Raw genomic sequence first — 143,002 nt, 5'->3', positions numbered from 1 at the left:
TCTCTCAGAGGTTTGTTCATACCCACGGGCACTCAAACAAGGCACGTGATTGGTTCCTGGCATGAGATCTGAGCTGATTGGCTGCGCATCATCGCATCCTCTCCCAGCTTCTTCCCTTGTCGTATCTCACCACTCTCGTTCACGCGGTCAACTGTGTCTCGCGTATTGTGTTCGAAATTAACTTTTTGTAAAGCTCTTAAGATGCCTCCTAAGCACCGTGCCCCTGCGATAGATTCCTCTAGTGAGCCCAAGAGGAAGAGGAAGATGATGACCATCAGTGAAAAGGTCAAACTTGGGGCCGATCCTAGTTCGCAGATTTTCACCTATCGCGAGGGGTTCCGGTCCCCATTAACCGCGATAAACGAGGGATCACCGTATTTCAAGGAACCATTACAATTAAAAGCATTTACAATCAGTTTTCAAATAGGTTAACAGAGATGTTCTAAAGGAGCCTAAAGTAGTATTAGATCTCACAGATGGAGGCAGATTATTCCAGTCTGAAGGAGCATTAAAACAGAAGGACCTCCGAGCGACTACTTTGCACATAACAGGGACAATAAAAGTCAGATATCGAGAGTGTCGAAGAAAATAAGTTGGAGTATTTTGTACAAAAAAAATATTTTCAAATATGGTGTCAAGTTCAAATAGATGTAATCAATGTGTGGTTTGAAATTTAATTCTGGATCAAGCCAAACTCCCAGATATTTAACAGGAGGTCTCTTGTCACTGGAGTACCGTTATCAAAAAAACAGGTTAAGTTCAGCAGATTTAATAGATTTAAAATCTGTCTGTAATTTGTTGTAATTTGACATCTGTTATGGAGATGAGCACTGAACCATAAGAGAGCATTTCTATTAAAAACTATGGAATTAAGCTTGTCCAAGAGCAAGTAGTGATCTACAAAGTCAAAAGCCTTGGAGAGGTCAAGAAATATAGCACCAGTGCATTGATGATTATCACAGGAGGAGATCGTTATGCATCGTTAGTGAATTTACTGTAAAGCAGTTGTAGTGATCGATAAGGAGATATGTTTAATTGATTGAGATATTTATATAATTATTGATAAATAATCTTTTCAAATATTTCGGTAACTGTACAAATAATAGCGATTGGATGATAATTACTTAAATCTGTATTGTCACCTCCCTTAAATATTAGAGTTACTCTTGCTGTTTTCCAAACAATTGGAATGGAACTCGTACCTAGAGACATATTGTACAAATCAGAAAGTGGATGTATTAATATACTGGATCCAAGTTTAAGAAATTTGGCTTCCAACCCGTCGGGTCCAACACTACCATTTTTTAATTCAGAAATGGCTTGAGGTACTTCAGATGGCTGAATTCTAGAAAATGAAAAGGATCCATCAGTTTGATTTGATGAATTAGAAGAAACTAAATAATCAGTAGTAGTATAGTGAACTACTAATTTGAGAAAAGTGTGCATGGAATGCCTGAGCGATCATAAGAGGATCAGAAATAACAAGATCATTAACAATAACGCTATTAATAGAGTCATTGTTTGATTTATTAAGGAGGTGATCTAGATGTTTCCAGGACTGTTTAGGATTCCGATTTTGACTAAAGGATTCCCTTATAGTAGTTACAGTAGATCTTGCATTCAGAGTTTGTGCTTTGCGGTGGTTCCTAACTTGTTGATAAGGTCTTTAGACTGTTTACTTTTTTCCCCCCACACATGATCACGTTTTTTGAAAAGGTTTATTAAATCAGGACTAATCTGTAGGAGATGTCGACCTTTCACACGAATCGTTTTAACTGGAGCATGCGGATTAATTATTTTTGACTTCAGAACAGAAGAAATCCCATGCATTCTAATCAGAAGGAATTAAATAAAATCTAGTCCAATTAATATTAGCCAGGTCATTTAGAAATTGTTCAGTATTTATATTTTTGCATTGTCTGACTTTAATATTTTTAGGTGGTAGTTTGGGTATTTTCATTTTCCACACACAGAAAACTGAGTGGTCACTAAAGCCCACAAATTAGCAACAATGAGCACAAAACAGATGTCGTTAGAAAGTTAGAAACTCAGGACGGCAACCGATACAAAACAACGGGGTAAACTGGACATAAGCAACACACTTCGGGTGTCATCGTCTCCTATTACCCCAGATGGAACTGTCTCATTGCAAAGAAACAAGCTCAGGGTTCTCATTGATTTAGCGTTGTAGTGAGTTAAAAAGGGATGTTTAAATTATTAATTTTAATTTAATTGTACAGCTGCCACACCCCACCCCCAGCGGGCCGCGGTAAAATGATCAAACATTGACCGGTCCACAGCAAAAAAAAAAAAGGTTGGGGACCACTGTATTAAATCACCGGAGAAAATAAAAATAAATAGCAAAATAGCAAGCACATAAGAATCACAATTTGCCCACTAGGTATTTCAGTGAATTCCACTCACTGAGGTCTTACGAAATTGGAATAGTAATGTGCAACAGAACGCCAAACATAATACGGCAAACGTAGAACCTGCAATCAAAAAAAAAAGGGGTCTGAAAGGTCAAGAAGTTATTTATTTATTCATTCATTCATTCTTCATATTTCATAACAAATGCTCTACTGTACATAATTCACCCTTTCACTCTGAACACATTCTTAACCACAGTATGACAGTGTGGTTGTCATGGACCGCTGAACAGTTCCCTGTATGAACACCAGAGGGCGGTCAGGCAGAGCTTTGTTTATTGTCTGTGTTCCTATGTGCATCTCTAAGTTTTGTGTTTGCACATGGGTAGTTGACGTGACATGGCTAGTTGACATGACATGGCTTTTTCACTGTCACAGAAGATAAAACAATTTATTTCACATTTTCATAATTTAGAATACTGTAAATGGTTAAACATTTTCTTGTTTTATATGACTTTGTTGTTTTAATACCCAAGTTATTGTTAGTTTTTTTTAGAACTTTGAGCCAAATCTCAAAATTGTCCTATGGTGTGAAGGTAGACAACATTATTTCATAAATATTACATTTTATAAATAAAGAAAATAATGTTTCAAAATCTTAATGAACACTCCTGGCATAATTGTGCAAGTGTCTATTTCACTAAGTGGCCATCACTTTTCATAAACATACATTTCTAAAAGTGTAGGAATTTCATAAAGTTTGCCACAGAAAAAAAATGTCCTTTGGTGTTATGCAAAAACCTAATTTTAATTTGGGCAATATCATGGACAACTACATTTAATTGAAAGACTCCACTCAAGGTCATGTGACTGAAGACCCCTATGAAGGCCATGAGAAGTGCACATGGTAAGTATTTCTCTCAGAATTATTTAAATATTTAACTATGTTTTAAGACCACTGAAGTTAAGTTTTTTTGTCCTTTGGTGTGACACCATTCAGCTATTCATGGTGAAAATGATTCTAATTAGTACTTTCATGTAAAATAAATATCACTTTAAGAAAATAATGTTTTAATAATGTGAACTCTGTCTCAAGTATTTATTTTATGTTATTTAATATAATTTCTTAGTACTTTTTAAATGTCACACCATAGGACACATTTACAGTATTGTTGAGTGAAAAAGTGAAAAAAATATGTGAAGTCATTGACAAAATGAGTGACCAGTACTATTTTCTGAAACTGCGGTTTTCATACTCCACAAATATATGTGACTTACAAATATATATAACATATGTATCTTAAAAAGTTATGCTTTCCAAAAAAAGTACTTTTTCTTGGTCATTTGTCAACTACCCACATGTCAAACGGCTTTCAGAGTCTCAGGTGTGGCTTCTGCTTGTTTGTAATGAAAACCTGCACTAACACCTGCCCTAATCAGATAAGATTCTACGTCCTGGTCTGGATTGCTTTTATCTGTATTTTATTGCACTTTTCTTCCCACAGTACAAAACTTACAAAATCACTGACAAAAATTCCGTCACCTTACCGTTTGTCCTCAATGATGTTATGGGTCTGGAAGATCACGAGGAAGAGGGAATTCAGCCTGATGATATCATTAATGTGCTGCATGGCCGTGTCAAAGAAGACTATACAGTAAGAAAGACAATGAAAATGTCTTAATTCAAGATCACCTGTTTTTTTTTACTAAACTCAATCATTTTCTAATGTTTATCTGAACTACCTCGGGTCACGGGGAGCCTGTGCCTCTCTCGGGTGTCATCGGGCATCGAGGCAGGATACACACTCTCATTCACACACACACACACTACGGACAATTTTCCAGAGATGCCAATCAACCTACCATGCATGTCTTTGGACTGGGGGTGGAAACCGGAGTACCCGGAGGAAACCCCCGAATCACAGGGTGAACATGCAAACTCTGCACCCACAAGACGGAGGCGAGAATCGAACCTCCAACCCTGGAGGTGTGAGGCAAACGTGCTAACCACTAAGCGTGCCCCCTTTTACTCATAACATATTTAGTAAATGATCTACATCAATTAACTACAGATGCCACATGATCAGATGATGCAGTAATTTAAAGTACTTTATATCCTTTTACTGTTCTTTTCTTTGTCCTCAGTTTAATCCTGTTTCTCCACTGACTGATTATGATCCAGACTACATACATGAACCCAGTCTGAATGACAAAGTTCACTGTTTGGTGAGCGTAGTGATCTATTTTATTAAAACTTACGCATGTTGTATTTCCTTGTGAAATTTGGAACTGGACATGGAACATGGACATATCAGCAGATCATGCTCTATGAAAGTGCAAAGAAATATGTCACTATCAATGCACACAAAGGACTGTACACTTACTGTAGGCTACCGTTCGGAGTAGAGTCAAGCCCAGCCATCTTCCGACGCACCATGGAAGGAATATTGCAAAACATGCCACACGTCACACACAAAACATTTTAGTCACAGGGACTAGTGAGCAGGTACATCTAAGAAACCTGGACAAGGTATTGTCTCAGCTAAAAAGAAGTGGGTTGAGGCTGAAAAGGAGTAAGTGTGAGTTCCTGGGAGAGGAGGTGATATTTATAGGCCACAAAATCAGTGCCGCAGGTGTGCAACCAGTTGCAGAAAAAGCCAAAGCGATCCAGGAAGCACCCACACCACAATCAGTGAGTGAACTGAAGGCTTATTTAGGCCTGTTGAACTATTATCATAAGTTCCTGCCTTGTCTATCCAACTTGTTAGCACAACATTACATGCACTGTTGAGGAAGGAGACAAAATGGACATGGGGCGCTGAACAAGAGAAGTCAAAGAATCTTCTGCAGAAATTCTACACATACTTGTATGGAAGAAAGTTCACCATTGTAACAGATCACAAACCGTTGATTTCATTATTTAATGAACTGAGAGAAGTGCCACAAATGGCATCGCCACGTATACAGAGATGGGCGGTGACATTGCAAGGAACATCTGGCAAGGAACATCAAAATGCTGATGGACTAAGAAGACTACCCTTAACTGAGAAAGGAGTGGAGACGCAAGCAGAGGAAGAAAGAGTACTCCTACTTGACAATGATGTGCCCCTGGTCAAAGCAGAACAGGTGAGAAAATGGACAGATAAAGATGCAGTTTTAACTCGAGTGCGAGAGTATGTGCTCAGAGGATGGCCAATGAGAGTGGACGAATCCCTTTTTGGGGCTTACACTAAAAAGCGAGAGGAACTCAGTGTACAGGGTGGCTGTGTTCTTTGGGGGGCACGTGTAGGCATTCCCCCGCCGGGCCGGGCAGCTCTACTGAAACCATTAGGGTGCTTTCACACCTATAGTTCGGTTCATTTGGTCCGGACCAAAAGCAAAAAATGACCCATTGTAGCTTTTTATCAGTTTTGGTTCCTTTTCACACCACACTGATCGTTCTGTTCTGCACCAGTTGAAACAAACCAAAATGCAGTCATGTGATAACATCCACATCACTCATTGGCCAAATGTCTTTGAGTGTATTTCCTAAACTGCTTGGTCAAAATAAACGTGCGGGAAATTTCAACAAAACTCCGGAAGTAAACAAAAAGAGGAAAATACAGCATACAGTACACCATGGAGAGACGACTGCGCGCTGCAATTATGTTTCGTGTTTGCTGTATACAAGCAATGTAGTAGATTACACTCTATGCAAAATCTTAATATTCAAAATGAAGCGTGGATGCAGCTTGAAAATATCATTTTAATGCACTGCAAACGGTGAAGACGCATCGCAAGACACTTCAGGAGGCGGCGAGCATTACTTTTGTGAAACTGTGACATGCTCGTCTTCCGAAAATATTGCCAACGACCCCTACGGCAGCTGGGTTAGTCCAAAATGCGCAATACTTTTTGCAGTTAGGTCTATTCGATCTCGCACCACATATGAACCGCACCAGAGTTTGTTTGAAAGCGTACAGACCACCTCTTCAAGGAGGTCTCTGTACGCTTGTTTGGTCCGCTTTTGGTGTGCACCAGAGTTCGATTGCTGCATTCTCACCTGCCCAAACGAACCGCACCAAAAGAACAATCGAACTCTGGTACGATTTAACCGAACTAAACAAGGCAGGTGTGAAAGCACCCTTACACATCAATCACCCGGGCATAACCCGAATGAAAGGTTTGGCAAGAAGTTATATGTGGTGGCCACAGATGGATGCGAAATTAGAGGGCATGGTAAAAACTTGTGCCACATGCCAAGAGAATAGAAATCCCACCCCTTGTGCACCTTTACACCCGTGGGAGGTGCCAAATCTGCCATGGAGAAGAATCCACATTGATTATGCTGGTTCGTGGTTAGGGAGAATGTTCTTAATCTTGGTGGATGCCTACTCTAAATGGCTAGACGTGTATCCATTAAATAAGTCTACCTCTACTGTAACCGTTCAATGCCTGAGACAAAGTTTTAGCCAATATGGAATACCAGAAATTGTAGTATTGAACAATGGCACTAGTTACAAAGTGCAGAGTTCCAAGAGTTCACATCACCGCATCATGCAGCTTCTAATGGACTGGCTGAACGGGCAGTGCAAACGTTTAAAAGCCTCTTGAAGAAGAGCACAGGAGATTCTATTGAGAAAAGACTGGCTAGAGCATTGTTCAGTTACAGGATCACACCGCAGTCGACTACTGGGAAATCTCCTGCAGAGCTGTTGTGTGGAAGAAAACCACGGCCTACCTTGGATCTCATCCATCCTGATTTTAACATTCAAATACAGGAAAAACAGATGAGACTAAAGTTTGATCATGATCGACATGCTAAAAAGAGACAGGTGACTGAGGGTGACCCAGTGAACACTAAAAACTTTGGTTCGGAGCCTATCTGGATTCCTGGGACAGTGCAGAAACAGACGGGACCGGTGTCTTGTACTGTGGAACTTGGAAATGGTCAAATTGTGCGCCGGCACACAGATCAAGTGAGGAACAGGCATGTGGGGTTTTCAGAGGAAACTCTGGAGTTGGAGAAAACATCCAGGAAAGAGGGAGACGAGGTAACATCAATTGTGGGTGTCACAGTCTCTAGAGACTCTAATATGGAGCAGACAGAGGAAGCGACCAAAGGTGTGTTACGGTCAGAAATAAAGGTTCATGTTAATTCATCTCCCTGTGTCTATGTCTACATATATCTGCACCAAAGGATATTACATACACAAATCGATGCAAGCAGAGTTGCACAGTAGCTCACAGCACAACACACACTTGTTAACCCACTTCTGTTCCATGTTTTCATGTTTCATTCTCTGAACATTACATGCTACATTTTTATAAACTTCTATTTAAATTTTCATGAATTGAACACGTTTTTTTTTTTAATCTATGTCTTGTCTCCGCCCACGTCCAGCCACTCATCACTCATAACTTATCTGTGAACCCCAGGCATCCCACATGTGGTTCTGATGACAAAAATCGATACTGATGTCTGCCCACTGGTTACAAAGGATCTAGCTGAGGTTTACAAAAGCAGGAAAATCAAAGAAAAGGTTTTTTCTTCTTACACATATTATCCTACTTGTGTTTAATTTTTCTTGTAATCGATACAAATTTGATCCTGTTTGTATTTTCTATGTGTCTAGATGCAGGAATGCAGCCACACAATTGGTCCACCACTGAAATGCATCTTCTCAGTGAGCAACTATTATAAGGAGACTGAAATAGATGACAAAAAAGAAGATGTGCTTATTCTGTCGGCATTAAAGGCAATTGCAGGATTTGTTAAGGATTATTTTGAAGATTTAAACATCTGAGTATCTGCTAAAAAGTCCATTTGGAAAACAGAATTGGGATGTAGGTCTTTATCATCATCAAATGGAGCTCATATATTAATCTTGATTAACTACTTCAACTAGAACTACAAACACAAAGTCATAAGATTGTAATTTGTGCCTGTAGCTGCACTGGTTCAATAAAATAATGCCCACCCATCGTACTGATGTCGTTTGAATTTTACACACACTCTCTCACTCGCTCTCTCTTCAGACACCGTGAAATCTATAAAAAATATAAACACGTAACATTCAAATACACATCTCACAATCATAAAAATCCACAAACTACAATTCATTCATAATTAGTCTCAATAATGACATTACAATGCACAATACAGGGTTTCCCGCAGCGCTTTTCAGGTAAGGCGGCCCGCCTAAGCTCGGAAGCCCTACCGCCTTAACTAGGTTGTCCAAAAACAAAACAAAAAAAAATATTCCGCTGCACAAAAGGCCGTCAAGTGCATATGCTGCGAATGTTTTGTACTTTCTACTTTTATGTTATTTAAATTTTATATTTAGTGTTAAATAAATAATTGTTAAATGTAGTACAGAGTCTCTGGTCTATCTTACAAAGAAGCCCCGCCCAGCCACTAGCCCCGCCCACAAGCCGAACCCTAACGCCTTAACTAACAAATTTTCTGCGGGAAACCCTGCAATACAACTTCTATATGTATATATGCCCTCTACCATTAAACTTTAATTGGATGGAGGACCAGGTTCTTACTTTGTCTCTCGATGGGATATCACTTTCCTTCCTCTTGTACTTTTGTCTACTTCTAAGCTTAATTAGACGTGTACAGTAACTGCAGTAAGTTATCACAAAGCTTCAATCAACTCACAAGATAAATAAACTCACGTTTATTTATGTACAAGTTGAAATATTAAATAATTGTTTTAAGTATATGTAACAAACAAACAGAATAAACAAAGACAAATTTAAAGTAAACGCCAAGTAAACAATGTGCAGAGATCCAGTGTTGCATATACTTCAGATCAATTTCAGGAGCATAAACAAAAGCATCAATAACCCAAAACTCCGGGAAAATAGAACACACAATTAGGGTTGCAAAATTCCAGGAATTTTCAAGGCGGGAATATATGGGAATTAATTGGGAATTTAAAAAAATGCAGGGTTGTCTATAACAAGGAACTTAAATGTAGTTAAAAAAAAATATCTTGCAGCATAATTTTGTTTAAAACAAGATTTAATGCAATTTAAGTTGAATTTGTACCCTGCGTTCCTCGGTCACTTGCACACAGCACACTGCTTACTGGAAGGCCATTGAGGCCAAAACCCCTGCAGGTACTTACATTCTTCCACAACAGTTGATATTAGCATGAATATTAATAGGATATTGTATATTATTATATTATTATTATTATACATTCTTAATTGTACCCAATACTTGAACTTAATAACTACCTTACTAACTCGTAATAAGCAGTAAATTAGGAGTGTTATGACCAAACAAAATGTTTATTTATATGATATAGTTTATATAAATTTCCCTATATTTCCAAATAATTCCAATAAATTCCAGTAAAGTTTCCAATTTGGAATATTCCCAAAATTTACAGGAAACTTTCCGCTCCGTTGCAATCCTACACACAATATAATAATTCTCAGACAAACACATGCGTGGGCCCACACACACACACACACACACACACACACACACACACACACACACACACACACACACACGCTAACCTGTTGTAGGCCTGTAACGTTGCTGGGGAGCGTGTTGGCCTTTAAAACAACAAATGGCCTGTTCAATCTTCCGAGCTGAAAGAACACAACAAACAGATCACCTGAATGCCTTCCAAGGTGGTTTACTTCTCTCACATGAAGCGGTAGATATCCCTGTAGTCTCACGGCCTCCTCTCTCGACCAGCACCGCGATACTGTATCACCATGGCAACGAGACTCCAAACCGTCACAACTGCTCCATGATTTTCTCTCCGTCACGAAAACTAAATAAACTAAACGCACTGCTGGAAACCCGTCAGATAGAATTCTCTTTTTTAGCTTAGTCCTGTTAGTTAACGTAGCGACAAACTGCGCTGTACAGCAGACTCACAAGAACAAACCGTAAACGTTTGCTATCGTACAGAGTATAAACACCAATCCACTAAATAAAAGTATTAAAGTATTAATAACACTTCTTCCGCCAAATACAGACAGTTTAACACTTTGCCAGTTTGTGTTTTATATAGCCGACTTAAACTCGATGGAGCAAAAAAAAAAAACAAATCTCTCCCTTTGTCCAATCAGAATTCACCATCTACCCGCTGAGGCGGGAATAAGTAGAAAATGGCCAATCACAAATAACCGAACTAGCGTGCTAGGCAAAGACACGTTTTGAGCCAGTGCATTACTAACAAACCTTGTACATGCGTTACCTCTTAAAGGGGAAGTACACAATTATTTCAGCCGTACACACAGACACAGTTACGATATTGTTTGATCCACAAACAATCCTAAACGACCAATTACACTAAAAAAACAGAAAATATACTTAATATAACCCTAGCTGGGCTACACACATATGTGTGTATATATGTGTGTGTATATATGTGTATATATACATATATACGTATATATATACATATACATATACATATATATATATATATATATATATATATATATATATATATATATATATAAAATACATAACACATCCTACATAACAGCACATGAACAACATTATAATATTTGACACACTATTAACAGTTACCGTGTGCGCCTTTTGAACCACATGCAGATAAATGGTAGTTATTTGTGGAAGCCGTTCACATCAGCATGTTAACGTGTCCATGTCGTTAAATAACAAAAAACAGTTTAACTGTGGTTAGCACGTTCGCCTCACACCTCCTGGTTGGGGGTTCGATTCCCACCTCCACCTCGTGTGTGTGGAGTTTGCATGTTCTCCCCGTGCCTCGGGGGTTTCCTCCGGGTACTCCGGTTTCCTCCCCCGGTCCAAAGACATGCATGGTAGGTTGATTGGCATCTCTAGAAAATTGTCCGTAGTGTGTGTGTGTGTGAGTGAATGAAAGTGTGTGTGTGTGCCCTGTGATGGGTTGGCACTCCGTCCAGGGTGTATCCTGCCTCAATGCCCGATGACGCCTGAGATAGGCACAGGCTCCCCGTGACACGAGAAGTTCGGATAAGCGGTAGAAAAAGAGTGAGTGAGTTAAAACCTCTTATGGACCTCCGCCTATATGCATTGCCCAACAAAAAGTGGTACAGCTCCCACATACTTTGACACACAGGGGTGAGTTTGATGGTCTCATTTGAAAGAAGAGATTCTCTAGTTTCAGAAACTAGTTTCAGATTGATTCTAGGCCTTACTGGCACAAAGTTACAGGGGTTTGAATGCAGATTTTCCTGTCCGCCTAGGTTGTTTTTCTGATAAACTGATTAATCTTATTTTTCTGGAACATGTTAGGGACAAAATAACAACTGAGCGTCATAGCCACATGTCTTGGCTTTCACCAAAAATGGATTTTATATGAATATTTTTCTACGGCCCTGGTCGTCTGGTGCAGCGTTTTTGTGTACTTGTTTACTATATAACTTTGAAATAAAAGGCTGCAGGCTCAATCTGACAAGCCATAAATAAGCCTAGACTCTCTCTCTTTCACTCTGGTGTGAAAACAGGCCTGTAACTTGACACCCTGAGCTGTGAGAGGGACAAAAGGTCAGGGATTACGCAAGAATTCTTCTGCGCATCCAGTTCACGCAGACACAGTCAAAGAACATACGGCATGCCGCATACCGTTGGAATCGTCTGCTTATTGGCTAAACAGCTGTATAGGTCCCGGCCCATTTCATTGCTATTGGAAGGAGTAATTGTCAGTCAAAGGCGGGTTCCCAAAAATGAGGTCATGCCACCATTGGCTTCCCAGCCGTCTATCTCTGCCATACAAGCACTGATTGGCTCAAATGAGGGCTTATTTGATTCGTTAGGACCTGATTAGATTTGATTCGTTTTTGAATATCCCAATTAGGAGTTAGAGCGGCAAAACGAGATTTCACTTCCTTGGACCTGTGTGGATTTTTGTGGATTATTTGTGTTGGAATATAGAATTGGTTGAAGAGTTGATAGATTTGAATATGAGTGTTTAGAAGAAGACACAGAGGGATCAGACGCTGTACCTAGACAGCTGGAAGAAGATTCCAAAAGAAAAGAAGATTATAATGCATTATGTGTTGTTTTATTTGACACATGTTGATGAGGTGTGCCCAATAGGATTTAAGAACTATCTACAAAAGCAGACGTGTTAAGGAAAAGGTAAGTCAAAAAACAGGTTAAGTTGATAAAAAGAAAAAAATAAATTTACTAAAAAACACAAACATTTTCAATAACTAAACTGTATTTACTTTGTTATTATGCTGAAACTTTCAAAGCTCTCAGCTATAACTGCTGTTGTGTTGGTGTGCAGTGTTTAAATTTATTGTGGCAGCATGAAATGATGGTTTCCATCTGAACTAGTTTACCCTCTGGACTCTGGATCAGTGAGGTTCCATTTACGGTTAATAATAAATCTGTGTTTATTATCTCTAACAATATCTCTGTTGATGATTCACAGTGTTTTCCTACTCAAAATCAAGTCAAGTCAAGAAGGTTTTATTGTCATTTCAACCATATATAGCTGTTACAGTACACAGTGAAATGAGACAACGTTTCTCCAGGATCAGGGTGCTACATAAAACAAAGACAGGGCTAAGGACAAGTAGTCTTAGCCACATAAAGTGCAACTGTGCAACCTGGTGCAAACAGTGCAGGACAAGACAAACAAGACAGTGCAGGACAAAAGACAGTGCAGGACAAAAAACAGTGCAGACATTAAGTTACAAGACAATACAAAAAGTACAAAAGATGCAATACACAAAAGACAATAAACAGTAACAGAAACAGCGCCGACCGACCGGTGTAAATACTGAATGTTCAAACAATATTTCGTGCTTAAAAGAATGAACAGCAGCAGGTTCTTAGCAGCAGGTCCTTTGGATTATATATAGAGTTGTGCAAAAAACAGCAGATGACTGAAATATTGTATAGTATGTGCGAAATGGCTGAGATATTGTACAATATGTGCAAAAACAGCTGAAATGTTGAACAGTATGTGCAGCAGAAAAGTGTGCAAAACAGTGTGTGTGTTTTGTGAGGGTCTGTGCAGTCCATGCTGATGATTACGATAATGTCTTTAGACAATAAATGTGGATAAAGTCCATGTATTGTATATGTAACTGATGTCTGTCTTTGTAAGAGGAACATAAACATTTATAATACTGAATCAGAGTTTATTGGCCCTGTGCATAATATCAGATTAAGTAGCTTATTAGAATTTGACTGAATCCTGTGTGACATACAATACCAATATTCTGTAATGATATCATGTTTTCTGTAGCTCCAGAATCCTGGAGGAACGTCGTTTCATTTCACTACTGCGTCAGTGATGTGTGGCTAAAATAACAATAAAATCTCCTTGACATGAATTTTGTGTGTGTGCGTGCGTGTGTGCGTGCGTGTGTGCGTGCGTGTGTGCATGCGTGTGTGCGTGCGTGTGTGCGTGCGTGTGTGCGTGCGTGTGTGCGTGCGTGTGTGCGTGCGTGTGTGCGTGTGTGTGTGAGATAGAGAGATAGGAGGAGGTGGGAAAAGTGAAAGCAATAGCACAGAATCCTGCTGAGCTCACACTTGGTATGTGCCGTTTTCTTTCCGCTCTATAAAGGAGAAAAATAACTATACATCATACATTCATGGAATCTGATACATGAAATACTTTTGAACACGTTTTTATTTCCATTTAAGAAAAAGACATATTTTAGGTTTTTGGAAGAAGATCAGCTTCAAAGGAGGAAGAAATGGGTTGGGGACAATCAAAACAATCAAAACCAGATCCTCCGAAAGGTTAGAACACTTTGTTGGAAAAAATCAACTGAGATATAAATAATTAAATAGAAGAAACAAATTAATTTTAAAGAAAAAATTGTCTGTTTTTTCTCTCAGTTCTGTATTATTAAAAGTGTCCTTATTTTGTGTACAGTCTTCGAGCAACCTTGGAGAAACCCAGACTGGAAGTGAGTAATCAACTTAGGAATGTTTTGTTTGATTGAAAGACCACAATTTAAAGGGTTTGATTATATACATCATGCTTGTTGTTGTGAAACTACATTAGTTTGGTCAGAACTAATTATTCCAGTAGCGGTGATCTGTGTGTAATTTAAATATCAAATGAGAATGATAAACTCTTAATGTGTTTATCCCAAACAGCACGAGCAATCTGAAATCTGAGTTAAGTGAACTTCTTACATTTATGGAAAACCACCAAGACATCAAGCAGTTCAGAATACTGCTTCATGGACCAGTTGGAGCTGGGAAGTCCTGCTTTGTGAACTCGGTGATGAGCGTATTCAAGGGAAGAATTGTAGTCAGGGCAGCTGAGGAGACGTGTGCTGGAAAAAGCTGCACAAAAACAGTAAGAGTTGTTTTTTATTCTCATTACATTCATGGAACAATGAACAGAATAAGAAAATTAATCAGTCGTTCAAATCTTAAATACTGGAGTCATGTTTTAAATATTATAGCTCTAAGTGCATTGTAAAGGGGGTCTGAAAGGTCAAGAAGTTTTTTATTTATTTATTATATTTATTTATTCAATATTTATATTTCATAACAAATGCTACCGTACATAATTCACACTTTCACTCTGATCACATCCACACTGTCATGCTGTGGGTGTCATGGACCTCTGAACAGTTCCCTGTATGAACACCAGAGGGCGTTCGGGCAGGGCTTTGTTTATTGTCTGTGTTCCTATGTGCTTCTCTTTAAGATTGGTGTCTCCACATGTATGTGTCTCACCCTGTTCCATCTGATTAATCCCATGATCTTGGCTTTCAGGTGTGGCTTCTGCTTGTTTGGAATGAAAACCTGCCCTAACACTGGCTCTAATCAGATAAGATTCTACGTCCTGGTCTGGATTGCTTTTGTCAGTATTTTATTGAACTTTTCTTTTCTTTTCTTCCCACAGTACAAAACTTACAAAATCACTGACACCGATTCCGTCACCTTGCCGTTTGTCCTCAGTGATGTTATGGGTCTGGAGGATACTAAGGAAGATGGAATTCATCCTGATGATGTCATTAATGTGCTGCATGGCCGTGTCAAAGAAGGTTATAAAGTAAGAAAGACAATGAACATGTCTTAATTCAAGATCATCTGTTTTTTACTCATAACTCATTCAGTAAATTATCTACATCTACAGATGCCACATGATCAGATGATGCAGTAATTTAAAGTACTTTACATCCTTTTATTGATCTTTTTTTGTCCTCAGTTTAATCCTGTTTCTCCACTGACTGATGATGATCCAAACTACATACATGAACCCAGTCTGAATGACAAAGTTCACTGTTTGGTTAGCGTAGTGTCTGCAATGACCATCTCCTTAATGACGAATGAGATGATTCAGAAGATGAAAGCTGTCAGACAATCTGCTCTCGGATTGGGTGAGTTACTAAATGTTGTGTTATATGTAATAATCTTACATACATTACATTATTATATTCCTTGTTTTTATGGATTGATTTGTTTTTAATAGTTAGTGGGGTTTTTTTTGTAGATGAGCATTTGTTTGTTTATTCATTCTGCAGTTTTTTTACTTTTCAGAAAACTAGGGGCCAACCGAAAAAAGAACATTTTTAAAATCTCCATAAATGCTTTCATAAATGTGTGTTAATAAATGAGGTGACTTATTAAGAATATATTTAATTTCCCACTCAGTATTACTGTCCTGCTGTCTTTTGATCCCGCCACCTTTATGAGGTATTTTGGGATTTTAGCTAATTTGACTGTCTGAAGGTTTCTGGCATGAATGTGTTGTTGAATGTTAGCGCTTTTCACACATTTAAATAAAAATAAAACATTGCTTAGGTGAGCAGCACACATCATTACTCAGCCGAGCTGAGAAGCACACATCATTACGTCGCTGGATTCCGCTTCGGTTCCATATTTTTATTGCTTTTTCATGTTAACAAATTGTGTTTTGGTTCATATTTTTTCTCCGCTAACATTTTTCTTATCACTGATCATCATGGTTCAGGATTAATTTCACCTGTTTCTAGATTAGTTCCTGATTTATTTTATTAAAACTCACATATGATGTATTTCCTTGTGAAATGTATACTTTAGCGCCCCCCGCCCTGTTCCAGGCCAAGGCTAAACCCTGTATGAGATGTGTTCAGTGAAGACATTTTTTCCACAAACTTTTCCTTTACACAAAGCGATGCAAGCCGAGTTGCACAGCAGCCCACAGCACAACACACACGTGTTAACATGTTCCTGTTCCATGTTTTTATGTATCTACACATGTTTTGTTTTGATTTATGTCTTGTCTTTGCCCTCATCCTGCCACTCATCTCTGATCTCCCTTATGTGTCAGGATTTAATCTAACCTCTTTTCCGAATATTTCAGGGGTGGCCAACCAGTCAGAGACCAAGAGCCATATTTTTTACTGTGTTACTGCAAAGACCGGCATTATACACATGGGCACATATGAACATCACCTTTTTTTTTGTCATTTTGAGAGTGAACTTGACACAAATTGTTTACTCAAATGATTTTGCTCCTACTGAGAAACTTGTTTGACGAAAATACCATAATGAACTCAAGCGAAGCGAACACGCATATTAAAAAGACACAAATGCAAACTTCGATATGACCGTAGGAGCCGCATGAAACCGGGCAAAGAGCTGCATGCAGCTCGGGAGCCTCGCGTTGGCCACCCCTGTACTAGTGTCTCTGTATCCTCTGAGCACCCTGACAGCTTTCTTTAACTTATCTGTGAACCCCAGGCATCCCTCATGTGGTTCTGATGACAAAAATCGATGCTGATGTCTGCCCACTGGTTACAAAGGATCTAGCTGAGGTTTACAAAAGCAGGAAAATCAAAGAAAAGGTTTTTTCTTCTTAAACATATTATCCTACTTGTGTTTAATTTTTCTTGTAATCAATACAAATTTGATCCTGTTTGTATTTTCTATGTGTCTAGATGCAGGAATGCAGCAACCGAATTGGTCCACCACTGAAATGCATCTTCCCAGTGAGCAACTATTGTGAGGAGACTGAAATGGATGACAAAAAAGATGTGCTTATTCTGTCTGCATTAAAGGGAATTGCAGGAGTTGTTAAGGATTACTTTGAAGGCATAAACATCTGAGTATCTGCTAAAAAGTTCATTTGGAAAACAGAATTGGGATGTAGGTCTTTATCATCATCAAATCTTTATGGAGCTCATATATTAATCTTGATTAACTACTTCAACTATAACTACAAACACAAAGTCATAAAGTTGTAATTTGTGCCTGTGATTACTGGTGTAGTCTAATTCAGAGCATATTTAATTGGCTATTATTAAATTTAAGCCTCACATCTGCTTATGCTACAGCTCACTGTTATTTTTAATGTTATTCATACGTTCAATGTTTGAGAAATTATATCCTCTATTACATCCTGCTTGATAACCACTTTTTGTGCATATTTAAAAAACAGCAATAATAATGACTTTATCGGTTGTTGTGAGACAATGGCATGTACAGGATGGAGTTACAGGAATCTTCCTACGCCCTGATACTGGTTCCCTTAATACTGGTTCTCAGCAAATAAATAATAATAACTATAAAGTTACACCACAACCAATTATTAACTTATCCATCAGTAGACAGACACATAGATAATACAAAGAGAAGGAAAAATAGGGAAAGAAAAGAGAAACGTAAGGTGAATAAAGAAAGAAAGATTGATGTAAAAATACAAAAGGTATAAGAATTGGTTGAAAGATTTGAATATGAGTGTTTAGAAGAAGACAACGAGGGATCAGACACTGTACCTAGACAGCTGGAAGAAGATTCCAAAAGAAAAGAAGATTATAATGCATTGTGTGTTATTATGTTTTATTTTCAGACGCTCAAGAAAATTCTGAAATGCTTTTCTTCTATTTACAATCATGTATTCTCCTGTAACCATGTATTCCCACAATCCACACACCAGGACTAATTACTCCACCAGCTGTTTCCTATTTCTGACACTATGTTCTAGGTTCGGTTTTGATCTTGTTTTCAGTATTATGGTTTCTGATTGTTTGCTGCCTGCCCTGACCTGTTTGCCTGTCATTTCCTGTCTGATTTTTGCCTGCCCTACGACATTGTGTTTCCTGTTGCCGACCCTGCTTGTCTGTTACGAGTTTCCAATAAATACGCTGCAAATGGATCATCAGCCTCATGACTGCTCATTACAGTAATAGAATTGATTAGATTGATATTGCTTATTTTTTCTGTAAACTTAGATGAAAACCTGTTTCTTGTAGTGAAAGCTTATGAAGGTTACTGTGTATTCCTGGGAGTAATCTGCATGCAAGTGTTTCAAGGCCTGCTGTTGAAGTGAAGCCTTCTGTGTTTTATAGCTTGCTGTTGAATTCCATGGTGAGAGAAAGCTTCAGTCATATATAATCACAGCCTGACCAGTTGCAGGAAGTTAACTGCAACCATATAACCATATATAGAAGTGTTAACCTTGAGAATAGAGAAAAAAAAAGACATTAGTAACACACAGAGTTGCCGACGAGATATGTTTGGGAAAACGAGAAACGGTTATGAGACAAGATGGTGTCTGTCGAGAAGGCACAAAGCCGACCAAACCCAGCAGCCAAATCCAACTGGTAACAGTAATGCTACGGAATGTATAAAAGCCCACCTTGAATGTATAAAAGCCCACGGTGGCTTAGTGGTTAGCACGTTCGCCTCACACCTCCAGGGTTGGGGGTTCGATTCCCGCCTCCGCCTTGTGTGTGTGGAGTTTGCATGTTCTCCCCGTGCCTCGGGGGTTTCCTCCGGGTACTCCGGTTTCCTCCCCCGGTCCAAAGACATGCATGGTAGGTTGATTGGCATCTCTGGAAAAAATGTCCATAGTGTGTGAGTGAATGAGTGTGTGTGTGTGCCCTGTGATGGGTTGGCACTCCGTCCAGGGTGTATCCTGCCTCGATGCCCCATGACGCCTGAGATAGGCACAGGCTCCCCGTGACCCGAGAAGTTCGGATAAGCGGTAGAAAGTGAGTGAGTGATATATTACACACATCTATCTGTATTACACTACTTTTAATAAAAACAAGGCCTCCCATTGTGAGGATCCTGAAAAGACAAAAAGGTCTAAGTCTGCCTCCTTCATTCAAAGATTCAAACAATAGATTAAGTAGAAGAACTTAAAGAGGATCCTTAGAAGACCTAGGGGACTTCGAAGGACACCTGCGTTCAAGGTAAGACCAACTTTGATAATTGATCTTGTGTTTTCAACACTAACCCGTGCTAGGACACATCCTTTAGTGGGAGAGCGGAAGGGTTTCCTATGCAATCCTAAGTACGTCAGTATAATTACATCACAGTGATGTCATATTTTACTTTGATTAAATTTTTTTATTGTATTTGCAATTTTTTTATCTACTTATTTTCACTATAATATTTTGTTAATTTTTCTGAGAACTATAATTATTGCATGTATAAACTTTTTTGTAATGGTGTTTAAATCTGTTCATTATTATAGCATCCCCAAAATATAAACAATTGTGCCATAAATGTGCCATTAGTGTAAACAAACAAAATAGTAGAAATGTTATAAATAATAATTACAGTGAAGACCTGCCAACTCCTGTTTGGTACCTGAGAATCGCTGAGACCTCCGGCGTCGAGGTGGATGGCCTCTACTTCGGGGCGCGGCCTTTTTGGGCTGGGCAGTGTGGAAGTCACAGAGGAGTTTGGGATCAAGGATGTCATCTTTGGGGACCCACAAATGTTCCTCCACCGAATCCCTCCGTCGACAAGATATTCTAACCGACAACCCTGGCGCCTGGAGTCCAGGAGCTGCCGGACGCTGTACACTAATCCTCTTCGGGGGTGGGGTGGGGTGGGGGGTGTCCCCAAACTTGATGATGGGTGTTGGGGCACGAGGAACATCCGTCTGCTGTTTCTGGCACCTGACAGCCCCCTGCAGGTGATGGTGAACTGAATCCCATACCCTCTCACTCTCTTGGAACCAGTGCTGAACTGAAGGGAATTCTGATGGCTCTTCCGTCCAGGGGAACATTGGAGGTTGGTAGCTGAGCACGGACTGGAAAGGTGTTAAGTCGGTCGCTTGCTGGCGTAGCAAATTCTGTGCGTACTCAGCCCACGAGAGGAACTGGCTCCAAGAGTTCTGGTGGTTATGGGATAAGGTTTGGAGGAAATGGCTTCTTGGATCTTGTGTTCGGTTTGACCATTGGACTGCATGTTGTATCCAGAGGAGATACATCTAGGAGTTTAAAAAATGATTTCCATACCTGGAAATGAACTGAGGACCTTTGTCAGACACAATATCTTATGGTATGCCGAAATATTGAAACACATGCTGAAATAACAGTTCTGCACTTTCCATGGCCATGGGCAAAGCCTTAAGGGGTATGAGCATTTTGGAAAAGCAGTCTACTACCACAAAAATGCATGTGTTACCTTGTGAGGCTGGGAGTTCCGTAGCGGGATGAGGGATAGGTAGAGGAAGAAGTTTTACATGCACCCACTCCTGAACCTTATGACGTCCTGAGCCATGTGGGGCCACCAGAAGTGATGTTTAAGCAGCGAGAGGGTTGACTTAATGCCGGGGTGACCAGTGCCTGGAGAGGTTTGTGCCTTAGTAATCAAGGTGTTTCAGGGAACGTGTCCTCCTCACTCCATTCGATGGGAAAGACGTGGCCATCCGCAGGAGAAAACATTCTAGAGAGAGCATCAGCTTTGCAATCCTTACTTCCCAGGTGATAAGAGATGATGAAATTGAAACGGGTAAAGAATAGAGCCCATTTGGCTTGTCTGGTGTTTATCCGTTTTGCTTCACAGAGGTACTGGAGATTTTTATGATCCGTCAGCATGGTGAAGGTATGCTCGAGCCAATTTCTACACTCTTCCAAAGCCAACACTGGCAAGGAGTTCACAGTTATGGGTGTCGTAGTTCTTTTCCACAAGGTTAAACTTAGTTTACACTCCTCCACGTGCACTCAGAGCTTCATTTTCAAATTCTCTTGTGGTACCTCGGATTCAACTCACTACTATGGGTGCCAGATCTTTTAGTTATGCTGCCCCCCACCTATGGAATTCTCTTCCACTCCATGTTCGCAATAGCGAGAGCTTGTTGACTTTTAAAACGCGTCTTAAGACTTATCTTTTTAAACAGGCTTTCTTATAACATGTTTTATTAAGACTTAAATGCACTTTATATGTATATGCTGTTTGTCTATGTGTTTTGTTTTATGCAGTATTGCTTGTAAGGTGACCTTGGGTGTTCTGAAAGGCGCCATGAAATAAAATGCATTATTATTATTATTATTATTATTATTATTATTATTATGATTATTATTATTATTACTTGTAAAAGAAGTAGGCACATGGATGAAGACTGGGGGTTTCTCCTGCTGCTGTAAATGTGCTTTTCGGGATGAACCGTACTCACCAAAGCTCTTGGAGGACGGATGAGGCATTCTCCAATTGCATGCCCATTTCTAGCACAGTACAAACACAGACCCTGGGTTAGCCGCCGATGATGCTCTGACAGTGGGATCCTGGTTGAATCGAGCTGCATGGGTTCTGGTCCTGGAGAGTGTAGTTCTGGTGGGCGAAAGAGTGTGGAAGTATTTGAAGTACAAGGCAACATACGATTTTCCGTTCAATCAGATCGCTGAATGAAATTCTCCAACCCCATGGTATAGTTGGACGCTGATAACTACTGTATAGACAAAGTTCAGGTTTAAATATGTTGTCATAAGTGCTTGTTCATCCCAACTGCTAGCGGCCGCTAGTGTACAATATGTTGTTATAAGTGCTCGTTCATCCCAACTGCTAGCGCCGCTAATGTATGGAACCGCAGTGAGTAGTCACCCGCCGAAGATTTCCCCTGCTTAATATTCATTCATTCATTTATTCGAACTACTTGGGTCACGGGCAGAGGTGGGAAGTAACGGAGTAAAAATACTTCGTTACTGTACTTAAGTACATTTTTCAAGTATCAGTACTTTACTCCACTATTTATTTTTCGGACAACTTTTTACTTTTACTCATTACATTTTTACACAAATATCTGTACTTTTTACTTCTTACATTTTCAAAACGGACTCATTACTTTTAGTATTATTTCTTCTCATTGAGCACGGTTTCCAGCCTATCATCCTATCGTTGTGCGGCTTTTTCCCCATGTGACTGGTGTACTGTATTATTTACTGGCTATCAGACATAGACTAAGGATAGCGTAGCTAACAATGAGCAGCACGCCTACAAAAGGAATGGCTAATGTTCATTCAGAGGGAGTCACCGATGTTAAAATAACTAACAACGAGGACATTCCTGAACACACATGGCCATATATGAGGGAGATGTTTGAAATAATCGGCGTCAAAAAGGATTCCTGGCGAATGCGTTGCGAATTTTGTCAATCAGGGGCGGTTCTAGACCTTTTTAGGGTGGCTTCAGCCCCCTGTCTGTAATCTCAGCCACCCTGAAACTATAAGGATCATTTTTACTTTCATAAATAAACAATAAAAATGACATTAAACTGCAGGACATTTATCAGTTTGATCCAAGAGCGTTTTTTTTAAAGAGCGTTGTTGTAGTCTTTCAAAAGTGCGTCTTCAGCTGTCTGCTTTATTTGAACGGAGAAGCTCAGGTACGCGCAGCGTGCACGAGCAGTCAGAGCTGGAGGCGTTTATCTATAATGTTAATCGGCGGAAAGACGCAAAGACGGCAACCAAAAGCAGTGAAATGTCACTATTCTTATTACCAGTGTTGTCATATAATATATAATATAAAACTCTTCATGTTTTAAATTCTCACTGAGGGCTAAACCCCCTAAAGATGAAATCCTAGAACCACCCTGGTGTCAACACAAAAAACACAAAGTGCTTAATTTAATCAGCATTAATTTTGTCATTTGTAAAACATCACAATAATTGTTGTTTTCAAGGACAGAGCTGGAATCTCCCTACAGTTTGGGATATGGCCTTGGTGATACACTTGGTATACATTATATTTCCAAAAGTATTGGGTCACCTAACCTTCCCTGCTATATGTGGTTGTTTTCTGATCTCATCCCTACTGAACACCTTTGGGATGAATGTGAACACTGACTCCACCCTACCTCACCTACATCAGTGCCTGCCTTTCCTAACACTCTTGTGGCTGATGAACACAAATATCCATCAGCACACTCCAAAATTATATATTCATATACATATACAGTACATACAGACACACACACACACACACACACACACACACACAGACACACACACATATATATATAAAAAAAAAACATGACATCAAGTTACCAGCATGACACTAAACGTAGTAGTAACGCCGACTTTTTACTTAAGTACATGTCAGAGCCCATACTTCTTTACTTTAACTTGAGTAAAACAGTGTAGTCACTACTTCTACTTACTGAAGTCTTTTAAAAAATGGGTATCTGTACTTCTACTTGAGTAAAGGATGTGTGTACTTTTGCCACCTCTGGTCACAGGGAGCCTGTGCCTATCTCAGGTGTCAACGGGCATCGAGGCAGGATACACCCTGGACGGAGTGCCAACCCATCACAGGGCACACACACACTCTCATTCACACACACACACTCACACACTACGGACAATTTTCCAGAGATGCCAATCAACCTACCATGCATGTCTTTGGACCGGGGGAGGAAACCGGAGTACCCGGAGGAAACACCCGAGGCACGGGGAGAACATGCAAACTCCACACACACAAGGCGGAGATGGGAATCGAACCTCCAACCCTGGAGGTGTGAGGCAAACGTGCAAACCACTAAGCCACCGAGCCCCCCACCCCTGCTTAATATGATACAGTTTATCACATACAGATGTATCTCCAGTGGGAATACCAAGTACCTCTTGGAAATAGACGATGAATTCCTTAATGGAGTACAAGAAGGATCCGTCTTGATGCCAGATCGATTCGGCCCAACAGAGCGCCTTTCAGGTGAGTGGTGATATCATGTCAGGGACAGAAGATGACGGAGGCAGATGTGATGTAAAGTAACAGAGTTTATTTTCTGAGCTTCTCAAAGAGAACTAAAGGTATATATAATATACTTGAGGAAGTTAAAGTAATTGTATGACAGGTATAAACTAGATGTGTTTAAATCAATCATGATTTGGTGTGTTGTTATATTAAAAAAATCCACAGCAGGGTGTTTTTTTTTTAATGGTCTATTGAGAAACAGAGGGTTTGGTCTCGTTCATACCTGACATTTCATGCATGTACAACATTTTTGTCTACCTATCTTATGTGCACTAAAGGTGACATTAACTAGACATATCAATCATAACATCTTTGTTATTCAGGGTTCACAGAAACTTGCACACATTATGGAAAACTTTTATCCAAAACAATTTGTACACTCTGTCTTTGTGGCTTCATCAAAGACAACAGTTGCAGTGGTTTAGTGTTTAGTTTGCCATCTTTTGTTTTCTAGAAATTCTTGATAAACACCTGAGCATGTTACCAGCCAGTTCTTGTAACAGTTCTAAAAGTTCCTGGATCACACAAAGAAATCTGTCTAAAGGTCTAGACACCTTCTCAGTGATTCTGGACCACTGAGTAAGTGTTAAAAACTCATTAGCAGGTGCCCACTAGCTTGGTGGAGAGCCGCCAGTGATGTCAAAAGTATTCACATTCATTACTCAGGTAGAAGTATCGATACTAGGGTTTTAAAATACTTCTGCAGAAGTTGAAGCATCAACTCAACTAAAAGTGTAAAAGTACTGGATTCAAAACTACTTTAAAAGTATAAAAGTAAAAGTAATTCAAGGAAAGAATGCCATTGAGGACAAAAGCTTAGGCTGTGCCACAGGGGCCTATTGTGCACTACCCCACCTTAACATATTTCTAAAGGTCATAATGACTATAATGTTATATTAATATGATAAGTTTGAAAAATTTGGGATGCACTAGGCTACCTGTTTCAGCCACACACTGTATATGCCCAATGAAAAAGAACACATTTTAGTACAATGCAAATACATTAAAGAACCATATATGTGTATGACTGAGCTGTGTTTCATGCAGCAGAAGATATGACTAGTTGGCTATAAGTATTGTAATGGTGCAAAAAGTCAGACTTCAGAGGCATGCCATCAATAACTTTTCTTGAAACAAACACATTGGACTTAAACAACAACAGGGTAATCAACATCAGTTAAGCACAGAACATGCGACAAAGAGTTACAAATAGGCTTTGTTCATCCATAAAAGCAGCTGCTTCTCAAAGTTCTTTGAGCCAATGCATCTTCTTGGAGCCGTATTAAGCTTAAGTGATAGCTGGCACACGGCTGGGAAGGACTTCAGTACCTCGACTGTGTCTCCTGGGCACCTCAGGTACGCAGCCAACTGCTGGGTCATTTCAAGAGGGCTGGTATTCTTCAAGGAGGAAAAGAAGTTCATCAGAATAAATAAATTCATACAGATTTAAAAAAACATGAGGATGAGAACAGAATTGTTGAACAGAAATGATGACAGAATTTTTTTTTTGGGTGAACTACAGTATATCCTTTAAAGCTGTTTTAGGACCACACGCAGCTGCTGGCATGACTGAAAATTAGCAGAAAAAACATTTTAAAGAGCATTTGGCTAATAGTTGGGCCTATTACAGTACCTCTTTACAAGGACCCATAGGGCCCCATACAGGCGTGTGCACTCTCATACACAGACAGGGTCATGACTATCCTTAGCACATACCTTATCAACCAGCTGTAGATTATAGCTTTGCACAATTAACTTACAAATATTGCATATAGTAACAATATACGCTCAGATAACATTTGGTAAAAAAAAGATTTTAAATCACACACCGAGCCACCAAACTTGTTTGCAATGTTGAATCATAGCCTGCTGGTAGCAAGCAAACCATTGGCATGTACCTGAAGTTTGCCACAGCAAACATTACAAATTTATCATTATTAGTACGTTACTAGGTCACTACAATATTGTCAATAATCGACTGATAATAACAAAACCTATAGCTTTGCACAATTAACTTACAAATCTAGCAATAATTTAAGCTTAGATAAAATTTGTCTAAAGTCAAATTTGTTAATAATTGACTGATAATAACAAAATTTCAGCTCACCGCAATATGCTTTTAAAATTAGGCAATATTTTGAAAGCCATTAGCCTGTGGTATTTGGGTGCGCATAGCTTACAGCGCATGCACAATGACTTATTTTTCCATCCAAACATTTAAAACAATTCTTCCAGGTATGGCCGGGGATGTATAAGGGTTGGGGTTGGTTGGTTTTCCTGGCTACCAAATTCCTCGGTGGTGCTGGTGCTTGGTTGTTGAGACATTGAGTTTTGAGCCTCTGCCACGGACACTTTCGTACTTGGCTCCGTCTGTTATGTCCAGCATTGGGGTAACTGTGTCATGTGCAGGTGCGATGGGTCGCAGACAAACCAATAGGGTGTCGGAATGGTATATGTTTATACTTCTCCTCAAACCACAATAAAATTCACTCTATCCAGATGGCACGATTTATCTTGATAGGTAATGAGTAATGAGGCTATTTTTAAAATGTAAGGAGTAGAAAGTACAGATAATTGCGTGAAAATCTAAGGAGTAGAAGAAAAAAGTCTGGTAAAAAATAATTATTCTATTAAAGTATAGATACTCAAAATTTCTACTTACAGTAGCTGCTTCTCTACATTACTACGATAGAAAAGAGGTGTTATTTGTGTAGTAACAGCGTTTAGCTCAGGAGTTATTGACTCGGGAAACTCCAACCTGTGAATATGTGGCCAACTTCCTGCTCCTTCAGTTCTCTCCAGCGCTGGAAAGCTGATCCTATATTAACACGTCCTACTTCTTGTCCTTATCGTAAGTCTTTCTTCTCTTTCTTTCTTTGTTTTTATCTTCCATGTCGATGTTAAAACCGCTTTCTGCTAATGTCACACATGCACACTGAACACTCTCTCCGCCCATATTGACAAGACACGCCCCTTTCTGCTCATTGGCTACACGTTTGTTTTGATTTTTGTTTATTAGTCGGCCCGACTCGGTTTTCTAAAGCATTTCTCAAAAATCGGAGACCTCACCTTTAAGTAGCTTAGTAGAATTTGACTAAATCCTGTGTGACATACAATACCAATATTCTGTAATGATATCATGTTTTCTGTAGCTCCAGAATCCTGGAGGAACGTCGTTTCATTTCTCTACTGCGTCAGTGATGTGTGGCTAAAATACTGTAACAATAAAATCTTCTTGACTTGACTTGTGTGTGTGTGTGTGGGGGGGGGGTGTTTAGAGAGAGATAAGGGAGAAGGGAGGAGGTGGGAAAAGTGAAAGCAAAAGCACAGAATCCTGCTGAGCTGACACTTGGTAAGTGCTGTTTTCTTTCTGCTACGGTGGCCGAGAAGTGCAAAACACATTAACAAATCCGAATACACAACGACAATTCTTAACTTGAAACTTACCGATATACAGGTATGGAATCTTATGTGTAATGTGTAAAGTTCTCCGTTTAAATATAAGAAAATAACAAAATTAATCCACAGTAATCCATTCCATCCATCTAATCCAACTTTTCTGTTGGAACTTCATGTATACCTTGAGTGACAGGTGTCTTGTCCAATGATCGCTAAGTGTTCCAATCACAAACTATACCAACCTCTTCCGGGTTGTCTGAATTGTCGTTAGTGTATAGATATCTATGGTGTTTCCGCGGCAAGCACTACATTTCCAGGGGTTTCGTTCCATAGATATATGTCGCGTTGTATGGGGCAAGTACATTGGAACGAATGCGTCAATTGAGCCGCCATCTTGGTACAGGGGACCCCCTCCTCTTAATGCATTAGCGTCAATGTAGGCAAAGAAATAAAATCACCATAAATCGTCATGAATGCGATTTTCTAGTCTTTTTTGGTTCGTTCCAAAGGCCAGACATGTATTTATCATTAAGTCCAGAGAAAATTTAAGGTTTGATATGAAGATAATCTACTTTTTCACAATATAATGCATAGTGCTAGTAGGTGTAAGTTTATTACTTACATTCTTCCACTTGAGTAAACTTCATATGAACAATCACTACTTACCTTATAGTCTACTGCATGTAACACTGCTACAATGGTGTGACTATACATGTTCATTTAAACATTTAAATCGTATTGGTTTATTAAATATGATTCACATAATCATAATGTGAAAGGAACATAAGGAACATAATGTGAAAGTTAGATAGTCGAGGTGCCATAGACTGTTTAATCTTATATTTATTAATTTCCTGCAATACCTTTGCCAGATTAAATAAGTATATAATAATAATAATAAAAAAAAGTTTGACTTTGAGGCTGAACTTGTGTGTGACACTGCCAACCTAACTGGTGATATCCTTCCAGGACAGTCAGCTGAATGTCCCTGCAACTTGTCCATGACTGACGTCTCTGTTTATCACTTGGGAATCTACAAACAGATTCAGATTCTGATTATTTTATTTAATACCATGTCAGCAATCAAAAGCTATTTTTCATGGCAAAATTCAATTACAAAAATACAAATATCATATGAATGCAATAAAACAAAACAAATATAAATATAACAAATTATAAATTATATTTTATAAATATAATAAATATTACAAATATAAACAGCAAGTTATATTATACAATTTTTTATTTTAATTAACAAAACAAAAACAAAAAATCCAAACCTTTTTCAGGCATAATGTCATTAAATATGTCCTTAAGTGAAGTAACTTGATAAAAGAGCATTCTGCTTGTGTTAAGTCCAGGACAATCTAATAAAATATGTTAGACAGATGAGGGAATCTTACAGAACATACATAAAGTTGGGTCTTTTCACCTGTAAGCAAAAAAGCATGGGTCAATTTTTAATGTCCTTATTAAGAGCTTCAGGATCTACAAACATTGTCTGTTTCCCTAACTGTTACAAACTAATGGGTAACTAGCAGGGATTAGCTGTGGTCATTAACCAAGGACTAAATCAAACCAACAGAACAAGAAATATAATTTCCTAATATTCATTTCAGGTAAAGGAGCACCGTACAAAGATGGCGGCGGTTTTGACGCAGTTTTAGGACCCCAAGGCGACATCTAGTGTGTAGATATCTATGTTGGACAACGCCCTCTTTCAAAAAAAAAAGAAAGGTCACCGCTCATGCGCAGAACGCTGTTTCATTTGCGCGGGCATTTCCAATCCCAGGATCATCTCAGGTGAATAATGAAGGAGAAATAAAAACAAAGCTACGATGGATAATGAAGGACAAAACAGTCCTACAGGTAGATTTTATATTTTATATCTATTATGCTTCATTATCTTACAGTTAAGCTATTTTCGAAAGTAAATAAACAACCAAAAACGTTGTTGTATAACCCGTGTATCTCTCCACAGTTAAGTTTTATACTGAATGGATATAAATAAAAAGATCATGGAGACAAAAGTAATAAACCTCTTTATACTTTAATACTTTATTAATATACTTTGTTTCTATCAGACTGGATCCCAACAAATGTAAAAATATGTATCTTATGTGTTTTATGTCAAATTACATTAACAGTTATAACTTCAGTTACCTGTCCTGATCTCAGGTGTTTCATGTCATTATTACATTAACAGTTATATTCCATATATCTAAAGAAATATTACAAATCTGCGTAGTTTGCAAGAATATAGACCAAAATTTAAAGAGTTTGATTAAATACATCATCCTTGTTGTTGTGAAACTACATTAGTTTGGTCAGAACTAATTAGTTCAGTATCAGTGATCTGTGTGTAATTTAAATGTCAAATGAGAATTATAAACTCTCAATGTGTTTATCCCAAACAGGCCGAGCAATCTGAAATCTGAGTTAAGTGAACTTCTTACATTTATGGAAAACCACCAAGACATCAAGCAGTTCAGAATACTGCTTCATGGACCAGTTGGAGCTGGGAAGTCCTGCAAATTGTAGTCGGGGCAGCTGAGGAGACGTCTGCTGGAAAGAGCTGCACAAAAACAGTAAGAGTTGTTTTTTATTCTCATTACATTCATGGATCAATGAACAAAGAAAATTAATCAGCCGTTCAAATTTTAAATACTGAAGTCATGTTTTAAATATTATAGCTCTAAGCGCATTGTAAAGGGGGTCTGAAAGGTCAAGAAGTTTTTATTTATTCATTCTTTCATTCATTTATCCATTAATTATATTAAATAAATGCTCTACTGTATACAATTCACCCTTTCACTCTGATCACATCTTTAACTATACTGTCATGCTGTGGTTGTCATGGACCACTGAACAGTTCCCAGTCACAACACCAGAGGGCGTTCGGGCAGGGCTTTGTTTATTGTCTGTGTTCCTATGTGCTTCTTTTTTAAGATTGGTGTCTGCACATGTATGTGTCTCACCCTGTCCTTCCTGTTTAATGATCTTTGCTTTCTTTGCTTTCAGGTGTGGCTTCTGCTTGTTTGTAATGAAACCCCAGGCATCCCTCATGTGGTTCTGATGACAAAAATCGATGCTGATGTCTGCCCACTGGTTACAAAGGATCTAGCTGAGGTTTACAAAAGCAGGAAAATCAAAGAAAAGGTTTTTTCTTCTTACACATATTATCCTACTTGTGTTTAATTTTTCTTGTAATCGATACAAATTTGATCCTGTTCGTATTTTCTATGTGTCTAGATGCAGGAATGCAGCCACACAATTGGTCCACCACTGAAATGCATCTTCCCAGTGAGCAACTATTATAAGGAGACTGAAATAGATGACAAAAAAGATGTGCTTATTCTGTCGGCATTAAAGGGAATTGCAGGATTTGTTAACGATTACATCGAAGACATAAATATCTGAATATTTGCTAAAAAGTCCATTTGGAAAACAGAATTGGGATGTAGGTCTTTATTATCATCAAATCTTTATGGAGCTCATATATTAATCTTGATTAACTACTTCAACTATAACTACAAACACAAAGTCATAAAATTGTAATTTGTCCCTGTGATTACTGGTGTAGACTAATTAAGAGCATATTTAATTGGCTATTATTAAATTTAAGCCTCACATCTGCTTATGCTACAGCTCACTGTTATTTTTAATGTTATTCATACTTTCAGTGTTTGAGAAAAATTATATCCTCTATTACATCCCGCTTGATAACCACTTTTTGTGGAAATTTAAAAATCCAATAATAATGACTTTATAGTGACAGGAATCTTCCTACGCCCTAATACTGGTTCCCTTAATACAAGAAAAGAGAAACGTAAGGTGAATAAACAAAGGGAAATCAATGTTAAAAATACAAAAGGTAGAAGAATTAATGTTTAATGAAGTTAAAGGTGAACATAAGAAAGTTAAACCTTATATCCTGTATAAAAAAAAAAGTCTAAGTACTATTCAAGTTTTGTGTACATGCTCAACTGGTTAATGTGTTTGACCCTCTGGAGAAATGATCCTTGGAGACCTCTTCCATGTAAAGCATATTGAGAGTATGTGGAAGTATGATTAATAAACTTTATGAATTATGAACATCTGCTCTTTTATTTTATCTGCTCGCAATCCTGCACACAACTCACTCATAGCTAGTGGCAATTTAGAGAAGCCAGTTGAGCTGCTGAGAGCAAACTAGAAAACATGCTGAAAACAAAAACAGACTTTTTACACTTGATCAGATGGAAACTGTTTCTACTACATGATTACATTTCAAGACTAAATCAAAATTAGATTTGCTGTTCTTGTTACATAATCAAAATATTCTACAAGTAGCTGCAACTGTACTTGGGCACAGTTTAAAAGTCAAAGTGACCACTAGGGGATGACCCAGAAACAAGCTTCATTTCATCTTTAAAGCATCAAATCCTCTAAAAACACGAAAAAACCTATTTACCTAGTAAAGTTTATACTCTCAATATTTTTTAAGCCCACACACAAAGCACAATATGATTCACAGCCTTCATACTATTAGAATTTTTTTTTGGAGAAAACTGACCTAGGTGGCGCTAGACCGGTTTTTCCCTTACATTTAGACGCTTCCCTTTCTTCACTGGGGTAATATATTCCAAAACAAATATTCCACAAAAATCCACACAGGTCCAAGGAACTGGAATCTGTAAGCCTTTTAGTCCAAAATGTTTTGGTCGCGCCGCAAATATTCCGTTTGTGTTCCGAAAACTGGAAACAGAAGTGCGCCATCATCTTGTTTTGCCGCTCTAACTTCTCATTGGGGTATTCAAAAATTAAAAATTTACGTGATGTATATAGCCCAGGACCTAACGAATCAAACAAGCCCTCACTTGAGCCAATCGGTGCTTGTATTGCAGAGATAGACAGCTGAGACGCCAATGATGTCATGACATTATTTTTGGGAACCCGACTTTGACTGACAATTACTCCTTCCAATAGCAATGAAATGGGCTGGGACCTCTACAGCTCTTTAGCCAATAAGCAGACGATTCCAACGATATGCAACATGCCGCATCTCCTCTGCCAGGATCTGCGTGAAAAAGCTGCGCAGAAGAATTCTTGCGTAATCCTTAACCTTTTGTCCCTCTCACAGCTCAGTTTGTCAAGTTACAGGCCTGTTTTCACACCAGAGTAGTAGTCAGAGAGTCTCTGCTTGTTTTAGGCCTTTTAAACTGAGCATGCAGCCTTTTAATTCAAAGTTATACAGTAAACAACTACACAAAAACGCTGGACCAGACGACCATGTCCGTAGAAAAATATTTTTATTGAAGCCATTTTTGGGTCTTTTGACTTGAATTTTTTTTTTGTGAAAGCCAAGACATGTAGCTATGACCCTCAGTTGTTATTTGGTCCATAAGGCCTAGAATCAATCTGAAACTAGAGAATCTCTTCTTTCCAATGAGACCAGGCTCACCCCTGTGTGTCAAAGTATGTGGGAGCTGTACCACTTTTTGTTGAGTAGGTCATGTAGGCGAAAAACCTGCAAAAGGGGGCCGAGGCATAAAGGGGTTAAGACACTTTCAGATCAGCAATCCAGAGATCAGTCATCTAAGAGTCTTGGTACATGGACACATTTGAGGTGAAGCTTCAAGTTTTGTAAATTCAGTAGATAGTGCTTCAAACACTGAATTTCAAGGAGAGCACCAGAAACACCAAAAAAAATGGCGATTTGCACAAAAATGGTAAATTTACAATTTGATTCTTTTTATCAGACACTCACATCGTTTTGAAGAAATTCAGACCCAACCCTTTTACAATATTGCTTCAGTTTAATGATGTTTGAAGATTTTATGCTCTGCTCTGCTCTGATACTACCACAGCATCTCAATGGGGTTGAGGTTTCCAAGGTGGTGGAATGAACTTCCCCTAGCAGTTCGGATGGCTGAGTCACTGGCTATTTTCAAGCGGCGATTGAAGACCTACTTATTGAGGAAACACTTCAACTAGCACTTCTTTCCTTATCTTTTGCATAAAAAAAAAAAAAAAAAAAAAACCTTTGACACTTTTTCATTGTAACTTTGAAAAAATGTTTTAAACTCATGGTATCTTAAGTATGTAACCTAGTGAACCAGCATTAATGTATTCAATGTTAGAGATTTAAGCACTTATGTACATCGCTCTGGATAAGGGCATCTGTCACATGCTGTAAATGTAAATGTAAATGTTTGGACTTATTTCTTCTTTAGACGTTCAGATGTTGTTTTGTGGTGTGTTTCGGATCATTGTTCTGTTGCATGATATAATTTTAACCCAGTCTGATTGTGCTGTCATGAACATGAACATGAACGAGAAGCAACACCAAATGTTTAAATAAAATGTAGAAAACAAAGTGTTTCATTTTGTGAATGTTATTAGAAAACACAGTTAATATGTGGATTTTAGTTTTATTAGCATTTCTATTTCGTCTGTCTACAGATGCAGTGTTGCAGTCACATACTAGGCATCATGAATCAGATCTTTCCCTCGAAGCACTACTACGAAGAGCTGGATGCGAAGGACGTGGACATCCTTATTGTTCATGCAGTGAAACATAGCATTAACAGAGCTGATGATTACGATAATGTCTTTAGACAATAAATGTGGATAAAGTCCATGTATTGTATATGTAGCTGACGTCTGTCTTTGTAGGAGTGGGGAAACAAACATTTATAATACTGAATCAGAGTTTATTGGCCCTGTGCATAATATCAGATTAAGTGGATTATTAGAATTTGACTAAATCCTGTGTGACATACAATACCAATATTCTGTAATGATATCATGTTTTCTGTAGTTCCAAAGTCCGGGGGGGGAACGTGTTCCATTTCACTACTGCATCAGTGATATGTGGCTAAAATAACAATAAAAACTAGAATGTACATTTCCTGAAGAAAATGTGAATGGTGCTTGCACGTGGCAAATGTCCATGTTGTGCTAATTTTTGATTTTCACGTGACATAACATGACGTTACCAGAATACCCACGGGCAATTCCCCTCATTGTGCTGAGTGTTTTGATATGTCACATGTCCATGTTGTGCTCATTTTTTATTTTCACGTGACGTCACGTGACTTGACCAGAATACACGTGAGGCAGTTCATGTCCATACTGCAGTCATTCTACTTATTATTATACTGCAAAGAACAGTACATGCAATTCTTAATGTTGAATGAATGATAGATAGATAGATAGATAGATAGATAGATAGATAGATAGATAGATAGATAGATAGATAGATAGATAGATAGATAGATAGATAGATAGATAGATAGATCTGCATGTGTGAGTGATTAAATGAATTTTAGGAATTTCCCATTCAAGTCTATGGGATTTTTTTTGGCCGCATTTTTGTCTGCAGTGTGAACATCATTGGTTGGATCGCTAATAAAAGTCATAGCCTCTCCTCAACAAGCCAGTCAATTTGACACCTCATTCATGGGTCTAGGACAAAAGCTGCGGGACAAGTTACACACCAAATTTTTGTCCGGAAGAATAATAAAAAGTATGCAAGATAACAAGAATGTTGCTCTGCAAGCACCATTAATAACAATAAATTCTTCTTGACTTGACTTGTGTATGTGTGTGTTTGCATTTACTTGGGTGTAGGGGAAATGAATGCATATTTGTGTGTGTGTGTGTGGGGGGGGGGGTAGAGAGAAAGAGAAAGGAGAAGGGAGGAGGTGGGAAAAGTGAAAGCAATAGCACAGAATTCTGCTGAGCTCACACTTGGTAAGTGCCGTTTTCTTTCCGCTCTATAAAGGAGAAAAATAACTACACATCATAAATTCATGGAATCTGATACATTAAATACTTTTGAACATGTTTTTATTTCAATTTAAGTAAAAGACATATTTTATGTTTGTGGAAGAAGATCAGCTTCAAAGGAGGAAGAAATGGTTTGGGGACAATCAAAACCAGATCCTCCGAAAGGTTAGAACACTTTGTTGGAAAAAATCAACTGAGATATAAATAAATAAATAAATAAACAGAAGAAACAAATTAATTTTAAAGAAAAAATTGTCTGTTTTTTTCTCTCAGTTCTGTATTATTAAAAGTGTCCTTATTTTGTGTACAGACTTCGAGCAACCTTGGAGAAACCCAGACTGGAAGTGAGTAATCAACTTAGGAATGTTTTTTTGATTGAAATCAGGCTTGATATTCCATATATCTAAAGAAATATTATAAATCTGCATAGTTTGCAATAATAAAGACCAAAACTTAAATAAAGGGTTTGATTATATACATCATCCTTCTAGTTGTAAAACTACATCAGTTTGGTCAGAAGTCACGTCATTATTTCAGTAGCGGTGATCTGTGTGTAATTTAAATGTCAAAGGTGAATGATAAACTCTTAATGTGTTTATCCCAAACAGCCCGAGCAATCTGAAATCTGAGTTAAGTGAACTTCTTACATTTATGGAAAACCACCAAGACATCAGGCAGTTCAGAATACTGCTTCATGGACCAGTTGGAGCTGGGAAGTCCTGCTTTATAAACTCAGTGAAGAGCGTATACAAGGAAAGAATTGTAGTCAGGGCAGCTGAGGAGACGTCTGCTGGAAAGAGCTACACAAGAACAGTAAGAATTGTTTTTTATTCTCATTACATTCTTGGAACAATGAACAGAATAAGAACATCAATCAGTCGTTCAAATCTTAAATACTGAAGTCATGTTTTAAATATTATAGCTCTAAGTGCATTGTAAAGGGAGTCTGAAAGGTCAAGTTATTTATTTGTTTATTTGTTTATTTATTTATTTATTTATTATATTTCATAACAACTGCTCTACTGTACATAATTCACACTTTCACTCTGATCACATTCTTAACCACACTGGCATGCTGTGGGTGTCATGGACCGCTGAACAGTTCCCTGTATGAACACCAGAGGGCGGTCAGCCAGGGCTTTGTCTATTGTCTGTGTTCCTATGTGCTTCTCTTTAAGATTGGTGTCTCCACATGTATGTGTCTCACCCTGTCCCATCTGATTAATCCCATGATCTTGGCTTTCAGAGTCTCAGGTGTGGCTTCTGCTTGTTTGTAATGAAAACCTGCCCTAACACTGGCTCTAATCAGATAAGATTCTACGTCCTGGTTTGGATTGCTTTTATCTGTATTTTATTGCACTTTTGTTTTCTTTTCTTTTCTTCCCACAGTACAAAACTTACAAAATCACTGACAAAGATTCCGTCACCTTGCCGTTTGTCTTCAGTGATGTTATGGGTCTGGAAGATCATGAGGAAGATGGAATTCATCCTGATGATATCATTAATGTGCTGCATGGCCGTGTCAAAGAAGACTATACAGTAAGAAAGACAATGAACATGTCTTAATTCAAGATCATCTGTTTTTTTACTCATAACTCATTCAGTAAATTATCTACAACTACAGATGCCACATGATCAGATGATGCAGTATTTTAAAGTCATTTATACCCTTTTATTGTTCTTTTCTTTGTCTTCAGTTTAATCCTGTTACTCCACTGACTGATACTGATCCAGACTACATACATGAACCCAGTCTGAATGACAAAGTTCACTGTTTGGTGAGTGTAGTGCCTGCAAACAGCATCTCCTCGATGAAGACGGAGATGATTCAGAAGATGCAAACAGTCAGAAAATCTGCCCTCAGTTTGGGTGAGTTATTAAATGATGTGTTATAATATATGTAAGAACCTTACATTTGTTATATTATTATATTTCTTGTTTTTTATGGATTGATTTGTATTTAATAGTTAGTGTGTATTTTTTGTGGAAGAGTATTTGTTTGTTTGTGTATTCATTTATTTCTTTTTTCATAAAATGTAAAAGATTTACGGTTTATATAAAATGGACTCTTTTTTCAGTTGGCCTACAGTCCTTTTTATATAAACTTTAAAGCTTTTACATTTTATGAAAAAAGAAATAAATTAATACCTTTATGAGGTATTTTGGGATTTCAGCTAATTTGTCTGTCTGAATTTTCCTGGCATGAATGTGTTGTTGAATGTTAGCACTTTTCACACATTTAAATAAATAAATAAAAAATAAAGTGCTGGGAGCCGAGCTGAGCAGCACACATCATTACGATCGATTCCGCTTCTGTTACATATTTTTATTGTTATTTTTACATTAACACGTTGGGTTTTGTTTAATTTTTTTTCTCCGCTCACTTTTTTATCATCACTGATCATCATGGTTCAGGATTAATTTCACCTCTTTCCAGTTTAGTTCCTGATTTACTTTATTAAACCTCACATATGTTGTATTTCCTTGTGAAATTTACACTTTAGCGCCCCCTGCCGATGCTAAACCCTGTATTAGATGTGTTCAGTGAAGATATTTTTTTCCATGTACCTTTCCTTTACACAAAGCGATGCAAGCCGACTTGCACAGCAGCCAACAGCACAACACACACTTGGTAACCCAATTGTGTTCCATGCTTTCATGTTTCTACATGTGTTTTTTTTTATTTATGTCTTGTCTCCGCCCACGTCCTGCCACTCATCACTGAAATCTGTGAACCCCAGGCATCCCTCATGTGGTTCTGATGACAAAAATTGATGATGGTGTCTGCCCACTGGTTACAAAGGATCTAGCTGAGGTTTACAAAAGCAGGAAAATCGAAGAAAAGGTTTTTTCTTCTTACACATATTATCCTACTTGTGTTTAAAATTTCTTGTAATCAATCCAAATTTGATCCTGTTTTCTGCTGTTTTTGTGCAAATAGAAGTTTTTGTTAGCATTTTTCTGACTGTTTGTATTTTCTATGTCTAGATGCAGGAATGCAGCCACACAATTGGTCCACCACTGAAATGCATCTTCCCAGTGAGCAACTATCATGAGGAGACTGAAATAGATGACAAAAAAGATGTGCTTATTCTGTCGGCATTAAAGGCAATTGCAGAATTTGTAGGACCGCTGTGCCGCGCACGGCACGGAAGACAAAGTGACCACTAGGGGATGAGCCAGAAACAGGCTTCATTGCAGCTTTAAAGCATTAAATCCTCTAAAAACACGAAAAAATCTATTTACCCAGTAAAGTTTATACTAGAATATTTTCTTAAGCCCACACACAAAGCATAATATGATTCATAGCCGTCATACTATTTGAAAAAAAAATTGGAGAAAACTGACCTAGGTGGCGCTATACCAGTTTTTCCCTTACCTTTAGACGCTTCCCTTTCTTCACTGGGATAATATATTCCAAAACAAATATTCCACAAAAATCCCCACAGGTCCAAGGAACTGGAATCTGTAAGCCTTAAAATATTCAGTTTGTGTTCCGAAAACTGGAAACAGTAGTGCGCCACCATCTTGTTTTTCGGCTCTAACTTTTCATTGGGGGTTTCAAAAATTCTAAATTTACGAAATAGCCCAGGGCCTAACGAATCAAACAAGCCCTCACTTGAGCCAATCGGTGCTTGTTTTGCAGAGATAGACGGCTGCGAAGCCAATGATGTCATGACATCATTTTTGGGAACCCGCCTTTGACTGACAATTACTCCTTCCAATAGCAATGAAATGGGCACCTGTTTGGTATAATTGGTTGATCATACACCTGACTATAATCCTACAAAATCAGAATCAGAATCAGCTTTATTGCCAGGAATGTTTTCACATGCGAGGAATTTGTTTTAGTGACAAAAGCTCCACAGTGTAACAGAATGACATATACAGTATAGGCGAAATTGTATGTACACATGTGCAATTGTGAAATGTGCAATTGAGGAATACATAGTACAAATGTGCAAGTATGAAATGTGCAATTAGGTGTTGTGTGTTCCATGGTGTTAATTGTTCATCAGATGGATTGCTTGAGGGAAGAAACTGTTCCTATGTCTGATCGTTCTGGTGCTCAGGGCTCTGTAGTGTCGACCAGATGGAAACAGTTCAAAGAGGGAGTGTGCTGGATGTGAGGGGTCCAGAGTGATTGTCCTTGCCCTTTTGCTCACTCTGGAGAAGTACAGGTCTTGGAGAGTGGGGAGAGTTGTGCCACTGATTCGCTCAGCAGTCCGGACTAACCTCTGTAGTCTTCTGAGGTCATTTTTGGTGGCTGAGCTGAACCAAACAGTTACTGAGGTGCAGAGGATGGACTCAATGATTGCAGTTTAGAACTGTTTCAGCAGATCCTGTGGCAGGTTGAACGTCTTCAGCTGACTAAGGAAGTACAACCTCTGCTGGGCCTTTTTCACAATGGAGTCTATGTGAATATTCCACTTCAGGTCCTGGGAGATTGTGGTTCCCAGGAATCTGAATGACACCACTGCTGTGACAATCCTGTCCATGATGGTAAGTGGGGGGTAGAGCAGGGGGGTTTCTCCTGAAGTCCACTATCATCTCCACTGTCTTGAGCGTGTTCAGCTCCAGGTTGTTAAGGCTGCACCAGACAGCCAGCCATTCAACCTCCAGTCTGTAAGCAGACTCGTCACCGTCCTGGATGAGGTTGATCAGTGTGGTGTCTGTTTTCCCAGTCCCACTAGCTGCTGCCTGTCTGTCAGAAAGCTGGTGATCCACTGGCAGACAGAGGAGGGCACGGAGAGCTGGGTTAATTTGGGCTGAAGGAGTGATGGGATGATGGTGTTAAAGGCAGAGCTGAAGTCCACAAACAGGATTCTCACATAAGTCCTTGGTCTGCCCAGATGCTGCAGAGCATAATGCAGTCCCATATTGACTGCATCATTCACAGACCTGTTTGCTCTGTAGGCAAACTGCAGAGGGGCCAGTAAGGGTCCAGTAATGTCCTTCAGATAAGCCAGAACCAGTCTTTCAAATGATTTCATGACCACAGATGTTAGAGCCACAGGTCTGTAGTCCTTAAGAATGGTAATTTTGGGACGAATGGGTAATTTTTCTTTGAGACGGGATGATGGTGGAGCTTTTGAAGCATGAGGGTACTTCACACAGATCTAGCTTTTTCAAACCTACAGTAGAACAGGTCATCTGCCAGTTGTTGATTCACCACAGTGCTGGGGGATGGTGTCATGTAGTTGGTGATGGCTTTCAGACCTTTCCAAACTGAAGCGGAGTCATTTGAGGAAAACTGAATCCGTAATTTTTCGGGAATAATTCCTTTTTGCCACTCTGATCTCCTTTTCCAGTGTGTATTTGGCCTGTTTGTACAAGACTCTATCCCCATTTCTGTGAGCATCCTCTTTGGCCTGACTGAGCTGGCTGAGTTTCGCAGTGAACCATGGCTTCTCATTGTTGTAGGTTAAGTGAGTCCTGGCAGGAATGCACAAATCCTCACAAAAATTGATGTATGATGTTACAGTCTCTGTGAGCTCGTCCAGGTCGGAGGCAGCAGCTTCAAAAACAGTCCAATCCGTGAGAGTGAAACAGGCTTGTAGATCCTGCTCTGCTTCCTTAGTCCATCTTTTTACAGTCCTTAATACAGGTTTAGCTGTTTTTAGTTTCTGCCTGTAGGTCGGTATCAGATGTCCTAGAGCTGCCCGTGGGACAGAGTGAAATGCATCCTTTATTACAGTGTAACAGTGATCCAGTGTGTTACTGTCTCTGGTGGGACATGTAACATGCTGTCTGTATTTAGGCAATTCACGAGAGAGTATCGCTTTATTAAAAAGTCCCCAAGAATTATTACTACAGAGTCCGGGTGTTGTTGCTCACTCTCTGTGATCAGATCAGCGAGTGTCTGTAGGGCCGAGCTCACGTGTGCTTGCGGTGGAATGTAAACACTCACCAGAATGAACGAACAAAACTCTTGTGGCGAATAGAATGGTTTGCAGTTAATGAAGAGTGTTTCAAGATCTGGACAGTACATCATCATTAACACAGTTACATCAGAACACCACCTTTCAATGATGTAAAAACACGTCCCGCCGCCGCGCAATTTCCCCATTGATTCCGCGTCGCGTTCCGCTCTAAAGACCTGAAAGCCCGGCAGACTTAATGCGATGTCCAGAACGGAGTCGTTCAGCCAGGTTTCCGTGAAACAGAGAGCAGCCGAGTTCGGAAAATCCTTATTAGTCTGGGTGAGCAGAAGAAGCTAGTCCGTTTTGTTGGATAGAGAGAAGAGATTTGCCAGATGAATGCTAAGCAGCGGTGTTCTCACTGTCTGAGTTTCACTAGCGCGCCGGTGCGTTTTCCCTGTTTGCACGTCCTGAAGCACTTAAACAGCGCAGCCGCTCCGCCAACTACGATATTCAGCAAAACGTCAGAATACTCAAAAACCGGAAAAAAGATCTTGTGGTGTGTGCTGCCGAATGTTCAGCAGTTCATCTCTGGTAAAACTGATGGGGTTTTCTTGACAAAGAACAGGAAAGAATAACAAAAACAGAACAAACACTGCAGAGCTAAGCACTGAGGCTGATTTAGATTTTTCTTTTGTTTGCTCACTTTGCATTTTGTAAATTGACAAATAGCTGAGCGACATCGATCACCAAGCTGAAGGGCCGAGCAACGTCCACAGCCGAGCTAATGTGCCGAGCAGCGTCCCCGTATGCACCGCGGCCAAACCCTTGCATCGACAAACTGAGGAAAAGGGAGGGAGGGTGGGAAATATCTTCCGTCACGGGCCTGCAACACCCCCCACAAATGAAGTGAGCCGACATTCTCGGCGAAACCGTAAATGGAGCAGCGTCCCTCACCGGAGTAAAGTGCGGGGCGATGCCGCAGGGCACCGAAAAAAAAAAGGTCCAAGAAGACTGACGGAACAGTCCGGTGGAGACGATGATTAAAATAGATCCAGGAAGGATTAAAATGGATCTTGATAGACTGACGGAACAGTCCGGGAAAATATGACAATTTGAATGGGGGGATAATGACAAAAAAAAGGCCGGTCCGAGCTATCTTGCTGGGTCCAAGTTGTCAGCGGAATCATTCTGTCACAACCAGTGAAGGAAGGAGACGGACCCATACACTGGATAGCTTCAAAGGAATTGGGTTTAATAAACAATAGACAAAGACAGTAAATGACTAGAACTAAAGCAATACAGATGACGACACTTGACTAAGGTAACAATGACTAGGGTAACCAAACGTAACTAATGATTCCGCACTCATTTATATTATTCCGGCTCACATTTATACAAAGGACAATGATGACACAATTAGGGTCAGGTGTGGAGACAGGGAGGAGCAGACGAAGGCGGGGCAGACACGTGGCAACAACAATAACACATGGCCAGAAGTCCGGGCTGATCCCTGACATCATATATATATATATATATATATATACATACATATATATATATATATATATATATATATATATATATATATATATATATATATGCAGAAGTTAGAGTAATTGTAATTGTATATTGTAATTGAGTAATAAATCAATCATGATAAGGTGTGTTGTTATATTAAAAAGATCCACAGCAGGGTGGTTTTGTATGGTCTAGTGACAAAAAGAGGGTTTGGTCTCTATTCTGCTTTTACTAGTGTGTGTGAACTAGCTTTACAGATAGCTATCAGTCTCAGATAAAGAACTAGGAAGCGGCTTGCATTTTTAGTGTGTTTTACTGGAAAGACTGTAAAACTGTAACATACAGAAAAAAAATGTAGCTTAGAAATAACTAAAACCCTCAAAAAACGGTCTCATTAGCGAGCGAATAGCAATATGCTAATATACATGGGAAAATGCCATAAGGAAGCTAACAGTAATAGCGCCACATATTTTCTTATAAATTACAAATAGAAAACATGCTAAAATAACTAAATTTGGTATCTAATGGAAGCTAAGAACACTATCAAACAAATACTTACAGACAGATATGTTTAGGGGCCAAAATATTAGTTTACAGACTTTAACACTCTGGAGTATGACTTGCCGTAGGAATGTTAAGAGAATTCCTGAACTACGGTAGCTCTGCGTGGACAAAACACAAGAAACTCAAAACACAAATAACTCTTCCCACAAGGGGCCAGTACACTCTCGTTCATACCTGACATTGCATGCATGTACAAAATTGTGGTTTACATTTTTGTCTTCCTACCTTATGCTCACTAAAGGTGACATTAACTAGACATATTGAACATAACATCTTTGTGAGTCGGGGTTTACAGGAACTTTATCCAATTGAGGCAAAATGAGTTTATATGAGTTTATAGTCATCCCGGACGAGCCCCCACATTTGTCACAACCAGCTCAAGTCATGACAAATAAGGAGGACGCAGTGAAAACCAAAATACCATTTAGCCTTTTATTTAAAATGTGAATAATTAGTCTGAACTTTGATAAAGTTTTTAGCAGTTTAAACCTGACAATGTATTTGAGAACACAAATGAAAAACAATACTTAGAAAATAAGGAAGAAACAAAACAGAAAACAACCCCAAACGGAAAAAATCCCCCAAACACAATCAACACCAAACTTAAATAAGGAGAGATAACAAGTAACAGGTGCACACGAGGTACAGCTCCACCCACTGGCCGGCTGTAGCGGGGAAGAAGGAGACCCGTCTGTAATGACGAGTCGCAAGACTGAGGATCCATTTGCAGCTTTATTTGACAATCTCGTGAACAACAGGCAGGGTTCAATACCAGCAAACACAACAGAGTAGGTAAGGCAAAGACGTGGTCACACCAAAGATGCTATAGTAACTTATAAGACTGGCCTCTACATGTGTGCCAAATTACATAACTTTCCTACGTACGGTTCTATGGGCTGCCATTGACTTCAATGGCAGAAGAGGAATAATAATAAATATAGCTGCAAGCAGCGATTCAGGGGTCAAGCCGATCAGATGCGCTCAGAATATGCCGCTAATGAACCATACCAAGTTTCGTGGTGATATGGCATTGCATTCGTAAAATACTGGAATTAATGCGAAAATCTCGTGGCCACTGGGTGGCGCTGTCTTTTCTTGACACGTTGGTGAGGTGTTCCCATTAGTTAACAAGGATTTAAGAACCATCTATAAATCAGAAATCTATAAAAGCAGAAATATTAAGGAAAAGGTAAGTACAAAACAAATTGATAAAATGAAAAAAATATTTAAATAAATTTACTAATAAAACAAACATTTGCAATAACTGACCTGTATTTACTTTGTTATTATGCTGAAACAAAGCTTTGTTTATTTTCTGGACTCTGGATCAGTGAGGTTCTTTTTAAGGTTAATAATAAATCTGCGTTTATTCTCTCTGTTGATAAATCACAGTGTTTTCCTGCTCAAAATAAGAGCAGAAGTCTTTTATTCCAGTGTTCGCACATCTTTAGTGCTTGTTGAAGTCATTCTGTGCTGTATGCTCTGGCTAGCATCTGTTAACCCAGTAAAACCCAAATATTCAAAAAAAAAAAAAAAGCAAAAAAATTTAGCTGTAGATATAGAAATGAAAGATTTTTCAATTTTTTTACATTTTAGTACGTTCTTTGTCCATTGCACCTGCATCTTCATTCACTGAGTCGCTTTCATCAGTGTCATCTGAGTCCATTTCAACATCGTTAATAAGAAATAATAACATCCTGAATGCTCTTTTTGTCTGTATGTGTTTACAACACTGAGAATTATAAAGCAACACCAAATGTTTAAGTAAAATGTATTTTGTGACTGTTATTAGAAAACACAGTTAATGTGTAGCGTTTAGTTTTATTAACATTTCACTTATCAGGCACTTCATAATCTCTCACCACGATACCTTACTCGACTTCTCCAGGTTTACACTCCTTCACGTGCACTCAGATCTTCATCTTCAATTTCTCTCGTGGTACCTCGGATTCGACTTACTACTGTGGGTTTAATTATGTTAACCCCCCCCCCCTTATGCAATTCTCTTCCCCTCCATGTTCGCAATAGCGAGTGCTTGTTGACTTTTAAAACGCGTCTTAAGACATATCTTTTTATACAGGCTTTAGCTGACATCTGTCTTTGTAAGTGGGGAAACAAACATTTATAATACTGAATCAGAGTTTATTGGCCCTGTGCATAATATCAGATTAAGTGGCTTATTAGAATTTGACTAAATCCTGTGTGACATACAATACCAATATTCTGTAATGATATGTTTTCTGTAGCTCCAGAATCCTGGAGGAACGTCGTTTCATTTCACTAGTGCGACAGTGATGTGTAGCTAAAATAACAATACAATCTCTTTGACATGACGTGTGTGTGTGTGAGATAGAGAGAGATAGGAGAAGGGGGGAGGTGGGAAAAGTGAAAGCAACAGCACAGAATCCTGCTGAGCTCACACTTGGTAAGTGCCGTTTTCTTTCTGCTCTATAAAGGAGAAAAATAACTACACATCATACATTCATGGAATCTGATACATGAAATACTTTTGAACAAGTTTTTATTTTAAATTTAAGAAAATTACATATTTTAGGTTTTTGGAAGATCATCAGCTTCAATGGAGGAAAAAATGGATTGGGGACAATCAAAACAATCAAAAGCAGATCCTCCAAAAGGTTACAACACTTTGTCGAAACAAATCAAGTGAGAGATTAATTAATTAATTAATTTTCCGTTTATTCTCTCAGTTCTGTATTATCAAAAGTGTCATTTTGTGTACAGACTTCGAGCAATCTTGGAGAAACCCAGACTGGAAGTGAGTAATCAACTTAGGAATGTTTTGTTTGATTGAAATCAGGCTTGATATTCCATATATCTAAAGAAATAGTACAAATCTGCATAGTTTGCAAGAATATAGACCAAAACTTCAATAAAGGGTTTGATTACATACATTATCCTTGTTGTTGTAAAACTTAATCAGTTTGGTCAGAAGTCACGTCATTATTTCCGTAGCAGTGATAATAATAACCTCTCAGTGTGTTTATCCCAAACAGCAAACGGAAGCTGAAATCTGAGTTAGAATTAAAATGTATTCATGGAAAGCCTTTTCAAGGGGGACCAAAGACATACAACAGATACAGTGCATTCAGTACAATACAAAACAAACAAAACATTACTAGACAATTCCGCTCACAGATCCCCGTCCCCTCCAAGGTATACAAATGTTTAGAAAGACATTTGTTTCAGGAACCATAGCAATTACAAAAACCGACAATCAGTTTTCAAGCACAAGATACAGTAATCCCTCGGCACTTCGCGGTTCAAGTTAAGCGGCCTCAATGCATCACTGATTTTTCAAAAATATTAATCGAAAAATAAAAACGGTTTCCCAGGATGTCAGACAAAAGAGAGAAACTCTCTCAGAGGTTTGTTCATACCCACGGCCACTCAGACAAGGCACGTGATTGGTTCCCGGCGTGTGATCTGAGCTGATTGGCTGCGCATCATCGCATCCTCTCCCAGCTTCTTCCCTTGTCGTATCTCGCCACTCTCGTTCATGCTGTCAACTGTGTCTCGCGTATTGTGTTCGAAATTAACTTTTTGTAAAGCCCTTAAGATGCCTCCTAAGCGCCGTGCCCCTGCGATAGATTCCTCGAGTGAGCCCAAGAGGAAGAGGAAGATGATGACCATCAGTGAAAAGGTCAAACTTGGGGCCAATCCTAGTTCGCGGATTTTCACCTATCGCGAGGGGTTCCGGTCCCCATTAACCGCGATAAACGAGGGATCACTGTATTTCAAGGAACCATTACAATTAAAAGCATTTACAATCAGTTTTCAAATAGGTTAACAGAGATGTTCTAAAGGAGCCTAAAGTAGTATTAGATCTCACAGATGGAGGCAGATTATTCCAGTCTGAAGGAGCATTAAAACAGAAGGACCTCTGACCGACTACTTTGCACATAACAGGGACAATAAATGTCAGACATTGAGAGTGTCGAAGAAAATAAGTTGGAGTATTTTGCACAAAAAAAAATCTTTTCAAATATGGTGGCAAGTTCAAATAGATGTAATCAATGTGTGGTTTGAAATTTAATTCTGGATCAAGCCAAACTCCCAGATATTTAACAGGAGGTCTCTCTTGTCACTGGAGTACCGTTATCAAAAAAACAGGTTAAGTTCAGCAGATTTAATAGATTTAAAATCTGTCTGTAATTTGTTCTGAAGAAAAAATAGACAACAGTATCATCTAGATATATAGATGTACTTGACAATTATTACACACTTGCGGGAGATCATTAACAAAAACAGAAAAAAGAAGGGGGCCGAGGATAGAACCCTGTGGCACACCTTTTCCCATAATAAATTCATCAGACTGGGCATCTTTGAATTGAACAAACTGACATCTGTTATGGAGATGAGCACTGAACCATAAGAGAGCATTTCTATTAAAAACTATGGATTTAAGCTTGTCCAAGAGCAAGTAGTGATCTACAAAGTCAAAAGCCTTGGAGAGGTCAAGAAATATAGCACCAGTGCATTGATGATTATCACAGGAGATCGTTATGCATCGTTAGTGAATTTACTGTAAAGCAGTTGTAGTGGTCGATAAGGAGATATGTTTAATTGATTGAGATATTTATATAATTGTTGATAAATAATCTTTTCAAATATTTCGGTAACTGTACAAATAATAGCGATTGGACGATAATCACTTAAATCTGTATTGTCACCTCCCTTAAATATTGGATTTACTCTTGCTGTTTTCCAAACAATTGGAATGGAACTCGTACCTAGAGACATATTGTACAAATCAGAAAGTGGATGTATTAATATACTGGATCCAAGTTTAAGAAATTTGGCTTCCAACCCGTCGGGTCCAACACTACCATTTTTTAATTCAGAAATGGCCTGAGATACTTCAGATGGCTGAATTCTAGAAAATGAAAAGGATCCATCAGTTTGATTTGATGAATTAGAAGAAACTAAATAATCAGTAGTAGTATAGTGAACTATTAATTTGAGAAAAGTGTGCATGGAATGCCTGAGCGATCATAAGAGGATCAGAAATAACATGATCATTAACAATAACGCTATTAATAGAGTCATTATTTGATTTATTAAGGAGGTGATCTAGATGTTTCCAGGACTGTTTAGGATTATTCTGATTTTGACTAAAGGCTTCCCTTATAGTAGTTACAGTAGATCTTGCATTCGGGGTTTGTGCTTTGCGGTGGTTCCTAACTTGTTGATATAAGGTCTTTAGACTGTTTACTTTTTCCCCCCACACATGATCACGTTTTTTGAAAAGGTTTATTAAATCAGGACTTATCTGTGGGAGATATCGACCTTTCACACGAATCGTTTTAACTGGAGCATGCGGATTAATTATTTTTTACTTCAGAACAGAAGAAATCCCATGCATTCTAATCAGAAGGAATTAAATAAAATCTAGTCCAATTAATATTAGCCAGGTCATTTAGAAATTGTTCAGTATTTATATGTTTGCATTGTCTGACTTTAATATATTTAGGTGGTAGTTTGGGTATTTTCATTTTCCACACACAGAAAACTGAGTGGTCACTAAAGCCCACAAATTAGCAACAATGAGCACAAAACAGACGTCGTAAGAAAGTTAGAAACTCTGCCGGTGTTCTGGATTAAAGTCATGGCGGAATACCCTGAGATTGTCAACACAGCACTTACATCCCTATTGCCATTTCCGACATGCTATCTGTGTGAAGCGGGGATTTCTGCAGTGACGGCAACCGAAACAAAACAATGGTGTAAACTGGACATAAGCAACACACTTCGGGTGTCATCATCTCCTATTACCCCAGATGGAACCGTCTCGTTGCAAAGAAACAAGGTCAGGGATCTCATTGATTTAGCATTGTAGTGAGGTAAAAAGGGATGTTTAAATTATTAATTTTAATTTAATTGTACAGCTGCCACACCCCACCCCCAGCGGGCCGCGGTAAAATGATCAAACATTGACCGGTCCACAGCAAAAAAAAAAAAAAAGGTTGGGGACCACTGTATTAAATCACCGGAGAAAATAAACTCAAAATAGCAAGCACATAAGAATCACAATTTGCCCACTAGGTATTTCAGTGAATTCCACTCACTGAGGTCTTACGACATTGGAATAGTAATGTGCAACAGAACGCCAAACATAATACGGCAAACGTAGAACATGCAGTCAAAAATAAAAATTTGCAGTGACATGACCAGGCATGTGAAGAGTTATGTGAACTTCTTAAATTTATGGAAAACCGCCAAGACATCAAGCAGTTCAGAATTCTGCTTCATGGACCAGTTGGAGCTGAGAAGTCCTGCTTCATAAACTCAGTGAAGAGCGTATACAAGGAAAGAATTGTAGTCAGGGCAGCTGAGGAGAAGTCTGCTGGAAAGAGCTGCATAAAAACAGTAAGAGTTGTTTTTTATTCTCATTACATTCATGGAACAATGAACAGAATAAGAAAATTAATCAGTCGTTCAAATCTTAAATACTGAAGTCATGTTTTAAATTCGAATGAGAGTGTGTGTGCCCTGTGATGGGCTGGCACTCCGTCCAGGGTGTATCCTGCCTCGATGCCCGATGACGCCTGAGATAGGCACAGGCTCCCCGTGACCTGAGAAGTTCGGATAAGCGGTAGAAAAAGAGTGAGTGAGTTAAACTATCTTGCAGACATTTACAGTGCCTGTGATTACTGGTACAGACTAATTAAGAGCATATTTAATTGGCTATTATTAAATATAAGCTTCTCATCTGCTTATGATACAGCTCACTGTTATTTTTAATGTTATTCATACGTTCAGTGTTTGAGAAAAATGATATCCTCTATTACATCCTGCTTGATAACCACTTTTTGTGGACATTTAAAACCAACAATAATAATCACGACTTTATCGGTTGTTGTGAGACAATGGCATGTACAGGATGGAGTTACAGGAATCTTCCTACGCCCTGATACTGGTTCTCTTAATACTGGTTCTCAGCAAATAAATAATAATAACTATAAAGTTACACCACAACCAATTATTAACTTATCCGACAGACACATAGATAATACAAAGAGAAGGAAAAATAGGGAAAGAAAAGAGGAACGTAAGGTGAATAAAGAAAGAAAGATTGATGTAAAAATACAAAAGGTATAAGAATTGGTTGACAACGAGGGATCAGACGCTGTACCTGCTCTGGCTAGCATCTGTTAAAAGTAATACTCACTCTCTCACTCATTTTCTACTGCTTTATCCGAACTTCTCAGGTCACGGGGAGCCTGTGCCTATCTCAGGCGTCATCGGGCATCGAGGCAGGATACACCCTGGACGGAGTGCCAACCCATCGCAGGGCACACACACACTCTCATTCACTCACACACTACGGACAATTTTCCCGAGATGCCAATCAACCTACCATGCATGTCTTTGGACTGGGGGAGGAAACCGGAGTACCCGGAGGAAACCCCCGAGGCACGGGGAGAACATGCAAACTCTGCACACACAAGGTGGAGGCGGGAATCGAACCCCGACCCTGGAGGTGTGAGGTGAACGTGCTAACCACTAATCCACCATGCCCCCCTGTTAAAAGTAATAAAAAAATTAAAAACATTCTGCATGCTCTCTTTGTCTGTATGTGTTTACGCCACTGAGAATTATAAAGCAGCACCAAATGTTTAAGTAAAATGTAGAAAACAAAGTGTTTCATTTTGTGAACGTTATTATAAAACACAGTTCATGTGTAGAGTTTAGTTTTATTAGCATTTCTATGTCTTCCGTCTGCAGATGCAGTGTTGCAGTCACATACTAGGCATCCCTCTTAATCAGATCTTTCCCTTGAAGCACTACTATGAAGAGCTGGATGCCAACGACGACGTGGACGTCCTTATTGTTCATGCAGTGAAACACAGCATTAACAGAGCTGATGACTTTTACATTTATAATACTGAATCAGAGTTTATTGGCCCTGTGCATAATATCAGACTAAGTAGCTTATTATAATTTGACTAAATCCTGTGTGACATACAATACCAATATTCTGTAATGATATCATGTTTTCTGTAGCTCCAGAATCCTGGAGGAACATCGTTTCATTTCTCTACTGTGTCAGTGATGTGTGGCTAAAATAACAATAAAATCCTCTTGACTTGACTTGTGTGTGTGTCTCTCTGTGTGTGTGTGTGTGTGTGTGTGTGTGTGTGTGTGTGTGTGTGTGTGTGTGTGTGTGTGTGTGTGTGTGTGTGTGAGATAGAGAGAGATAGGAGAAGGGAGGAGGTGGGAAAAGTGAAAGCAAAAGCACAGAATCCTGCTGAGCTCACACTTGGTAAGTCCCGTTTTCTTTCCGCTCTATAAAGGAGAAAAATAACTACACATCATACATTCATGGAATCTGATACATGAAATACTTTTGAACACGTTTTTATTTCCATTTAAGAAAAGGACATATTTTAGGTTTTTGGAAGAAGATCAGCTTCAAAGGAGGAAGAAATGGGTTGGGGCCAATCAAAACAATCAAAACCAGATCCTCCGAAAGGTTAGAACACTTTGTTGGAAAAAATCAACTGAGATATAAATAAATAAACAGAAGAAACAAGTCAATTTTAAAGAAAAAAATGTCTGTTTTTTCTCTCAGTTCTGTATTATTAAAAGTGTCCTTATTTTGTGTACAGTCTTCGAGCAACCTTGGAGAAACCCAGACTGGAAGTGAGTAATCAACTTAGGAATGTTTTTTTTGATTGAAAGACCACAATTTAAAGGGTTTGATTATATACATCATGCTTGTTGTTGTGAAACTACATTAGTTTGGTCAGAACTAATTATTTCAGTAGCGGTGATCTGTGTGTAATTTAAATATCAAATGAGAATGATAAACTCTTAATGCTTTTATCCCAAACAGCAGGAGCAATCTGAAATCTGAGTTAAGTGAACTTCTTACATTTATGGAAAACCACCAAGACATCAGGCAGTTCAGAATACTGCTTCATGGACCAGTTGGAGCTGGGAAGTCCTGCTTTGTGAACTCGGTGATGAGCGTATACAAGGGAAGAATTGTAGTCAGGGCAGCTGAGGAGACGTGTGCTGGAAAAAGCTGCACAAAAACAGTAAGAGTTGTTTTTTATTCTCATTACATTCATGGAACAATGAACAGAATAAGAAAATTAATCAGTCGTTCAAATCTTAAATACTGGAGTCATGTTTTAAATATTATAGCTCTAAGTGCATTGTAAAGGGGGTCTGAAAGGTCAAGAAGTTATTTATTTATTTATTATATTTATTTATTCAATATTTATATTTCATAACAAATGCTACCGTACATAATTCACACTTTCACTCTGATCACATCCACACTGTCATGCTGTGGGTGTCATGGACCTCTGAACAGTTCCCTGTATGAACACCAGAGGGCGTTCGGGCAGGGCTTTGTTTATTGTCTGTGTTCCTATGTGCTTCTCTTTAAGATTGGTGTCTCCACATGTATGTGTCTCACCCTGTTCCATCTGATTAATCCCATGATCTTGGCTTTCAGAGTCTCAGGTGTGGCTTCTGCTTGTTTGGAATGAAAACCTGCCCTAACACTGGCTCTAATCAGATAAGATTCTACGTCCTGGTCTGGATTGCTTTTGTCAGTATTTTATTGAACTTTTCTTTTCTTTTCTTCCCACAGTACAAAACTTACAAAATCACTGACACCGATTCCGTCACCTTGCCGTTTGTCCTCAGTGATGTTATGGGTCTGGAGGATACTAAGGAAGATGGAATTCATCCTGATGATATCATTAATGTGCTGCATGGCCGTGTCAAAGAAGACTATACAGTAAGAAAGACAATGAACATGTCTTAATTCAAGATCATCTGTTTTTTACTCATAACTCATTCAGTAAATTATCTACATCTACAGATGCCACATGATCAGATGATGCAGTAATTTAAAGTACTTTACATCCTTTTATTGATCTTTTTTTGTCCTCAGTTTAATCCTGTTTCTCCACTGACTGATGATGATCCAAACTACATACATGAACCCAGTCTGAATGACAAAGTTCACTGTTTGGTTAGCGTAGTGTCTGCAATGACCATCTCCTTAATGACGAATGAGATGATTCAGAAGATGAAAGCTGTCAGACAATCTGCTCTCGGATTGGGTGAGTTACTAAATGTTGTGTTATATGTAATAATCTTACATACATTACATTATTATATTCCTTGTTTTTATGGATTGATTTGTTTTTAATAGTTAGTGGGGGTTTTTTTGTAGATGAGCATTTGTTTGTTTATTCATTCTGCAGTTTTTTTACTTTTCAGAAAACTAGGGGCCAACCGAAAAAAGAACATTTTTAAAATCTCCATAAATGCTTTCATAAATGTGTGTTAATAAATGAGGTGACTTATTAAGAATATATTTAATTTCCCACTCAGTATTACTGTCCTGCTGTCTTTTGATCCCGCCACCTTTATGAGGTATTTTGGGATTTTAGCTAATTTGACTGTCTGAAGGTTTCTGGCATGAATGTGTTGTTGAATGTTAGCGCTTTTCACACATTTAAATAAAAATAAAACATTGCTTAGGTGAGCAGCACACATCATTACTCAGCCGAGCTGAGAAGCACACATCATTACGTCGCTCGATTCCGCATCGGTTCCATATTTTTATTGCTTTTTCATGTTAACAAATTGTGTTTTGGTTCATATTTTTTCTCCGCTAACATTTTTCTTATCACTGATCATCATGGTTCAGGATTAATTTCACCTGTTTCTAGATTAGTTCCTGATTTATTTTATTAAAACTCACATATGATGTATTTCCTTGTGAAATGTATACTTTAGCGCCCCCTGCCCTGTTCCAGGCCGAGGCTAAACCCTGTATGAGATGTGTTCAGTGAAGACATTTTTTCCACAAACTTTTCCTTTACACAAAGCGATGCAAGCCGAGTTGCACAGCAGCCCACAGCACAACACACACGTGTTAACATGTTCCTGTTCCATGTTTTTATGTATCTACACATGTTTTGTTTTGATTTATGTCTTGTCTTTGCCCTCATCCTGCCACTCATCTCTGATCTCCCTTATGTGTCAGGATTTAATCTAACCTCTTTTCCGAATATTTCAGGGGTGGCCAACCAGTCAGAGACCAAGAGCCATATTTTTTACTGTGTTACTGCAAAGACCGGCATTATACACATGGGCACATATGAACATCACCTTTTTTTTTGTCATTTTGAGAGTGAACTTGACACAAATTGTTTACTCAAATGATTTTGCTCCTACTGAGAAACTTGTTTGACGAAAATACCATAATGAACTCAAGCGAAGCGAACACGCATATTAAAAAGACACAAATGCAAACTTCGATATGACCGTAGGAGCCGCATGAAACCGGGCAAAGAGCTGCATGCAGCTCGGGAGCCTCACGTTGGCCACCCCTGTACTAGTGTCTCTGTATCCTCTGTGCACCCTGACAGCTTTCTTTAACTTATCTGTGAACCCCAGGCATCCCTCATGTGGTTCTGATGACAAAAATCGATGCTGATGTCTGCCCACTGGTTACAAAGGATCTAGCTGAGGTTTACAAAAGCAGGAAAATCAAAGAAAAGGTTTTTTCTTCTTAAACATATTATCCTACTTGTGTTTAATTTTTCTTGTAATCAATACAAATTTGATCCTGTTTGTATTATCTATGTGTCTAGATGCAGGAATGCAGCAACCGAATTGGTCCACCACTGAAATGCATCTTCCCAGTGAGCAACTATTGTGAGGAGACTGAAATGGATGACAAAAAAGATGTGCTTATTCTGTCTGCATTAAAGGGAATTGCAGGAGTTGTTAAGGATTACTTTGAAGGCATAAACATCTGAGTATCTGCTAAAAAGTTCATTTGGAAAACAGAATTGGGATGTAGGTCTTTATCATCATCAAATCTTTATGTAGCTCATATATTAATCTTGATTAACTACTTCAACTATAACTACAAACACAAAGTCATAAAGTTGTAATTTGTGCCTGTGATTACTGGTGTAGTCTAATTCAGAGCATATTTAATTGGCTATTATTAAATTTAAGCCTCACATCTGCTTATGCTACAGCTCACTGTTATTTTTAATGTTATTCATACGTTCAATGTTTGAGAAATTATATCCTCTATTACATCCTGCTTGATAACCACTTTTTGTGCATATTTAAAAAACAGCAATAATAATGACTTTATCGGTTGTTGTGAGACAATGGCATGTACAGGATGGAGTTACAGGAATCTTCCTACGCCCTGATACTGGTTCCCTTAATACTGGTTCTCAGCAAATAAATAATAATAACTATAAAGTTACACCACAACCAATTATTAACTTATCCATCAGTAGACAGACACATAGATAATACAAAGAGAAGGAAAAATAGGGAAAGAAAAGAGAAACGTACGGTGAATAAAGAAAGAAAGATTGATGTAAAAATACAAAAGGTATAAGAATTGGTTGAAAGATTTGAATATGAGTGTTTAGAAGAAGACAACGAGGGATCAGACACTGTACCTAGACAGCTGGAAGAAGATTCCAAAAGAAAAGAAGATTATAATGCATTGTGTGTTATTATGTTTTATTTTCAGACGCTCAAGAAAATTCTGAAATGCTTTTCTTCTATTTACAATCATGTATTCTCCTGTAACCATGTATTCCCACAATCCACACACCAGGACTAATTACTCCACCAGCTGTTTCCTATTTCTGACACTATGTTCTAGGTTCGGTTTTGATCTTGTTTTCAGTATTATGGTTTCTGATTGTTTGCTGCCTGCCCTGACCTGTTTGCCTGTCATTTCCTGTCTGATTTTTGCCTGCCCTACGACATTGTGTTTCCTGTTGCCGACCCTGCTTGTCTGTTACGAGTTGCCAATAAATACGCTGCAAATGGATCATCAGCCTCATGACTGCTCATTACAGTAATAGAATTGATTAGATTGATATTGCTTATTTTTTCTGTAAACTTAGATGAAAACCTGTTTCTTGTAGTGAAAGCTTATGAAGGTTACTGTGTATTCCTGGGAGTAATCTGCATGCAAGTGTTTCAAGGCCTGCTGTTGAAGTGAAGCCTTCTGTGTTTTATAGCTTGCTGTTGAATTCCATGGTGAGAGAAAGCTTCAGTCATATATAATCACAGCCTGACCAGTTGCAGGAAGTATGCAACCATATAACCATATATAGAAGTGTTAACCTTGAGAATAGAGAAAAAAAAAAGACATTAGTAACACACAGAGTCGCCGACGAGATATGTTTGGGAAAACGAGAAACGGTTATGAGACAAGATGGTGTCTGTCGAGAAGGCACAAAGCCGACCAAACCCAGCAGCCAAATCCAACTGGTAACAGTAATGCTACAGAATGTATAAAAGCCCACCTTGAATCACATTGTGTGTGCATTCTATTGTAGCTTACACTTGGAGAGAGTTTCTTGGTTTGTTATAATCTTTGCATCTTAACTTTTACTTATTCTAATACTGTTTGATTATTTGAAAGAGTTTTTATTTGTAATTTTCTTTTTATTTTACATATATTACACACAGGGGGGCGCGGTGGCTTAGGGGTTAGCACGTTCGCCTCACACCTTCAGGATTGGGGGTTCGATTCCCGCCTCCGCCTTGTGTGTGTGGAGTTTGCATGTTCTCCCCGTGCCTCGGGGGTTTCCTCCGGGTACTCTGGTTTCCTCCCCCGGTCCAAAGACATGCATGGTAGGTTGATTGGCATCTCTGGAAAAATTGTCCATAGTGTGTGAGTGTGTGAGTGAATGAGTGTGTGTGTGTGCCCTGTGATGGGTTGGCACTCCGTCCAGGGTGTATCCTGCCTCGATGCCCCATGACGCCTGAGATAGGCACAGGCTCCCCGTGACCCGAGAAGTTCGGATAAGCGGTAGAAAGTGAGTGAGTGATATATTACACACATCTATCTGTATTACACTACTTTTAATAAAAACAAGGCCTCCCATTGTGAGGATCCTGAAAAGACAAAAAGGTCTAAGTCTGCCTCCTTCATTCAAAGATTCAAACAATAGATTAAGTAGAAGAACTTAAAGAGGATCCTTAGAAGACCTAGGGGACTTCGAAGGACACCTGCGTTCAAGGTAAGACCAACTTTGATAATTGATCTTGTGTTTTCAACACTAACCCGTGCTAGGACACATCCTTTAGTGGGAGAGCGGAAGGGTTTCCTAGGCAATCCTAAGTACGTCAGTATAATTACATCACAGTGATGTCATATTTTACTTTGATTAAATTTTTTTATTGTATTTGCAATTTTTTTATCTACTTATTTTCACTATAATATTTTGTTAATTTTTCTGAGAACTATAATTATTGCATGTATAAACTTTTTTGTAATGGTGTTTAAATCTGTTCATTATTATAGCATCACCAAAATATAAACAATTGTGCCATAAATGTGCCATTAGTGTAAACAAACAAAATAGTAGAAATGTTATAAATAATAATTACAGTGAAGACCTGCCAACTCCTGTTTGGTACCTGAGAATCGCTGAGACCTCCGGCGTCGAGGTGGATGGCCTCTACTTCGGGGCGCGGCCTTTTTGGGCTGGGCAGTGTGGAAGTCACAGAGGAGTTTGGGATCAAGGATGTCATCTTTGGGGACCCACAAATGTTCCTCCACCGAATCCCTCCGTCGACAAGATATTCTAACCGACAACCCTGGCGCCTGGAGTCCAGGAGCTGCCGGACGCTGTACACTAATCCTCTTCGGGGGTGGGGTGGGGTGGGGGGTGTCCCCAAACTTGATGATGGGTGTTGGGGCACGAGGAACATCCGTCTGCTGTTTCTGGCACCTGACAGCCCCCTGCAGGTGATGGTGAACTGAATCCCATACCCTCTCACTCTCTTGGAACCAGTGCTGAACTGAAGGGAATTCTGATGGCTCTTCCGTCCAGGGGAACATTGGAGGTTGGTAGCTGAGCACGGACTGGAAAGGTGTTAAGTCGGTCGCTTGCTGGCGTAGCAAATTCTGTGCGTACTCAGCCCACGAGAGGAACTGGCTCCAAGAGTTCTGGTGGTTATGGGATAAGGTTTGGAGGAAATGGCTTCTTGGATCTTGTGTTCGGTTTGACCATTGGACTGCATGTTGTATCCAGAGGAGATACATCTAGGAGTTTAAAAAATGATTTCCATACCTGGAAATGAACTGAGGACCTTTGTCAGACACAATATCTTATGGTATGCCGAAATATTGAAACACATGCTGAAATAACAGTTCTGCACTTTCCATGGCCATGGGCAAAGCCTTAAGGGGTATGAGCATTTTGGAAAAGCAGTCTACTACCACAAAAATGCATGTGTTACCTTGTGAGGCTGGGAGTTCCGTAGCGGGATGAGGGATAGGTAGAGGAAGAAGTTTTACATGCACCCACTCCTGAACCTTATGACGTCCTGAGCCATGTGGGGCCACCAGAAGTGATGTTTAAGCAGCGAGAGGGTTGACTTAATGCCGGGGTGACCAGTGCCTGGAGAGGTTTGTGCCTTAGTAATCAAGGTGTTTCAGGGAACGTGTCCTCCTCACTCCATTCGATGGGAAAGACGTGGCCATCCGCAGGAGAAAACATTCTAGAGAGAGCATCAGCTTTGCAATCCTTACTTCCCAGGTGATAAGAGATGATGAAATTGAAACGGGTAAAGAATAGAGCCCATTTGGCTTGTCTGGTGTTTATCCGTTTTGCTTCACAGAGGTACTGGAGATTTTTATGATCCGTCAGCATGGTGAAGGTATGCTCGAGCCAATTTCTACACTCTTCCAAAGCCAACACTGGCAAGGAGTTCACAGTTATGGGTGTCGTAGTTCTTTTCCACAAGGTTAAACTTAGTTTACACTCCTCCACGTGCACTCAGAGCTTCATTTTCAAATTCTCTTGTGGTACCTCGGATTCAACTCACTACTATGGGTGCCAGATCTTTTAGTTATGCTGCCCCCCACCTATGGAATTCTCTTCCACTCCATGTTCGCAATAGCGAGAGCTTGTTGACTTTTAAAACGCGTCTTAAGACTTATCTTTTTAAACAGGCTTTCTTATAACATGTTTTATTAAGACTTAAATGCACTTTATATGTATATGCTGTTTGTCTATGTGTTTTGTTTTATGCAGTATTGCTTGTAAGGTGACCTTGGGTGTTCTGAAAGGCGCCATGAAATAAAATGCATTATTATTATTATTATTATTATTATTATTATTATTATTATTATTATTATTATTATTACTTGTAAAAGAAGTAGGCACATGGATGAAGACTGGGGGTTTCTCCTGCTGCTGTAAATGTGCTTTTCGGGATGAACCGTACTCACCAAAGCTCTTGGAGGACGGATGAGGCATTCTCCAATTGCATGCCCATTTCTAGCACAGTACAAACACAGACCCTGGGTTAGCCGCCGATGATGCTCTGACAGTGGGATCCTGGTTGAATCGAGCTGCATGGGTTCTGGTCCTGGAGAGTGTAGTTCTGGTGGGCGAAAGAGTGTGGAAGTATTTGAAGTACAAGGCAACATACGATTTTCCGTTCAATCAGATCGCTGAATGAAATTCTCCAACCCCATGGTATAGTTGGACGCTGATAACTACTGTATAGACAAAGTTCAGGTTTAAATATGTTGTCATAAGTGCTTGTTCATCCCAACTGCTAGCGGCCGCTAGTGTACAATATGTTGTTATAAGTGCTCGTTCATCCCAACTGCTAGCGCCGCTAATGTATGGAACCGCAGTGAGTAGTCACCCGCCGAAGATTTCCCCTGCTTAATATTCATTCATTCATTTATTCGAACTACTTGGGTCACGGGCAGAGGTGGGAAGTAACGGAGTAAAAATACTTCGTTACTGTACTTAAGTACATTTTTCAAGTATCAGTACTTTACTCCACTATTTATTTTTCGGACAACTTTTTACTTTTACTCATTACATTTTTACACAAATATCTGTACTTTTTACTTCTTACATTTTCAAAACGGACTCATTACTTTTAGTATTATTTCTTCTCATTGAGCACGGTTTCCAGCCTATCATCCTATCGTTGTGCGGCTTTTTCCCCATGTGACTGGTGTACTGTATTATTTACTGGCTATCAGACATAGACTAAGGATAGCGTAGCTAACAATGAGCAGCACGCCTACAAAAGGAATGGCTAATGTTCATTCAGAGGGAGTCACCGATGTTAAAATAACTAACAACGAGGACATTCCTGAACACACATGGCCATATATGAGGGAGATGTTTGAAATAATCGGCGTCAAAAAGGATTCCTGGCGAATGCGTTGCGAATTTTGTCAATCAGGGGCGGTTCTAGACCTTTTTAGGGTGGCTTCAGCCCCCTGTCTGTAATCTCAGCCACCCTGAAACTATAAGGATCATTTTTACTTTCATAAATAAACAATAAAAATGACATTAAACTGCAGGACATTTATCAGTTTGATCCAAGAGCGTCTTTTTTTTTTTACTTTGCTTTTACACGCGTGTGTTGTAGTCTTTCAAAAGTGCGTCTTCAGCTGTCTGCTTTATTTGAACGGAGAAGCTCAGGTACGCGCAGCGTGCACGAGCAGTCAGAGCTGGAGGCGTTTATCTATAACGTTAATCAGCGGAAAGACGCAAAGACGGCAACCAAAAGCAGTGAAATGTCACTATTCTTATTACCAGTGTTGTCATATAATATATAATATAAAACTCTTCATGTTTTAAATTCTCACTGAGGGCTAAACCCCCTAAAGATGAAATCCTAGAACCACCCTGGTGTCAACACAAAAAACACAAAGTGCTTAATTTAATCAGCATTAATTTTGTCATTTGTAAAACATCACAATAATTGTTGTTTTCAAGGACAGAGCTGGAATCTCCCTACAGTTTGGGATATGGCCTTGGTGATACACTTGGTATACATTATATTTCCAAAAGTATTGGGTCACCTAACCTTCCCTGCTATATGTGGTTGTTTTCTGATCTCATCCCTACTGAACACCTTTGGGATGAATGTGAACACTGACTCCACCCTACCTCACCTACATCAGTGCCTGCCTTTCCTAACACTCTTGTGGCTGATGAACACAAATATCCATCAGCACACTCCAAAATTATATATTCATATACATATACAGTACATACAGACACACACACACACACACACACACACAGACACACACACATATATATATAAAAAAAAAACATGACGTCAAGTTACCAGCATGACACTAAACGTAGTAGTAACGCCGACTTTTTACTTAAGTACATGTCAGAGCCCATACTTCTTTACTTTAACTTGAGTAAAACAGTGTAGTCACTACTTCTACTTACTGAAGTCTTTTAAAAAATGGGTATCTGTACTTCTACTTGAGTAAAGGATGTGTGTACTTTTGCCACCTCTGGTCACAGGGAGCCTGTGCCTATCTCAGGTGTCAACGGGCATCGAGGCAGGATACACCCTGGACGGAGTGCCAACCCATCACAGGGCACACACACACTCTCATTCACACACACACACTCACACACTACGGACAATTTTCCAGAGATGCCAATCAACCTACCATGCATGTCTTTGGACCGGGGGAGGAAACCGGAGTACCCGGAGGAAACACCCGAGGCACGGGGAGAACATGCAAACTCCACACACACAAGGCGGAGATGGGAATCGAACCTCCAACCCTGGAGGTGTGAGGCAAACGTGCAAACCACTAAGCCACCGAGCCCCCCACCCCTGCTTAATATGATACAGTTTATCACATACAGATGTATCTCCAGTGGGAATACCAAGTACCTCTTGGAAATAGGCGATGAATTCCTTAATGGAGTACAAGAAGGATCCGTCTTGATGCCAGATCGATTCGGCCCAACAGAGCGCCTTTCAGGTGAGTGGTGATATCATGTCAGGGACAGAAGATGACGGAGGCAGATGTGATGTAAAGTAACAGAGTTTATTTTCTGAGCTTCTCAAAGAGAACTAAAGGTATATATAATATACTTGAGGAAGTTAAAGTAATTGTATGACAGGTATAAACTAGATGTGTTTAAATCAATCATGATTTGGTGTGTTGTTATATTAAAAAAATCCACAGCAGGGTGTTTTTTTTTTAATGGTCTATTGAGAAACAGAGGGTTTGGTCTCGTTCATACCTGACATTTCATGCATGTACAACATTTTTGTCTACCTATCTTATGTGCACTAAAGGTGACATTAACTAGACATATCAATCATAACATCTTTGTTATTCAGGGTTCACAGAAACTTGCACACATTATGGAAAACTTTTATCCCCAAAATAAAAAACAAACCAAAACAATTTGTACACTCTGTCTTTGTGGCTTCATCAAAGACAACAGTTGCAGTGGTTTAGTGTTTAGTTTGCCATCTTTTGTTTTCTAGAAATTCTTGATAAACACCTGAGCATGGAACCAGCCAGTTCTTGTAACAGTTCTAAAAGTTCCTGGATCACACATAAAGAAATCTGTCTAAAGGACTAGAGACCTTCTCAGTGATTCTGGACCACTGAGTAAGTGTTAAAAACTCATTAGCAGGTGCCCACTAGCTTGGTGGAGAGCCGCCAGTGATGTCAAAAGTATTCACATTCATTACTCAGGTAGAAGTATCGATACTAGGGTTTTAAAATACTTCTGCAGAAGTTGAAGCATCAACTCAACTAAAAGTGTAAAAGTACTGGATTCAAAACTACTTTAAAAGTATAAAAGTAAAAGTAATTCAAGGAAAGAATGCCATTGAGGACAAAAGCTTAGGCTGTGCCACAGGGGCCTATTGTGCACTACCCCACCTTAACATATTTCTAAAGGTCATAATGACTATAATGTTATATTAATATGATAAGTTTGAAAAATTTGGGATGCACTAGGCTACCTGTTTCAGCCACACACTGTATATGCCCAATGAAAAAGAACACATTTTAGTACAATGCAAATACATTAAAGAACCATATATGTGTATGACTGAGCTGTGTTTCATGCAGCAGAAGATATGACTAGTTGGCTATAAGTATTGTAATGGTGCAAAAAGTCAGACTTCAGAGGCATGCCATCAATAACTTTTCTTGAAACAAACACATTGGACTTAAACAACAACAGGGTAATCAACATCAGTTAAGCACAGAACATGCGACAAAGAGTTACAAATAGGCTTTGTTCATCCATAAAAGCAGCTGCTTCTCAAAGTTCTTTGAGCCAATGCATCTTCTTGGAGCCGTATTAAGCTTAAGTGATAGCTGGCACACGGCTGGGAAGGACTTCAGTACCTCGACTGTGTCTCCTGGGCACCTCAGGTACGCAGCCAACTGCTGGGTCATTTCAAGAGGGCTGGTATTCTTCAAGGAGGAAAAGAAGTTCATCAGAATAAATAAATTCATACAGATTTAAAAAAACATGAGGATGAGAACAGAATTGTTGAACAGAAATGATGACAGAATTTTTTTTTTGGGTGAACTACAGTATATCCTTTAAAGCTGTTTTAGGACCACACGCAGCTGCTGGCATGACTGAAAATTAGCAGAAAAAACATTTTAAAGAGCATTTGGCTAATAGTTGGGCCTATTACAGTACCTCTTTACAAGGACCCATAGGGCCCCATACAGGCGTGTGCACTCTCATACACAGACAGGGTCATGACTATCCTTAGCACATACCTTATCAACCAGCTGTAGATTATAGCTTTGCACAATTAACTTACAAATATTGCATATAGTAACAATATAAGCTCAGATAACATTTGGTAAAAGTTAGATTTTAAATCTCACACCGAGCCACCAAACTTGTTTGCAATGTTGAATCATAGCCTGCTGGTAGCAAGCAAACCATTGGCATGTACCGAAGTTTGCCACAGCAAACATTACAAATTTATCATTATTAGTACGTTACTAGGTCACTACAATATTGTCAATAATCGACTGATAATAAAACCTATAGCTTTGCACAATTAACTTACAAATCTAGCAATAATTTAGGCTTAGATAAAATTTGTCTAAAGTCAAATTTGTTAATAATTGACTGATAATAACAAAATTTCAGCTCACCGCAATATGCTTTTAAAATTAGGCAAGCTTTTGAAAGCCATTAGCCTGTGGTATTTGGGTGCGCATAGCTTACAGCGCATGCACAATGACTTATTTTTCCATCCAAACATTTAAAACAATTCTTCCAGGTATGGCCGGGGATGTATAAGGGTTGGGGTTGGTTGGTTTTCCTGGCTACCAAATTCCTCGGTGGTGCTGGTACTTGGTTGTTGAGACATTGAGTTTTGAGCCTCTGCCACGGACACTTTCGTACTTGGCTCCGTCTGTTATGTCCAGCATTGGGGTAACTGTGTCATGTGCAGGTGCGAAGGGTCGCAGACAAACCAATAGGGTGTCGGAATGGTATATGTTTATACTTCTCCTCAAACCACAATAAAATTCACTCTATCCGGATGGCACGATTTATCTTGATAGGTAATGAGTAATGAGGCTATTTTTAAAATGTAAGGAGTAGAAAGTACAGATAATTGCGTGAAAATCTAAGGAGTAGAAGAAAAAAGTCTGGTAAAAAATAATTATTCTATTAAAGTATAGATACTCAAAATTTCTACTTACAGTAGCTGCTTCTCTACATTACTACGATAGAAAAGAGGTGTTATTTGTGTAGTAACAGCGTTTAGCTCAGGAGTTATTGACTCGGGAAACTCCAACCTGTGAATATGTGGCCAACTTCCTGCTCCTTCAGTTCTCTCCAGCGCTGGAAAGCTGATCCTATATTAACACGTCCTACTTCTTGTCCTTATCGTAAGTCTTTCTTCTCTTTCTTTCTTTGTTTTTATCCTCCATGTCGATGTTAAAACCGCTTTCTGCTAATGTCACACATGCACACTGAACACTCTCTCCGCCCATATTGACAAGACACGCCCCTTTCTGCTCATTGGCTACACGTTTGTTTTGATTTTTGTTTATTAGTCGGCCCGACTCGGTTTTCTAAAGCATTTCTCAAAAATCGGAGACCTCACCTTTAAGTAGCTTAGTAGAATTTGACTAAATCCTGTGTGACATACAATACCAATATTCTGTAATGATATCATGTTTTCTGTAGCTCCAGAATCCTGGAGGAACGTCGTTTCATTTCTCTACTGCGTCAGTGATGTGTGGCTAAAATACTGTAACAATAAAATCTTCTTGACTTGACTTGTGTGTGTGTGTGTGTGTGTGTGTGTGTGTGTGTGTGTGTGTGTGGGGGGGGGGGGGTGGGTGTTTAGAGAGAGATAAGGGAGAAGGGAGGAGGTGGGAAAAGTGAAAGCAAAAGCACAGAATCCTGCTGAGCTGACACTTGGTAAGTGCTGTTTTCTTTCTGCTACGGTGGCCGAGAAGTGCAAAACACATTAACAAATCCGAATACACAACGACAATTCTTAACTTGAAACTTACCGATATACAGGTATGGAATCTTATGTGTAATGTGTAAAGTTCTCCGTTTAAATATAAGAAAATAACAAAATTAATCCACAGTAATCCATTCCATCCATCTAATCCAACTTTTCTGTTGGAACTTCATGTATACCTTGAGTGACAGGTGTCTTGTCCAATGATCGCTAAGTGTTCCAATCACAAACTATACCAACCTCTTCCGGGTTGTCTGAATTGTCGTTAGTGTATAGATATCTATGGTGTTTCCGCGGCAAGCACTACATTTCCAGGGGTTTCGTTCCATAGATATATGTCGCGTTGTATGGGGCAAGTACATTGGAACGAATGCGTCAATTGAGCCGCCATCTTGGTACAGGGGACCCCCTCCTCTTAATGCATTAGCGTCAATGTAGGCAAAGAAATAAAATCACCATAAATCGTCATGAATGCGATTTTCTAGTCTTTTTTGGTTCGTTCCAAAGGCCAGACATGTATTTATCATTAAGTCCAGAGAAAATTTAAGGTTTGATATGAAGATAATCTACTTTTTCACAATATAATGCATAGTGCTAGTAGGTGTAAGTTTATTACTTACATTCTTCCACTTGAGTAAACTTCATATGAACAATCACTACTTACCTTATAGTCTACTGCATGTAACACTGCTACAATGGTGTGACTATACATGTTCATTTAAACATTTAAATCGTATTGGTTTATTAAATATGATTCACATAATCATAATGTGAAAGGAACATAAGGAACATAATGTGAAAGTTAGATAGTCGAGGTGCCATAGACTGTTTAATCTTATATTTATTAATTTCCTGCAATACCTTTGCCAGATTAAATAAGTATATAATAATAATAATAATAAAAAGTTTGACTTTGAGGCTGAACTTGTGTGTTACACTGCCAACCTAACTGGTGATATCCTTCCAGGACAGTCAGCTGAATGTCCCTGCAACTTGTCCATGACTGACGTCTCTGTTTATCACTTGGGAATCTACAAACAGATTCAGATTCTGATTATTTTATTTAATACCATGTCAGCAATCAAAAGCTATTTTTCATGGCAAAATTCAATTACAAAAATACAAATATCATATGAATGCAATAAAACAAAACAAATATAAATATAACAAATTATAAATTATATTTTATAAATATAATAAATATTACAAATATAAACAGCAAGTTATATTATACAATTTTTTATTTTAATTAACAAAACAAAAACAAAAAATCCAAACCTTTTTCAGGCATAATGTCATTAAATATGTCCTTAAGTGAAGTAACTTGATAAAAGAGCATTCTGCTTGTGTTAAGTCCAGGACAATCTAATAAAATATGTTAGACAGATGAGGGAATCTTACAGAACATACATAAAGTTGGGTCTTTTCACCTGTAAGCAAAAAAGCATGGGTCAATTTTTAATGTCCTTATTAAGAGCTTCAGGATCTACAAACATTGTCTGTTTCCCTAACTGTTACAAACTAATGGGTAACTAGCAGGGATTAGCTGTGGTCGTTAACCAAGGACTAAATCAAACCAACAGAACAAGAAATATAATTTCCTAATATTCAACACCATAAAACACATTCTCACTTGTGTAATGTAATCCCTTCTGTCTGGTTTTTAGATTTCTTTCGTTTCAACAACCAAACGCAGCACAGAAGTCCGCCATCGTCCATGCATTTCAGGTAAAGGAGCACCGTACAAAGATGGCGGCGGTTTTGACGCAGTTTTAGGACCCCAAGGCGACATCTAGTGTATAGATATCTATGTTGGACAACGCCCTCTTTCAAGAAAGAAAGGTCACCGCTCATGCGCAGAACGCTGTTTCATTTGCGCGGGCATTTCGATCCCAGGATCATCTCAGGTGAATAATGAAGGAGAAATAAAAACAAAGCTACGATGGATAATGAAGGACAAAACAGTCCTACAGGTAGATTTTATATTTTATATCTATTATGCTTCATTATCTTACAGGTAAGCTATTTTTGAAAGTAAATAAACAACCAAAAACGTTGTTGTATAACCCGTGTATCTCTCCACAGTTAAGTTTTATACTGAATGGATATAAATAAAAAGATCATGGAGACCAAAGTAATAAACCTCTTTATACTTTAATACTTTATTAATATACTTTGTTTCTATCAGACTGGATCCCAACAAATGTAAAAATATGTATCTCAGGTGTTTCATGTCAAATTACATTAACAGTTATAACTTTAGTTACCTGTCCTGATCTCAGGTGTTTCATGTCAGATTACATTAACAGTTATATTCCATATATCTAAAGAAATATTACAAATCTGCATAGTTTGCAAAAATAAAGACCAAAATTTAAAGAGTTTCAAAATTTCAAAATTTAATTTGATTATATACATCATCCTTGTTTTGTGAAACTACATTAGTTTGGTCAGAACTAATTAGTTCAGTATCAGTGATCTGTGTGTAATTTAAATGTCAAATGAGAATTATAAACTCTCAATGTGTTTATCCCAAACAGGCCGAGCAATCTGAAATCTGAGTTAAGTGAACTTCTTACATTTATGGAAAACCACCAAGACATCAAGCAGTTCAGAATACTGCTTCATGGACCAGTTGGAGCTGGGAAGTCCTGCAAATTGTAGTCGGGGCAGCTGAGGAGACGTCTGCTGGAAAGAGCTGCACAAAAACAGTAAGAGTTGTTTTTTATTCTCATTACATTCATGGATCAATGAACAAAGAAAATTAATCAGCCGTTCAAATTTTAAATACTGAAGTCATGTTTTAAATATTATAGCTCTAAGCGCATTGTAAAGGGGGTCTGAAAGGTCAAGAAGTTTTTATTTATTCATTCTTTCATTCATTTATCCATTAATTATATTAAATAAATGCTCTACTGTATACAATTCACCCTTTCACTCTGATCACATCTTTAACTATACTGTCATGCTGTGGTTGTCATGGACCACTGAACAGTTCCCAGTCAGAACACCAAAGGGCGTTCGGGCAGGGCTTTGTTTATTGTCTGTGTTCCTATGTGCTTCTTTTTTAAGATTGGTGTCTGCACATGTATGTGTCTCACCCTGTCCTTCCTGTTTAATGATCTTTGCTTTCTTTGCTTTCAGGTGTGGCTTCTGCTTGTTTGTAATGAAACCCCAGGCATCCCTCATGTGGTTCTGATGACAAAAATCGATGCTGATGTCTGCCCACTGGTTACAAAGGATCTAGCTGAGGTTTACAAAAGCAGGAAAATCAAAGAAAAGGTTTTTTCTTCTTACACATATTATCCTACTTGTGTTTAATTTTTCTTGTAATCGATACAAATTTGATCCTGTTCGTATTTTCTATATGTCTAGATGCAGGAATGCAGCCACATAATTGGTCCAACACTGAAATGCATCTTCCCAGTGAGCAACTATTGTGAGGAGACTGAAATGGATGACAAAAAAGATGTGCTTATTCTGTCTGCATTAAAGGGAATTGCAGGAGTTGTTAAGGATTACTTTGAAGGCATAAACATCTGAGTATCTGCTAAAAAGTTCATTTGGAAAACAGAATTGGGATGTAGGTCTTTATCATCATCAAATCTTTATGTAGCTCATATATTAATCTTGATTAACTACTTCAACTATAACTACAAACACAAAGTCATAAAATTGTAATTTGTCCCTGTGATTACTGGTGTAGACTAATTAAGAGCATATTTAATTGGCTATTATTAAATTTAAGCCTCACATCTGCTTATGCTACAGCTCACTGTTATTTTTAATGTTATTCATACTTTCAGTGTTTGAGAAAAATTATATCCTCTATTACATCCCGCTTGATAACCACTTTTTGTGGAAATTTAAAAATCCAATAATAATGACTTTATAGTGACAGGAATCTTCCTACGCCCTAATACTGGTTCCCTTAATACAAGAAAAGAGAAACGTAAGGTGAATAAACAAAGGGAAATCAATGTTAAAAATACAAAAGGTAGAAGAATTAATGTTTAATGAAGTTAAAGGTGAACATAAGAAAGTTAAACCTTATATCCTGTATAAAAAAAAAGTCTAAGTACTATTCAAGTTTTGTGTACATGCTCAACTGGTTAATGTGTTTGACCCTCTGGAGAAATGATCCTTGGAGACCTCTTCCATGTAAAGCATATTGAGAGTATGTGGAAGTATGATTAATAAACTTTATGAATTATGAACATCTGCTCTTTTATTTTATCTGCTCGCAATCCTGCACACAACTCACTCATAGCTAGTGGCAATTTAGAGAAGCCAGTTGAGCTGCTGAGAGCAAACTAGAAAACATGCTGAAAACAAAAACAGACTTTTTACACTTGATCAGATGGAAACTGTTTCTACTACATGATTATATTTCAAGACTAAATCAAAATTAGATTTGCTGTTCTTGTTACATAATCAAAATATTCTACAAGTAGCTGCAACTGTACTTGGGCACAGTTTAAAAGTCAAAGTGACCACTAGGGGATGACCCAGAAACAAGCTTCATTTCATCTTTAAAGCATCAAATCCTCTAAAAACACGAAAAAAAATATTTACCTAGTAAAGTTTATGCTCTCAATATTTTTTTAAGCCCACACACAAAGCATAATATGATTCACAGCCTTCATACTATTAGAATTTTTTTTTGGAGAAAACTGACCTAGGTGGCGCTAGACCGGTTTTTCCCTTACATTTAGACGCTTCCCTTTCTTCACTGGGGTAATATATTCCAAAACAAATATTCCACAAAAATCCACACAGGTCCAAGGAACTGGAATCTGTAAGCCTTTTAGTCCAAAATGTTTTGGTCGCGCCGCAAATATTCCGTTTGTGTTCCGAAAACTGGAAACAGAAGTGCGCCATCATCTTGTTTTGCCGCTCTAACTTCTCATTGGGGTATTCAAAAATTAAAAATTTACGTGATGTATATAGCCCAGGACCTAACGAATCAAACAAGCCCTCATTTGAGCCAATCGGTGCTTGTATTGCAGAGATAGACAGCTGAGACGCCAATGATGTCATGACATTATTTTTGGGAACCCGACTTTGACTGACAATTACTCCTTCCAATAGCAATGAAATGGGCCGGGACCTCTACAGCTCTTTAGCCAATAAGCAGATGATTCCAACGATATGCAGCATGCCGCGTCTCCTCTGCCAGGATCTGCGTGAAAAAGCTGCGCAGAAGAATTCTTGCGTAATCCCTGACCTTTTGTCCCTCTCACAGCTCAGGGTGTCAAGTTACAGGCCTGTTTTCACACCAGAGTGATAGAGAGAGAGTCTCTGCTTGTTTTAGGCCTTTTAAACTGATCATGCAGCCTTTTAATTCAAAGTTATACAGTAAACAAGTACACAAAAACGCTGCACCAGACGACCATGTCCGTAGAAAAATATTTTTATTGAAGCCATTTTTGGGTCTTTTGACTTGAATTTTTTTTTTGTGAAAGCCAAGACATGTAGCTATGACCCTCAGTTGTTATTTGGTCCATAAGGCCTAGAATCAATCTGAAACTAGAGAATCTCTTCTTTCCAATGAGACCAGGCTCACCCCTGTGTGTCAAAGTATGTGGGAGCTGTACCACTTTTTGTTGAGTAGGTCATGTAGGCGAAAAACCTGCAAAAGGGGGCCGAGGCATAAAGGGGTTAAGACACTTTCAGATCAGCAATCCAGAGATCAGTCATCTAAGAGTCTTGGTACATGGACACATTTGAGGTGAAGCTTCAAGTTTTGTAAATTCAGTAGATAGTGCTTCAAACACTGAATTTCAAGGAGAGCACCAGAAACACCAAAAAAATGGCGATTTGCACAAAAATGGTAAATTTACAATTTGATTCTTTTTATCAGACACTCACATCGTTTTGAAGAAATTCAGACCCAACCCTTTTACAATATTGCTTCAGTTTAATGATGTTTGAAGATTTTATGCTCTGCTCTGCTCTGATACTACCACAGCATCTCAATGGGGTTGAGGTTTCCAAGGTGGTGGAATGAACTTCCCCTAGCAGTTCGGATGGCTGAGTCACTGGCTATTTTCAAGCGGCGATTGAAGACCTACTTATTGAGGAAACACTTCAACTAGCACTTCTTTCCTTATCTTTTGCATAAAAAAAAAAAAAAAAAAAAAACCTTTGACACTTTTTCATTGTAACTTTGAAAAAATGTTTTAAACTCATGGTATCTTAAGTATGTAACCTAGTGAACCAGCATTAATGTATTCAATGTTAGAGATTTAAGCACTTATGTACATCGCTCTGGATAAGGGCATCTGTCACATGCTGTAAATGTAAATGTAAATGTTTGGACTTATTTCTTCTTTAGACGTTCAGATGTTGTTTTGTGGTGTGTTTCGGATCATTGTTCTGTTGCATGATATAATTTTAACCCAGTCTGATTGTGCTGTCATGAACATGAACATGAACGAGAAGCAACACCAAATGTTTAAATAAAATGTAGAAAACAAAGTGTTTCATTTTGTGAATGTTATTAGAAAACACAGTTAATATGTGGATTTTAGTTTTATTAGCATTTCTATTTCGTCTGTCTACAGATGCAGTGTTGCAGTCACATACTAGGCATCATGAATCAGATCTTTCCCTCGAAGCACTACTACGAAGAGCTGGATGCGAAGGACGTGGACATCCTTATTGTTCATGCAGTGAAACATAGCATTAACAGAGCTGATGATTACGATAATGTCTTTAGACAATAAATGTGGATAAAGTCCATGTATTGTATATGTAGCTGACGTCTGTCTTTGTAGGAGTGGGGAAACAAACATTTATAATACTGAATCAGAGTTTATTGGCCCTGTGCATAATATCAGATTAAGTGGATTATTAGAATTTGACTAAATCCTGTGTGACATACAATACCAATATTCTGTAATGATATCATGTTTTCTGTAGTTCCAAAGTCCGGGGGGGAACGTGTTCCATTTCACTACTGCATCAGTGATATGTGGCTAAAATAACAATAAAAACTAGAATGTACATTTCCTGAAGAAAATGTGAATGGTGCTTGCACGTGGCAAATGTCCATGTTGTGCTAATTTTTGATTTTCACGTGACATAACATGACGTTACCAGAATACCCACGGGCAATTCCCCTCATTGTGCTGAGTGTTTTGATATGTCACATGTCCATGTTGTGCTCATTTTTTATTTTCACGTGACGTCACGTGACTTGACCAGAATACACGTGAGGCAGTTCATGTCCATACTGCAGTCATTCTACTTATTATTATACTGCAAAGAACAGTACATGCAATTCTTAATGTTGAATGAATGATAGATAGATAGATAGATAGATAGATAGATAGATAGATAGATAGATAGATAGATAGATAGATAGATAGATAGATAGATAGATAGATGGATAGATAGATAGATAGATAGATCTGCATGTGTGAGTGATTAAATGAATTTTAGGAATTTCCCATTCAAGTCTATGGGATTTTTTTTGGCCGCATTTTTGTCTGCAGTGTGAACATCATTGGTTGGATCGCTAATAAAAGTCATAGCCTCTCCTCAACAAGCCAGTCAATTTGACACCTCATTCATGGGTCTAGGACAAAAGCTGCGGGACAAGTTACACACCAAATTTTTGTCCGGAAGAATAATAAAAAGTATGCAAGATAACAAGAATGTTGCTCTGCAAGCACCATTAATAACAATAAATTCTTCTTGACTTGACTTGTGTATGTGTGTGTTTGCATTTACTTGGGTGTAGGGGAAATGAATGCATATTTGTGTGTGTGTGTGTAAGGGGGGGGTAGAGAGAAAGAGAAAGGAGAAGGGAGGAGGTGGGAAAAGTGAAAGCAATAGCACAGAATTCTGCTGAGCTCACACTTGGTAAGTGCCGTTTTCTTTCCGCTCTATAAAGGAGAAAAATAACTACACATCATAAATTCATGGAATCTGATACATTAAATACTTTTGAACATGTTTTTATTTCAATTTAAGTAAAAGACATATTTTATGTTTGTGGAAGAAGATCAGCTTCAAAGGAGGAAGAAATGGTTTGGGGACAATCAAAACCAGATCCTCCGAAAGGTTAGAACACTTTGTTGGAAAAAATCAACTGAGATATAAATAAATAAATAAATAAACAGAAGAAACAAATTAATTTTAAAGAAAAAATTGTCTGTTTTTTTCTCTCAGTTCTGTATTATTAAAAGTGTCCTTATTTTGTGTACAGACTTCGAGCAACCTTGGAGAAACCCAGACTGGAAGTGAGTAATCAACTTAGGAATGTTTTTTTGATTGAAATCAGGCTTGATATTCCATATATCTAAAGAAATATTATAAATCTGCATAGTTTGCAATAATAAAGACCAAAACTTAAATAAAGGGTTTGATTATATACATCATCCTTCTAGTTGTAAAACTACATCAGTTTGGTCAGAAGTCACGTCATTATTTCAGTAGCGGTGATCTGTGTGTAATTTAAATGTCAAAGGTGAATGATAAACTCTTAATGTGTTTATCCCAAACAGCCCGAGCAATCTGAAATCTGAGTTAAGTGAACTTCTTACATTTATGGAAAACCACCAAGACATCAAGCAGTTCAGAATACTGCTTCATGGACCAGTTGGAGCTGGGAAGTCCTGCTTTATAAACTCAGTGAAGAGCGTATACAAGGAAAGAATTGTAGTCAGGGCAGCTGAGGAGACGTCTGCTGGAAAGAGCTGCACAAAAACAGTAAGAGTTGTTTTTTATTCTCATTACATTCATGGAACAATGAACAGAATAAGAAAATTAATCAGTCGTTCAAATCTTAAATACTGAAGTCATGTTTTAAATATTATAGCTCTAAGTACATTGTAAAGGGAGTCTGAAAGGTCAAGAAGTTTATTTTTTATTTATTTATTTATTTATTTATTTATTTATTTATTTATTTATTTATTTATTAATTATATTTCCTAACAAATGCTCTACTGTACATAATTCACCCTTTCACTCTGATCACATTCTTAACCACACTGTCATGCTGTGGGTGTCATGGACCTCTGAACAGTTCCCTGTATGAACACCAGAGGGCGTTCGGGCAGGGCTTTGTTTATTGTCTGTGTTCCTATGTGCTTCTCTTTAAGATTGGTGTCTCCACATGTATGTGTCTCACCCTGTCCCATCTGATTAATCCCATGATCTTGGCTTTCAGAGTCTCAGGTGTGGCTTCTGCTTGTTTGTAATGAAAACCTGCCCTAACACTGGCTCTAATCAGATAAGATTCTACGTCCTGGTTTGGATTGCTTTTATCTGTATTTTATTGCACTTTTGTTTTCTTTTCTTTTCTTCCCACAGTACAAAACTTACAAAATCACTGACAAAGATTCCGTCACCTTGCCGTTTGTCTTCAGTGATGTTATGGGTCTGGAAGATCATGAGGAAGATGGAATTCATCCTGATGATATCATTAATGTGCTGCATGGCCGTGTCAAAGAAGACTATACAGTAAGAAAGACAATGAACATGTCTTAATTCAAGATCATCTGTTTTTTTACTCATAACTCATTCAGTAAATTATCTACAGCTACAGATGCCACATGATCAGATGATGCAGTAATTTAAAGTACTTTATATCCTTTTATTGTTCTTTTCTTTGTCCTCAGTTTAATCCTGTTTTTCCACTGACTGATGCTGATCCAGACTACATACATGAACCCAGTCTGAATGACAAAGTTCACTGTTTGGTGAGCGTAGTGGATGCAAACAGCATCTCCTCGATGAAGAATGAGGTGATTCGGAAGATGAAAGCTGTCAGAAAATCTGCCATCAGATTGGGTGGGTTACTAAATCATGTTATAATATATGTAATAATCAGAGGGCCTTTTTACTCCTGGTCACTTCCTGCGTTTTCTGTGATCCGATAGCTATCTGATGGTAAAAAGACCAGGTCTAAATGCTCTCCGAAACGGTTTTGAGACGGATATAAATCCGATGGTACAAACCTCTTCAGGAGGTGGTCTGGGACGCGTTTCAGATTAAACTGGACAGGTGTAAATGCATGTAGTTGTTCAAGCCACATACGTCAGCGCTATACTCCTCCCAAACGGAATTACGTCACTTGCAGGTGACTCTCAAGTCGTGCATCGCGCCAGAAACAAATATGTTTTCCCACCAGCGCTGCTCCGATCTTTCACCCAGGCGTCTCATTGGGTCTTAAAATGCAGCAAACAGTAAATGCTGTTTTTTGTAGCAACTGCATACACCAAAGTGTGTTTCATTTCAATTAACCCAGAAATGAGGTAAAATATATGCATTTTGCATGAGTAGAAAGATCGGATAGATATCCGATTCGCCGAGACGCGTTTATGTGGTCTGATGTAAATGGGATAGTTTTAACAAATCAGATAGCTATCGGACAAGAGACAACACATGAAGAGACTGGGTGTAAAAAGGCCCTAACATACATTATATTTTTATATTCCTTGTTTTTTATGGATTGATTTGTATTTAATAGTTAGTGTTTTATTGTAGATGAGTATTTGTAGGTTTATTCATTTATTTATTTTTTCATAAAATGTAAAGGGTTTCAAGTTTATATAAAAAGGACTGTATTTGCTGCAGTTTTTTTTTTTTTTAACTTTTCAGAAAACTAGGGGCCAACCAAAAAAAGAAGAACATTTTTAAACCTCCATTAATGCATTCATAAATGTGTGTTAATAAATGAGGTGACTTATTAAGAATATATTTAATTTCCCACTCAGTATTGCTCACCTGCTGTCTTTTGATGCCACCACCTTTATGAGGTATTTCGGGATTTCAGCTAATTTGTCTGTCTGAAGTTTCCTGGAATGAATGTGTTGTTGAATGTTAGCACTTTTTACAGATACATTTAAATAACTAAAAATAATGAGCGGAGCTGAGCAGCACACATCATTACGTCGCTCGATTCTGCTTCTGTTCCATATTTTATTGCTTTTTTATGTTATCAAATTGTGTTTTGGTTCATATTTTTTGTCCGCTAACATTTTTCTTATCACTGATCATCATGGTTCAGGATTAATTTTACCTCTTCCCAGAATTAATCTCTGATTTATTTTATTAAAATTCATGTACATTGTATTTCCTTGTGAAATTTACACTTTAGCGCCCTCTGCCGAGGCTGACGTGGCGGACTCCCAAGCCCTGTTCCAGGAAGAGGATAAACCCCGTATTAGATGTGTTCAGTGAAGATATTTTTTTTCACGAACTTGTCCTTTACAAAAAGTGATACAAGCCGAGTTGTGCAGCAGCCCACAGCACAACGCACACTTGTTAACCCACTTCTGTTCCATGTTTTCATGTTTCTACATGTGTTTTTATTTATGTCTTGTCTCCACCCATGTCCTGCCACTCATCACTGATCTCCCTTGTGTGTCAGGATTAATTTCACTTCTTCTCTGACTAGGGTCTCTGTATCCTCTGTGCAACCTGACAGCTTTCTTTAACTTATCTGTGAACCCCAGGCATCCCTCATGTGGTTCTGATGACAAAAATCGATGCTGATGTCTGCCCACTGGTTACAAAGGATCTAGCTGAGGTTTACAAAAGCAGGAAAATCGAAGAAAAGGTTTTTTCTTCTTACACATATTATCCTACATGTGTTTAATTTTTCTTGTAATCGATAGAAATTTGATCCTGTTTGTATTTTCTATATGTCTAGATGCAGGAATGCAGCCACACAATTGGTCCACCACTGAAATGCATCTTCCCAGTGAGCAACTATTATAAGGAGCCTAAAATGGATGACAAAAAAGATGTGCTTATTCTGTCTGCATTAAAGGAAATTGTCGGATTTGTTAAGGATTACTTTGAAGAGGGAAGCCTCTGAGTATCTGCTAAAAAGTTCATTTGGAAAAAAGAATTGGGATGTAGGTCTTTATTATCATCAAATCTTTATGGAGCTCATATATTAATCATGATTAACTACTTCAACTATAACTACAAACACAAAGTCATAAAATTGTAATTTGTGCCTGTGATTACTGGTGTAGACTAATTAAGAGCATATTTAATTGGCTATTATTAAATTTAAGCCTCACATCTGCTTATGCTACAGCTCACTGTTATTTTTAATGTTATTCATACGTTCAATGTTTGAGAAAAATTATATCCTCTATTACATCCTGCTTGATAACCACTTTTTGTGGACAAAAAAACAATAATAATAATAATGACTTATTAATTAATGAGAAATGGTTATGAGACAAGATGGTGGCCGTCGAGAAGGCACAAAGCCGACCAAACCCAGCAGCCAAATCCAACTGGTAACAGTAATGACACAGAATGTATAAAAGCCATTGTGTGTGCATTCTATTGTAGACAGCCTCTGTGCATGTTACTGTATACTCTCAGTGCATCATAAAACGAACGCAAGCTTACACTTGGAGAGTATTTCTTGGTTTGTTATAATCTTTGCATCTTAACTTTTACTTATTCTAATACTGTTTGATTATTTGAAAGAGTTTTATTTGTAATTTTCTTCTTATTTTACATATATTACACACATCTATCTGTATTACACTACTTTTAATAAAAACAAGGCTTCCCATTGTGAGGATCCTGAAAAGACAAAAAGGTCTAAGTCTGACTCTCATCATTTAAAGATTCAAAAAATAGATTAAGTAGGATAACTTAAAGAGGATCCTTTGTTAGAAGACCTAGGGGACTTCGAAGGACACCTGCGTTCAATGTAAGACCAACTTTGATAGTTGATCTAGTGTTTTCAACACTAACCAGTGCTAGGACACATCCTTTAGTGGGAGAGCGGAAGGGTTTCCTATGCAATACGAAAATGTGTCACTAAGGGACAAGTACGTCAGGATAAGTACATCACAGTGATGTCATATTTGACTTTGATTAACACATTTTTTATTGTATGTAATGACACACAAGCACAATCATGCAAATGATGGCATATATTAGTTCTGTGAAACAAAGCAAAACCAACGTTAAGTAACTTAAGTAAAGTTGATTCACAGATTCGAATTTCCCAAGTCATCAGTGAAGTGTGAGCTGAATTTGGTGACAGAATTTTTTTGTCAGGATTAATCTCACCTCTTCTCTGACTAGTGTCTCTGTATCCTCTGTGCACCCTGACAGCTGTCTTTAACTCATCTGTGAACCCCAGGCATCCCTCATGTGGTACTGATGACAAAAATTGATGCTGATCAAAGAAATCAAATCAAATTTTATTTGTCACATACAAATACTTACAAAGTATGACATGCAGTGAAATGCTTTTTACAACTGTCCAGTATTCAAGCATAAAAGGAAAAAGAAATGCAATTTGGGATAAAGAATAAACCAAAATGAAATAGATAAATAAAGTGTAAACTATTTAAAAAACTATATAAAATATGAAAAATATATGTGAAAAATAGTGTACTGTATACACATAAATGGGTTTTTATGATTGTCCCTAAAGTGTCCATGTGTATGTATGTGTACAGAGAGTACAGCAGGGGGGCTCAGAACACAGGGGATCTCCAGTGCTGAGGGTGAGGGTGGAAGAGGTGTGTTTGCCCACCCATACAACTTGTGGTCTGTCTGTCAGGAAGTTGGAGATCCATTGACACAGCGGCAGGCTGAGTCTTAGGACCTCCAACTTAGAGATGAGTGTGGAGGGAATTATGGTGTTGAATGCTGAACTGTAGTCCACAAAAAGCATTTTTGCATAGTTCCCATTTCTGTGGTCCAGGTAGCTCATTGTGGTGTGGAGAAGATGAGCAATGGCGTCCTCAGTAGCGCGGTTCTGATGGTACGTGATCTGTAGTGGATACAGTGTGTCTTGTAGTGATGCAGTGATGAAGTCTCTGACCAATACTTTGAAGCACTTCATCACTACTGAGGTCAGGGCTACAGAGCGGTAATTGTTGATGCAGGCGGGCTGGGGTTTCTTCGGGACAGGAACAATGGTGGACTGTTTGAAGCATGAGGGGACGACAGACTGTTCCAGTGAGAGTTGATTATCTCAGTTAACACTGGTGCTAGCTGGTCACCGCAGGCTTTCAGAACCTGGCCTGTGATGCCGACTGGTCCTGCAGTATTCACTCTCCTGAATGCCCTCCTCTTGTCATGCTCCAAGATGGTGAACGTGTTTACCTCTCCAGCTCTCTTAGCGTTCATGCTGTTTGTGCCGCTAGCCCTGCAAGCATGGTTTGCTGCAGCCTCGAAGCAAGCGTAAAAGGTGTTTAGCTCGTCTGCCAGGGAAGCGTCCGCATTCCCAATTTTTAAAGCTGTTGTTCTATAGTCCGTAATGTTCCTTAGTCCCTGCAACTGGCTCCTAGAGCCACCATGTAGGAACTGTGACTCTAGTTACCTCCCGTAGCACCGCTTTGCTTTCTTTCACCGCTCTGCGCACACTGTAAGACACAGCCTTGTACTCGTCCATGTCCCCGGTGGTGAGCCCCGTGTTGTAGGCAGCAGAGCGGGATCTCAGAGCATCGCAGATGGTTTTATCCACCCACGGCTTCTGATTGGGAAATGTTCTGATGGTGGTTTTCTGTAACGTATCATCTAGTAGTTTCTCGATGAATCCAACAACTGCTTCTGTAAACATGTTGACGTCATCAGAGCTGCGCCTGAACATGTCCCAGTCTGCGCCTTTGTTTGTAAACAGGCATAAGGAAGATGGCGGCATGGTCCGATTTCCCAAACGGTGGAAATGATTGTGCCTTATAGCTATTCTTAAATGGTATGTAGCAGTGGTCCAGTGTCCTTTCACCCCTAGTGGGCCAGGTGATGTGCTGCTGAAAGTTTGGTAGTACAGGTTGAGGTTGGCACTGTTAAAGAATCCCACCACAATGAGCGCAGGAATATAAACGGCACTGACTATGACCGAGCTGAATTCCCGAGGTAGACAGAAGGGCCGACATTTGATGGTCAGTAGTTCCAGATTTGGTGTGCATGAGCGTGAAAGAGGAACAATGCTCGTGCTGTCACACCAGTGGTTGTTCACCATTAGACACACTCCACCTCTGGCCATGCGCTAAACCGAGAAAAACTCGGTCGGCTGTTGGCGTTGTCCGGTACTGCTGGGTTCAGCCATTTCTCCCTCAGGATCTCGCTCGGCCAGCATGGGTCCAGGTCTAAAGACGGCGAAGTGTGAGTGGATTGTACACCAATATGTAATGTTCTGAGTTTTGTGTTCCAGCAAACTTTAGTGTCTATTATTTTGAAAGAGATTTCATTTGAAGGTATTTAATTATTTTCGTAATTTCATATGTTTTTCTTATCAAGCCATCTCATTTTCATTCTTTATTTTTTATATCGCACAAGAAAACATGTACTTTGTAAAAAAAAAAAAGAGTTTATATTGGAGTGACGTCACTTAGAGGCGCTGTTGCGTCCGACTCTCTCAGTTCTACATGTGACTGAAGAGAGTCAGGTTGGTTTCTTTGCAAATCTGTACAACGATTAATAAAAATGTATAAAGTGTTAAAAATATTAGTCAGTCTCAATGTTAGAAGTGTTAAAAAGATGGATTGAGTGCATATATTCGATTTTCTATAAGAAGTTAGATGCATTTATCACGTTTTAGAAACGAACGGCCTTAATCTGTTTGTTTAATGTCGCCGCCCGCATGGAAATTTAGAGTGCGAGTTTTTCCTTTTAATATGAGTTTTAAATGCAAAATTTTGGTGATTGAGTCTGTAGAGATTTGATGTTGTTTATTTGACTTTCATTGAGTATGTGTAATTTTAGTTTAAGTTGTATATTGTGTATAATTAGCAAACTGAGACCCAGATTTTGAGTTTGCAGTCACTGTGTTAATGGAGGACGGGGATTAATCTGTTTGTCTCACATCCTTCAGACAGACTGTGTGTGTGTGTGTGTGTGTGTGTGTGTGTGTGTGTGTGATCCCGTGTCTTTTGTTTATTAAACTGCAGGTATGTAAACCACAAACCACTATACGATCACATAATTGAGTGAAATTGGCTAAATATTGTCTGATGATAAATGTGTTTCCTGTTAAGTGTAATGTTAATGTAAAGGAAAAGTGTACATGTTGAATTCATTTTATTTTGTTCTATAATTTTTGTTTATGTATATTTGTGTAAGAAATGTAATAAGAGACCAAAGAGACTATCGGATGGGCTCACCAAAGAGCCTGGAATTGGTGTGTCATTTGTGGTGCTGGGTAGATATGAGTGGCTGTGTCATATATAATGATGACCATTGTGTATAAATAAACCAGTATCTAAATAAATAAATATATAAAATAAACAAAAAAAAAGACGAAGTGTAACCCGGAGCAGTTGCGACGGCAGTCGACGCCATCTTGCATCTGCCCACTGTCTGCCCACTTGTTACAAAGGATCTAGCTGAGGTTTACAAAAGCAGTAAAATCAATGAAAAGGTTTTTTCTTCTTACACATATTACAAAGCAATACAAGCCGAGTTGTGCACCCTGACAGCTTTCTTTAACCTATCTGTGAACCCCAGGCATCCCTCATGTGGTTCTGATGACAAAAATCGATGCTGATGTCTGCCCACTGGTTACAAAGGATCTAGCTGAGGTTTACAAAAGCACGAAAATTATAGAAAAGGTTTTTTCTTCTTACACATATTATCCTACTTTTTTTTTCTTGTAATCAATACAAATTTGATCCTGTTTTCTACTGTTATTGTGCAAATGGAAATTTTTGTTAGCATTTCGTATTTTCTATATGTCTAGATGCAGGAATGCAGCCACACAATTGGTCCACCACTGAAATGCATCTTCCCAGTGAGCAACTATTATAAGGAGACTGAAATGGATGACAAAGATGTGCTTATTCTGTCTGCATTAAAGGGAATTGTAGGAGTTGTTAAGGATTACATTGAAGACATAAACATCTGAGTATCTGCTAGACTAATTATTTATTTGGCTATTATTAAATTTAAGCCTCACATCTGCTTATGCCACAGCTCACTGTTATTTATAATGTTATTCATACGTTCAGTTTTTGAGAAAAATTATGTCTATCACATCCTGCTTGATAACCACTTTTTGTGGACATTTAAAAAAACAACAATAATGACTTTATCAGTGATGTCATATTTGACTTTGATTAATTTTTTTTATTGTATTTCCAATTTTTTATCTACTATTTTCACTATAATATTTTAATATACTATAATATATTAATATAATTTATTATATAATTTAATATATTAAAAAACTATAATTCTATTGGAATCCATCATCTCACCCTATAGGTCTGGTATATCACAGCCGTCCCTGAGTGCCATAATATCTGTCGTTTTGAATGGTATACTTAATATGGGTAGTCGATACATCAGGTTCCCCTACACTGTGCGAGAACAGGACGAAATTAAAATGAAAATTGCAGCAATGTCTGGTTTCCCAAATGTAATCGGCACAATTGACTGCAGTCCTGTTGCTATAAGGGCACCATCTGAAAATGAATTTGCTTATGTTTAACAATATTAAAAAGTAGAAACTGTAACAATTTTGTTTTTAATATAATTATAACAATGTTGCTTTTAATATGATTATAACCTGCAGGCGACAGTGGCTACCCCAGTGGCTACCCTCTGATACGCTGGCTCATTACACCATTTTTAAACCCGCAGAGTGCAGAGGAAACTCATTATAACGAGGTCCACTCTCGTGCCCATGCAGTTGGGGAGCGTGTAATGGGTGTGTAAAAATGGGCGTGTACAGGGCGGGATATGAGGCTGGTTCACGTACGCACATCTGTGGGAACATTGCTTACAGGTGTGCTTATGCACAGTTTTATAAATCGGAATATTTTTTGCCGTACGGCATTTTTGGCTTTTGGGTGTACGTAAAATTTTAGTAGGGATTCTACGCACAGTTTTATAAATGAGACCCCAGGACAGTGAACAGGCTCTTACAGGAGAGAGATAGGCCCCCACTGTCTATTAGTAAAGCATTTGGGTACATGTCATTTTGTGGTTTTTTTAAGCCGTGCCTCTGCAGTGTGCTTCTGCAGTGCAACGTGTTATATCTTGCACATAAGAGATATACATAAGCCAGGCTTACAACATCCTGTGGTTATATGGAACAGCATGTTTGTATTTTCTTCTAGCCACATTCAACATTTAAATATATATTTCAATTATAGAAAAGGGATACTTATAAATGTAAATAAAAGCGATCAGAGCTCTATTGAACTTCTGATTAATACAACTAATCGCATACTATCTTCTTAATCTTCTTGAAATCTTCTTCCAGCTGTTTAGGTACAGTGTCTGATCCTCTGCAGTCTTGCAGTAGCATTTATGGCAATTGTAATTGTATTTAATTCATATTTAATTTTCATTTCTGTAACCAAGTTTTCTACTTTCAGAAGTTTATTAGCAAACATTAGTTGCTTTTGTTCCTCTTTCCTTTCCCGTTTAGTTTCTCTACACCTCTTTCTTTTTACCTTTCTCATTCCTTTTTGTTTACTTTGCTTTTGGACAGGAATGTCTCCTAAAGTGTATTTGGGTCGAGAGGGATTCATAAATCCTACAACTCCATTCTCACCTATTCTTACAACAACTGTTAGCTTGAGAATTAGATTCTATGTTAAAATAACCAGTGATGGTATTCCTTAGGCAAAGTCATTAATCCTAAACGAATAAGTATCAGCATTTATGGTCTCAAAATGCAGTAATGACACATATCTGAAAAACACACAAACTTGCAACAGGGAACAGACCCATCTATGGAACCCTAACTCGAGGACCTGAGGGATGTGGTAGCCTAGTGGTTAAGGTGTTGGACAACTGACTGGAAGATTAAATCCCAGGTCCACCAATCTGCCACTGCTGGGCCCCTGAGCAATGCCCTTAACCCTCAATTGCTCAGTTGTATAAGTTGTAAGTGGATAAGAGAGTCTGCTAAATGCTGTAAATGTAGAACAACTTACTTCTTACATGTAGCTCTGTGTTGTTTTCTGTAGCTCCAGAGTCCTGGAAGAACGATGTTTCTTTTCACTACTGCGTCAGTGATATGTGGTTAAAGTGACAATAAACGCTTCTTGACTTGTTTGTGTGGTGTGTAGGAGGAACTACATGCGTGTGTGTGTGTGTGTGTGTGTGTGCATGTATGTGTGAGACCGAGTAACGGAAAGAGTAGGTAGGACCTGGGCTGAAAAGTGAAAACAAAAGCACAGAGCCCTACTGAGCTCATACCTGGTAAGTGCCGTTTTCTTTTTGCTCTATCAAGGAGAAAAATAACTACACATCATGAATTCATGCAATCTGATACTGAAATACTTTTCATATACTGAAATGTATTATTTCATTAAGAAAAATAGACACATTTTTTTGGTTTTTAAAAGATCAGCCTCGAAGGAGGAAATCTGCCCAAAATGGGTGGAAAGAAATCAAAACCAGAACCAGAACCAGAAGGTTAGATCACTTTGTTGAAACAAAAATAGTGGAAAGAAATCAATAATAAAAAAAGTTTCTGTTTTTACTCAAAGTTCTCTATTATCATTTTGTGTACAGACTTCGAGCAACCTTGGAGAAACATCGACTGGAAGTGAGTGATCAATTTTAGTAATATTTATTTAGTAGTTAGGCTTTATATTCCATGTATCTAGAAAAAATTAAATAATTTTTCAAATCTCAATTTCAAATCGCATAATTCTCAAGAATATATAAAAATTAAATAAAGAGTGGGGGGCACGGTGGCTTAGTGGTTAGCACGTTTGCCCCACACCTCCAGGGTTGGGGGTTCGATCCCTGCCTCCATCTTGTGTGTGTGGAGTTTGCATGTTCTCCCCGTGCCTCGGGGGTTTCCTCCGGGTACTCCGGTTTCCTCCCCCGGTCCAAAGACATGCATGGTAGGTTGATTGGCATCTCTGGAAAATTGTCCGTAGTGTGTGACTCTGTGAGTGAATGAGAGTGTGTGTGTGTGCCCTGTGATGGGTTGGCACTCCGTCCAGGGTGTATCCTGCCTCGATGCCCGATGACGCCTGAGATAGGCACAGGCTCCCCGTGACCTGAGAATTTCGGATAAGCGGTAGGAAATGAATGAATGATTATATACATCATCCTTGTTGTTGTGAAACTAAATTAGTTTGGTTAGAAGTCACGTCATTATTTCAGTAGCAGTGATCTGTGTGTAATTTAAACGTGAAGGATTCAGCTAATGAAGCAACATTAAATCCACTAGTAAAAAGAATGAGGCAGCACCAAAACTCTGCAGATCATGGCAAACAGTTTTCCTAGTGTCTATACAGTATACTGTTCAAATATTTAACTGTCTTTTCTTTAAATCAATCAGATGTACCCTACAAATGATTAAATTATTATAGGCCTTGAGAAAGTTATATTTCCTAGTGATATTCCCCAGGTTTATTTCTATTTCTTAACTCTCGATGTGTTTATCCCAAATAGCCCGAGCAATCTGAAATCTGAGTTAAGTGAACTCCTTCTTAAATTTATGGAAAACCACCAAGACATCAAGCAGTTCAGAATACTGCTTCATGGACCAGTTGGAGCTGGGAAGTCCTGCTTTATTAACTCAGTGAGGAGTGTATACAAGGAAAGAATTGTATTCGGGGCAGCTGAGGAGACGTCTGCTGGAATGAGCTGCACAAATAAAGTAAGAGTTGTTTTTTATTCTCATTTCATTCATGGAACAATGAACAGAATAAGAAAATTAATCAGTCGTTCAAATCTTAAATACTGGAGTCATGTTTAAAATATTATAGCTCTAAGTGCATTGTAAAGGGAGTCTGAAAGGTCAAGAAGTTATTTATGTATGTTTGTATTTATTTACTTATTCATTCAATATTTATATTTCATAACAAATGCTCTACTGTACATAATTCACCCTTTCACTCTGATCACATTCTTAACCACACTGTCATGCTGTTGTTGTCATGGACCACTGAACAGTTCCCTGTATGAACACCAGAGGGCGTTTGGGCAGGGCTTTGTTTATTGTGGACCCAATTCAACACATAGATCCAAGATCACAGCTCTAGGGAATCTAAATCGGCTTATTAGCCAGTCATCATAATGGGCCAGGAAATCATCATGGTCCCTGAAAACTCGTTCTCTACTTATTCTGCCATTGGCGTAATCCTCCAACAGTGCCAGCAGTGCCATCATGAAGCATTACATACCCTGGTCACCGGAGGATTTCTATGTTTCTAGCAATTAGACTGATCGTTAAAACCTTGACAAAATCACAGAATTAATTTGTGGGCGAAAATTTAAGACAGAAATGTTATAGTGAACACATGCTTCTTCATGACGGTTTTGTAATGAACACCGTAATAGTTAGGACCGATGATGAGTAGCGATTGTGCTTCATGACTATTTACAGACTTTGACATTTTATGATACAAGTACATTAAGGAAAATATTTAGTTTTTACACTGTGTTCTGCAGTTCTCTAATAAACGGGTATTTCATGCTATTCTGTATGACATGTAGTCGCGCCAACTCCTCCTGTGCTCCCGTTGTGGACAATGTGACTGTAAGGCAGCGCTGAGTATTATTATTATTATTATTATTTTGAATTAGGTTTGGATTTTACTAGATGTATATAGCCTAAAACAATCGGCACAAATAACACTGTTGGATTTAATCTTCATGATAATGTGGATATAACGTATGAAATGGAGTGAAAATTAATTCTCATCATCCTTCTTCTCACATTTATTTTCTACAATCTAACTTCAGTTCAATTCCCTTTGTCTCCAGAATGTGCGTACGCACGGCTCAATGTTTGCTTATAGGTGCGCACATTCTCCCGTCAAGTTTGTTTTGTATAGATCACAACCATTGCGTGGGAACTGCTGTACGTACGTTTCCAGCCCTGTTTACGCACACTTTATAAATGAGACCTCTGGTCTGGATTGCTTTTGCCAGTCTTTTATTGCACTTTTCTTTTCTTCCCACAGTACAAAACTTACAAAATCACTGACAAAGATTCTGTCACCTTACCGTTTGTCATCACTGATATTATGAGTCTGGAAGATCATGAGGAAGATGGAATTCATCCTGATGATGTCATTAATGTGCTGCATGGCCGTGTCAAAGAAGGCTATACAGTAAGAAAGACAATGAACATGTCTTAATTCAAGATCATCTGTTTTTTACTCATAACTCATTCAGTAAATTTTCTACATCTACTGATGCCACGTGATCAGATGATGCAGTATTTTAAAGTCCTTTATATCCTTTTACTGTTCTTTTCTTTGTCCTCAGTTTAATCCTGTTTCTCCACTGACTGATGATGATCCAGACTACATACATGAACCCAGTCTGAATGACAAAGTTCACTGTTTGGTGAGCGTAGTGCCTGCAAACAGCATCTCCTTAATGGAGAATGAGATTATTCAGAAGATGAAAGCTGTCAGAAAATCTGCCCTCGGATTGGGTGAGTTAAAAATGTATTTTATTAAAACGCACGCATGTTGTATTTCCTTGTGAAATTTACACCTTACCGCCCCCTGCTGAGGCCGACATGGCGGACTCCCAAGGCCTGGAACAGCTTTCTTTATCTGTGAACCCCAGGCATCCCTCATGTGGTTCTGATGACAAAAATCGATGCTGATGTCTGCCCACTGGTTACAAAGGATCTAGCTGAGGTTTACAAAAGCAGGAAAATCGAAGAAAAGGTTTTTTCTTCTTACACATATTATCCTACTTGTGTTTAATTTTTCTTGTAATCAATAGAAATTTGATCTTGTTTGTATTTTCTATATGTCTAGATGCAGGAATGCAGCCACACAATTGGTCCACCACTGAAATGCATCTTCCCAGTGAGCAACTATTATAAGGAGACTGAAATAGATGACAAAAAAGATTTGCTTATTCTGTTGGCATTAAAGGCAATTGCAGGAGTTGTTAAGGATTATATTGAACACGTAAACATCTGAGTATTTGCTATATTCACTTGGAAAAAAGAATTGGGATGTAGGTCTTTATTATCATCAAATCTCAGTCATAAAATTGTAATTTGTGCCTGTGATTACTGGTGTAGACTAATTAAGAGCATATTTAATTAGCTATTATTAAATTTAAGCCTCTCATCTGCTTATGCTACAGCTCACCGTTATTTTTAATGTTATTCATACTTTCAGTTTTTGAGAAATTATATCGTCTATTACATCCTGCTTGATAACCACATTTTGTGGACATTTAAAAAACAACAATAATAATAATGACTTTATCAGTGATGTCATATTTGACTTTAATTAACTATTTTTTATTGTATTGTACTTTATTTCATCTACTTTTTTCACCATAATATTTTGTTTAATTTCTGAGAACTATAATTATTGCATGTATAAACTTTTTTGTAATGGGGTTTAAAGCTGTGGGTTTTTTTCTTATTCATTATTATAGCATCACCAAACTAAACAATTGTGCCATAAATGTGTCATTAGTGTAAATAAACAAAATAGTAGAAATGTTATGAATAATAATTACAGTGAAGACCTGCAACTCCTGTTTGGTACCTGATGTCTCCATCTCCTTCAGCTGTTCATTTCTTCTTGTCCTGATGTCTATTGAAAAAGGCCCTGGTTCTCAGAGTAGTAAGGTCTTTTACACAGACAAAGGAATCACATCAATTAAGTCAATCTGACTGTTTAAACCTGGTGCATATTAATATCATTAACATATTAGATCTACTATTGATTTTCTTTTGCAACTGCAAGAAAATAGATTTAACAAAAGGACTGAACTTAAATAGAATTGAACATCTGATAGAGTGAAATGCAGCTTCTAATTGATTACTTTAAAAGTACTACTGTTGTGAACACATTAGAGGACCTAAATGACTTTGGATGCAGATATTTTTCCACGGATATGAGGGATATGTAAAAGATGAAGTTTTTGTGGTGTTTTTGCCATAGCACAAACCTTGCACCCACTCACAAACCTTCTGATGTCCTGAGCCATGTTGGGCCACCAGAAGAGATGTTTAAGCAGCGAGAGGGTTCACTGTATGCCAGGGTGACCAGTGCCTGGAGATGTATGTGCCTTAGTAATCAAGGGTATACATTGATGTAATAGTATTGTCTGGTGTTCATCCGTTTCGCTTCATGGAGGTACTGGCAATTTTTATGATCCTTCAGCATGGTGAAGGGATGCTGAGCACCCTCGAGCCAATGTCTCCACTCTTCCAAAGCCAATTTAATGGCAAGGAGTTCACAGTTACCAATGTTGTAGTTCTTTTCAGCTGGGTTAAACTTGTATGAGAAGGTGGATGAAGACTGGGTGGGTTCCCCCTGCTGCTGGGAAAGGACGGCTCGACGAAGCATCTACCTCCACAGTGACAGGTTTTTCAGGATCTGGATGAACTAGAACAGGTGCTTTCCAAAAGGGTCGTTTTAGATGGATAAACATCTGATCAGCTTCTGCAGTCCATTTTAGCCATTTGGGTTTACCTTGCAATGCAGACGTTAGAGGAGATACGATCCACTGAAGTTTGGGATCAAACGACGATAGAAGTTGGAAAATCCCAGAAGTTTCTGAAGGTCCTATACTGTAGATGGTGTTGGCCAGTTCTTAATAGCGTCAACTTTCCCCTCGTCCATGCTGACACCCCTTTCAGAGACATTATATCCCAGAAACCGGATCTTGGTTTTGGGAAACTCACACTTTTTAGCTGTCAGGAACAAGTTGTATTGACACAGCTGTTTCAGAACTTGTTTCACATGGTGTATGTGTTCAGCAGGGTTACTGGAATAAATCAGAATATCATCAATGTAAATCAACACTTACCGATTCAGCAGATCATGGAAGATGGCATGCATGAAATCCTGGAAGACCGATGGCGCGTTGACCGATCCATATGGCATCATCAAATATTCCCAGTGGCCCGTAGGGGGTAACACAACTTGTTTTCCATTCATCACCTTTTCAGAATCGTTTCAGGTTGTAAGCACTGTGTGAATCAAGCTTCTTTAAGATCTGTGCACCTCGGAGCTGTTCAAGTGCTGATAGGACGAAGGGAAGAGTGTAGCGAAATTTCTTGGTGATTTGGTTCAGCCCTCTGTAATCGATGCTGGGCCGCAAACCATCATCCTTCTTCGAGACGAAAAAAAGGGAGATTCAGCAGGGGAAGTTGATGGTTGTATATACCCTTGGTCCAGTGCTTCTTGGATGTATTTTTCCATAGCCTCTTGTTCCTGGATGGGTAGTGAATAGATTAGGCACCGGTTCACCTGGAAGGAGGTCAATCGCACAGTAGCACATAGATGCTTGGTAACTTCACAGCTCTCTTGGGACAAAAGACATCCTTGAATGTTGTGTATTCTGGTGAAGGAATCCCACTGTCAGCGTAATTTCACTGGTGCGATGATGGACTGAGGACCGGTTGAGGGGCTTGCCTGTTACAGATTGAAGTTTTAGTCTCTGGGGTATGCGCTCTTTCGTGATGTTAAGCTGGGCACTGACCCAGAATCGAGTAAGGCAGACACTGTAACAGCTAAGTTTGTACAAAATAGTTTAACTTTTGTGGAAAGCGGCGTGTAAATGTGCTGATGGGCGAAAGAGTGTGGAAGCATTTGAAGTACAGGGTAACATATGATTTTCCGTTCGAATGGATCAATGAATGAAATACTCCAACCACATGGTATCGCCGGAGGCTGATAACTACAAACATAGTTCAGGTTTAAAGCCATTACGATATGTTGTTATAAGTGCTCGTTCATCCCAACTGCTAGTGGCAGAACTGCAGTGAGTAGTCGGCCGCCGAAGATTTCCCCTGCTTAATATGATACGGTTTATCACATACAGATGTATCTCCAGCAGGAATACCAAATACCTCTTGGAAATAGGCGATGAATTCCTTAATGGAGTACAATAAGGATTCATCTTGATGCCAAATCGATTCGGTCCAACAGAGAGCCTTTCCAGTGAGTAGTGATATAATGAACGAAATCTTGCTGCGATCAGTGGGGAAATGAGATGGTTGCATTTCAAATATTAGCGAGCATGGGAGGAGAAATCCCTTACACTATTCATCAACGCCAGAGTAGGGTGATGGATTGGCCAGGGGAAATGTGACTATGGTAGCACTATTCGTTGCTGTGACCTGTGTGTGCGCCGTTTGTAGCAACTCCTGTCTCAGTGTGTTAACAAGTCCTTGGATGTGTCCGAGTCCTGGAAAGACATAAAATTTTGTCGGTCCGGTCTTCTGTTAGGGACAGAAACTGAAGACTAAATTTATACTGAAGGCAAATTCTCATGTTTTTCATTCTCATACAGCTTTCAGTCTTATCAAATTTCAGGATAAACTGTGAAGTAATTGTGCTGGAATACGTGTCCCCTAGTGACAAATGTTCCTGGCCTGCCTGGACAAATCCTCGACAGTCCCACTAAGGAATGTGTCCTGTTTTGCACGAGGAAAAACAAAGGATCATCTTCAAGTTCTTTTACCTCATCTATTGTTTACTTTTTTAGATGAAGGAGTCAGACTTAGACCTTCTTGTCTTTTAAGGTTCCTCACAATGGGAAGCCTTGTTTTTATTTAAAGCAATGTAATACAAATAAGTGTATGCAATATTTGTAAAGTAAATACAATAAAATTACAAATAAAATCTCCTTCAAATAAGCCAATAATTCTCGCATAAGTAAAAGTAATTAAAATGTAAAGAGAGTAACAAACCAAGAAACACTGTCCAAGTGTTAGCCTGCATTTGTTCTCTGATGCACAATCCTTAAGTAATACAAATGTAGTACAGTAACTAAGCATAAGCTTGGATTTAGTAGAATGCACACCCATTATCCAATACAGCAAGCTTTGTATACTCTTTTTTTAGGGCTTGGCACTTGCGGCGCATCTGCCCTGGACTTTCCTTGTATTTGCCTGGCACTGTCCAGGACCGTGCACAGGCTCTTACAGGTGAGAGATAGGTCCCAGTGTCTATTAGCAAAAAATTTGGTTACATTAAGATGTGCCTCTGCAGTGTGCTTCTGCAGTGCAACGTGTTATATCTTGCACATCAGAGATATACTGTACATCTGCCAGGCTAACAACATCCTGTGGTTATATGGAACAGCATGTTCTATTTTCTTCTAACCACATTTGACATTTAAATATATATTTCAATTATAGAAAAAGGATACATATAAATGTAAATAAAAGTAATCAGAGCTCTATTGAACTTCTGATAAATAAAATCGCATAAATCTTAGTCAGTTGAAATTTTCTTCCAGCTGTTTAGGTACACTGTCTGATCCTCTGCAGTCTTGCAGTAGCATTTATGACAATTGTAATTGTATTAAATTCATATTTAATTGTTTCATTTCTGTAACCAAGTTTTCTAGTTTCAGAATTTTATTAGCAAACATCAGTTGCTTTTGTTCCTCTTTTCTTTCATTTTTAGCTTCTCTACGCCTCTTTCTTTTTACCTTTCTCATTCCTTTTTGTTTTCTTTGCTTTTGGACAGGAATGTCTCCTAAAGTGTATTTGGGTCGAGAGGGATTCATAAATCCTACAACTCCATTCTCACCTATTCTTACAACAACTGTGAGCTTGAGAATTAGATTCTATGTTAAAATAACCAGTGATGGTATTCCTTAGGCAAAGTCATTAATCCTAAACGAATAAGTATCAGCATTTATGGTCTCAAAATGCAGTAATGACACACATCTGAAAAACACACAACCTTGTAACAGGGACAGACCCATCTATGGAACCCTAACTCGAGGACTTGAGGGATGTGGTAGCCTAGTGGTTAAGGTGTTGGACAACTGACTGGAAGTCAAATCCCAGGTCCACCAAGCCTGCCACTGCTGGGCCTCTGAGCAAGGCCCTTAACCCTCAATTGCTTTGTTGTATAAATTGTAAGTCACTCTCGATAAGAGAGTCTTATAAATGCTGTAAATGTAGAACAACTTACTTTTTAGCTCTGTGTTGTTTTCCAGAGTCCTGGAGCAACGTTGTTTCATTTCACTACTGCGTCAGTGAAGCGTCAGTGATTTCAGTGTGGCTGAAATGACAATAAACGCTTCTTGACTTGTGTGTGGTGTGTAGGGGGAACTACATGTGTGTGTATGTGTGTATGTGTGTGTGTGTGTGTGTGTGTGTGTGTTTGTGTGCATGTATGTGTGAGACTGAGTAACGGAAAGAGTAGGTAGGACCTGGGCTGAAAAGTGAAAACAAAAGCACAGAGCCCTACTGAGCTCATAGCTGGTAAGTGTCGTTTTCTTTCTGCTCTGTCAAGGAGAAAAATAATCACACATTATGAATTCATGAAATCTGATACTGAAATACTTTTCATATACTGAAATGTTTTATTTCATTAATAAAAATAGACACATTTTTTTTTTGGTTTTTAAAAGAAGATCAGTTTCAGAGGAGGAAATCTGCCCAAAATGGGTAAAAAGAATTCAAAACCAGAATCAGAACCAGAAGGTAAGATCACTTTGTTGAAACAAAAATATAAGAAAGAAATCAATTAAAAAAAAAGTTTCTGTTTTTACTTAAAGTTCTCTATTATCTTTTTGTGTACAGACTTCAAGCAACCTTGGAGAAACACCGACTGGAAGTGAGTGATCAATTTAGTAATGTTTTGTTTTATGGAATTCAGGCTTTATATTCCATGTATCTAGAAAAAAATAAAATAATATTAAAAATCTGCATAATTCTCAAACATATATATAAATTAAATAAAGAATTTGATTATATACATCATCCTTGTTGTTCTGAAACTAAATTAGTTTGGTTAGAAGTCGCGTCATTATTTCAGTAGCAGTGATCTATGTGTAATTTAAACGTCAAGGAGAATTCAGCTAATGAAGCAACATTAAATCCACTAGTAAAAAGAATGAGGCAGCACCAAAACTCTGCAGGTCATGGCAAACAGTTTTCCTAGTGTCTATACAGTACAGTATAATATTCAAATATTTAACTGTCTTTTCTTTAAATCAATCAGAAGTACCCCAAAAATGATTAAATTATTATAGGCCTTGAGAAAGTTATATATTCCTAGTGATATTCCCCAAGTTTATTTCTATTTCGAAACTCTCGATGTGTTTATCCCAAACAGCCCGAGCAATCTGAAATCTGAGTTAAGTGAACTTCTTAAATTTATGGGAAACCACAAAGACATCAAGCAGTTCAGAATACTGCTTCATGGACCAGTTGGAGCTGGGAAGTCCTGCTTTATAAACTCAGTGAGGAGCGTATACAAGGAAAGAATTATATTCAGGGCAGCTGAGGAGACGTCTGCTGGAAAGAGCTGCACAAAAACAGTAAGAGTTGTTTTTTATTCTCATTACATTCATGGAACAATGAACAGAATAAGAAAATTAATCAGTCGTTCAAATCTTAAATACTGAAGTCATGTTTTAAATATTATAGCTCTAAGTGCATTGTAAAGGGGGTCTGAAAGGTCAAGAAGTTATTTATTCATTCATTCATTCATTTATCCATTAGTTATATTAAATATATGCTCTACTGTACATAATTCACCCTTTCACTCTGATCACATCCACACTATCATGCTGTAGTTGTCATGGACCGCTGAACAGTTCCCTGTATAAACACCAGAGGGCGTTCGGGCAGAGCTTTGTTTATTGTCTGTGTTCCTATGTGCTTCTCTTTAAGATGTGTCTGAACATGTATTTGTCTCACCCTGTCCCACCCGTTTAATCCCATGATCTTGGCTTTCAGTGTCTCATGTGTGGCTTCTGCTTGTTTGTAATGAAAACTTGCACTAACACTGGCTCTAATCAGATAAGATTCTACATCCTGGTCTAGAATGCTTTTGTCAGTCTCTTATTGCACTTTTCTTTTCTTTTCTTTTCTTTTCTTTTCTTCCCACAGTACATAACTTACAAAATCACTGACAAAGATTCCGTCACCTTGCCGTTTGTCCTCAATGATGTTATGGGTCTGGAAAATCAATATAAAGACGGAATTCATCCTGATGATGTCATTAATGTGCTGCATGGCCGTGTCAAAGAAGGCTATAAAGTAAGAAAGACAATGAACATGTCTTAATTCAAGATCATCTGTTTCTTACTTCTAACATATTCAGTAAATTATCTACAGCTACAGATGCCACGTGATCAGATGATGCAGTATTTTAAAGTACTTTATATCCTTTTATTGTTCTTTTCTTTGTCTTCAGTTTAATCCTGTTTCTCCACTGATTGATACTGATCCAGGCTACATACATGAACCCAGTCTGAATGACAAAGTTCACTGTTTGGTGAGCGTAGTGGATGCAAACAGCATCTCCTTAATGGAGAATGAGATGATTCAGAAGATGAAAGCTGTCCGAGAATCTGCCCTCAGTTTGAGTAAGTTAAAAAATTGTGTCATAATCAGTGTTGTGCTAGTTACTAAGAAATAGTAACACTGTTACAGTTACTAGTTACTTCATTAAAAAATAACTCAATTACTTTGTTGATTGCTTACACCAAAAAAGTAATACAATACTGTTAAAATTAACTTTTTAGATATTTTTTTAAAGAACGTTCTTTAATGTTCCCATAAATGCCCTTTTATGCGTTATGGTCTATTCAAACACAAAACTGTTTGTTGATCTATCCCTGGCTTACAGTCTGGTTAAAATCTAGTTGCCTTTGTTTGGCTGGAGGTTTGATTCACTTCGAGTGTGTCCACCGACACTGGGTTAGCTTCTAGCTTCATCAAGGCATGTGGTTTCTGGAGGTGCTTTGACATATTGGAGTTGCTGTTTATCGCAGTAGATAGGACCTTCGAACCAGGAAGACACAGCTTACATTTGACTAAATGTTTTTAACGCGTTATTGATCTCAAAAGTAATACGTTATTGCCCAACACTGTTTATAATATATGTAAGATCTTACATTTTTTATATTATTATATTCCTTGTTTTTTCTGGATTGATTTGTACTTAATAGTTAGTGTGTATATTTTTAGATGAGTATTTGTATTGTGTTTTCACAGATACATTTAAATAACTACAAATAAAGTGCTGTGAGCCGAGCTGAGCAGCACACAGCACTACGGCACTCGATTCCGCTTCTGTTTCATATTTTTATTGCTTTTTTCCTTTTACACATTGTGTTTTGGTTCATATTTTTTCCTGCTTTGTCTTATCACTGATCATCATGGATCAGGATTAATTTTACCTCTTTTCAGATTTTTAGTTCCTGATTTATTTTTTTTTAAACTCATGTATGTTGTATTTCCTTGTGAAATTTACACGTTAGCACCCCTGCCAAGGCCACCGTTTCTGACTCCCAAGCCCTGTTCCAGGCGAGGCTAAACCCTGTATGAGATGTGTTAAGTCAAGACATTTTTTCCACAAACTTCCTTTACACAAAGTGATGCAAGCCGAGTTGCACAGCAGCCCAAAGCACAACACACACTTGTTAACAGGCTTCTGTTCCATGTTTTTATGTATCTACATAATTTTTTATGTCTTCTTTTCATGTTTCTGCTTGTGTTTTGTATTGATTTATGTCTTGTCTCCGCCCACATCCTGCCATTCATCACTGATCTCCCTTGTGTGTCAGGATTAATCTCACATCTTCTCTGACTAGTGTCTCTGTATCCTCTGTGCACCCTGACAGCTTTCTTTAACTTGTCTGTGAACCCCAGGCATCCCTCATGTGGTTCTGATGACAAAAATTGATGCTGATGTCTGCCCACTGGTTACAAAGGATCTAGCTGAGGTTTACAAAAGCAGGAAAATCAAAGAAAAGGTTTTTTCTTCTTACACATATTATCCTACTTGTGTTTAATTTGTCTTGTAATCAATACAAATATGATCCTGTTTAGCATTTTTCTGACTGTTTGTATTTTCTATATGTCTAGATGCAGGAATGCAGCCACACAATTGGTCCACCACTGAAATGCATCTTCCGAGTGAGCAACTATTATAAGGAGACTGAAATGGATGACAAAAAAGATGTGCTTATTCTGTCGGCATTAAAGGCATTTGTAGGATTTGTTAAGGATTACATTGAAGATTTAAACATCTGAATATTTGTTAAAAGGTCAATTTGGAAAACAGAATTGGGATCTTTCTTATTTCTTCTTCTTCTTCTTCTTCTTTCTGCTTTTCCCTTCAGGGGTCGCCACAGCAAATCATCTCTCTCCTCCTATCCCTATCTTCTGCATCTTCAACACCTGCATCCACTAGCTTCATATCCTCATTAATTACATCCATATACCTCCTCTTTGTCCTTCCTCTTTGCCTACTGCCTGGCAGCTCCATTGTCCAACATTCTCCTACCAATATACTCTCCCTCCTCTGAACATGTCCAAACCATCTTAATCTGGCCTCCATAACTTTCCCTGTCCCTCTGATGTACTCGTTCCTAATCCTGTCCAATCTTGTCACTCCCAAAGAGAACCTCAACATCTTCAGCTCGGCTACCTCTAGCTCTGACTCCTGTCTCTTCTTCAGTGACACTGTCTCTAAACCATACAGCATGGCCGGTCTCACCACTGTCCTGTACACCTTCCTCTTGATTCTCGCTGATATTTTCCTATCACACAGAACTCCTGACACCTTTCTCCACCCATTCCATCCTGCCTGCACTCGCTTCTTTACCACTTTCCCACTCTCTCCATTACTCTGGACTGTTGACCCCAAGTACTTAAACTCCTGTACCTTCTTCATCTCTTCACGCTGTAACTTTACTGTTCCACTTCCCTCCCTTTCATTCACACACACGAACTCAGTCTTACTCCGACTGACTTTCATTCCTCTTCGCTCAAGCGCAAACCTCCACCTCTCCAGGTTTTCTTTCACCTGCTCCTGCTCTCACTACAGATCACAATGTCTTCTGCAAACATCATCATCCAAGGAGACTCCTGTCTGACCTCTGACAACTGATCCATCACTATAGCAAACAGGAAGGGGCTCAGAGCCGATCCCTGATGCAGTCCCACCTCCACTTTGAACTCCTCTGTCTGACCTACAGCACACCTCACCACTGTCCTGCTCCTCTCATACATGTCCTTCACCACTCTGACATACTTCTCTGCTACTCCTGACTTCCTCATACAGTACCACAGCTCTTCTCTTGGCACCCTGTCATACACTTTCTCCAAGTCTACAAACACACAGTGCAATTCCCTCTGACCATCCCTATACTTCTCCATCAAAATTCTCAGAGCAAAAATTGCATCTGTTGTGCTCTTTCTGGGCATAAAGCCATACTGCTGCTCACAAATTTCCACCACCTTCCTTAACCTAGCTTCCACTAGTCTTTCCCACTGCTTCATTGTATGGCTCATCAACTTTATCCTCCTATAGTTGCTGCAACTCTGCACGTCACCCTTATTCTTAAAGATCGGCACTAACACACTCCTTCTCCATTCCTCAGGTATCCTCTCACTCTCTAAAACCCTGTTAAACAAACTAGTTAAAAATTCCACTGCTGCCTCTCCTAGACACTTCCAGACCTCTACCGGGATGTCATCAGTACCAACTGCCTTTCCACCCTCTTCAAAGCCTTCCTGACTTCATCCTTTCTAATCTTATCTACGTTCTGTTCCACAGAGTTCACCCCTTCTACTCCTTTTTCCCTCTCATACAAGTCCTTCTCTCCTTCACTAGTGTCTAACCTAGTGTACAATTTGTCATATGCCTACTGCTTGGCCTTAGACACCTCCCTCTTCACTGTAACTCCTTGTATTCCTGTTTATTCTCTCCAGTCCTGTCCATATCCCACTTCTACTTGGCTAATCTCTACCTCTGGATACTATCCTGAACTTCCTAATTCCACCACCAAGTCTCCTTATCTTCTTTCCTCCTTCCAGATGACACACCCAGCACCTTTCTCCCTGTCTCCCTGATCACTTCTGCTGTAGTTTCCCAGTCATCTGGTAGCACTACCTGACCACCCAGAGCCTAGAGCGATCTAGGTCTTTATTATCATCAAATATTTATGGAGCTCATATATTATTCTTGATTAACCACTTCAACTATAACTACGAACACAGAGTCATAAAATTGTAATTTGTGCCTGTAATTACTGGTGTAGACTAATTAAGGGCATATTTAATTGGCTATTATTAAATTTAAGCCTCTCATCTGCTTATGCTACAGCTCACTGTTATTTTTAATGTTATTCATACATTCAGTGTTTGAGAAAAAATATATCTTCTATTACATCCTGCTTGATAACCACTTTTTGTGGACATTTAAAAAACAACAACAATAATAACAATAATAATAATAATAATAATAATAATAATAATAATAATAATAATAATAATAATAATAATAATAATGATGATTATGATGATAATAATAATGACTTTATCAGTGATGTCATATTTGACTTTGATTAACAATTTTTTTATTGTATTTCCAATATTTTATTACTATTTTCACTATAATATTTTGTTTATTTTTCTGAGAACCATAATTATTGCATGTCTAAACATTAATGGGGTTTAAAGCTGTGGGTTGTTTTCTTGTTCATTATTATAGCATCACCAAAATAAACAATTGTGCAATTAATGTGCCATTAGTGTAAACAAACAAAATAGTAGAAATGTTATAAATAATAATTACAGTGAAGACCTGCAACTCCTGTTTGGTACCTGATGTCTCCATCTCCTTCAGCTGTTCATTTCTTCTTGTCTTGATGTCTATTGGAAAAGGTCCTGTTTAAACCTGGTGCATATTAACATATATTATTATCTGTTAACATGTATTCTATTAATCTTTATATTATTCTTTATAATAACCTTTTGTTTTATGTTTGTTCTGTAAAGCTGCTTTGAGACAATGTCAATTATAAAAAGCACTGTACAAATAAACTCGAATTGAATTGAATTGAACATCTGATCGGAGCTCATAACTGATTACTTTAAAAGTACTTCTGTTGTGAACACATTAAAGAACCTAACTGACTTTGAGATGGATGCAGATATTTTGGCAGATATTTTGTCTCAGTGACATTGATCTTCTTTTGCAACTGCAAGAAAACACAAACAAATAGACTGAACTTAAATAGAAGTGAATAAAATAAAAGATTTTTTTCTTATATGAAAATTTAATAAAGAAATAGTATACTTCTATATTACATATAGCAATAAAGGCTGCTGATATTGAAACAAAACATTTAGATTCACTCTACACTGAATTATGTTCTGAGTACTAACAGTAGTTTATATGTTTCTATAACTGTAGTACCTGTATTATATCTGTATTAAAAGAATACTATCAGAGCTTTGGTTTCAGTTTCAGATTATGCAGATTTTATGCAGGCTCTACTGTTCTTCAGTTCATTTTGGAAATATATTTAGGGAGTTTAAAAGCAATATATAGAAAGTAATATCTAGTAATATATAGTTTCTGAGACTATAACTGAAAAGCCTAAAAATACAGGGATGTCTTGTTTAACTCTGATCTAATTTTGTGAATATAAAAAAATGTATTCCTTTGTTCTTGGTTCTTTAATTAAAAATTAGTCACCATCTCATTTTTTTTTTTTTAATTCGAATTATTTTAAATTAGTATTTCTCAGCAAGATTCAATTGATTCGGGGTCTAAATCAAAAAAATTACATTTAAGACATTTGGCAGACATCCTTATCAAGAGCAGTGTGCAAAAGTGCTTTTAAATCTCTAATGATAAAAACATTATCACTTGTTCACTAGGATACAGACTCAGAATACTATCAACCTAAAACTTTTCAGGTTTTTTCTTTAAATATACACATACAGCAAAATAGGGAAACAGTGCTAGTTGAAGTGTTTCAGGAAAATGTAGGTCTTCACCCATCGTTTGAAGATGCCAGTGACTTGAATACAGGATGCCGATGTAAATAATAAAAAGTCTTTAATGAGCTTAACAAATATTGATGGGAAGTTCGGTTCTTTTCCACGAACCGGTTCTTTCGGACCAGTTCAAAAATCCAGTTCACCAGTTCTTTTACGTCCTGACATAATGACGTCATTCACAATGACACAATGACGCAAATTCCATCATCCCGCTGCTGGCAGATATTAATACAATCAATTTGACACATTCTAAATGTTCTTTGTAATCATAACTTTAGTTGAATGCGTTTCTTACATTTAAGTTTTGCAACTAAAAAACCAAGTACAGGCACTAATGTGCAAATGCTGATGTTTTACGTGTCTTAAAGATATAAAGTTAATAAACTAATCTTCATCAACTTACAAAAAGCGGCATATAAAAATACACACTAACCTGCACAGCAGTCAATAATAAAATTAAGTGACACATATTGAGTGACATATATTGTTTTGGTTTTTTTTTTAATAAAAATGTTTAATAGCCTATGACTAGTTACTATGCATATCCCAATATGTACAGTATAATTTGCTCTTAAGGTTTACGCATGCGCAGCATCAACAGTATGTCGGACGCATCCGAAACAGTTTGTTCAGTGTACTGATGATTCGCTGTACCAGTTCATCGGTTCTCGGAAGCGTCCGAAAGAAACAGTTCTCAGTTCAGTGTACTGATGATTCGCTGTATCGGTTCAGTTATTCAAGCATGCGCAGTATCAACAGTTCATCAGTTCTCGGACACGTCCGAAACAAGCAGTTCTCAGTTCAGTGTACTGATGATTCGCTGTATCGGTTCAGTAATTCACACATGTGCAGTATCAACAGCTCACGCTCACAGTTCTCTCAGCACAACATGTCTCGGTTCAGTGTACAGGAGTTACATATACTCCGGGATATTAGTTTATTTAGAGTCGGACCGACTGTCAGGCATGACCAAAAGTGAGTAACTTTAGTAACTTGTGGATCAGCGCTGACTCAAGACACGAACGGTTTAGAACGAATCAGTCCGATTTGGTGAACCGGTTCATCCAGTTCACTAAAAAGTACTGATTCAAAAGAGCGATTTGTTCATGAACTGGCCATCACTATTGACAAAGTAATCAGGCAAGGCAGGCAAACACTCAGCATAAAGACCAGTCTGTAATCCAGTACAAAAGTAGGCAAAGAATACAGGGCAGGCAAAAACAGTCCAACAATCTGGTACACAGGCAGACAGGGTAATACAGGGCAGGCAATAACACAGACACCAGAAACAAACTGAGTCAAACCAGGCAGGGCAGAACAAGAACAACAGAAACAAGTTTTTCACTCTAATCCCCTACCGCAACGTCTGGAATGCAGGAGCCGGCGAGCAGTGTAAGCAGGGTCCCCATCAATGAACCGGGCCGGTGGAGGGGGTCAGGTGGAGGGAACCAGGGAGCAGGCTTGAAACGGCTTGAGTCTGGAGACATGGAAGCTATGAATGAATACGTAGGATGTAGGACTCTGGGGAGCTTAAGTCAGACCGCCACTGGATTCAGCACCTTGGAGATGGGAAAAGACTCAACAAGGGCAGAGGGAACCGAGGCCTCTTTTTCCTGATTGGAGAACAGTGGAGGCTGGTATCCATATGCAGCCTGGAAGGGGGAGAGACCAATGGCTGCTGACAGCAGGGAGTTGTGGGCGTATTCCACCCACAATAGGTTAAAGGACCAGAATGTAGGTTTTTTGGAACACAGGAAGTGAAGTCCTTTTTCTAGCTCCTGGTTTAACCACTCAGTTTGTCCGCTAGACTGAGGATGGAACCCAGAAGACAGGCTGATGGTGACCCCCCAGGAGCTGGAAAAACTCTGTCTGGCTGTGGGTCCCCGGGGTGTCTTATTCTGAGCACAGACAGGACATGCCGCCACAAACTCCCGGACTTCATTCTTTATCTTAGGCCCCCAAGCCAACATCAGATGCATCCACCTCCACAATAAACTGCTGGTCTGGGTCGGGGAGAGCCAGGATGGGAGCTGTCGTGAAGAGGCCCTTCTGAAAGCTTGCTCAGCTACAGGATTCTAGCTGAAGGCTTGGAGTGTGGAGGTTAGCCGGTGTAGGGGTTCAGCCACAGTGCTGAAGCCCCTGATAAACTTGCAATAGAAATTTGCAAATCCCAGGAAGCGCTAGAGCTGCTTTCTGTTATCCGGGGGTGGCCAGTCCCTAACTGCCTTAACCCGATTGGAGTCCATCTGTATGCTACCGGGCGAGAGAATGAAGCCCAAAAAGGTGGTACTAGTGGTGTGAAATTTACATTTATTAGCTTTCACGTACAATTTGGAGAAAATGGTAGCTCCTTGGAGGAGTTCAAAGGCAGAGGTCAAGAGAGGCAGGGGGTACCAGTTCTTAATGGTAATGGCATTAAGTCCTCGGTAATCAATACAATGGCGGTGCGACGCATCCTTTTTCCCACAAAGAAAACCCTGCCCCCACTGGAGATGAAAAGTGACAAATGATGCCAGCCTTGAGAGAATCCTAGATGTACTGTGCCAGGGTCTCTCTCTTGGGTCCAGTCAGGTGGTAAAGATGGCCACAAGGGGGAGTAGTTCCAGGCAGGAGGTCAAGGGCAAAGTCGTAGGGCCAGTGAGGAGGAAGGGCTGCGGCTCTGGTCTTGCTGAAGACAACTCCCAGGTCATGGTTGCCCAGAGGCATAGAACTGAGGTCTGGTGGAGGTTCCTCAGTGACTGGATGCTGAGTCTGGGGTTCTGAGTCGAGGCAGTGAATGTGGCAGTGGGTTCCCAAGTCCAAGATGCAGCTGCTGGTCCAGTCCAGGTGGGGATTGTATTTCTGAAGCCAGGGAAATACCAGTATAATGTATGCTTGTGGCAATGGAATTACCAGGAATGTTATCGACTCGTGGTGATGTTCGACGACCATCAAGTGTACAGGAATTGGCCAACCAGCTGGGCATTCAGACTGAGCCTTTGCCCAGCTGGTTGGCCAATTCCTCATCCAGAAACTCTGAATCCACTCCAGAGTCAATTAAGTCTGCCAGGCAATGGTCTTGATGGTTAACAGAGATGCAAATCTTGAGAAGTGGTTTGGAGGGCACTGGAGATTGTGGGCTCGCCACTAGCCCTTCCTTCAACAGCAAACCCTGCCTTTTGCTTGACATGAAGCAGCCATGTGACCAGCCTTCCCGCATTAAATGCAAAGTCTCTGGGAATGCCATCTCTCCTTTTCTGTGTGTGAAAGGTGTCTCTGGCCAATTTTCATGGCCTGAACGAGACCAAAAACTTCAGAAACTGTCCCTTGTAATGTAGAACTTGGTGGGGAATGGAAGGATGGGTGCTAGGGTACCATGAGCGGTGGGAAACACATTCGGAGCTGCGTTCTCAAATACATCAATCAACGCGAGTAGCCAGTGTGATCAGATAGTCCAGTCCAGGAGGTAGTTCACGAGCAGCAAGCTCATCCTTGACCTCAGCTACCAAACCCTTGTAGAAGGCATCATATAAAGTAATGGCACCAAATCCACTATATGCCGCAGCCGTCCAAAAGTCCACTGCATATTTAGGTACAGAGTGATGCTTCATAGGAAAGGCAGAGAGTTGACTGGCGTTCACAGTCAGTGGTTGCCCACCATCTGGCCTTGCCGGTCAGCAGTGAGATAACACAAGCCACCTTGGAGCGATCTGATGGGAAAACTGAGGGCTGCAACTCGAATATGACTGGTCACTGAATAAGGAATGGCCGGCACATTTCTGGTTCTCCAGAGAAACGCTCAGGTTGAGGCAGGTGTGGCTCCCTGGCTGAAGTCGAAAGGGGTTTGAATGGGGCTGAAAGTGGCTTGAGAGTCAGGGGTGCAGAGGTGACTGAACTGGAGAAAGCCCTAAGTCGGCGGAAGAGTTATCTGCTTATCGTGGGCCGCGGTGGTCTGGGCCAGGTTCCTGAGGATGGTCGTCAGGTCTGATGTGTCTACTGAGTTAATAACTGGTTCAATAAACAGGTATGTTTGAGTGTCACTTTAGTTCAGAGGGAAATTACTAAAGCAAACCCACAAGAACATACAAAGGGCCAAAGCTCCTCCTACTCAGCAAGATCCATATGTATTTATATTTTATGGCATTTGGGCAATCCCCTTGTCTGGAGTGACTGCAGTCACTGGAGTTTTGACTTTGTAGGCAATCACCAATGGTTTATACCTGATGTGGGAAGCTACAGGAAGCTGGTGGTAGGAGCCTAATTGGATTGTATGGGAGAACTGTTGAAGACCGACAATAATTTATGAAGCTGCATTTTGGATCATTTGCAGAGATCAAATGTTGATCAGATGGAGACCTGAAGTGAGCTCCAGCAGTCAATTCACAAACTGGCCTGGGACTGAACATGAATCTGAGTGGCCTGTGTGAATAAAAATGGTTACATTGTACTGATGTTCTAAAGGGTATATTGTCAACGGCCTTTCAGTATTCCACTTAATTCTACATGAGTACAAGATATTTACAAGAACTCTGTTCACTCTTGTGATTTATCCAATAAATTATATTGAATCAGGCTTCTGTGAATTAAGATTTAATTACAGCCCAAATCCACCAATGTGTGATTTGCAACATCATGTGCATTGGCAGCCGTCCTCACTGTTGTTCAAAATTAGTCTGCACACCACCCTTCACCCCAGTTATTACAGTTGCCACATCATACCAGTGGACTGATGTAGTGGAAATTTTACATGTGCTTTAATGGTAAATTCTGTGTGTCAGGCTAGGGAGAGAGAGAACAGGAACTGTCCCTACCATAAGCAGTCCTACAACAAATGGTCCAGCTATAAAATACCCCTGCCTTAAACATTCTATGTGTTAGAAGCCATGGGAACTAAAGGGAGTATGGGTGCACATGCTTGATAAGATCTGACCTTACTGGGGTGACTGAGAGGAACATACAGTAAACACAAATGCACACACTCATACTAACACACACATACTAACACACACATACCAGACTACACAAGCACACACCTAGGGTATAAAAGGGAGAGCTAAATCACTAAACTTTGCCTCTTCACTGTGTAGAATTCTGCACTGCTGGAAGACACCTTATGCTGCAGCAAAATAAATATAATTTTTACTTCTTTGCTTTTACCACCAACTCTGTTTCTGACTGTGTTTTTTATATGTAGATCAAAACTTCCACCACACTGATCAGTTGTCTGGCACACATCTGATATATTTAAATTTAGCAAATGTTACTTTTGCAATAAATCATTATTATAGTTATTAGTTATGATACATGGTACCTTGATTTGATGTTCATTAGGAATATGATGAACTCTTGAACGTCTCCAAGAGAACTGAACATTATTAACTGTTATTTGGTGCATATGCATTTTTTAAGGTTAAGAGCTATTTACTCTGGCTAGGTAGGTATAAACTAGATGTATTTAAATCCATCATGATAAGGTGTGTTGTTATATTTAAAAAAATCCACAGCAGGGTGGTTTTGTATGGTCTAGAGAGAAACTGAGGGTTTGGTCTGGTTTATACCTGATATTGTATGCATGTACAAAATTGTGGTTTACATTTTTGACTACCAATCTTATGTACACTAAAGGTGACATTAACTACACATATCAATTATAACAACATTTTTAGTCAGGGTTCAAAGAAACTTTATCAAATTTAGGCAAATTGAGTTTTTAATTGCGCACATTATGGAAAACTTTTCATTCATTCATTCATTTTCTACCACTGTAAATCGAACTACCTCTAGTCACAGGGGACTGTGCCTATCTCAGGCATCTTTGGGCATCAAGGCAGGATACACCCTAGATGGAGTGCCAGCACATCACAGGGCACACACACACTCTCATTCACTACGAATAATTTTGCCAATTAACCAACCATGCATGTCTTTGGACCGGGGTAGGAAACCGGAGTACCCGGTGGAAACCCCCAAGGCACGGGGAGAACATGCAAACTCTACACACACAAGGTGGAAGCGGGAATCGAACCCCAACCCTGGAGGTGTGAGGCAAACGTGCTAACCACTAAGCCACCGTGCCCCACTTATGTAAAACTTTTATCCCCAAAATAAAAAATAAACAAAAAAACTTAGTAGTGGCTTCGTCAAAGACAACAGTTGCAGTGGTTTAGTGTTTAGTTAGCCATCTTTTGTTTTCTAGAAATTCTTGATAAACACCTGAGCATGGAACCAGCCAGTTCTTGTAACAGTTCTAAAAGTTCCTGGATCACCCATAAAGAAATCTATGTAAAGGACTAGAGACCTTGTTAGTGATTCTGGACATGACTACTGAGTAAGAGATAAAAATTCATTAGCGGGTGCCCACTAGCTTGGTGGAGAGCTGCCCATGACTGATGTGACAGTGGAACAGCTTTACACTGACACTGAAGACTAAATTTTCAACTGAAGGCAAATTCTCATGTTGTTCATTCTCATACAGCTTTCAGTCTTGTTAAATTTCAGGATACACTGTGAAGTAATTGTACTGTCCTGTGTGTCCCCTAGTGACAAATGTTCCTGGCCTGCCTGGACAAATCCTCGACAGTCCCACTAACCATTTTGTCTTTTCAGGTTCCTCACAATGGGAGGCCTTGTTTTTATTTAAAGCAATGTAATACAAATAAGTGTATGCAATATATGTAAAGTAAATAAAATAAAATTCCAAATAAAATCTCATTCAAATAATCAAGCAATTCTAGCATTAAGTAAAAGTAATTTACTTAGCCTGCATTTGTCCTCTGATGCACAATCCTTAAGCAATACAAATGTAGTACAGTAACTAAGCATTAGTTTGCCTTTAGTAGAATGCACACCCATTATCCAATACAGCAAGCTTTATATACTCTTTTTAGGGCTTGGTACTTGCGGCGCATCTGCCCTGGGCTTTCCTTGTATTTGCCTGGCACTGTCCAGGACAGTGAACAGGCTCTTACAGGTGAGAGATAGGTCCCAGTGTCTATTAGCAAAGAATTTGGTTACATGTCATTTTGTGGTTGACCTTTTTTAAGATGTACCTCTGCAGTGTGCTTCTGCAGTGGAAAGTGCACATCAGAAATATACATCTGCCAGGCTTACAACATCCTGTGGTTATATGGAACAGCATGTTCTATTTTCTTCTAGCCACATTCAACATTTAAATATATATTTATTTTATATTGAAAAAGGATACATATAAATGTAAATAAAAGCGATCAGAGCTCTATTGAACTTCTGATAAATACTTCTGACTCTTTTTTATCGCATAAATCTTCTTTGTCAGTTGAAATCTTCTTCCAGCTGTTTAGGTAGAGCGTCTGATCCTCTGCAGTCTTGCAGTAGCATTTATGACAATTGTAAATGTATTAAATTCATAGTCAATTGTTTCATTTCTGTAACCAAGTTTTCTACTTTCAGAAGTTTATTAGCAAACATCAGTTGCTTTTATTCCTCTTTCCTTTCCCGTTTAGTTTCTCTACACCTCTTTCTTTTTACCTTTCTCATTCCTACTTGTTTTCTTTGCTTTTGGACAGGAATGTCTCCTAAAGTGTATTTGGGTCGAGAGGGATTCATAAATCCTACAACTCCATTCTCACCTATTCTTACAACAACTGTTAGCTTGAGAATTAGATTCTATGTTAAAATAACCAGTGATGGTATTCTTTAGGCAAAGTTATTAATCCTAAACGAATAAGTATCAGCATTTATGGTCTCAAAATGCAGTAATGACACATATGTGAAAAACACACAAACTTGCAACAGGGAACAGACCCATCTATGGAACCCTAACTCGAGGACCTGAGGGATGTGGTAGCCTAGTGGTTAAGGTGTTGGACAACTGACTGGAAGATCAAATCCCAGGTCCACTAAGCTGCCACTGCTGGGCCTCTGAGCAAGGCCCTTAACCCTCAATTGCTTTGTTGTATAAATTGTAAGTCACTCTGGATAAGAGAGTCTACTAAATGCTGTAGAACAACTTACTTTTTAGCTCTGTGTTGTTTTCTGTAGCTCCAGAGTCCTGGAGCAACGTTGTTTCATTTCACTACTGCGTCAGTGAAGCGTCAGTGATTTCAGTGTGGCTGAAATGACAATAAACGCTTCTTGACTTGTGTGTGGTGTGTAGGGGGAACTACATGTGTGTGTATGTGTGTGTGTGTGTGTGTGTGTGTGTGTGTGTGTGTGTGTGTGTGTGTGTGTGTGTGTGTGTGTGCATGCATGTGTGAGCCTGAGTAACGGAAAGAGTAGGTAGGACCTGGGCTGAAAAGTAAAAACAAAAGCACAGAGCCCTACTGAGCTCATAGCTGGTAAGTGTCGTTTTCTTTCTGCTCTATCGAGGAGAAAAATAACTACACATTATGAATTCATGCAATCTGATACTGAAATACTTTTTATATATTGAAACATGTTTTATTCGATATTAAGAAAATTAGACATTTTTTTTTGTCTTTAAAATTAAAATCAGCTTCAGAGGAGGAAATCTGCCCAAAATGTTTGGAAAGAAATCAAAACCTGAATCAGAACCAGAAGGTAAGATCACTTTGTTGAAACAAAAATAGAAGAAAGAAATCAATTAAAAAAAAAAAAATTCTGTTTTTACTCAAAGTTCTCTATTATCTTTTTGTTTACAGACTTCAAGCAACCTTGGAGAAACATCGACTGGAAGTGAGTGATCAATTTAGTAATGTTTTGTTTTACGGAATTCAGGCCTTTATATTCCATGTATCTACAAAAAAATTAAATAATATAAAAAATCTGCATAATTCTCGAACATATATATATAAATTAAATAAAGAGTTTGATTATATACATCATCCTTGTTGTGGTGAAACTAAATTAGTTTGGTTAGAAGTCACGTCATTATTTCAGTAGCAGTGCTCTGTGTGTAATTTAAACGTCAAGGAGAATTCAGCTAATGAAGCAACATTAAATCCACTAGTAAAAAGAATGAGGCAGCACCAAAACTCTGCAGGTCATGGCAAACAGTTTTCTTAGTGTCTATACAGTACAGTATAATGTTCAAATATTTAACTGTCTTTTCTTTAAATCGATCATATGTACCCTACAAATGATTTTGAAACTCTTAATGTGTTTATCTCAAACAGCACAAACAATCTGAAATCTGAGTTAAGTGAACTTCTTCTTACATTTATGGAAAACCGCCAAGACATCAAGCAGTTCAGAATACTGCTTCATGGACCAGTTGGAGCTGGGAAGTCCTGCTTTATAAACTCAGTGAGGAGCGTATACAAGGAAAGAATTGTATTCGGGGCAGCTGAGGAGACGTCTGCTGGAAAAAGCTGCACAAGAACAGTAAGAGTTGTTTTTTATTCTCATTACATTCAGAATGAACAGAATAAGAAAATTAATCAGTCGTTCAAATCTTAAATACTGGAGTCATCTTTTAAATTTTATAGCTCTAAATTTTATAGCTCTAAATTTTATGCATTGTAAAGGGGGTCTGAAAAGTCAAGAAGTTATTTATTTATTTATTTATTTATTTATTTATTTATTTATTTATTTATTTATTATTCATAAGTGCTCTACTGTACATAATTCACACTTTCACTCTGATCACATTCTTAACCACACTGTCATGATGTGGTTGTCATCGACCTCTGAACAGTTCCCTGTATGAACACCAGAGGGCGTTCGGGCAGGGCTTTGTCTATTGTCTGTGTTCCTATGTGCTTCTCTTTAAGATGTGTGTCTGCACATGTATTTGTCTTGCTCAGTTCCATCTGATTAATGATCTTGGCTTTCAGAGTCTCAGGTGTGGCTTCTGCTTGTTTGTAATGAAAACCTGCACTAACACTGGCTCTAATCAGATGAGATTCTACATCCTGGTCTGGAATGATTTTGTCAGTCTTTTATTGAACTTTTCTTTTCTTTTCTTCCCACAGTACAAAACTTACAAAATCATTGACAAAGATTCCGTCACCTTGCCGTTTGTCTTCAGTGATGTTATGGGTCTGGAAGATCATGCGGAAGATGGAATTCATCCTGATGATCTCATTAATGTGCTGCATGGCCGTGTCAAAGAAGGTTATAAAGTAAGAAATTTTTAAAAAATCTAAAAAAAAGATTAATTCAAGATGATATGTTTTTTACTCATAATATATTCAGTAAATTATCTACAACTACAGATGCCACATGATCAGATGATGCAGTATTTTAAACTACTTCATATCTTTTTAGTGTTCTTTTCTTTGTCCTCAGTTTAATCCTGTTTCTCCACTGACTACTGTTGATCCAGACTACGTACATGAACCCAGTGTGAATGACAAAGTTCATTGCTTGGTGAGTGTAGTGGATGCAAACAGCATCTCCTTAATGATGAATGAGATGATTCAGAAGATGAAAGCTGTCAGAAAATCTGCCCTCGGATTGGGTGAGTCACTAAATGATGTATTATAATATGTAAGAATCTTATCTTCGATATATTATGATATTCCTTGTTTTTTCTGGATTGATTTGTATTTAATAGTTAGTGTGTATTTTTTCTAGAAGAATATTTGTTTGTTTGTTCGTTTCTTTTCTCATAAAATGTAAAAGCTTTCAAGTTTATATAAAAAGGACTGTAGTTGCTGCAATTTTTTTTTACATTTCAGAAAACTAGGGGCCAACCGAAAAAAAAGAACAACAATTATTTAAACCTTCATGAATGCATTCATTAAGAATATATTTAATTTCCCACTCAGTATTACTGTCCTGCTGTCTTTTGATGCCGCCACCTTTATGAGGTATTTTGGGATTTTAGCTAATTTGACTGTCTGAAGGTTTCTGGCATGAATGTGTTGTTGAATGTTAGCGCTTTTCACACATTTAAATAAAAATAAAACATTGCTTAGGTCTGAATCTCTACTTCACACTGAGTGCTCTGAGCCGAGCTGAGCAGCACACATCATTACGTCGCTCGATTCCGCTTCGGTTCCATATTTTTATTGCTTTTTTATGTTAACAAATTGTGTTTTGGTTCATATTTTTGGTTCATACTAACATTTTTCTTATCACTGATCATCATGGTTCAGGATTAATTTTTCCAACTCTTTCTAACTCCAGTTTAGTTCCTGATTTATTTTATTAAAAATCACTTATGTTGTATTTCCTTGTGAAATTTACACTTTAGCGCCCCCTGCCGAGGCTGACTTGGCGAACTCCCAAGCCCTGTTCCAGGCCGAGGCTAAACCCCGTATTAGATGTGTTCAGTGAAGACATTTTTTTCCACGAACTTGTCCTTTACACAAAGCGATGCAAGCTGAGTTGCGCAGCAGCCCACAGCACAACGCACACTTGTTAACCCACTTCTGTTCCATGTTTTCATGTTTCTACATGAAATGTCTTGTCTCCGCCCACATCCTGCTACTTATCACTGATCTCCTTTGTGTGTCAGGATTAATCTCACCTCTTCTCTGACAAGTGTCTCTGTATCCTCTGTGCACCCTGACAGCTTTCTTTAACTTATCTGTGAACCCCAGGCATCCCTCATGTTGTTCTGATGACAAAAATTGATGTTGATGTCTGCCCACTGGTTACAAAGGATCTAGCTGAGGTTTACAAAAGCAGGAAAATCGAAGAAAAGGTTTTTTCTTCTTACACATATTATCCTACATGTGTTTAATTTTTCTTGTAATCGATAGAAATTTGATCCTGTTTGTATTTTCTATATGTCTAGATGCAGGAATGCAGCCACACAATTGGTCCACCACTGAAATGCATCTTCCCAGTGAGCAACTATTATAAGGAGACTGAAATGGATAACAAAAAAGATGTGCTTATTCTGTCTGCATTAAAGGCAATTGTAGGATCTGTTAACGATTACATTGAAAACATCTGAGTATTTGCTAAAAAGTCCATTTGAAACAGAATTGAGATGTAGGTCTTTATTATCATGAAATCTTTATGTAGCTCATATATTAATCAAGATTAACTACTGTAATTTGTGCCTGTGATTACTAGTGTAGACTTATTAAGAGCATATTTAATTCATTAAATTGAAGTCTCTCATCTGCTTATGCCACAGCTCACTGTTATTTTTAACATTAGTCATACATTCCGTGTTTGAGAAAAATGAAATCTTCTAGTACATCCTGCTTCTTAATTCAATTCAATTCAAGTTTTTTTGTATAGTGCTTTTTACAATTTACATTGTCTAACCACTTTTTGTGGCCATTTAAAAAAAAACAACAATAATAACTATATTTGTAAAGTTTGTCATGACAAACTTTGATGTTGGCTTTGACGGTGCAAGTATTCGCAAAGGCCGGTGATTTTTGGAGGCGAGTGGACATAAGGGACAGTGTTACTTTTGGAGGCAAGTTGACAGAAAGATTGTGAAAGCTACTGGACCGCTAGGGTGCCAATACTTTTGGAGGTGAGCGGACATGAGCATGTGACGTGATCCGAATACCTGTGATGCAGTTCCCCTCATTGTGCTGAGTGTTTTGATATGTCACATGTCCATGTTGTGCAAATTTTTTATTTTCACGTGACATCACATGACCAATATACACGTAAAGCACTTCCCCTCATTGGGCTGAGTGTTTTGATATATGGGATGTCCATGTTGTGCTAATTTTTGATTTTCTTGGGGGGCGGGGCTACACGTGACGTCACGTGATTTCACCAGAATACCCGATGGGGTGCCAATACTTTTGGCGACAAGTGCCTACTGAGGGTTTGGACATTTCATGTCAATACTGCAGTCATTATGGGATTCTACTTCTAATGTGCCCAAGGAACATTAAATTATTCCCATTTACTGTGGTGTATTTCTCTCGGGTTTGTGCGACTTTCCATGGACGAGAGCTTAACCGGGAGCTGAGAGACGTCACCTAAAGCCGCACCAATATTGCGCGAAATATCATGATATCGGGGCGGTTTTAGGTGACGTCTGGAGCAGTGCCGTCACGTGACGTGACCAGAATACCCGTGGGGCAGTTTCCCTCATTGTGCTGAGTGTTTTGATATGTCACATGTCCATGTCATGCAAATTTTTAATTTTCACATGTCGTCACCTAACGTGGTTCTGAAGAAATAATTAAAGTAGTTAACGGTGCAGCAACAGAGGAGAAATTTCGACAAAAGCACCGATAGTAACCAGCCATGCCCAAAAATCGTCGCAGCTCACGTCGGGTCTTAGGTACTGGAAAGTCATTTGTAGATGAAATCTTAGCCATCACCGGGTGAACCTGACCATACCCCACCTGCTTACCTAGGTAAGTCACCATAGCCTTACCAATTTCACACTTAGAGAAATTCAAAGTCAATGAAGCTCCTTGCAAACGCTTGAACACAGTTTCTAGAAGGGATACATGTTCAAACCAGTTTTGTGAATAAATCAGTATATCGTCAAGGTAAGCATTACAATTTGGAACATCGGCAAGAACCAAATTATCCTCTGAAATGTGGCTGCGGCATTTCGCAGGCCAAACGCCATAACCTTGTATTGAAGAAAACAATCTGGTGTTACAAAACCTGAAATTTCAGATGCTATGGAACTTGCCAATATCCTTTGAGCAAATCCAGCTTACTCACAAACTTGGAAGAACCAACACTGTCGACACAGTCATCGAACCTTAGCATTGGGAAACAATCAGGTACAGTTACAGCATTGACACATCGGTAGTCTGTACAAAAGCGTGCTGTACCATCTGACTTCTGTACTAAAAGACATGGCAAACTCCATGAAAAATTGCTAGGAGTGGCTAAGCCCTTCTCCAACAAATACTGAGTTTCTTTCTTCATTGTTTCTCTTTTCATAAAGTTGTTGCTTAATCCGCTGGGCATCCCCTATGTTGATGTCATGCTGTAAGACGTTGGTAAGTGTAGGAATATCCCCCAAATTTGAACATAACTTGCTAAGGAGCTTAACTATATTCTCCTTCTGATCATTGTAAAGATGTACCAAGAAACTTGACAAATTGGTTAAAGTTTCAGAATTAGACAATCTAGTCGATAACAAAGGGGAATCAAACTCCAACAAGCCTTCTACATTATCTTGCTCCTCAATGGATGAACTCTTGTCACATGCCACCCCTACTGGACGGACAGAACACTCTTTCTTCTCCTTGAGTGACTCCCTGCCATCTCTGGTATAGTAAGCTTTAAACATATTAATATGACATACCCGTTTCTGATGTTTTCTGCCTGGAGTCTCTCCCCTCTTCTCCAAGATCCCATAAGGCCCCGAAAAACATGCATTTAATGCAGACCTAAGAACAGGAAGTAGAACCAGCACTTGATCACCAACTGCAAAAGATCTGTTGACAGCAGATTTATCATACCACATTTTCATCTTTCCCTGTGTCATAGACAATGACTCACAAGCTAGCATACATTTCTGAAGTTGATCATGGAATTTACTGACATAGTCTAACACATTTGTTTTCTTAGTGTCCTCCATGCCTAACATTCTCTCTTTTAGAACTTTTGATGGCCTTCTCACTGTATGGCCAAAGACCAGGTCTGATGGGCTGAATTTGACGGACTCCTGCACATTTTCACGGATTGAGAATAAAAGCAAGGGAACACCTTGGTCCCACCCTGTCTCAATGCAGTATTTTCTAAGCATTGCTTTCAAGGTCTGATGGAATCTTTCCAATGACCCCTGACTCTCTGGGTGATAAACACTGGATATACGATGTGTGATATTGAGTGATTTAAAAACCAGAGCACACAATTTAGATAGAGAATTAGTCCCCTGATCCGTCTGGACAATCCTCGGCAAACCAAAAGTGATAAAGAACTTTTGCTTTAAAAGCTTTAACCACTGCTCGGGATTTAATTTTGTGGAGTGGAATTGCTTCTGGGTATCTGGTAGCCGTACACATAATTGTTAATAGAAACTGATTACCAGATTTGGCCTTTGGTAAAAGACCAGCGCAATCTACTATGACATGCTCAAAAGGTTCGCCTATGACAGGAATTGGGATTAATGGGGCTGGTGGAATCACCTGGTTTGGTTTCCCAGCATACTTGCAAACATGACAAGTCTTGCAGTACAGCACGATGTCATGCTACAAACTGTACCAAAAGAACTGTTGTAAAATGCAGTTGTACGTTTTCATCACCCCCAAATGTTCAGACAGCAAATGATTATTTATTATAATGCTTATGTATGTGAATTTCAAATCTGATTATCCAGTGGCTGAACTGATCTGATTGTCTGCATGACTGAGACTGACATGTCAGATGTTCTGGTAATAGTCTTAACTTCACAACAAAACTTTCTCATAGTTGACCAATTCCAGTGTTGTGGATGTGACATTTGCAGTAAAAACCTGAAATGTAAATGATCAGAGAATGTATTTATTTATCATTGACTTGTTTGTTAATAATTTGCTAAACCCTCTGATGATAGAATCCACACATCTGATATCAGTCTGTTCTTTAATTTTAGATCTCTGTTTAAAATCATGACATTATGGCTGGTTGACTGTTTCATATTAGTGTTGGTGCACAACTCGTATGTGGTGAATAACCGTGTCAGTTTCCTTAAAACTTCTATTGAAGCACAAATGCAGTAAAATACAGACCTCAGTAGACAACTTAGAAAGGGTTTTGTTCTTTAGATAAGAGCTTTATTTTTTATTAATAAGATTAACATTTACATAGAATTCCTCACTTTTTAGGGTTTATTTAATCAGTAACTGTAACTAAAGTAAAATAATCTAATGTGCTCCATAAATACAGAAAACAGTGTTACACTTATTTTAGCAACACACTTCTTTCTATTCTCCAATAAAAGGTAATCATGTCTTTTATTGTGTATTTTAAATGCTGTGTAAATCACTTTGGGCTACATTTATACACAGAGGCATTATACACTCCTTACTCAGTCCCTACTCAGTTTTTTCAACAGATTTAAATGATTTTTCGTTCAAACAGTCTGCAGCCATGAGCACAATCTGATTAAGTGGATGGAGAATCAGAAGATCCATGTCATCATCTGTGTCTATCTCCTCATGGTAGTTCTTCACAGGGAAAATGTAATTCATAGGAATCCCCAGTGTATTACTACACACTTCCATCTGTAAAAATTCAAACACAGGTAGAGGTAAGATTGATAATGTAAGAGTGAACAGAGTAAGATTGATGTTCAGTTTCTCACTAATTATGCCAGACATGGACATAGTCATAGTTGAGGTATGTGCACTAAGGGAGGAACTAATTCTGAGGAATCAGACCTGAGATTAAACTATGGACTTGCATGACGGAGTTTGCTGAGTGTCAGATGTGTGCAGTTCTGAGCAGGAACATTAATCCATGTTTTATTACAGGACATTAGCTTCCCAGACCACATATGAAGGGGTGAAGACTAGACTATTGTGAAGACATGTACAAAGATGGTAAGGACACGTGTCCCTAAGGACTTTAATTGTCTGTAATTACAGTCAGTGTCAGTTCTTCTCAGGCAGGTTAATACTCAGTTGTTTTTAGCTTTTTTACATGGTGAGGAATTCATAAAACTGCTAAAAGTGTTATAGTATTTAATTTAAGTTATTAATTAAAAAAAAAGACTTTTATAATAACAGTTTATAATCCCCATATAACTGAATGATTACCTTCTCCTTGATCTTCTTGCTGGTGTAGATCTTCCTTAAGTCCTGTTGAACCAGTGGACATGCTGAATCTGGTCTTGTCATGATGATTACTTGAGGCATATCTGGATGATATGATAAATAATTTACAAACAATCCCTACAGTATGAACAACATTCTATACAAACTAATTAGTCAGTATTTTAAAAGTTAATTAAAGGTAGATTTAACTTGCTTTTAACTGATGGATCATTATTCTATTACTGTGTTAAAGGTCTGTATTTCTTCCCTGAGATTTCTCTCCTAACACAGAGAAGATTATCATCTGTAATAATTCTGTAATAATAATAATTCATCCTTACTCCGTTCGGTAGCAGCCTGACGGATTTTTTTCAGCTTATCAATGACCCCATTATTCATGATTGATATTTTGTCTGCAGCAATAATGTTGACCAGGCATGTGGTTTGATCCTCGACATTTGGGTTGCTTCTGTAGTTAACGTCCCTCGCACGTGTATCAAACTGAATGTGAACAGGGAAGAATATATACAGTATATATCACTGATTCTTGAGATAAATGAGAAAACATATCCCACATCAAAATGTTACAATTTGCCTTAAAAAACAATAAATTGTTTCATTTAAAAAGGCTTTAAAAGTTGGATATGGAACACTTGTGTATGTTTAGACCCTTAGTTTTGTATATATTTATGTTATTTCATAGTAATTTTATAAAATACCGGCACTGTACTATGAAAGCCCATGCAAATGAACTCGTCCTCTGTGGAGGTCACAGTATCAAACTGCAAAAAAAAAAAGTGTTTTAAAATGCACAAAATGCACAAGTATGAATATGAGGTTAATTGCATGGCTTAATAAAATATCACAAAATACTTAAAGTGATCATTACATTATTTTATACATTAACAACAGCCTTTCAAAATCTGTCATCAATTCATGTCAACTCCGTCAAATATTTTTCAAATTCGAAATGAATCAGTCATATTTTGGTCAGCTTTAACCCTGAGGACCCCCTTTTAATTTTGTCTGTTGATGGATGCAGCAGTCCAACACATGGCCTCGTAAGTTTTACATTTTTTTAAAATATTCAGCAAACAAGTTGAAATCCCTGTGGTCACAGCTTTTATGTGTCAACACCGTCTTCCAATTAGGGATGATTTTAATCAAGAATTTTGAAATAAAAGTTGGAATTTTGGTTTAGTTTAGTGGCAACTGACCACTGAGGAAAATCAAAATGGCTACCATTTATTAGACATGATTAAATTGAAAAAACATATTGTTTTGTCAACTCCGTCAGACGTCAACTCTGTCAGATATTTTGTCTGATGGTGTTGACATGTAAGCTGATGGAGTGGAAAAGTGCTCCCAAATACTTATTAACATACACTACCGTTCAAAAGTTTAGGGTCACTTGACTAAAATGTTAACTATGATCTTAAAAATCATTTAATCTGAAGGTCTACGGTTAAATGCTTGAAATTACTTTTATTGACAAAAATATACCTGTGCCAAACAGATTATTAATTTCTGTTATTAGAAAACTAAAATTTTATTTTAAAATATTATTTTTGAAATAGATGACACTTACACTGAATATTGAAGAAAAACAGCCAATAAGAGCCCAGATTAAATATGAACTCCTTCTATACTCTTTAAAATCATCCTAAATTGAAAATTTAAGAAGCTTCTTGAAAAAATGACACGCGTACGGTTTTGTCAATTTCTAGGCAAAGGGTGACTGCACTTCAGATGATAAAATATAACAGAGTTTTGATTTATTTTGGATGCTTTTAGTCACCAACATAATTCTTACAGTTACATTTGTGTTATGCCGTAGTTTGGACGAGTTTATTATTTATCTGTAATATGGAAAAAAATATAAATAAAGAACAAGTGAGAGACCCTAAACGTTTGAATGGTAACTACATAACATGATATTATGATCTAAGTATACATGTTGATTGACTTAAAATATCTTAATATATTTAAAATACATTAATATATTTAAAATATATAAAGGATTTACAGTTTACAGTTTAATTCGAATATAGATGAGAAATAGAGGAGCTCCAGATACATTTGCTTTTTTCTTTTGATACCAGGAACATTTTGACATCTTCATGTGTGCACTTAAAGATCCTGTCACCAGGTACTCTTTTGTTTGAAGTTTGATACCCTTTCCCTTGATACTCTCTCTCTTTTCCATGTTAAAACTAGGTAATCTTTAATCAGTTTAATTCTCGATTAGTTTGTCAACACCGTCAATTGTGTGTCAACACCATTAGTTGTGTGCCAACACCGTAAGATGGAGATTTTTTATTTTTATAAAAAAATGTATGTTTCTTTTGTTCAATTGAGTGTGTTCATATATTAAAACACCAATTTATCTACATGCATCAGTGTCTTGGGTGCAGAAAACCATTGATTGTATATATTAAAAATTAATAAATTAGTAAACTAAATGAAGGTAATTTAAAATGGCTAATTCCAAAACAATGTAAAATAATATTAAAAGTGTATACAATACAAATTTTCACTTACCCTGGCTAAGGCATACCATTTCTGCACACTTAAAGACTTTACAGTGTTGTTGAATTGATCAAACACACAAAAAAAACATATTTTTATGTGTCAGATGGAGTTGACAAATGTCAACTTACTAAGTGAGTAAATGTAAATTTTTATAAAAATGGTTGAATAAAAAACCTGTTCCTTTTCATGGTATGATAGATGAGACCCGTGTTTATGAAGATATCCAGTTCAAATTAATGTAGGATCGATTTTTTGTTTGTCACTACTTTTCAGAAGTACTTTTGTCCCTTATCTCAAGAATCAGTGATTATATATATATATGTATATATATATATATATATATATATATATATATATATATATATATATATATATGAGGAGCTCTTTTCCAAAACGCTATAAATCCATTTTAATAGTTTTTATGAAAATTATTTTTTTTTACCTAGACCCACACATTTTGTTTATATTCAGTGATTGTCAACAGTGATTGTTAAATGAAACAACAATTTTGTTGAATATAAATTCAAAGTTTCTTTGAATGTTAACAATACATTCCAATCACTTAGTAACACATTTAAGCTATACTGTAGAAAAAGTAACGATAGTAATGATAACAATATTCAACAGGCAACTTAATACATAAAATAAAGTAAATAAAGTAAAACATTCAAAGTTAAAAACACTCATTTTGAAGACTGCACACAAACAAACATCTCTCGCCTTAGACCGTCGCCATGTTGGATTGCGTCGAGCGCTCACCGAATTCTGATTGGTCGAGAGGACATATAGCGTTTAGGCAAAAAACAGGTTTGGAAAGAAACTTGAAATTCACAAGTGTTAATATGTCAGTCTTTAGCTGCATGAACACTTTACTTACATTGTGTCCTTCCGGAAGTAAGCCGTATATGGCTCTGATGATGTCGTCTGCATTTGCACCAGACTCTCTGTCCTCAAGTCCCATGGTATCATTAAAGACAAAAGGCAAACTGGAGCCATCCTCTGCTTCAATATAATGAGTTTTGTACTGTAAGACAAATTCAGATGTAACATTTACTTTGTGTTCCTTTAATTTCCTTTTATCTGTTTTTCTGCTTCTGGTATCTTATTATAAACCTAATTGTACCTGAAGTAGAATTTAAACTTTAGAAAATGCTTGCGTTCTTTGTGAATCTGGTACCTCCTGTCCCGTCAACCAGAGCCCCAGAGGTGATTCGTTCCTTGGAAAGCATTATTGACTGAGTTTATAAAACTGGACTTTCCTGCTCCGACATCACTAACAACCAGAATCCTGATGAACTGAGCACTTGTTCTCTTGAGCCTGAATGTCCTCAGTTTCTGTTCAATTTTGTCCTTTTCTCTATTAAAATCAGAAAGTCACAAACTTTCCCTTAAATAAATGATATAAAGCATGACACTGAGCATGCAGATAAGTTTCTGTACTAATGTAAAGTGTAATATGAACTACAGAGGCTGTTCATTCATTACATAACCCAAGCAGAGTAAAGAAAATTATTGTTTTTATTTCTTATTCATCTGTCTACAGGATAAAGAAAGGAATAAAGAAATAAAGAAACATTTTTTTAATAAACTGATCAAATAAAGAAAATCAATCCTTTAGGTTTCAGAGCAAATGTATGTCGTAACAGGTTCTGTTCAGAAGTGAGGATACATATTAATTACAGTTTTGGGGTAGAATTAACACCATGGGAACATTAAAGAGGGAAATAGTCATTTATTGCTTAAGGCAATGAGATTTTCTTCTATAAAATTAAAGAAACTTACCCCCAAGCCATTTTCCTCCATGGACGATCAAATTCTGAAGAACAGACAACCAAATTCAGTATTTGCACAAACAGTGCAGTCGAAAGTATGTGTTCAGTGTTCAGAATGTCTACAGTCTTCTGGTTCTGCAACAAACCTAATGTGATTTTTCTGTCTCAATCACTTCAGTCACAATGTAATATTCATTTGTAGTGAATTTAAAACACAAAACATGAATTTTAATGTAACGTTTTGTGGTTACAGGTTTACTGTCAGCGATGTGGGTAAAAACAGACCCAAATGCAGGAGAGCGTAAAAATAAGCAGGTTTATTAACAAAAACAGCAAAACAGGAACACAGACAAGACAGGACACGGCAAAAGATGGCAAGGATTCCATGCCGCCATAGACACCTGACAATTAGACGTAAGCAACATGTGTGCAGAGACGGAGAGGAATAGACAAGGGCGGGGCAGACATGTGACTCAGAACATAAACAAACACATGGCCAAACTCCGGGCTGGATCCTTACACCCCCCACACACCCACCGAGGCACGGCTCCCGACACGCCAATTCCGTATCAAACCATATCTGAGGGGATCACAATCCAGATGAGATCCAGGAGGGACGAGCAGGGCACACGGCGAGGCAGGTGGGGGAAGCAAGGCACGCGGTGGCGCAGCGACAGTGTGCCGATCGGCGTCCATGGCAGTGCAGCCGAGCAGAAGAGCCGAGCGATGTCCACAGCCAAGCAGAAGAGCAGAGCCACATCCACAGCCAAGCAGAAGGCCCAGCGACATCCACAGCCTAGCTGAAGGGCTGAGCGAAGTCCACAGCCGAGCTGAAGAGCCAAGCACAACCCCTGACACACCACGACTACACCCACGACTCGAAAATCGGAATGGGAGGGAGGGTGGGAAAAATCCTCCACCACGATGCAAAAAAATAAACAAAAATATCCATAAGGCAAAATACAGGGCCTGCAAAACCCACGGACAGGTGTGTGACGATCACTGGACACCGAAAAAAAACAAAACCTTGGGCTGGTGACATCGTCCCCTACTGGAACAGATGTGGAGCGATGTCACACAAACAACAAAAGTGCAGGGATAAACAGGGCAGGAAAAACAGTCCGGGAAAAAAAATACTCCCACAGAGCTGGCCTAAGCTAGAGCTATCCTGCTGCGTCTTTAAATGGTGTTATCATTCTGTCAGCTCTGTGGGATAAAAACAGACCCAAATGCAGGAAAGCATAAAAATAAGCAGCTTCATTAACTAAAACAACAAAACAGAAACACAGAAAAGACAAGACAAGAAAAATACGATAAGGATTCCGCGCTGCCATAGACATCCATCCATCCATCCATGCGGCTAAATACACATGACAATTAGACATAAGGAACAGGTGTGCAGAGGCAGAGAGGAAGAGACAAGGGCGGGGCAGACACGTGACACAGAACATAAACAAACGCATGTTGTCAAATGTCTGGGCTGGATCCTGACATTTACCAAAAAAGGAATAACTGGTCAGTAAGATTGAAGAAAAAAAAAAACAGTTTACATAAAAATATTATGTTTCTCAAGTTAATTGCTTACTAAATTAAAGAGGTTTATTAAATGATGCAGAATGTGATCAATTCACATATTAATGTAAACTGAGTACGGTGTGAAATCTTAGATGGATGTTGGTGCTGATGGGAATTATAACTATTGTATAAAACAATCATGTTAGAATAGTGCAGCAGTAATTCAGTAAGTTTTATTTCCAGTGTGTTAGGCAGTGCAGCTGGACTTGTATTACAGAATTGAACAATGAAATGGGCCAGAATCACATCTAACTAAGACCTACACCTGTAGACACTGAAAAATCCTGAGAAACCGTGAATACATTGTACCTAGGGTTAGGTTACATAGATGTTAGGTTACATCTGAGTTCTGAGCACAAATTCCTTCTTTTTACTTCTGTAAAACTCATCTGTGTAATTTGATAAATGATCTACTGCATGCACACGATTAGAAAAGCTGCTGCAAACTGAAATTACTGCTTTAAACTGAATTGTCAAAGTTTGAAACCAAGTATGTATCCAAGATGTCGGCATGGCAGTATCATGCAGCGGCCACTCTGGATTCAATATGGTGCTATTTACATTTTTTTAAATTTTATTTTAGGTTTTATTTTAGCCTGACTATTTATTGTCTGAACATTAAGTATTTACACTGTTTCTGTCTATTGTCTCTTGTGTAATGTCTTTGTGTATTGTCTTGTAATTTTTTGTTTGCACTATCTTTTGTCCTGCAATGTCTTTTCTGTCTTGTTTGTCTTGTCCTGCACTGTTTTCACCAGGTTGCACAGTTGCACTTTAAGTGTCTAGGATTACAAAGCCCTTATAGCTCTGTCTTTGTTTTATGTAGCACCATGATCCTGGAGAAACGTTGTCTCATTTCACACTGTACTGCATTAACTATATACTGTATGGTTGTAATGACAATAAAAGCTTCTTGACTTGACTTTAAAGTAGGAACGTTTCCCATTCTGTATATTTGTTCCCACTTAGTCACTGTGAATCCCACTGGCTCCAATTATGCCAAGAATCACTGATGACAATCAGAACTTCTGTATGAATGTCTGAAAATAATTTTTACATTTGTCTTACCAAGTTTGGGATCTGGAGGTGAACTTGGTCCGGAATGCTCATTTTCCATTTTATACAATTAATTCTGTTGAAAAATCATGATAGAAAAATGAAAAATTAACTTGAAATTCTGGATTATTAAAAATGAACTAAACAGAAGAGCAGTGTATGTTTTTATTTCCTTGTTCTACACAGGTATACATCTCTACTTAAATAATAAATCTTAGATCTCCTGTTGTTATAGAATTCATTATGGGACTGTAAATGTAATAAGTAAACAATTTGTTACATTTTCTAATGGTATAAATGGTAAGCTGTGTAAATTCTAATGAGTGATAGATGCAATGATATCTACAAACACTCTGTCAGCCTCCAGATACAGAAGGATAGGAGACAGACCCGTTCGCAGGATAGCTTCAAATGAAAGGGGTTTAATACATGAGGAAGACAAACATATCCACACTACACAGGGAACTAACGAGACTAATTACAACACGTAACTACATTATTAATGAATCCGCGCTGCCTATGGCAATGTGGCTCACATATATACAGAAAGGGCCAATCACACACAATGGGGAACAGGTGTGATGACCGGGAGGAGCAGACGAATGCGGGCAAACACATGACAAAAACAAACACAAACGCACATGGCCAAAAGTCCGCGCTGATCCCTGACAGATCCGCGCTGATCACTGACAGAACCCCCCCTTAAGGCGCGGCTCCCGAAGCGCCAAAACCCGGCAAGGTCCGGGGGGGAGGGGTTTCCAAGGCAAACTGTGAGGTAGGTGGGGAGAGTAGGGCACACGGCGGCGCAGCCGGAGAGGGCCGAGCGACGTCCACAGCCGAGCTGAAGGGCCGAGGCGATGTCCGCATCCAAGCTGAAGGGACGAGCAGCATTCCCCAATGCACCGCGGCCAAACCCTCGACGAGCTGGGAAAAGGGCGGGAGGGCGGGAAAGAGCCCCTGCCTCGGGCCTGCAACACCCCCCGCGGAAGAAGTAAAGCGACGTCCTCCTCGGAGAAACTGGAAACGGAGCAGCATCCTTCACCGGAGAGATGCGGGGCGATGCCACAGGGCACCAAAAAAATAAATAAAAAAGGGACCCCACTAGGAAGGTGAAATCCTCCGCAAATGTAGTGAGGCGTCGTCCTCCTCGGTTGACCCGGGAACGGAGCGGCGTCCCTCACCGGAAGCGATGTCATCGGAAAAAGGGCCAGAAGGACTGACGGAACAGTCCAGGGGGAAAGGAAAAAAAAGCCTGTCCGAGCTGGAAGCTATCCTGCTGGGTCTGCATGGTCTTTAGGCGGATTCATTCTGTCAGACCCCGGAGACAGGATAGGAAGGATAGGAGACAGACCCGTTCGCAGGATAGCTTCAAATGAGAGGTGTTTAATATATGAGGAAGACAAACATATCCATGGCTTGGCTGCTCATTCCTCGACACTCCCGTGTTTGTGTTCAGCTTCGTGCTTCTCCTAAGCGCTCCCCTGGATATTACACCGACTGCCTTTCTTCCCATAACTCTGGACCTTTGTGGGCCTTGCTTCTACCGCGCACCACCGGATTACTCTACTTCCGTATTTTTGGCAAATAAACTCTGTTTGCTTTCACTCCGGCTTCCTCCTCTGTGTCTCGCATTACACACTACACGCATGTCCATATTTAATTATCTTCTGTTCAACATCCAAGAAAATTCTTAAAGCCTAACTGACATAATTAAAGATCAAAATGTTCATGTAAAGATCAGATAACAGAAAAACAAGAACCCACATATACTCACGGTTTATAACTGCACAGATCTACTGCAGCTCTCCGCAGTGCCAGTTATATAGCATCAGTTGGGGGCTCCTCCTCCTCCTCCTCCTCCTCCTCCTCCACCTCCTCCTGGGCTATTCTCATTCTAGATTATTTCAAATGGAGGCATTTCATGTAAATGGAAAGTGAAAATGAATTCACATTCTGTTCAAAGACGATCAGTAGATGTTTGGTGAAATAATTAAGTTACTATTATTAACACTATTATGATGTTTCAGTATCTCCAGAATACTTTACCTTCTCTGTATATTGTGGAGTTTATATATCCACACACACACACACACACACACACACACACACACACACACACACACACACACACACACACACACACACACACACATACACACAAACACACACCTGACACCTGACTGAAGTGATTAAATCCTTAGAACACACTGTCACTTATATATATGAAATAATCATCTCCTTACAGAAAACATCACCATAGGAACAATTCTACACATTCATTACAAATTCAGTTGAACTCCAGTGTGGGTTTTGTGACTATTCTAGTTAATAACATATTAGAACAGGTGTGTTGATGTGAACCTGGGTTGTGGCTTGCAGTCGGAGCTACAGGTACAGAAAGTGTAACATCACTTACACATGTGTTCACCACATTGGCTTTTACACATTTGTTGATTTTGCACTGAAAGTCGTTCACATCCTGTGCAGCAAACATCTGTAAATATTAATTTATTTATTGGTTTTATTTGTAAAATAATGCCAACAATTGCAAAAAATATTAATTGTGGTATGTACTGAACTCAACTTCTCAAATACGTCTGTAAATGTGTAGGAAGTTCTTGGTAGATATTAAATAAAGAGAGATAGATGTTTGAATGTTGATAATACTTATGAGATCATGAGTTACTGTAAACCGAAAGTGAAAGTATTTTATGCCGTCATCAGGATCTCGACTGTTAACTTTGTTCCTTTAACCTTTTAAACATGAACTTATTCTTTACATGAAACTCTTTACTCTTTACATCAGTTGTGCAGTTTGATCAGTAGTTGTGTTATATTAATGTAGAGAGTTTTGCCTTAATATAACATTTTAACACCTCAGACAGTCTATTTTCTCTAAAAATAGACTATAATCTCTATTATTATATGCATTTTTAGACTGATGCAGTACATGACTGAGACTGACATGTCAGACATCCTGCTAATAGTCTTACTTCATCACAACAAAACTTTACCAGTGATACATATTATAATGTATTAGCTCTGAAAAATTAATCAAGTCTTAAAGAAGTTTTAATGTTACTTTATAATTCTAATACTAATGTACTTCATAAAGTTTCTTTCCACAGACTCCTCAGTAACTGAACTGTACTGAACACCACATACACACACACACACACACACACACACACACACACACACACACACACACACACACACACACACACACACACACACACACACACACACACACACACACACACAGACACACAATCAGCCATGTGAACTGCACTGACCAACACCAAACACACTCTTCCAATATACACCATGTACACAGCACCACATAAAACTGTTTACATGATGTTTTGCACACTGTTGTTGCTCTTTGCATGTTTTCTTTCACATTTCAGTATACTACTGTTTTGCACAATACATTACAAAACTGTATACAGTGTATTACTCTATTAAAATATACCATATACTCAAATATTACAATTAAGTATTGCTATACTACATGCCATAAACAATTTGATTCAGTTCTTTCTTATATTTAAGATTTTTCATCAAGTCCACTGATAATGAGTGTATGTGTGTGTTCTAAGAGGCTCTGACAAACACAGTGACTGAATATATGCACTGCCACTTGTGTTCCTGTTCTGTTTGCTCTCAGAGACAGAAGCAGGCTTGTTGCTCACTGGCTTGAGTTGTTCAGAAACTGGGATTTTACACAATAGTCTACACAGAAAAACAAACAAATCATCCATTAAACAGCAATTCTGAGAGGAGAAAGAGCTTAATGACAGAGACCACAGGAAAAAGGCCAGACTTGAAAACCTATGTAACAACTGATAATGGAGGAATACAGAAGCAGTACAGTGACAAACACAACACACTGCATTACAAGGTAAAATGTGCATCATGCTCTAGGCAGATAAATATTACTCTGTTGTAACCTTTTCTCTCTGTACCACACGAATAAGAACACACACACACACACACACACACACACACACACACACACACACACACACACACACACATACACACACACACAAAAAAAGACAACAATCAGATCAGGCCGTGTGGTTTTACTTCCTTTCCAAGTAATGAGCTGCAGCTCTGCAGCTACTGATGTTTGACACCCAAAAGGAAGAGAGCAAAGGCAAAGTTATGTCATTATTTAATATTTAAAAATTTGAACATAAATAACTTTTGTTAATTGTAGAATCTTATTAATGGCTAATCAGCTAAACTGTCTGTTTGTGCAGGACCAACAAAAAGTAGATCTATTATTGAATTTATTATACCGTTACTAATTACATGTTATGTAAATCATAAAGATACAGAATATTTTACTTGTTCTAGCAATTATTCTATTATATTTAAGTTTATAAATCAGTTGAAGTAATAATACACTGATGTATTAAGATCTGATATTTTACTCTGCTTTGTCAATGGGGTTAGAGGATGTTTTCTTCATTGCATCAGCAGTGATGTGCACAATCTGATCAAGTGCCTTGAGAATCAGAAGATCCATGTCATTATCTGTGTCTATCTGCCCAAGTCGATAACTACACTCATGCATCTGAAACAAATACAAATGTACAGCAATGTACAGAAAACTGCAAGGCTGTTTCCTGTCTGTTTGTGTTCCTGTTTCACTTTCAGCTTGTTGTTACAAGCTGATTAGTCTTTATTGCAGTGTACATATGGAGATTTAAAGGTAGTTTTTTAATTTACTTTATAATTTCTCCTATTTATGCAAAATATGCAGATAGCATTTCTGTGGCTAATTACAGCTTATACTGAGAATATTATACTTATACTTATATACAGGGGAAATGAACAGATAAAAAACAGCAGATTGACTTTTTCATGTTAGCTAATGAATAAAACATTTAAAGGTGCGGTGCACAATGTTTGAGAAATGCTTCAGAGAACTGAGTCGGGCCGACTAACAAAACAAATGTGTAGCCAATTAGCAGAAAGGGGTGTGTCTTGTCAATATGCAGCGAGAGAGTGGTCAGTGCGCATGTGTGACATTAGCCGAAAGCGATTGAACATTGACATGGCAGATAAAAACTAAAAACGAAAAAAAAAAATTATGATAAGGCAAGAAGCAGGACCCGTGTTAATATAGGATCAGTTTTAGAGTGCTGGAGAGAACTGAACGTCTTCTGCGTGAAACGGAGCTAAACCTTTCACGGCACAACACACAGTACTACAAAAACATATTTATATTACCATGGTTTTACTCATTGTGTTCATTTATTGATAAAAAATATCCCCCCGGCCAGCTGCCCCACCAGGTTCCGCCATAATAGTTACCTGGGGTATGTATGTATGTGTGGGGCGGAGCTATCAAAACAGGGGTGACACCCATTTGGGTTAGAGGTGTGTTTGTTTTGGTGATTTCAAATGTCAACATTGGATTTCAAAAATCGTGAGCTGTGCCTTTAAGTCACATGTACCTCAATTAATCAAACACATTGGATATGTAATTACCAAAGATGATCACTGGAAATATAAAAAATATTCCTCTCCCACGGAAGTCCTAAGAGGCCATGCATTATTATATTTTATCTTTCTTGTTTTGTCGTGTTAACGACTTAGTTTTCTCATGATTTCTGCATAAGAACATGTTCTAGAGGCAGTACAACTGATGACTGACATAAGTGTCTCACACTTAAGAAGGAGGTTGTGATATCTGCATCTTTATCATCAAAGACATTATAAAGACCCTTCTGTGGTTAATCCAGCCACTGTTTCTGAAAGCACAGTTAAACTAACCACACGTCTACTGTCATCTGTCAACTGTCAACAGCTTTTGTCATCACTTCTCCTCCCACACTACCGGTTCAGAACTTAGATTGTCACTTCCAGGGCGACGGCCTTTTTAGGTGACCAGGCACTATATAAGGACGCTGCCTACACATAGTTCTTTACCAGATGGTCTTTTTACTCTGCCTTGTGCTCCTGTTTTTCATCCCACCATTGTTCCTGTTCCTGTTCCCTGATCCTGCCCTATGATACTTCTGCCTGGTTTGACCCTGCCTGTTTCTCTAGATGCTGTTTCCTGCCCTGTACTGCTCTGTTAATGGTTTTGGATTTTTGGACTGTTTATCACCCTGTTTTCTGCTTGCTCTACATTGCTCTACTTGCCTGTTTTTTGGATTGTCTGCAATATGCAACTGTGCCTCCCCTGTTTTAAGTCAACTCATGTTTAAGACCGTTAAATTGAAAGAGTTAATAATAACCAGCCATACTCAGATATGATCCTCTTTGCTTGGGATGCTTCTGTAGCCAACGTCTTTTGGTGACACCGGGGATAAGGGATTAAACTGAATGTGTGCAAGGAAGAAAGAATACATTTCTTACACTAGCATCTTGAATAATGGTTCAGAACTAAATATTCTATAGTAAATGATGTTGTGTGTATTGACAGTCATAAAATGGTTTATTTTTGCTGGACATTTTGCATTTTTCTTACTTTGTATTCTTCCTGAAGAAATCCGTGTATGGCTGTGACCATGTCCTGTGGTTGTACACGTTTATTTTGGTCTTTTTCAAGTCCCCTGAAATTCACTGGACTAACAACCAATCTGTGATATTAACGGGAATTAGACAAAGAGATGGTGAACAAAGAGGCTTAAATAAAATGAATAATCACACAGCACAAAACAGGTCAACATAATATTATAAATGGGGAAATGGGAACTACAACAAGAGAAGAGTTAAAATAATATTTACAGGGCTGCCCTCTGGTGGTCTGGTAGGGAATAGACCGAGGTAGCCATGACACATGCCAATGTAAAATAAAACAAACAAACTAGAAGTTTCTAGAAGTGTTAAGACACTTACCCCCAATGCATTGTCAGTTAAATCAGTTAAACTGGCTGCATGAGCAACACATCAGACCTCCTTCTAATTATCATACTTCATCACAAAAGATTCAGTGTCAGGGCTGTGCTTTATTGTCTTTTAGTGCTGCTTTTAATATCATTGATTATTGAACAATAAATATCTTTTTATTACTTAATGACCTGTTATTCAATCTATAAATACAGAAGGAAAAAAATCAGTCTCTTGTATTCTCCTGTAAAAAATACAGTGTATTGCTGTAGACATTACAGTTTACTGCTGTAACATGAGGTGGCGTAACAGCAGGACACTGTATTTGGTAATAAATGTAAACTATTGGACTGTAAATGTTGATTACAGTGGTACAGAGAAAATACAGTAAAACAGTGTAAACACAGTAAACAGTGTGGAAAACATACACTGGAACTGTTCTGAGATCCTATAGGTTAAAATATTGCTACAGCCAAGTTTGTTTAAAGAAAGCAGTGTTTTGTGTGTATTTATTTATTCAACACGGACATTCTTGGGTACAGTTCATTTACAAATCTGGTGTCACTAGTATTTTCCCAAACTGGAGAATTATGGGTTTGTTGTGCTTTGAAAGTGGGCACCTGCATTATTATGCTATTATATTATGATTACATCAGGGGCATAAAATGATCTTTAAATGACATTAATTATTTCTGGAACAATATATCATTCAGAGAAAGTAGTTGTCGTGACAGACCTAATGTGTAATCGAATAACAAACAGGAGAAGAGATGTTTCATCATGCGGGAAGTGAAACTGTACATATAGTCATGTGTGTGCCATATGATCCATTAAAACACCTCCCAAGTAGGTGCCAGTAAACACACACACAGCATCTCAGCACAACACTCCAAGGTAAGTGAGACTTCTATTTTTGTCCAATGTTAATATCAATGCAAACGATTTTATTTCCTTATTACAAAATATTATAGTGCACGTTATTATTATTATTATTATTATTATTATTATTATTATTATTATTATTATTATTATTGTTATTATTATTATTAGACAGTCCAGTTTATAACAGAAGGATTCTGACAGGATTGTGTAACAGAGAATGGGATCCAGTAATTCCACTTCGACTCGACCTCCTCCCTCACGAGGTGAGTTATTTTTTGTAAAAAGTGACTTTAAAAATAAAATTAATCTGAGAGAACAATGAAGAACTTCATCCACACCATAAAGATATTATTACTCTGTATGAAGACTTGAACGTGTAACATGAATTAGATCCTGTTATCATTTCTTTATTGATGAGTGATAACCTGCAGAGTCCAGTGTAAAAAATGGGTTTGTGTCGTTTCCAATCTTGGTCTTTAAACATAATGTGAACTAAAATGATCACACATGTGAGTCTGTGAGTGTGGGGTTCTATTTAAAATCTTTCATTTTAATTCCACGTACTTTCATTTAAATTAATTTCAAAACTTTTCAGAATTAAATCTTTTTGATTAAATCTGACATTTATTGATGTTCTTGCATTTAGAATTCCAGAGGCCTTGGAGACCAACAGATTGGAGGTAAGACTTAATAAATCAGTTGTGACTAGTGGTGTTAATATGAGAAGCACAACATCTGCGTTTATGCCTATTTTTTAGACATACAGACTGTAGATATAAATATAAAAATTAATATAACTAAATAAATATATACTGCTTTAGTATTTATATATATTTGAGTTTTCATATAAGAAAGAAAATTAGCAAAAAAACAGAAATAAGCTAAATGCAACGTTTAGCTATTACTAAGGCAATATTTGGTGCAACACCCGTTTTCTTTCACCATCTTACACAAAAACAAAAGTATTCATGTAATAATTAAACGTGTCTAGCAGAAAATGTAATTCTACAGTATCTTGATTAATTTTCTACAATAGCAGCTCAGACAGTAGGTCAGAGGTTTACATTAAAGCTCTCCTTCTAATATTTTAACATTTCTGTAGTAGCTCACCCAGATGGTTTTGTGAGTTAAATGCAGAGTAAATAAATAATGAAAGTCAGTACCCTCAGTGACAGGTTTTACACTGTGAGAAATGCCTCAGGAGTTTAGTTCTGCTTTCTGTTCTTTACACAACCTGCATTTTTGGTTTTAAACTTGAAAAAGCTGGTGACTGAATGACAATGTAGTGAACCTAATAGCAGAAACTTATTACATGGTTTGTTACCTATTCCATGTGTCAATTACAAAGAGAAACACAGAATATTCATTGCAGTTAAATGTTTGGTAGCACATTAAACATCACAGCATTAAACAACATCTTAGCATGTTGAAATTTATTGAATTTTATCAATTATAACAGCAGCAACAACAACAACTATGAGCTAAACAAGATCCAGAGAACTCATAAATGCAATGGGAATTGTTAAAAGCACTATACAAATAAAAAAAGAGAGAAATTAGAGGCATAAGTGCAATAGAACAAAGTGTGTGAATAAAAAAAACAAACAAGAGACGGTGGTAAGCACAGTGTGGCCATTCAGAGTGTCACTGATTATTTCAGTGTGTGCAGAGAAAGAATACAACACAAGCCCTGGTGTTTTATTTGTTAAATATTTATTGAATTCTAGTTGTTACTTCAACTCTAAATGACTGTAGTCTCCTCTTTATAAAACTCTTTCTGCTGATTCCTAGTGAAAAAGATGAACTACTGCATTATGTGAATGAATTCAAACCCAGTCGTGAGGTCCTGAGGATCATGTTGTATGGACCGGTTGGTGCTGGGAAATCATCCTTTATCAACTCGGTCCAGAGAATCATATTAGGCCGCAATGCCATGAGCGCTCTGGAAAGCTCCTCACATCAAGGAACAAGCTTCACAAAAAATGTAAGCAGCAAACAATTACTATGTACAAATAATAACCTGGAATTAAGTTTCCAATAATTCTAATTACTAGACTTTTGTTTATTCCTGAAAACTGTATTAACTGTAAGAACATTATAAATATACAAAGACCCAGAAGTAGAAGCATGACCCCGTGGGATTAAAATTCTGGCGACGGCTCCTTCTGATTAGTGCCGGTACCTTAATCTAAAGTAAATTTGGTTTAATGTTGATCAGTATTTAAAGCAGATTAGAATTATACACACTTGCCTCCTGCTTCTCACTCCGAATTACTACAGATATTAAAAATTAAAGACAACATCTAACATGTCTAAATGGACTTTAGTTTACCATTCACAAGCTGAAGAAGGGCAGAGGTGAGCATTATCCTTTAGAGATTGTGGACATCATGGGGATTGAACCGTTAGAAGGAGGAATCAAATGTGACGATATCATCAGTGCTTTAGAGGGACATATTTTAGATGAGTACACGGTAAGTACATCTATATTCTGGTCATTTGCTACAGCAACAATGCCATTTCTAATGCTATTTTTTCTAATGTTAATATCGTGTTTAATTAAAATTTTTAATATGTTTAATATTACTGTATGTTTAATTTTACTAATGGTGTTTCTAGCAGATCATTAACCTTGCCTCTTCATATCAAACACCACATTGCATTAATGGTGTAACTTTACAGTTTGTCTGTTTTATTTAAAGTCTAAACAAAGAAATCACATATTACTGCAGTGAGGATTAGGATTTTATTGTAAAACACTAAATTGTCTTTATTGTGTTAATCAGATTCTTCATTAATTTATAACTAACTTTTTTGTTGTAGTTTAATCCTGTGAAAGCCATATCGAATGTTGACCCAAAATACAACAAGGGCCCAACTTTGAGCGATAAAGTTCACTGTCTGGTGTGTGTTCTGCCTGTGGACTCAGTTTCAAGAATGGAAGATGACGTCTTTGCAAAAATGAAGCGTGTTAGAGCTCATGCTAGCCTGCTTGGTAAAATAAATGATTCATTTGAATGATTTTCCTTGTTTTTCCTGCTCAAGCTTTGTCCTGAACCTATAATTGTGGACGTGTTATACATTTTTTAATTGTTTTGAGACCCTCCATTAAACAATTTGGGTCCTATTTTCACTTTAACTTACAGTATAGCTATAAAGAGCCTTTCTTTCTTAGAAGTTAATAAAGATGACAAAATCAGTTCACTTAAATGCTAGTTTATGTTTAACAGTTACAGAGTTACAGGAAACTGAAAAGAAACTAAAGATTCCTGCCATAAATGGTGAATAAATGTCTCTATAATGTGTTGACTCACCCAGCATTAACTAATCCTAACCCTAACCATCAACATCTGTAAAAACTAAGCAAGGAACAACCATCATTCGAGAGAATCACAAACTTTAAATTGTCAAATGAGAAACCTGCCCCTGTAGAATATTCTCCTTACATGAAACTTCACCTTATCAAAGATTACACACATTTATTAATGCAATTACAAAATAAAATCTACAAATATTGTTCTTAATTACATAGTAGCTAGAAACACATGTAACCCATGTATATTTGAGTGTTCAGGGTTTAACTAGAGCAGAAACACAAGGAACCAAGTATGAAAATTATTTAAATGTTAAAGAATTCAATTTTCATTTCGTAGAAATCCCTCAAGTTATTGTCATGACCAAAGCGGATAAAGCGTGTGAGCTGGTTAACCAGAATTTAAAGAAAATCTACTACAGCAGGAAGATCAAAGAGAAGGTCTGTGTGTGTGTGTGTGTGTGTGTGTGTGTGTGTGTGTGTGTGTGTGTGTGTGTGTGTGTGTGTATTTCAACATATAACACATACTTTTCTTTATTTCCTCAGGTAGACAAGTGCAGTGATAATGTGGGCATCCCACTAAACGCCATCTACCCTGTGAAGAACTACCCTGAATCCATCACCCAAGAACCAGACACTGACGTGCTCATCCTCATGGCACTCAGAGATATCCTACATTTTGCCAATGATTATGTGGAACGAGAGATGGAAAAAGAAGAGTCATGAGAGATATATAAATAAAGTAAGATGTTGAATAATCTTCAAGAATTTATAGCTTAGCGTAGAAAATAGTCAGTAATAATAAAAATGCATTAATATTAAAAGTATAGTAGACAGAACCCAGTAGAAGTGCCCAATACAGGTTTCTTCAGAAAAAATTACGTCTAGAGAACCATCGCTTACCTATAAAACTAAGGAAAATGTCGTTTCAGTAAGAGACAATGCGAAAAGATCACTGATATATGAATAAGAAAAGTTGAAGGAATAGTTGTCATTTTCATACTAATCACTAAACATTTGGTTTCATTTAACAATATGGCTTCCATGACCTCAGTACTGCTTTTTTTATTACCACAATTTTGTTTTTAATGAAATTTCATTAAGTGATTAAGCTGCAACTTAATTCCAAATAATTGCTGTTGTTCTGTCTAAATGTTGCAATTTGTCCTTAGCTGTGAGCAAAATTCAAGTAGACTCTCACTTCATCTTTTAAAAAACAGGGCCTCCATCTCTCTTTCACTTCATTGTTTTACACTGCAGCAAACAGCCGTCCAAACGTTTCAGTTGTGTACTGCAACAGCTATATATGGTTAAAACGACAATAAAAGCTTCTTGACTTGACTCTTGAATTTTGCATTGTATTACATCCTCAAAATGGTCACCATGATGGCACCTGAATGACACGGAGTTCTCACATAACACTTATAAGTTCCTTAAATTTGCGTTTCCATCCTGCTAACAATGGGAAAGTGTAATAAAGTGCCAAGAGAACGAGTTTCACTTCAGCCATGCCACGTCCAGCATAATCATTATACGTACCTTTCTTACATCGTTACCAAACCATGAGGATAAAGGTGTGGTATATTTTGTTTCACTTCTTAAAAAATCCATTTTAACTCATAGAATTTATTCACATTGCATCATATTTAATAAATTATTTATTGTCACATTGTATTGCAATCATGTATTTCATCTCCTGTTCATCTCCATCCACTCCAGGATCTTCTACATAAAGATAAGGATATTCTCTATAACCTGGACTCCTGTGACTTTCCTGTGTGTGTGTGTGTGTGTGTGTGTGTGTGTGTGTGTGTGTGTGTGTGTGTGTGTGTGTGTGTGTGTGTGTGTGTGTGTGTGTGTGTGTGAGTGTGTGTGTTTGTGTGTCTGTGTGTGTTGCAAATGATCCATTCATCTATATGTTCATCAAACTTCAATAAATATCTATACTGTTTTACGCACCTCTCTGCCATCAGTGTGTCTATCATTACATGTATTAAAACTAAAACTGTAGAACACAGAATAATTGTAATTGACACTAGGGGACATTTATTTATTTCCTCCTTTACAATATCAAAGCCATATTTGCTATACATTTACGTGTTCACACAGATTTATAATAATTGTGGAATGATATGACTAAGATATTCATTATATGTGCTGTAATATTTCTTTTTCCTGTGCCCTAGGTGGGCTAATATTTTTTTTACTGTCTCTAAAAATCTCTCTTTTTTACTTTTCAAGAATTTTTTATTGTACATTTAAGTTTTATTGTTATATTTTGCAAAGCACTTTGTGATTTTATCTGTGAAAGGTGCTATATAAATAAAATTTACTTACTTACTTACTAATATAACTTTTTTACTTCATATTTAGTTTGAGGAGAAATTGATAATTGTGTTTTGGCCCTGACCGGACAGAGGTGGGGAACAAAACTGGGTCACTAGCAGGAGAACTAGCAAATCACTCAGTGTACAAAGTTCCAGACCCAATTGCAGGATAAAACACACATGGTTTATTAGAAACATAAAAACCTGACATCATAAATAAACCAAAATACAATAGTAAATAAATTCAAATATACTCACAGGAATCAAAAAGGGCATCACAGATAAACACACTAGTAAATAATAAACTAGGAATAGTAAAGTAAAGCAGGAACCTGACACAGAGAACAACATTCAAACATCAACCGAACTTAAGCAAAGTCTCAGCAAAATCAAGTGAAACTCAAAAGGTAGATATACATTATAGGACTGATAATCAGGAGAACATAAGGAACAGATGACAAGCACAACATTGGCCACTATTGTAGGAAAATTCCTTCCACATTTCTGATCTTTTATTTCTAAATAAAAGCAACATTTTCAACATTTCCCTGAGCAACATCATTGTCTCTACATGCCTAAAGTCCAACAGCATTGTCCCTATACCAAAGAACTCTAGTGCCCTTCCTCAATCACTATTGTCCCATTGCACTCACACCCATTGTAATGAAGTGCTTAGAGAACATGTGTTTCTCATCATGAGTCACATCAGACGGTGCTGCCAAATTCATTGGACCCCATACAGTTTGCATGTCGTTTAAACCACTCTACAGACGATGCCATTGCCACGACCCTCCATCTGGCCCTCGAGCATCTGGACAAAACGTACACCTACATACGAATGCTGTTCAGACTTCACTTCAGCATTCAACAGAATCATCTTCAGCACCTTATCGAAAAGCTATGCCTGCTGGGTCTGAATACCTCCCTTTGCAACTGGTTCTTCTCAGGTTCATCAACTGGTGATTACCAAGATGGCTGTGGAAAGGTTGGAAAAGGCTAATCGGTTCCATACAAAATTACTATGAATAAACAACAACAGAAATCACATAGGTGGACACAACACTTGTGTTGGTTTTACTTTATTGTGCTGTACAATGTAAATCTTATATACAATAATATATACAATTATATGCAAAATGCTTTAGAACTACTACAACAGATGGGACTGGACAATGGTGGCACCAAAGAAAAGAAACAAACAGAAAATCAAAACCTGCTTACCTAAAACTGCTTTATTTTAGCCATGCTCCTCTACAAAACAAAAGTGAAACAAAAATCCTAACTACGCTATACTTGCTAACTAAAATACAGGGGAAGGCACCCGCCTCTTACCTAGGCAGAGAAGTATACTACGTGGTGTACAATGTACAATTGTGCTCCTTCTTACCTCTTCCAACCATGTACATACTGTAGAACAATGATGTACACAAACAATTCTAATAGTAACGCCTCAGCAACACCGAAATACACAGCAGAATCAATCACTTCCTTCACACAACTATCATGACACACCCCTTTTCCTGGGTGGTGTCCGTACGCTCCTCCCCGCATTCACTGGGATTGGGCAAACTGCATTACATTTACATTTAATATTTACAGCATTTGGCAGACGCCCTTAACCAGAGCGACGTACATAAGTGCTTAAATCTCTAACATTGAATACATTAATGCTGGTTCACTAGGTTACATACTTAAGATACCATGAGTTTAAAACATTTGTTCAAAGTTACAATGAAAAAGTGTCAAAGGTTGTTTTTTTTTTTGGATCATTTGCAGAGGACGGATTGCGTTCATAGGTAGACCTGCCAGCAGTGCATTGCAGTAATCCAATCTAGAAATGACAAGAGACTGAACAAGTACCTGAGCAGTCTGTGTGGACAAAAATGGCTGAATCCTTCTAATGTTGTAGAGAAGAAACCGACATGAGCGAGTCACATTAACAACATGAGAGTAAAAGGACAGTTGATTGTCCATGGTTACCCCAAGGTTGCGAGCTGTGGCTGAAGGGGAGATCAGATTGTTGTGCAAGGATATAGCAAGATCATGACCTGGAGATGAATCACCTGGGATGAACAGCAGTTCAGTTTTGCTAGGATTGAGCTTTAACTGATGAGCAGTCATCCATGATGAAATTTCTGCCAGACATGGATTGACTACTGTAATGCTCTCTACACTGGACTTAATCAATCACTTCTCAATCGGCTTCAAATAGTACAAAACGCGGCAGCACGTCTTCTCTCCAACACCTCCAAACGCTCACACATCACCCCTGTCCTCCACTCGTTTCACTGGCTTCCGGTGCGGTTTAGGGTGGAGTATAAGGTCTGTGAGTTCAAGGCCATCAATGGTGTGGCCCCAGCTTACCTCGCAGAATTAATAAGGTCTACCAACCAGCCAGATCTCTCCGTTCATCTGGACATACCTCTCTGGTCATTCCCAAATACAATTATGAGAAGTTTGGAGGCCGGTCATTTGCCATCAAGGGACCAAAGCTGTGGAACGCACTTCCAGCACATTTACGATCCATCACTGTGCTGAATGTTTTTAAATCGCAGTTGAAGACATATTTATTCATACAAGCTTTTAACGCGTAGACCCGGTTTCAACTGCTATTTTATGTTTCATTTTGTTCTTATTGATTCTATTTATTTTGTTTTTTATTGTTGTTTTACTGGAAAGCACCTTGTGCTCCTTTTGGCTGTTGTAAGGTGCTCTATAAATAAAATTGATTGATTGATTGAGACATGCTGAGATCTGGTCAGAAGCTGTGGCATCTGAGGGTGGGAAAGAGAAGATAAGTTGTGTATCATAAGCATAGCAGTGGTAAGAGAACCCATGTTAGGAAATAACTTCACCAAGAGAGTGAGTATACAGGGAGAAAAGAAGAGGACCAAGTACTGAGCCCTGTGTGATGCCAGTTTAGAGTTTGTGTGGAGCAGATGTCACTCCCCTCCATGTTACCTGATATGAGCGTCCTTCCAGGTAGGAAGCAAACCATTCCTAAGCTGATCCGCAAATCCCAAGACTCTTGAGGGTGGATAAGAGAGTCTTGTGGTTGACCATATCAAACGCTGCTGAAAGGTCAAGGAGGATAAGGATGGATGACAGTTTGGCTGATCTAGCAGCATGTAGCTTCTCAGAGACATCCAAAAGGGCTGTCTCTGTAGAGTGAGCTGCTTGGGGTCTTGGAAGTTGTTCTGTGAGAGATAGACAGACAGTTGATTATAGACAATGTGTTCAAGAATTTTTGAACGAATGAGAGAAGTGATACCGGTCTGTAGTTACTGATGTCTGATGGATCCAGAGCAGGTTTCTTTAGGAGGGGAATAACCCTTGCTCTCTTGAAAGTAGTTGGTACCTGACCAGATGCTATGGATCTATTGACGATAGTGGAAATGAAGGGCAAAAGGTCTTGCAAGATGGTCTGGAGCATAGTGGAAGGGAGCGGGTCCAATGGGCAGGTGGTAGATTGCAGGACTGGATGAGTTGTAAAATCTCTTCTGCTGCCACAGTTGAGAAATGTGACAATGGAGGTGTAGGGGAATGCATACTCTGAGATGTAAGTGCATTCGGGGCTGAAGTGAAGGTCCGGCAGATTTCCTCAATCTTCTCCTGGTAGAAAGAAGCAAAGTCTTCTGCAGTCAGGGAGGATGAAGAAGGTGGAGCCGGGGGGGTTGAGCAGAGAAGAAATGATGTTGTGGAATTTCCGAGGATCATGTGAGGAAGCTTCAAGCTTTTCCTTGTAGAAGGAAGTCTTGGTAGAAGTCACATCTGAGGAGAACTTGACAATTAGTGTTTGGTAAAAATCAAGATCTGCATCAAGTTGTGATTTCTTCCACTTTCTCTCTGATGATCTTAGCTCTCTTCGATTGTTGTGCAGCACATCTGAAAGCCAAGGAGCAGAACAAGACATTTTCTTGGGTTTAGTGAACATAGGGCAGAGGAAGTCCATAGTTGAGGAAAGAGATGAGAGGAAAGTATCTGTGGCTGAGTCCAAGGGTAGTGAGAAAAATGACTCAGGATCAGGAAGAGAGGAAAGAGTGCCAGAAGCTACAGATGAAGGGGAGACAGAGTGAACGTTGCGGTGGGTAAGAGCGAGGGGGTGAGAGGTAGTTTTAGGTAGGATAGGTAGAGTGATGGTGAAGGATACCAGGTGATGATCAGAGATGTGTAGAGGGGTAGCAGTCATGTCTGTAGCTGGAGAAGGACGGGTGAAAACCAGGTCCAGGACATTGCCTCCTTTGTGTGTGGGGATGTAGCTGTTGAGTGTGAGGGTGAATGAGTCGAGAAGAGACTAGAGGGAAGAAGAATGTAGCTTGTCAGAGGGGAGGTTGAAGTCACCAAGCACTGTCAGGGGGGAGCTATCGGAAGGGAAAGCACTAAGCAGTGAGTCCATTTCTTCCAGGAAGTCTCCTAGGGGACCAGGAGGGCGGTAGACAACAATGATAACAAGGTTGATTGCAGAGGTAACTGAAATGGCATGGAATTCAAAAGAAGTGATGGTTAAATGAGAGAAAAGGAGAGGTGTAAAGCACCATTTCTTTGACAACAATAAACCTGTACCACCACCCCTGCCTGTTTCTCATGGTGAGTGAGAGAAAGCATAGGCAGAGAATAAAGCAGCTGGTGTAGCAGTGTTCTGTGGGGATATCTCTGTTAGCACAAGGAAATCAAAGGAGTAATGGGAAGTTAAAGCAGAGACAAAATCAGCTTTCTTTACAGCAGACTGACAATTCCACA

The 143,002-nt window shown here is 38.4% G+C and overlaps 10 protein-coding genes and 3 long non-coding RNA genes across 26 annotated transcripts in view; 10 read left to right on the top strand and 3 right to left on the bottom strand.

Moving 5' to 3' along the window:
- LOC125139352 overlaps positions 1-18,454 on the top strand; it is a 29,748-nt gene extending 11,294 nt beyond the window's left edge. The window contains exon 4 of the long non-coding RNA XR_007138394.1: positions 17,870-18,454. This is a non-coding gene — a long non-coding RNA (uncharacterized LOC125139352). The remainder of the gene's footprint in view (positions 1-17,869) is intronic.
- The window catches only part of LOC113659027 (interferon-induced protein 44-like), a 19,271-nt gene extending 817 nt beyond the window's left edge, over positions 1-18,454 (top strand). The window contains exons 1-8 of one of the 2 annotated variants that reach the window (XM_047802858.1): positions 13,754-13,884; positions 13,996-14,094; positions 14,231-14,264; positions 14,458-14,662; positions 15,218-15,367; positions 15,524-15,695; positions 17,041-17,144; positions 17,238-18,454. In XM_047802858.1, coding sequence (XP_047658814.1) covers positions 14,049-14,094; positions 14,231-14,264; positions 14,458-14,662; positions 15,218-15,367; positions 15,524-15,695; positions 17,041-17,144; positions 17,238-17,405 — 879 coding nt within the window. In that variant the 5' untranslated portion in view covers positions 13,754-13,884; positions 13,996-14,048 and the 3' untranslated portion in view covers positions 17,406-18,454. Of the gene's footprint in view, positions 1-13,753; positions 13,885-13,995; positions 14,095-14,230; positions 14,265-14,457; positions 14,663-15,217; positions 15,368-15,523; positions 15,696-17,040; positions 17,145-17,237 lie in introns of those variants that run through there. The other variant, XM_047802857.1, reaches the window with a different exon arrangement.
- Positions 2,221-10,539, bottom strand: LOC113659028. The gene is made up of 4 exons (XR_007138395.1): positions 9,888-10,539; positions 4,113-8,399; positions 3,918-4,017; positions 2,221-2,492 (listed from the first exon to the last, which is right to left on the bottom strand). It is a non-coding gene; the product is annotated as an uncharacterized LOC113659028 (long non-coding RNA).
- An 11,769-nt stretch (positions 18,455-30,223) lies between the features above and the next one.
- Positions 30,224-38,698, top strand: LOC113637345 (interferon-induced protein 44-like). The gene is made up of 5 exons (XM_047802896.1): positions 30,224-30,272; positions 36,847-36,996; positions 37,155-37,326; positions 38,199-38,302; positions 38,446-38,698. The coding sequence occupies exons 2-5, from the start codon at positions 36,910-36,912 to the stop codon at positions 38,626-38,628; spliced, it is 546 nt and encodes a 181-aa protein (XP_047658852.1). The 5' UTR covers positions 30,224-30,272; positions 36,847-36,909; the 3' UTR covers positions 38,629-38,698.
- Positions 35,366-36,257, top strand: LOC125139355. Its single transcript, XR_007138400.1, has 4 exons — positions 35,366-35,421; positions 35,564-35,622; positions 35,768-35,801; positions 36,066-36,257. It is a non-coding gene; the product is annotated as an uncharacterized LOC125139355 (long non-coding RNA).
- A 12,932-nt stretch (positions 38,699-51,630) lies between the features above and the next one.
- On the top strand, positions 51,631-56,265 carry LOC113637346 (interferon-induced protein 44-like). The gene is made up of 8 exons (XM_027137945.2): positions 51,631-51,687; positions 51,799-51,897; positions 52,034-52,067; positions 52,261-52,465; positions 53,029-53,178; positions 53,335-53,506; positions 54,852-54,955; positions 55,049-56,265. Exons 2-8 carry the CDS (start codon positions 51,852-51,854, stop codon positions 55,214-55,216), a joined length of 879 nt encoding a protein of 292 aa, XP_026993746.2. The 5' UTR covers positions 51,631-51,687; positions 51,799-51,851; the 3' UTR covers positions 55,217-56,265.
- Positions 56,266-73,542: 17,277 nt separating this feature from the next.
- LOC125138376 (interferon-induced protein 44-like) lies at positions 73,543-78,218 on the top strand. Its single transcript, XM_047802873.1, has 8 exons — positions 73,543-73,592; positions 73,704-73,793; positions 73,939-73,972; positions 74,237-74,441; positions 75,045-75,194; positions 75,353-75,524; positions 77,192-77,295; positions 77,389-78,218. Exons 2-8 carry the CDS (start codon positions 73,757-73,759, stop codon positions 77,554-77,556), a joined length of 870 nt encoding a protein of 289 aa, XP_047658829.1. The 5' UTR covers positions 73,543-73,592; positions 73,704-73,756; the 3' UTR covers positions 77,557-78,218.
- Positions 78,219-78,262: 44 nt separating this feature from the next.
- Positions 78,263-84,746, bottom strand: LOC113659026. Its single transcript, XM_027171574.2, has 2 exons — positions 84,611-84,746; positions 78,263-80,815 (listed from the first exon to the last, which is right to left on the bottom strand). Exon 2 carries the CDS (start codon positions 80,710-80,712, stop codon positions 80,011-80,013), a length of 702 nt encoding a protein of 233 aa, XP_027027375.1. The 5' UTR covers positions 80,713-80,815; positions 84,611-84,746; the 3' UTR covers positions 78,263-80,010.
- LOC113659031 (interferon-induced protein 44-like) lies at positions 84,737-92,212 on the top strand. Of its 4 annotated transcripts, none has more exons than XR_007138393.1 (8): positions 84,737-84,878; positions 85,025-85,094; positions 85,194-85,227; positions 86,088-86,295; positions 87,605-87,754; positions 87,912-87,992; positions 88,151-88,324; positions 88,418-88,463. XR_007138393.1 is itself a non-coding variant. In XM_047802866.1 (8 exons), the coding sequence occupies exons 2-8, from the start codon at positions 85,055-85,057 to the stop codon at positions 88,583-88,585; spliced, it is 870 nt and encodes a 289-aa protein (XP_047658822.1). In that variant the 5' UTR covers positions 84,737-84,878; positions 85,025-85,054; the 3' UTR covers positions 88,586-92,212. The 4 variants fall into 4 exon arrangements, 3 of the variants coding, with proteins under 3 accessions (XP_047658822.1, XP_047658821.1, XP_047658823.1); XM_047802866.1 differs by having other exon boundaries at positions 85,025-85,086; positions 85,192-85,227; positions 87,912-88,083; positions 88,221-88,324; positions 88,418-92,212; XM_047802865.1 differs by having other exon boundaries at positions 87,912-88,083; positions 88,221-88,324; positions 88,418-92,212.
- Positions 92,213-93,717: 1,505 nt separating this feature from the next.
- LOC113659025 (interferon-induced protein 44-like) lies at positions 93,718-97,807 on the top strand. Of its 2 annotated transcripts, none has more exons than XM_047802868.1 (8): positions 93,718-93,855; positions 94,005-94,077; positions 94,177-94,210; positions 94,712-94,916; positions 95,491-95,640; positions 95,798-95,969; positions 97,258-97,361; positions 97,474-97,807. In XM_047802868.1, the coding sequence occupies exons 2-8, from the start codon at positions 94,038-94,040 to the stop codon at positions 97,639-97,641; spliced, it is 873 nt and encodes a 290-aa protein (XP_047658824.1). In that variant the 5' UTR covers positions 93,718-93,855; positions 94,005-94,037; the 3' UTR covers positions 97,642-97,807. The 2 variants fall into 2 exon arrangements, with proteins under 2 accessions (XP_047658824.1, XP_047658825.1); XM_047802869.1 differs by having other exon boundaries at positions 93,771-93,855; positions 94,008-94,077.
- Positions 97,808-109,621: 11,814 nt separating this feature from the next.
- Positions 109,622-113,401, top strand: LOC113659023 (interferon-induced protein 44-like). 2 transcript variants are annotated; one of them, XM_027171567.2, is made up of 8 exons: positions 109,622-109,697; positions 109,856-109,920; positions 110,022-110,055; positions 110,496-110,703; positions 111,294-111,443; positions 111,610-111,781; positions 112,869-112,972; positions 113,066-113,401. In XM_027171567.2, the coding sequence occupies exons 2-8, from the start codon at positions 109,881-109,883 to the stop codon at positions 113,225-113,227; spliced, it is 870 nt and encodes a 289-aa protein (XP_027027368.2). In that variant the 5' UTR covers positions 109,622-109,697; positions 109,856-109,880; the 3' UTR covers positions 113,228-113,401. The 2 variants fall into 2 exon arrangements, with proteins under 2 accessions (XP_027027368.2, XP_047658828.1); XM_047802872.1 differs by lacking the exon at positions 109,622-109,697 and having other exon boundaries at positions 109,710-109,920.
- Positions 113,402-116,965: 3,564 nt separating this feature from the next.
- On the bottom strand, positions 116,966-126,683 carry LOC113637787 (interferon-induced protein 44-like). Of its 7 annotated transcripts, none has more exons than XM_047802887.1 (9): positions 125,530-126,675; positions 124,901-124,964; positions 122,268-122,301; positions 121,643-121,842; positions 121,363-121,509; positions 118,673-118,735; positions 118,295-118,454; positions 117,957-118,057; positions 116,974-117,422 (listed from the first exon to the last, which is right to left on the bottom strand). In XM_047802887.1, the coding sequence occupies exons 4-9, from the start codon at positions 121,712-121,714 to the stop codon at positions 117,234-117,236; spliced, it is 732 nt and encodes a 243-aa protein (XP_047658843.1). In that variant the 5' UTR covers positions 121,715-121,842; positions 122,268-122,301; positions 124,901-124,964; positions 125,530-126,675; the 3' UTR covers positions 116,974-117,233. The 7 variants fall into 7 exon arrangements, with proteins under 7 accessions (XP_047658844.1, XP_047658843.1, XP_026994464.2 ...); XM_047802890.1 differs by having other exon boundaries at positions 116,979-117,422; positions 121,609-121,842; positions 125,530-126,673; XM_027138660.2 differs by having other exon boundaries at positions 116,979-117,422; positions 121,663-121,842; positions 125,530-126,673.
- A 4,279-nt stretch (positions 126,684-130,962) lies between these two features.
- Positions 130,963-137,689, top strand: LOC113637790 (interferon-induced protein 44-like). Of its 2 annotated transcripts, none has more exons than XM_027138666.2 (8): positions 130,963-132,634; positions 132,824-132,885; positions 133,269-133,302; positions 134,414-134,606; positions 134,950-135,096; positions 135,446-135,617; positions 136,276-136,376; positions 136,482-137,689. In XM_027138666.2, exons 2-8 carry the CDS (start codon positions 132,840-132,842, stop codon positions 136,659-136,661), a joined length of 873 nt encoding a protein of 290 aa, XP_026994467.2. In that variant the 5' UTR covers positions 130,963-132,634; positions 132,824-132,839; the 3' UTR covers positions 136,662-137,689. The 2 variants fall into 2 exon arrangements, with proteins under 2 accessions (XP_026994467.2, XP_047658826.1); XM_047802870.1 differs by having other exon boundaries at positions 130,964-132,634; positions 132,791-132,885.
- The last annotated feature ends 5,313 nt before the right edge of the window (positions 137,690-143,002 follow it).

Source organism: Tachysurus fulvidraco, chromosome 18, assembly GCF_022655615.1.
Source record: "Tachysurus fulvidraco isolate hzauxx_2018 chromosome 18, HZAU_PFXX_2.0, whole genome shotgun sequence".
NCBI lineage: Eukaryota > Metazoa > Chordata > Actinopteri > Siluriformes > Bagridae > Tachysurus > Tachysurus fulvidraco.
The sequence above is the reverse complement of the archived record's forward strand: the minus strand, read 5'-3'. Positions and strand labels throughout refer to the sequence as shown.

Bases quoted from the DNA above. Each gene is read 5' to 3' on its own strand.
- LOC113659026 (XM_027171574.2), bottom strand. From the start codon at position 80,712: ATGGCCAGAGGTGGAGTGTGTCTAATGGTGAACAACCACTGGTGTGAC.
- LOC113659025 (XM_047802868.1), top strand. From the start codon at position 94,038: ATGGGTAAAAAGAATTCAAAACCAGAATCAGAACCAGAAG. The intron at 94,078-94,176 runs GTAAGATCACTT...TTTTGTGTACAG, and splicing joins ACCAGAATCAGAACCAGAAG to ACTTCAAGCAACCTTGGAGA. The intron at 94,917-95,490 runs GTAAGAGTTGTT...TTCTTCCCACAG, and splicing joins GAAAGAGCTGCACAAAAACA to TACATAACTTACAAAATCAC.
- LOC125138376 (XM_047802873.1), top strand. From the start codon at position 73,757: ATGGTTTGGGGACAATCAAAACCAGATCCTCCGAAAG. The intron at 73,794-73,938 runs GTTAGAACACTT...TTTTGTGTACAG, and splicing joins AAAACCAGATCCTCCGAAAG to ACTTCGAGCAACCTTGGAGA. The intron at 75,195-75,352 runs GTAAGAAAGACA...CTTTGTCCTCAG, and splicing joins GTGTCAAAGAAGACTATACA to TTTAATCCTGTTTTTCCACT.
- LOC113659023 (XM_027171567.2), top strand. From the start codon at position 109,881: ATGTTTGGAAAGAAATCAAAACCTGAATCAGAACCAGAAG. The intron at 109,921-110,021 runs GTAAGATCACTT...TTTTGTTTACAG, and splicing joins ACCTGAATCAGAACCAGAAG to ACTTCAAGCAACCTTGGAGA. The intron at 112,973-113,065 runs GTTTTTTCTTCT...CTATATGTCTAG, and splicing joins GCAGGAAAATCGAAGAAAAG to ATGCAGGAATGCAGCCACAC.
- LOC113637787 (XM_047802887.1), bottom strand. From the start codon at position 121,714: ATGCTTTCCAAGGAACGAATCACCTCTGGGGCTCTGGTTGACGGGACA. The intron at 118,736-121,362 runs GTAAGTAAAGTG...TTTTTTTTGCAG, and splicing joins TACTTCCGGAAGGACACAAT to TTTGATACTGTGACCTCCAC. The intron at 118,455-118,672 runs GTATTTTATAAA...GTTCACATTCAG, and splicing joins GCTTTCATAGTACAGTGCCG to TTTGATACACGTGCGAGGGA.
- LOC113637345 (XM_047802896.1), top strand. From the start codon at position 36,910: ATGGGTCTGGAAGATCATGAGGAAGATGGAATTCATCCTGATGATATC. The intron at 36,997-37,154 runs GTAAGAAAGACA...CTTTGTCTTCAG, and splicing joins GTGTCAAAGAAGACTATACA to TTTAATCCTGTTACTCCACT. The intron at 37,327-38,198 runs GTGAGTTATTAA...TGTGAACCCCAG, and splicing joins AAAATCTGCCCTCAGTTTGG to GCATCCCTCATGTGGTTCTG.
- LOC113637790 (XM_027138666.2), top strand. From the start codon at position 132,840: ATGGGATCCAGTAATTCCACTTCGACTCGACCTCCTCCCTCACGAG. The intron at 134,607-134,949 runs GTAAGCAGCAAA...AATGGACTTTAG, and splicing joins GAACAAGCTTCACAAAAAAT to TTTACCATTCACAAGCTGAA. The intron at 136,377-136,481 runs GTCTGTGTGTGT...TTATTTCCTCAG, and splicing joins GCAGGAAGATCAAAGAGAAG to GTAGACAAGTGCAGTGATAA.
- LOC113637346 (XM_027137945.2), top strand. From the start codon at position 51,852: ATGGGTTGGGGCCAATCAAAACAATCAAAACCAGATCCTCCGAAAG. The intron at 53,179-53,334 runs GTAAGAAAGACA...TTTTGTCCTCAG, and splicing joins GTGTCAAAGAAGACTATACA to TTTAATCCTGTTTCTCCACT. The intron at 54,956-55,048 runs GTTTTTTCTTCT...CTATGTGTCTAG, and splicing joins GCAGGAAAATCAAAGAAAAG to ATGCAGGAATGCAGCAACCG.
- LOC113659031 (XM_047802865.1), top strand. From the start codon at position 85,055: ATGGGTGGAAAGAAATCAAAACCAGAACCAGAACCAGAAG. The intron at 85,095-85,193 runs GTTAGATCACTT...TTTTGTGTACAG, and splicing joins ACCAGAACCAGAACCAGAAG to ACTTCGAGCAACCTTGGAGA. The intron at 87,755-87,911 runs GTAAGAAAGACA...CTTTGTCCTCAG, and splicing joins GTGTCAAAGAAGGCTATACA to TTTAATCCTGTTTCTCCACT.